This window comes from Pelobates fuscus, chromosome 2 (assembly GCF_036172605.1).
Source record: "Pelobates fuscus isolate aPelFus1 chromosome 2, aPelFus1.pri, whole genome shotgun sequence".
Classification (NCBI taxonomy): Eukaryota; Metazoa; Chordata; class Amphibia; order Anura; family Pelobatidae; genus Pelobates; species Pelobates fuscus.
Window position 1 is genome coordinate 228,864,895 of NC_086318.1, and position 144,179 is coordinate 229,009,073.

General features: G+C 41.5%; 1 protein-coding gene across 2 annotated transcripts; it reads right to left on the minus strand.

The window, feature by feature from the left end:
* Window positions 1-1,331: 1,331 nt before the first annotated feature.
* On the minus strand, window positions 1,332-119,685 carry SLC18B1 (solute carrier family 18 member B1). 2 transcript variants are annotated; one of them, XM_063441185.1, is made up of 14 exons: window positions 119,644-119,685; window positions 61,929-62,068; window positions 54,160-54,255; window positions 51,873-51,946; window positions 44,344-44,491; window positions 42,471-42,627; window positions 40,980-41,116; window positions 39,198-39,299; window positions 37,832-37,923; window positions 36,803-36,898; window positions 11,800-11,874; window positions 8,983-9,076; window positions 8,843-8,895; window positions 1,332-2,013 (listed from the first exon to the last, which is right to left on the minus strand). In XM_063441185.1, the coding sequence occupies exons 2-14, from the start codon at window positions 62,058-62,060 to the stop codon at window positions 1,959-1,961; spliced, it is 1,311 nt and encodes a 436-aa protein (XP_063297255.1). In that variant the 5' UTR covers window positions 62,061-62,068; window positions 119,644-119,685; the 3' UTR covers window positions 1,332-1,958. The 2 variants fall into 2 exon arrangements, with proteins under 2 accessions (XP_063297255.1, XP_063297256.1); XM_063441186.1 differs by lacking the exon at window positions 36,803-36,898.
* Between the last annotated feature and the right edge of the window lie 24,494 nt (window positions 119,686-144,179).

Consider the following 144,179-nt stretch of genomic DNA (forward strand, 5'->3'; position numbering starts at 1 on the left):
ATGGGCCCATCAAATCCGTCTCTCAAAATTCTACTGTAAATACTAAAATGGACAGGTCTCCTATATGGCACTGTAGCTTTACAAAATAGTGCCAAAGACATTCATTTTGGGAATTATTTTACTCAGAAGGCTTAGCGGACCATAATTTTGGGGCTTTGATCTTAGTGGCACAAATCAAATATACAAAATGCCCAGCAAAAATGTAATACGTATGTAAAAAATGTCCAAAATTATTTTTTACCACATACTTTGACATATATTGATGAAAAAATGGGGGCATGTTAAGGCACAATATCCACCATATGAGATACCCTGGAGATGCAACTTCTACTAATGGTAGGCCTTTGTGTTTGTTTGTTTTTTAACAGTCAAACTGCTATAATACCCCAAATTGAAACATATGCCCATCAAATTCGTCTCTCAAAATTCTTCTGTAAATACTCAAATGGACAGGTCTCCTATATAGCACTGTAGCTTCACGAAATAGTGCCAAATACATACAAAGGGCGTATCATTGTACTCAGCAGATGTAGCTGAACACAAAATAACGTTTTGTAGAGGAGAAGCACACACCAACTTTATGAAACACACATGAGAAGATCTTTGTTATAAGTTTGTTATAAGTTTGTGTCCCAAAAAAAACCCCAAAACACAATTTTACTCCAATATTTATCAGAGACTGGTGGTGAAATGGCTATGTAAAAAGTGTCAAACTAACCTTAGGACAATAGCCTGTGATGTCTACTTTATAGAAATATATACTTTTGTGAGGCAATTTTGTTTTCTTTTATGGCTATTAAGCTTACAAACGTTCTAAATTCTAAAATGGCTCCATATTAAAAGTTTATTTTACTCCTTGTGCTTTGTGACCTGTAACTACCAAAAAAAGTACACAGTTAAACATTGCGAATTCTGGTGTCAGACATATGTAATTTATTCACAAAACGTATGTCAATAAACCAAAAGTTTAGACCGAACAAACAATGAAGCTGTAATAAATCTCTATCTTTGACAAGCAGTATTTTTTTTCCAGGTTTACTTTTTTAGTATAAATTCTGCAATTCTGTTAATGTTAATTCTACTAAATCACTGCTTAGTGATTAAACTTCTCATAAATATTAATAAAGAACATTGCCAATGTGTTAATGTACTATCTGAGACATTGTCTCTGAGACCATAAAATGTAAAAGGGACACTCCAGACCCCCTAAAACACTTCAGTTTGCTGCAGTGCATTATACGTAAAGGGTGTGCCCTTTTTTCATTTTACAAAAAGTGCAGATGTCAATAGAAATTTGCACTTTTATAAATTAACCTTGTTACACCGCCTGGCTGTCAGACAATTAGTCCTGTTATTAGTCCTGCTCACGGTGTCTGCTGTGCACACTCAGCCAATGTGCCCTGCCCTGGACTACTAGACTCAATTCAGTGCAGGCGTTTCCAGGGCAAGCCAAGACCGTGGCAGTTGGCTCCTGGTACGTGGTTAAATTGTGCTGAAACTGTTTGACGACTAGTATTTGAGGGAGGGGACTGCACCAGGGAACTCCGGCACTATAAAAGCTGCAGAAGGCTGTATTGGTTATGGTTCTTGGCATGTTCCTTTAACAGAAAGAGGTAGTTTCTAGAACTTGTTTTTAGACAACAGATATATCCATAGACATGATAAGTCCAGAATCTGAACAACCTGTCTACACATCCATAAAAAGGGATTCAAACAATATACAACAAAGCTACTGCAATATGAGTACACAATAATTTTTTGACTTTGTCACAAGTGAAAGAGCAGGACTCCTGTTACGAATGCTCTGTGTTCTTCTAATTCAGACAGATTAGCACTGTATTATATTTCCTTCATTTAGAAAAGGTTGTTTTTTCTGGTTAAAAATAAGAACCCGTTCCTCATAAGGAACAAAAAGAAGAAAAAAAAATAAACTGCTCCATGACAGATTATTGCAGTTTTTACAAAAGTGGTGTCCTTTCTTCATCTGTACTTTTAGCAGGCACAATGCTAGGTCTGTTGAGAAAAGATAATGATAATAAAATAAACAATAGTTATATAGCGGAATATATACCAAATCCATGTAATATCATGTAATATCATCCCTGCAGCTATTGAATGAACATTATAAAGGAAATAAACACTGCTAAAATAATTTTGGTAAAGCCATATTTGAGCATTACCTAAGGTTATATAAAATATGTCGTTGAATGGTTTGCATGCTTTAATATATGTAAGAAGATTGTGTTCCTAATTGATTATTACAGTTCATATGGCACTATCCATGTAAATACAGGGCATGCAGGGCTTGCAACTGTCCTGCCATCTCAACTTCCTGTTGTCTCGGATCTAGGAAACCCAGAGATCCCCAGCAGCACAGCACAAGAGCGTCATTAGACATGCTTGGGCAGTGCATCAGGCACTAGGACCATGCAGAGAGCACTTCAGCAGCACTCTCTGCATGGTCTTGTGTGTGAGGAAGTCCTGGTGGCTTTCCATTGACAGAAAAAGGGACGGCGTGTCGCCAGTTATGCAAGTTGTGTCACTGGTAACCGCCTCCAGGACCAACTCATCGTGTCCCAGGGAGCCATCTTGGGCACCTCAATCAGTGGTGACCTGCAGCAACACTCTGCTATGCTAGCAGAAGCAACACATGTTGTCTGCATCTACCATGGAACAATCCAGTAGCTGTTGAATGTAAAGTAACATGGGGAAGGGGACACATGGCTAGTCTTGAACAACTCCAGGGCCAGATTTGCTAAAGGATGGCATAGGTAACTATATACAGGCACCATCCTAAAAAATGCATAAAACTTTTAATTCCTAGATAGTAAATTAGTTTTTTTTAATATTGCAGAAACATAGAGGGAAAGGTCTACCTCCAGACTATATTGGGTGTCTTTCAAATCAAAGATGAAGGCAAACAAACAACTGTATTATTTGGGAGAAAAGTTAATAATAATTATGTGCCTAGGCATTTTATATGTAAATCCGGCTCTGAGGTATTCATAAAACTCTGCACAGTTAACATTAGTAAAAAGTTTGGAGGGAATCCAATTCAAGCCTAATTGGCTCTGAATAGTGACTGAATTAGCCTTAGGATGTGAAAAACGAGCTTAGAATTTACTTGGCAATGAATGAATGAATGGGTCTGAGGTGCTGTCTTACAGCTGAAACAATTTTTAAAAACGGCTTCAATTCTAAGTCAATTCTGAGTTGGGAGTGGACGTAAGGTGCTTTATGTACCTTCAACTTTGCCATTCTGCAATGTTTTCATAACACTTAAAGGATTAATCACGAAAGTGAAAATTGCTGGGAATTAAAAGTGAATTTCAAATACCGTATATACTCGAGTATAAGCCGACCCGAATATAAGCCGAGGCCCCTAATTTTATCCCAAAAAACTGGGAAAACTTATTGACTCGAGTATAAGACTAGGGTGGGAAATGCAGCAGCTACTGGTAAATTTCTAAATAAAATTAGATCCTAAAAAAAATATATTAATTGAATATTTATTTACAGTGTGTGTATAATGAATGCAGTGTGTGCGTGTGTGTGTGTATGAGTGCAGCGTGTGTGTATGAGTGCAGCGTGTGTATGAGTGCAGTGTGTGTGTGCATGAATGCAGTGTGTGTGTGCATGAATGCAGTGTGTGTGTGCATGAATGCAGTGTGTGTGTGTATGAATGCAGTGTGTGAATGCAGTGTGTGCAGGGCCGGTGCAAGGATATTTACCCTCCCCTCCCCTAGTGGTCCTTATCCCACCCCCTCCCTCTCATAGTGGTCCTTATCCCCCCCCATCCCTCCCATAGTGGTCCATATCCCCCCCATCCCTCCCATAGTGGTCCATATACCCCCCCCCTCCCTCCCATAGTGGTCCTTATACCCCCCTCCCTCCCATAGTGGTCCTTATCCCCCCCCTCCCTCCCATAGTGGTCCTTATCCCCCCCCTCCCATAGTGGTCCTTATACCCCCCTCCCTCCCATAGTGGTCCTTATCCCCCCCTCCCTCCCATAGTGGTCCTTATACCCCCCCTCCCTCCCATAGTGGTCCTTATCCCACCCCCTCCCTCCCATAGTGGTCCTTATCCCCCCCCCCCTCCCTCCCATAGTGGTCCTTATCCCCCCCCCCCTCCCTCCCATAGTGGTCCTTATCCCCCCCCCCCTCCCATAGTGGTCCTTATCTCCCCCCCCCCCTCCCATAGTGGTCCTTATCCCCCCCCCTCCCATAGTGGTCCTTATACCCCCCTCCCTCCCCTAGTGGTCCTTACCCTCCCCTCCCCTAGTGGTCCTTATCCCACCCCCTCCCTCTCATAGTGGTCCTTATCCCCCCCCATCCCTCCCATAGTGGTCCATATCCCCCCCATCCCTCCCATAGTGGTCCATATCCCCCCCATCCCTCCCATAGTGGTCCATATACCCCCCCCCCTCCCTCCCATAGTGGTCCTTATACCCCCCTCTCCCTCCCATAGTGGTCCTTATACCCCCCTCCCTCCCATAGTGGTCCTTATCCCCCCCCTCCCTCCCATAGTGGTCCTTATCCCCCCCCCTCCCTCCCATAGTGGTCCTTATACCCCCCCTCCCTCCCATAGTGGTCCTTATACCCCCCCTCCCTCCCATAGTGGTCCTTATCCCACCCCCTCCCTCCCATAGTGGTCCTTATCCCCCCCCCTCCCTCCCATAGTGGTCCTTATACCCCCCCTCCCTCCCATAGTGGTCCTTATACCCCCCCTCCCTCCCATAGTGGTCCTTATCCCACCCCCTCCCTCCCATAGTGGTCCTTATCCCCCCCCCTCCCTCCCATAGTGGTCCTTATCCCCCCCTCCCTCCCATAGTGGTCCTTATCCCCCCCTCCCTCCCATAGTGGTCCTTATCCCCCCCCCCCTCCCTCCCATAGTGGTCCTTATACCCCCCCTCCCTCCCATAGTTGTCCTTATACCTCTTTTTTTTTGTTATTATTATTTTTTTATTATTTCTTATTTTTTTATTATATTTTTTTTTCGGCCCCCCTCCCTGCTTGATACATAGCAGGGAGGGGGGCTCCTTCCCTGGTGGTCCAGTGGCAGTTCAGTGAGGGGAGAGGGGGGCTGGCAGAGCTGTACTTACCTTTCCTGCAGCTCCTGTCAGCTCTCTCCTCCTCCGCGCGGTCTGTGCAGCTCCCTCTGTCAGCTCCCAGTGTAAGTCTCGCGAGAGCCGCGGCTCTCGCGAGACTTACACTGGGAGCTGACCGAGGTGCTGAACGGACGTCGCGGAGGAGGAGAGAGCTGACAGGAGCTGCAGGAAAGGTAAGTACAGCTCTGCCAGCCCCCCTCTCCCCCCAGTCTGTATTATGGCAATGCAAATTGCCATAATACAGACTCTGACTCGAGTATAAGCCGAGTTGGGGTTTTTCAGCCCAAAAAATGGGCTGAAAAACTCGGCTTATACTCGAGTATATACGGTATATTTTTTCTAAAACATTGTAATAGATATAGCAGATTTTTTGTAAATACAATCAACAAAACAACAAATGCAATAATGTGTCTCGCATTCCCAAAGTAAAAAATATACAACGAGAAGGCAGTATACAAAAGACTGAGTGTATAGGATAGACCGGCCAAAACAACAAGCTATAAACCTAAAAAGTATACTTAAACAGGAAGAGATGTGGAGAAGAAATACGAGAGAAATTGTTGCACTGCCAATTTATCATGGAATGGGTAGAAATCCCAATCATTTTTGCTTGAACCATGGAGTTATTTCTGTACGCTTGCAGAGAGTGGTCCAGTGTTCAGATCTAAGATGTCCAGCACTGAAGAATTTTTTAAGCCTTCAAATTTTTATTTGCTAATCTGTCTAACCAAACCATTTTTTTTTTTAATTCTTTATTTTTCTTGTGCATTATAATACAAAACAGAGTGGTCTGTAGCGCCACAACAGCTGTTACAGGCCCGTCAGCGGCATACATGGTCATGGCATATATAAACTGCACATTTTATTATTTATATATGAATATATCACGCTAGGAACAAAGTTAAACTGAAAAAACATGATAAATGCTTGTATATGTCACGTTTTTGTTTTGTTGGGTCACGAGTAGATCGACAGCTTTAATTATGCAATCAAAGATATTGGCGCCTCGTTCAAAAATAGGTAAGCACAGGTAAACAATGCCTGAATAGTTCAGACGTATATAGAGGGCATCTTAGCTTGTGTTCCCACATTCTGCTGTGTTATCATGCGTGACATTGGTATGTTGCGAAGCTGGCTAAATTGGCTGTATCAGTGCATTTTTACTCCTGTCTTATGGTAGTGCCCTTTGTTGTGCAATCTTTGCTGGGTATTATGATAACTAGCGGAGAGACTCAAGATTGGGGCTACGTGTCAGGGTTATGTATTCCGCTCTAGGGGGTAGTCTCCCTGCCAGTAGGCGATGTTAGGTGTTGTTGTGGTGCAGTCTAAATTAACATCGTGCTGCACGTCCTGTGTCTTTGATTATATTAATAGGTGTGTACGACTGTGTCGTGCAACTAGTTATGTTTAAGTCGTGTAGTTTTTAGCTGCTGGTTTACGTAGGTGTTGGTGTGTCATTTCGCTATTCCCTCTTATGTCACCCCGTGGGTCCTCTTGACCAACAGGGGGGGGGGGGGGTCTGAATGTTACCTAACGTGGTATCGGAGAATAATAGGAGCGGAGAGGAGGCCGCGTATGCGGTCGCCCTGGCAAAATAATACGTGTTTCAATTGCTCATTAGAGATAATAAAAAAATTAAAAAAAAAAACAATAATATAAATGAGGCTGAAAAAAAAAAAGGTTAAGTAAGTGGTAAGTCCAAATGGTGAGTCAAAATGCCAAATAAGTATGGCCAAACGGTACATTGTTGACATTGTGCATTGTCTCAGTAGAGTCGGGGAAACAGCTAGTGGGTCATTCTGGGTCTCTAGGTGCCGGCTCCCTCAGAAGGCTCCTGCCTGGGTCGTCGCGGTACAAAAATAGTTGCCCGTTCAGGGTCCCAGCTGTGTGGTAGCCTCGTGGTTGTTTGGGATGCTGTGTGGTGCATAGAATCCTGCGGTAGGCCCAAAGCCTGAAATAAGTCCCGTGCCCCTTGGAGGTCGTGGACCACATGCTTATCTTCGCCCTTCTGGATTAGGAGGGAGCGGTCGGGGCGCCACCTGTATGGTATGTCCCTTTGTCTGAGTATCGTGGTGAAGGGTTTTAACGACCCCCTCCAGGCCAGCGTGCCTCCTGTAAGATCCGCATAGAAAGAAAGGCCTTCAAACGTGAGTTGTGCCCGGTTTCTGGTCGCTGCTAGGGTTGCGGCCCTGTCCTTTCTGTGTTGAAAACGAATTATCAGGTCTCGAGTGGCCGTCGCTGGGGCTCTGGCCGGTTTCGGGATCCTGAATGTGCCGTCGAGTTGGCTGGCTTTGGCTGCTTTCGGTGAGAGTAGTTCAGCCAGTAGCCTGCGTGTGTAGTGCGGTATCTCCTCGGCAGGTATGTCATCGGGGATTCCCCTTACTTTTATGTTATTTGCTCGGCGTTCATCCTCTACAGCGGCGAACCGCCGTTCAAATTCTGCATTTTGTTTTTGTAGGTGCGTAATCTCCTTCTGCATGGAGGTGATACTCGTCCTGTGAGCTGCTGAGGAGACTTCCATGGCTCCCAGCCTCAAGTTTATGCCTTGCAACTCCACCCGGAGGGTGGCTATGTCCCCTTGTAGCGTGGACTGTAGGTTGGCCAGCAGGGACTTTAATACCGAGGTTGTGATCGGCTCCCCGTCTGGGCTGTGGGGTTTGGTAGTAGCAGCCGGTGGTTTTGGCATAACGAGCTCGTCCTCCTCGAGGGAGATTTCATCGGAGAAGTCAGAGTATGTGTCGGCTAGGGCGGCCATCTTGGGCCCTGGTGCTCCGAGCGCTTGCCTCCACATTGCCCCGACATCGTGGTTATGTCCTTGCTGCTCCGGTTTCGGCTTTTTAGATTTCCGACCCATGTCTGGTCTGCCACCTCTTGTCGGTTTTTGTGCCGTTTTTAAAGGGTTTTGCTGGTCTGATATTACTAAAACTGTAAGGATTTCTCCGGAGCTTCGGCGCCATGCGACCTCTCCCTAACCAAACCATTTTTAAAGCATTTTTTTTAAATAAAGAAAGATGGTGGGATGGACCACTGGAGGTGCTTCCTGGGTCAGTGCTGACGAAAAAGCAGACCTGAGATTCAGCGTCCACACGCTCTGCATTGAGACGCTGAATTTTCCTCATAGAGATGCATTGATTCAGTGCATCTCTATGAGGAGGTCCTGATTGGCCAAAATGGCATTTGGCCCTGCCCCGTGCCAATTTTAGCCATTTTTCCCTAGGGCATTTTTATGATGTCACAAAGGGGACGGAGCCAGTGCCGGCAGACCCGCGCGGCGCTGGAAATAAGGTGAGTTTTAAAATTTATAGGGGGCCTAAGGAGGGGCAAGCCACCTAAATGGTGGGTTAAACACTATAGGGTCATGAATACATGTTTGTGTTCCTGACCCTATAGTGTTCCTTTAATAATTCCACAATTCTAAATGTAATGCTGAAATATCCATATTGAAAACAAAAATAACTTTTGGGATTTTTTTCTGTTATTGTAGCATGAATTTTGAAATTCACTTTTAATTCCCAGCAATTTTTACTTTGGTAAACAACTCTGTTCCTTTAAAGTGCCACATTAATATTGAAACATATTAAACGATAATGATCTAGTTCAGAAAAAAATATTATCTAGGACAATTCATAGGCAGTTTGTAGAGCATCTTAAAAACAATATACTTTCGCATGCTCTTTATAAAAACTTTGATCTCATTTGTCTATAAGGAATAGTTGGGATTCTTAGCCATCTTACCTTCTGCTTTTTTTATAGGATTCATAAATGTAAAATATTGAAAGGAATATACCCTGAAAAGAAGGGAAAAAAAACACACATAAACTTCATACAACACTTTAGGTTGTCAAACTGAAATATGTAAAGGTTATGCTACTTACACACACTAATGGGAAGAGTCCTTGAATAGCAGCAGCATTCTCAAAATGAACTTTCTCACTTAGAAATCCACCAAGGGTTGGGCCTACAAAAGATCTAGTCATAAAAACAGAAATAAAGTGGTTAGATGCCTAAACTTAAGTCTGAACAAAGATGGCAAATGTTAGGTTAAATACCCTTTAGTGTCAGAATAATTATAAGTAATCTTCACTCATGTCAATTACGTTATATTAATTCTCACAAATCTTAATTCTTAGTTTCTAAGAATTTCTCCCAAAATTAGTCTTACTACACTATACCCACTTATATGTTGTAGAAACAAGTTCCATAGTTCTTTTCAACATATAAACATGCAGATAATTTGGGATTAATTCATGGAAGTCTAATATATCTTTCTAAATGTCTCACTTTTTCTTTACACTTTTTTCCCCATAGGTCACATATTTTGAGGAGCTTTTTTTTTATTTTCATTTTTTTTATTACCACCATATACAGTCCAGTGTTATTTATTTAACGGTTCTTATATAGTGTTCTTATCCAGTGTGCTGTACAACATGTTAAAAATGATCACAGGTACTGTTATAGACAGAGTGATATGTAATTTGACATACAATCATAAAGAGTACAGTGCTCTGTAAGTGGACTTTAATACACTAAGAACTAAGTAGGACAGTTCCTGATCATACAATCAAAGAGAAAATATGCATAGACATTTTTTTGTTTTTCAGTTGTGGGCAACAGAATTTAATGAAATTGCTTAATTGGTCATTGGTCCAGACTCTAAAAAGTGAAAACCAAAGTAGCAGTTTTATTGGGGCTTGGACGGCCTTGGGCTCAGTAGCACATTGGGAACCAAGAGAGCGTGGCATCCTCTACTTTACGAATTGGTAATTGCTGACTTCAAACAGATTACTAAGTATGGTCTATTAATTAAAAGGCATTTTGTTTTATGGTGAGTGGGAGCAGTATGATATTACATCCATTTTATTTAATTAAGAAGTTTAAAAGTTACTATCAGCCATGTTACTAATCAAATTAACTAGATTTTACACAGCACTTAATGTACAAGCCCAATGCACACAGTCTCTTCATTTCCAGGCACTGATTTATGTAGCCCTATGATCAACTACATTATACATCATGTCCATCCAGCCTGGTCTAGTTTTAATGAATTAGATCACAGGAGGCTGGCAAACTTTGGCCTGGGAGCAAGTACAAATGAATGGCCATTATTACACATGAATCTGATCTCTTTGTGGATGTTTTTTTGTTATGTGGTACATGAGATCTAGAGTTGGAGAAATGGAGGCTGCTTGAGTCAGAAGTGCTGACATCATGTATCTCTGTCATTGTGTCCTGCAAAGCATGAGAGAACATCACAGAGAATTGTAGACTCCTGTTGGATGCAGATTATGTTTTGTGAAACTATCTCCTCAATGTTGCCACAGGGTAAGATGAGAACGTGCACAAGACAAACACCTCCACGGTCACTATATATACTATGATCCACCTAAAAATATCTTAGTGGGCCAGTCCAGACTGGACATCATAGACGTCAGACTCATACACAAAAGACGCAATGCTGAGCTAGTGATGTCCATGCGCAACTCCCACCTGCTGCCTCATTCTAGCAGTAGTTTGGCAACAGACACCCCCTACTGAACTACAGAAGAATGCTACTATGAGACTTCAGCACACAACCCTTGCATGCCAGATGCCTGGATGGAAATAGTCTCCCTTGTTAGCCCTCCTGTGCATTAGATCAATCTACTTTCTTCTAGGGCTACACAAAAAAAGAAATGAGAATACAGAAGATGAACATTTCAACATTTATTCAATCACTTTGAAATAATTATTTTTTTTTCTTCAATCTGTTAAATTGTAATACAGATCCTCAATAAAAATGTTTCAAAAGTAAAATTCTCCTAGATTAAACCATTGGTGGTGCTATAATAATGCTAATAATAAAATATAACAGATAGAGAACCTTTAATGTAACATGAGAACTATAGTACTATAGTCACTGGAATAATTACAGAGAAAAGGCAGTGTTTACATTACTGCCTAGGGAAACCTCCAGTAGCAGTCACGCAGACTGCATGGAGACTCTGAACTCATAATTATCTCCATAGAGATGCGAGGAGATGCTGATTGGCGCAGAGCGGCATTTGGCCGCACGTGCACTTTACTCTCCCAATGTTTTTCTATGAGAAAGCATTGGATTGGCTGAGATCATCTGTTTTGATGATCTCAGCCAAGGGGGTGGAGTGTGCGCAGAGTCAGCATTGTGACCCGCACAGTGCTGGAATAAAGGTGAATTTTCACTTTTATTAAGGGGGGCTGGGAGCCTAAAATAAGTTTTTAACACTATAGGATCAGGAATACATGTTTGTATTCCTGAACCTAAAGTGTTCCTTTATTGTTATGCTGCCTATCTTTGCTTATACTCAAAATTACCAAAGTAGAGCGAACCCTTATACCGTATTTTTCCCAATGGTAATAGTATACAGAAATGGCCAACTTGAGATTTTGTTTTCTTAACATTTATATTGTCTTAAAAACCACATACCTTTGTTGTTAAACTTTTTTCTGTTATATAAACTACCACATAATTAAATTATGACAGTTCTGGGAGGGACATCCGCCTTGATATGAATACCGAAGAATGTGTACATGACAATTAAAAGCTTGGCAACCTCACTTTAGATTTTGTGTATACGATGATTAGTTTGTTAAGAATTTAAGTATTTTGGCCCTTGTACTACCGGTCAAACAAAAATAACAATAATAATAATAATAAAAAAAACAACAACACATACCCCGAAGACCACATTGCAGTGTATAGTCCAGAGATGAGACCTAAAGTGCTGAGTCCTTCTTCAAAGCCGTTCTCACTGGAAACAATGTTGGAAAAAAAATATATATTCATAATGTAATAATATAATACACTACAATTTAACAATAGACAAAATCGTAGGAAAGGCTGCACACCATCTTCACCATCTTATGGCACTGTCATAATTAGTGCCTGATGTGAATTATTGGGAATTGTAAGCGAGTTCTAATTGAATTTCAAATATTACATCAAAATAGGTGCATGAAAACATAGCTAACTTGAAATTTTTACTATTTGGCCTTGAATTTGTTATTCACATATTAGTGAATAACTTTATTTTCTGCAATTAAATGTTGAAGTTTACATCCACCTAGTCTGTCAGTGTGAAAGAAACTAGAGGTACATTGAGCCTGCAATATAAGCATTGCCGTTCTGCAATTTTCAAGAGGGTTGTACACAATGCACACACACTGCTAATATTCGTAACTGCAATTCTTTAAAAATGCACAAAAAGCTTAATTTCCTTCTATTTGGAATCAAAAGAAGCTTAGCCTTTTCTTAACCATGCGCAAGATTGACCCTAAACTATACTTGCTCGGAATCTTCACGTTTAGGGATTGCCACAGGGAAACTATTATAGCCAAGTAACAGAAGGGCTATCATTGGAACAAATTATGGTTTCACATTATTACAGAATTCTCCTGTGATTGACACTATCCCTTTTCCAAAAAAAAATGACAAAATTATTACCCACAACTAAAATAACACTGCACACTTGGGGCTTAGCCCTACGAGGGATACTCCACACATAAAGCATTCCAGCAAGGGGTCCAAATAGTGTTTTCTCTTTACTTTCATTTAACAAAATGTGCAGATTTCAATAGAAATTGGCTCATTTATAAATTAGCAACAGCTTGAAGATTATTAACACTGGGATAGGTCAAATAATACTCCACCAGCCAAAACGACATAGGCTCGGGTAAATACCTAACCCTATCCCCTAGTTAAAGAAAGATCCCCTGGTTGTACTAGTATTTCAGGGGATAACCCTAGCATCTAGAAATAGGAAAATAAGGGGACAGTATCCCAGACATCCACTACAACGGAGAGGGCGTATGGGAAATAGTACAACCTAAAGTTGATTAGTAGCAAAACCAAAATAAAAAAACCTTTATTAAAACTAAGAATAGAGCTACTATATCTAACAGAGGGTCCTAAATAGGGGGGGGAAGTGTCTGTATGCCTGGTAAGTGGTATAACCCTATAGGACAGGTAAGGAGTGCATAAAGAGTTCCACTGAAGTAGGATATCCTACTGACAAACAGAAACTAATAAGGGGTGGATAGGGAACACAAGGGTATGGTCTGCATCTCACTCAGAGAAAAATGTTCAAACAGCTCATCCAGGTGGATATCTACCGATTGGAGATTGAAAGCAGTGTATAGGAGAAGCAGAGAAGCCCCCAGGGCAAATATAGTAAAAAATAGCAAAAATGCCACACACACAAAAAAAAAGTCAATAATAGGTGCCCACCATAACCCATAAAGAATATATATCTGTCCCTAATACCTCGGCTCCGCACTAGGCTGGTGCCTACCTAAACCAAGGACCCTATAGAGATACCGTATATACTCGAGTATAAGCCGAGTTTTTCAGCACATTTTTTGTGCTGAAAAACCCCAACTCGTCTTATACTCTAGTCAATTGTCTGTATTATGGCAATTTGCATTGCCATAATACAGACTGGGGGGAGAGGGGTGCTGGCAGAGCTGTACTTACCTTTCTTGCAGCTCCTGTCAGCTCTCTCCTCCTCTGCGCCGTCCGTTCAGCACCTCGGTCAGCTCCCAATGTAAATCTCGCGAGAGCCGCCTTACACTGGGAGCTGACAGAGGGAGCTGCACAGACCGCGCGGAGGAGGAGAGAGCTGACAGGAGCTGCAGGAAAGGTAAGTACAGCTCTGCCAGCACCCCTCTCCCCCACTGAACTACCAATGACACTGGACCACCAGGGAAGGAGCCCCCCTCCCTGGCCAGCTAGCAAGCAGGGAGGGGGGACGAAAAAAAAAAGATAATTAAAAAAATTTTTTTTATAATAATTAAATAATAAATAATAATAATAATAAAAATAATAATATAAAAACAAATAATAATAATAAATAATATATCAAATGCCCACCCCCACCAACACATACACAAACACACACTGCATCACACACTCACACTTCATTCATATACACACACTGCGCTCACACACACTGCGCTCACACACACTGCGCTCACACACACTACATTCACACACACTGCACTCATACACACACTGCACTCACACACACACTGCACTCATACACACACACTGCACTCATACACACACTGCACTCATACACACACACTGCACTCATACACACTGCACTCATACACACTGCACTCATACACACTGCACTCATTATATACACACACTGGAAATAAATATTCAATTAATATATACGCACACACACTGCACTCATACACACTGCACTCATACACACACACTGCATTCATTATATACACACACTGGAAATAAATATTCAATTAATATATACGCACACACACTGCACTCATACACACACACACTGCACTCATACACACACACACACACACACTGCACTCATACACACACACACACACTGCACTCATACACACACTGCACTCACACTACACTCATACACACACTACACTCATACACGCACTACACTCATACACGCACTACACTCATTATATACACACACTGAAAATAAATATTCAATTAATATATACGCACACACACTGCACTCATACACACACACACACTGCACGCACTGCACTTATACACGCACTGCACTCATCCGCACACTGAACTCATCCGCACACTGCATTCATACGCACACACTGTAAATAAATATTCAATTAATATAATTTTTTGAGGATCTAATTTTATTTAGAAATTTACCAGTAGCTGCTGCATTTCCCACCCTAGTCTTATACTCGAGTCAATACGTTTTCCCAGTTTTTTGGGGTAAAATTAGGGGCCTCGGCTTATATTTGGGTCGGCTTATACTCGAGTATATACGGTAACTCAAAAACACAGTGAAGTGCTACCTAACAAGTGAAAACGTGCATAATGAAAATAAAAAGAGCCCGACACGCGTTTCAGCGTACTACAATGCCATCGTCAGGGGCAAAGTGATCTGTCTCATCAGAGAGTATGTTTAAATACCCTATAACCCATTAACTAGATCGAAATCAGCCGGTCAGGGGCTGTGTATAATAATGTCTCATCCAATACTCTTAATTCAAAGTGTAGCAAGACCTCCCAAAGAGGTGTGTGTTTAGTGGAATTGGAAAGAACACCAATAGGCTATCACCTCGTGGGACTAGCATGGCTATATGTTAATATGCGGGAAGCGTCTCTGTACAACGTCATGGGTCTGGCCTCACGTTGGCGGTATCCATGATGAGTACAGAGTAGGCATGTTCAGTAATGCAGGGGTGGGCTATCCAGTCATTCAGTAACGCCCAGATTAGATCGCTGTAAGTTAACACCCATAGTAGGCAGTTGCCTTAATAGACTATATTCTTGGTGATGCCAAGACAGGTACAAACAGCCAAAGCAAAAAGCCAAAAGGATATCAAACTAGTAAAGGTTATTACTAGTGAGCTGTCTCTGATAGAATTGAGCTAAGTATAATTAAACCACTTGATCAACTTTGGGGAATTACAATTCATGACAGAGTGACATGGTATTGACTGAACTGCATTCTTGGCATCTGATACACGAAATAAAAACATCCAAGTTATCTGACACCTAGAGCTTTTTATTATCAAATGTCCTAAACAAGAATGTTTATATAAGTAATAGAAATGGGGAGTATGACCTTTGTGTCGCATTGTATTTATAAGGCAAGCATAACTGGCAAATGCATGGTGGATTAATACTACAGTATCAACATGGATTGACCCATAAAAGGTGCCATCCACATACGCTCGTGATTGTAAATGGAAAAGAAGAAATGAAACATCCATAGTAACGGTTGTTTTCTTACTATATTCATTAGGCAACACCAAAACAGAGGGAAAGTTACATTGTATCATCAATACGTTACACAAGTCGGCACCGTGTCTTAAATCGTGCTATAGTAAAAAAAAAAGGAAAAATTATTTCTGTGTGATCGTAATTAAATGGGTATATTAAAGTTGCATATATAAACGCTTGGCTGATAAGTGGGGACATTGATGATAAAATTACGTATGGTTTAAGATTCGGGTCAGTCCTAATAGTTCCAACATCCAGATACAATCTGCCTGCCTGTTGGCTCCGTCAGGGACTTATGTATCTTGGGTAAGCAGTAAAAAGTGGACAGGACCGGTTCCTTGATGCTCATAAAATCAAATTCATCTTTAGAAATGAGATCTGAATCAAATGCCTTGGTAAGCAAGGTTCATAATTCACCCATAAATTGGGTGGTTTGGTCTTTAAGAATACGATAGGTGGCCTCATCTAGCAATAGGCATTCAGCTATGCTGATGTTATGTGCCCTATCCATAACTACCACATTTCCCCCTTTATCAGAAGATTTGATAATCAGGTCAGTATTTGTTTGGAGCTGTTTAGTGGCCATCCTCTCCTGTCAAGTAAGATTCTTCCCAATATATAGCTGGGATTTATCAACTGTCAGGGAGTCAATTTCTCTGCACACCATATCAAGATAAACTTCCAAATTCATTTATAAATTAGCCTGGTAACACCTGTCAAACAACCAGTCCAGTTACTTCCTGCACTGGCAGCAATTGCCCAGAGCACCTGCCTTGCAAAGACTTCTCATTGAGCTGCATTGGGAAGTCTGTGATTGGACAGCCACACAAAGTCTAGACAGTGTTAGAAGGGAAGGGCTTGCAAAGGCAGCAGACAAGAGAACTGCAGATTTCACAAATGGTTTTAGATATACATTGAGGGAATAAAATATTTGGTCCCCTGCTGATTTTGAATGTTTGCCCACTGACAAAGAAATGATCAGCCTATAAATTTAATGGTAGGTGTATTTTAATAGTGTGAGACTGAAATGAGAAAAAAAAAAAAATCCAGAAAAATGTCCAAAAAAGTTAAATTAAATAAATAAATTGATTTGCAGGTCAATGAGTGAAAATGGTATTTGACCCATTTGGACTTAGTACTTGGTGGCCAAACCCTTGTAGGCAATCACAGAGGTCAGAGTTTCTTGTATTTGGCCACCAGGTTTGCACACATCTCAGGAGGGATTTTGTCCCACTCCTCTTTGCAGATCCTCTCCAAGTCATTAAGGTTTCAAAGCTGATGCTTAGCTTCTCGAACCTTCAGCTCCCTCCACAGATTTTCTATGGAATTAAGGTCTGGAGACTGGCTAGGCCACTCCAGGACCTTAATGTGCTTCTTCTTGAGCCACTCCTTTGATGCTTGGCTGTGTGTTTTGAGTGACGGTCATGCTGGAATACCCATCCACGACCCATTTTCAATGCCCTGGCTGAGGGAAGGAGGTTCTCACCCAAGATTTGATGGTACATGTCCCCGTGCATCGTCCCTTTGATGCGGTGCAGTTGCCCTGTCCCCTTAGCAGAAAAACACCCCCAAAGCATAATGTTTCACCTCCATGTCTGACGGTGGGGATTGTGTTCTTTGAGTCATAGGCAGCATACCTCCTCCTCCAAACACGGCGAGTTGAGTGGATGCCAAAGAGCTAGATTTTGGTCTCATCTGACCACAACACTTTCACCCAGTTCTCCTCTGAATCATTCAGATGTTCACTGGCAAACTTCAGACGAGCCTGTACACATGCTTTCTTGAGCAGGGGTCCTTGCGAGCTCTGCAGGATTTCAGTCCTTCACGGCATAGTGCGTTACCAATTTTTTGTTGGTGACTATGGTCCCACCTGCCTTGAGATCATTAACAAGATCCTCCCATGTAGTTCTGGGCTGATTCCTCACTGTTCTCATGATCATTTAAACTCCACAAGGTGAGCTCTTGCATGGAGCACCAGACCACAGGAGACTGACAGTTATTTTGTGTTTCTTCCATTTTCGAATAATCACACCAACTGTTGTCACTTTCTCACCAAGCTGCTTGGTGATGGTCTTGTAGCCCATTCCAGCCTTGTGTAGGTCTCCAATCTTGTCCCTGACATCCTTGGACAGCTCTTTGGTCTTGGCCATGGTGGAGAGTTTGGAATCTGATTGATTGCTTCTGTGAACAGGTGTATTTTATACAGGTAACAAGCTGAGATTAGGAGCACTCTCTTTAAGAGAGTCTCTCACTGTAAAAATACACCTACCATTGAAATTATACTGATCATTTCTTCAAAATCAGCAGGGGATATAATACTTTTTTTCCCTTGCTGTACCGCCCAATGAAACATTGCATAATTAAATGCATGCAGGTTCATATTGGGGTATATATCTACTGAACAGTGATTTTTTAAAATCAAGAGTGTCCCTTTAAACACCACATGTCTGAGATGTCCATCCCATAAACAACCATGATGCAGGATTTAAAATTAATTTCGTAACGACACTAAATCAGCACTACCGATCAACTATATTTAGCCAACAAGCTGAAACCACTCCTTTCCTTTCCTTTCTCCAAAGAGAATTTAGGATATCTCCTTACCTACTTTCACTCAGCTTATATTTGCAATTTGAAAACACAAAGAAACAAAAAAACAAAAAGAAAAACCCCCGAAATCCCACTCAGAATAGAGTGAATATTTACAAGTTTTCAGTAATATGCTTCTCAAAGAGTTCGAAACCATTGAATCTAAGAAAAGTTTTGAAAACAATCTGAACAATAGGGAGCAGATCGTCTTTAAGAAATTATGTGATAGGTGTGATGTTGTCTTCAAGGAGCCTGATAAGGGAGGTGCGTCAGTTATATTAAGTCGTAATGACTATGTAGCGGAGGCCCTGAGGCTCCTTGGAGACAACACCACGTACTGCACACTACCTGAAGATCTCACTAAATAGTATACTGGAAAACTTTTGAATTTATTGAATGAGGGTAAGGAACAGAAGATTTTAAGTAAAGATTTGTTCAACTTTTTGTTAACCCGATTGCCCATTTTTTATTATTTACTTAAGGTTAACAAATCCTTGGTTAAACCGCCAGGTAGACCCATTGTGAGTGTATCGGCAGCCTGACCGCCAATTTATCCCAATATGTTGATTATTTTCTACAAAATTATGTGCCCAAGACCAGATCTTACATTAAAGATACAGGACATATTTTGAATATTATAAAAGATATTCAATGGAAAGACAGCTACATTTGGTCTACTATCAACTGTCATCCTTATATACGGTTATTGACCATAAAAAGGGCTTGATGGCCATTAGAAAGGTGTTAGATCAGGATGAGAATATGGACGAGAGACAAAAAAATTTCATTTAAATTATATTGACTAATAATTATTTTAGAATTGAAAAAAGTTTTATCTTCAGATCTGTGGTAGCGCTATGGGCACCAGGTTTGCACCCAGCTATGCCAATCTGTTTATGGAGGTGTGGGAAGACCCCCAGATTTGGGTAGAGCATGGCTGGACATCAAACCTGGTGCTATGGAAGAGATTTATGGATTATGTAATTATCATTTGGGACAGTCCACATTCTGAATTATTGAATTTAACTTACATAAAACACAAATGATCAAGGTCTTAAATTTACCCCAGACATTTAAAAAAAACAATATAATTTTTTTAGATATATCCTTTTTTTATTGAAGAAAATTGCATTTGCTATAATACCTTTTTTGAATCTACAGATAAAAAAAGTTATACTGATTATAAAAGTTGCCATCATAGCCAATGATTAACTAATATACCAAGAGGACAATTCTCGCACATTAGCTAAAATTGTATTAGGGATGAGGATTTTGAAACCCAGACAGGATTTTTAGAAAAAAAGATTTATTGACAGAAATTACCCTAAGTGCCTGTTAAACGATACCCGAAATCTTGTACGTGAATATAGGCATAAACCCGAGATGAGGGCAAACAGATCTATCAGAGGTTGTACATGTGATTTTAGCCTATCCTTCAATACACAATTTCATTGTAAATCCAAGTGGATAGAAAAAGCACTCAAATGTTGGCCAGTATTATTGCAGTATGAGGTCTTAAAACAAGTGTTAGCTTCAAAACATAAGGTGATTTACAACAAAGCAAGGTATTTTAAATCTTATTTAACACTCTTACCCCCAATCGATAAACAGAACTTGTTATTTTCCCAAACCCAATGTTTTTTTTTTTAAATGTGGTCATTGTAATAACAAAAAATGTTATTTGCACCATTACTAAGAAAACCTATGAAATCAAACATTTTATTAACTGTTCCAGGAAAAATATAAGCTATTTATCACAATGCCCCTGTGGGGCAGAATATATGGGACATACTATTAGGACATTGAGAGAATGCATTTTGGAACATCAGCGGGCTATAGCAAACAAGGACACTAAACATAGTGTACCAAGACATTGCAATAGTTGACCCGAAAAGGTTTTTTATGTTTGGGAATAGATGTAGTTAAGCATGATACAAGAAAGGGGGACCTAGTTAAGAAGGTATGCCAACGTGAGACTCAATGAATATATAAATTGAAAATTTTGGGGAACATGGGCTTGAATGTTGATCTTGACATTATGGCTTTTATGTCATTTTATTAATATTCTCTCTTCCCTTCCCCCCTTTTTTCCCTCTTTTTCTTCTGTTTCTTTTTTGGTTATGACATGCTTAACAATTATTGTATTTTTTAAGATTATATAATTTTTATGAGAAATTTTGAGAATCGATTATGTGGTTTTTAATAAGTATTCATATTACTAATTCAGCAAATTTTTTTGAATGCCCTTATTTGTGGTATCTCTTTGTAATGTGGCATCTTTTATGGTTTATCACTTATGTTTGGATAAATCAGCTATTATTACTATATATTTTTCTATTTTTATATCTATTTTTTATGTGTTGATTTAATATATTATACCTTCCCAGTGGCTGATTGTCCATATATCTAAGTTTTTATGAAGTATTATTTTATGTGGTCAGATCAATTAAATTCCACAGGAGTCATAACTTACATGATCTAATCTAGTAAGGAATAGTCACTAAGGTACTTCTGCAGCCATGTTTTTGGAGGATTTACTAGGATCACCGAGACAGACATCGGTGATCCGTTGGTTGAATTCTCCTTACCTGATGGACTGCCTGGGAGACGAAATGTCAGGCCGGACACTGGGAGATTATTCAGAGTGCCTGGACCAAACAGCCTCTTTCCCAGTCGCCGTACATAATTCTGGCGACCATCTTTTTTGTGGGAATAATAGTCTCCATTTCAGACTCACCTGATTGGAAAACGAACACATATGGAGCAGATTAAACACTGATTGGTTGGGTTTATAAACCCCAATGGCAGACATTGTACACAAACTCTTCCTTGAGAAAAGTCCTGAGGATGAAACCAGTTGGACAACTTTGAGCATCCTCTGATTTTCAACTACTCCAATTGGGACATCCTCCCATTCTGAAACGGTGATATCCTTTCCTACACTGTCAGGAATCCGGAACCTTAGTGAGGTGGAAGGAGGATTTACTTATTGTTAAAAATTTTTGACAAGCTTTATTTTATATGTTTTCTTAATAACAGATCAAGACTGGCATACCATAAATACAAATACAATATACTAGGTTGCGTAGGACTGCTAGAAAAGGAATGTAGTATACCGGCGCTAATTTCAATGTATTTAAAAAGTGCATTTTATTTTAGACATAAAACTGTTAAAATACCAAGCATTGTCTCTCCCAAAAACGAATAAAAGGTATACATTTACATCTTTGTTCACCTACTGCGCTACACCATACTGGCTATTTGCATGTGACTGCTGACCGGTACTCTCATGTGATCTGGGCTGCAATATCCCCCTTTTGTCTATGCAGCCTCATGTTTAATAGAGGATATTTGTGAGAGATTAAACCACAAATGGTCTAAGTGGCCCCTTCCAGGGCCTGTGGAAGTTCTACCTGCCCTGTGTCTAATCAGCATTTCCTCCTGGTGGGGCAACACAGGATGATGAGATGTACTGTGGTTAGCGGTCGTGCGGCAATTGGTGTATGATCTTATGCCGGGTTCTGTCCATTGCGGTCCAGTCTGTTTTACCGTCCCATGCGGTGTCTGCTATTAATGGTGTACATATATATAGATGGCGAGCAGATGAGAAAAGGAGGGATAGGAGTGAGAGAGAGTGGGGGATATAAGAGGAGGGGGAGGGAGAATATATAGGTATCTTCGCTGCCTCGGATGGCGTCCCAGCGGCGCCCTCCCCACTTCCCCACGTAGGCAGTGCGCGGCTCCATGCTGTGAGCTGTTCTATTCCTGTGCGGATTCTTTTGGTCACATGGGGAGATCCGATCAGAGGTCTGTGGCCGTGATTCACCCCAATGGGTGGTTCAGTCAGATAGGCTTATTATTCTAGGCAGGTCTCCTATCAATGGCGGGGTGGGCACCCGATGTTGCGGCTGAGATTTGCCTTCCCTGCAAGAGATATAAGCGAGCCAGGGAGTTCAGAGTAGAGTGCATCGTTCGGGGGTTCCCCGTACGTCAGCCATGAGACTTTCCATGCTGTGTATTGTCTCCACGCGATCCATCCATTATTTGACCGTTGGTAAGGCTAGTTTACTCCATTTTGCAGGTATTCACTTTTGCAGCGTTTAAAGGGACACTCCAGTCCCCTCTCCCTCCCACCCCCCATCCCCGGTTGCTGAAGGGGTGAAAACCCCTTCAGTCACTTACCTGAGACCCCCGCCGATGTCCCTCGGCGGTGGTTTCTGCTCGCCGCCGCTCCTCCTCTTCCTTATGTCAGCCGGTGGGAGAGACTGATCCCGCCGGCTGAGGAGACCTAATGCGCATGCGCAGCAATGCCACGCGCATTAGAGCTCTCCATAGGAAAGCATTGAAAATGCTTTCAATGCTTTCCTATGGGGATTTGAGCAACGCTGGAGGTCCTCACACAGCGTGAGGACGTCCAGCGACGCTCTAGCACAGAAAACCTGTGCTATAGAGCAGGAAGTGTCCTCTAGTGACTGTCTATTAGACAGCCACTAGGGGAGGACTTAACCCTGCAAGGTAATTATTGCAGTTTATAAAAAAAAACTGCAATAATTACACTTGCAGGGTTAAGGGTAGTGGGAGTTGGCACCCAGACCACTCCAATGGGCAGAAGTGGTCTGGGTGCCTACAGTGTCTCTTTAAGGGATGTCTCGTTAGGGTTATTTTTTTATAGGTGGAGTAGCATCGGCAGCGGTTGCATCTCTATGTCTGTATCGACTATTTCCTTGATCAAGCTATGTACCCTCTGCCAGAATGGGGCTCTCTCTGGGCAGGACCACCATAGGTTGTCCCCTGTTGCACATCCGCATCTCCAGCATATATCCGAGTGGTCTGGAAACATTCTGTGCAATCGGACCAGGGTTCTCTACCAGTAGGTTATGAGTTTATAGCTGAGCTTTTGTATTTTAGTGTCAACCGTCCCCTGGTGAGCCAATTCATGGATCTTCTCCCACTGGCTATTGGTGAGAGTAACCCCAGTGTCTCTTTCCCACCTCGACATGTAGGCCATTGGTGTCGGTCTGGTAGCCGTCAGGAGTAAAGTGTAGAGGATTGTTATTCCTTGGTTTAAGTGTGTCCTGTGGTGTGGTCTCTGAGGTGCTTGCCTGGCATGGAGCCAAAATGTTGCGCTATTTGGTGGTAGCGCAATTTCTGGAGTCCCGTGAGGTTCCCTCTTCAAGAAGCTCATTAATGGGACTAGGATTACTTTTAAGAACACCTTGGAGTCCAATTCTGGAGGTCCACTGGACCTATGTGACCTTCTTGACACTTTTAGTGGCAGATTCTTTGTGAGTGCAATATTAACCTCTTTTTATATTTTTATTCTGTATGTTTTTTTGTGTTTTCTGTATGTTTTGAAAGTGATTAAAGCTGGAAAATATTTCCATTCCTAACTGGGATTATTGTAATATCAATATTTATCAGGAGATTGAATACCAGTGTATGTATAAAATTTATTTAATTGGAGATTTTACATGCTTTTGTGCAGCACACCAACCTTGCTTGTTGTTTCCGTATATTTGCAATTTGCAGGAAATATGATAAACCAGGGAAGAACACGCTATATTGACAAAACGTTCTAAACTACATAACTCACTTATTCTACAACCTCTTTTTGTTGATTTAAAAATGTCAATGCTCCTCCACTCAGCAAGCTTCCATATATGCATTAGGACTGTCTTAAACCAAAGGCAAAATGGGCAAGTGTCCTGGGACCTGTAGCAGCTGAGCCTTGCACTCTGCGGCAGGATGATCAGGGAAGGGGCTTGCGAAGGGCCCTGTTGTACTATTGGGTTTTGGGCCCCTTTGTGCGTGCCAGCCAACGTATCTTTATAGCTAGAAATTGTGCAGCACCCCCATGGCTTTTGTGAGCTCCAGTGTTTAGAGTGTTGCCTGTGGTTGCAAGGCTTCGAACACCGGAGCTCGCGAGAGCCTTTACATTGGACTATCAGGGAAGCATTAATTAGAGAGTGTATCTTCCACTACCACTGGATTACCAGGAATAAGGATTCCCCCCTCTGTGGCTTAAGGTAAGCCACAGGGAGGGTGGAATAATTATCTATTTTTAAAACTACTTTCCCCTAACCCCTCCACTGCAGCTCATCTCCCTCCTCAAATACAACCCCTTTCTTCTCCCGATCACAGTCCCTCCTCCCACTACAAATATCATATTCTCCAGTAAAGCCCTTCCCTCCCAACTACAGCCTCTATTTAAGCACTACTAGCCCATAAGGACAATGTGGATTCCAAAGTCTTGGTGGGAGTGCCAGTGGTGTAGCCAAGAGGGGAAGGGGGACAGTGGGGCAGCAAGATTCAGCCAGAAAAAGAATTCCTCCCTTCTGAGTGAGACCTGGCAGCAAGTCTGCTCCCCTTTTAGAAATCCCCTCTCCTCCTTAACAGACCCCCTCCATCCTTTTACAGGCCCCCTCCCTCTCTTCGTGCACTCTCACAGTCCCCCTCCCTCCCCTGCACAGACTACCTCTCTTCATCCACCCACAGACACCCTTTCTCCCAGCATACTCAGATCCCCTGCACTGATCCCCTCTCCTCCTTCACAGTCCCCCTTTCTCCCTGCACAGTCTCTCTTTTCTCCCTCCACAGTCCCCCTCCCTGCACAGATCCCCTCATCCCCTGCCCAGTCCCTCTCCAGCACAGAACCCCTCCCTCCCCAGCACAGAACCCCTCCCTCCCCTGCACAGAATCCCTCCCTCCACTGCACAGAATCCCTCCCTCCACTGCACAGAACACCTCTCTCCCATGCACAGAACCCCTCTCTCCCATGCACAGAACCCCTCTCTCCCATGCACAGAACCCCTCTCTCCATGCATCCAGACACCCTCCCTCCCAGCATCCTCACAGACCCCCTTTACAGACCCCCTCTCTCACTGCACAGATTCCCCCCTCCCCTGCACCCTTACAGTCTACCTCTCTCCCCTGCACCCTCACAGTCCCCCTCCCTCCCCTGCACAGACTCTCTCCATGCACCCAGACACCCTCCCTACCAGCCTCCTTACAGAACCCCTTGCACAGATCAACTCCCCCCCTTTCTCCCTCTCTCCATGCATCACAGATCCCCTCTTAAATAAGTGTCAATACAATTGTCAATTTCACCAATAATTCTACACTAGCACTTTATTGGTGAAACTGACAATTGTATTGGAACTTATTCAATGAAAAATCTGTGATGGAAAATATTTTGTATTGGAGTCAAGATTGGGGTGGCAATCTCAGGGACAGTCTTCTCTGTCTCTAGCTTTGCCACTGGGGAGTGCCTATCAGCAGAATCTTGCCCAAGGCCCAATTAATATTAAAGACAGTCCTGATATACATAAATGAGAAAAATAATTTAATCTTTCACTCTCAGAAAACAAAAACAAATGATACAGGATGGCAAAGGCACTCTAATGTACAGCGCACATCATATTGAACTATATAAAGAAGTGTATTACGAGGGCACCGCACACCCATAGATTAGCTTTACCCCAGACTGTTGGATATGCACAAAAGGCAAAGACATTTTCTCCATATCTGCTGAACATGCCTAAACTAAAACCTTTGTGCCAACGGATCCATATACTGTCCAAGATCACTTTAAACATACACATTTAATGTAACCATCAAACAGTATCCTTCTGCCTTCACTTTTCTCCACAAGGCTGTCCTCTCAATTGTTATGACAGCTACCACCTTACAAATGGACTGTTTGTGGAAATCTGAGAAGATCCCCTCCATGACACACACTATCAACTCAAAGCAATGTGAGGTAATAATTGGTGGGACCAACACAATACAAGAAAAGCAGATTGCTATTTGGAATCTTCAAAACACAGCATACATATTCAAACTCTTTTTCCAGAATAAAAAAAAACCTAACAAACCGGGGGGCCTGGCCTAACAGCTCACTTAAATGGTCGTGTGAGCCGTTAGCTCCTGGGAGGAATCCTTCAATATTAGCGATCAGACGATAGTTTCTTGCCACAACCTACAAAAACCGACATCGCTGCTGATCCTGACCACCATGGCTCAAAAGTCGAGCAAAAAAGCAAAGCTAAAGCAGACTAATCTGCAAATTACAGCTCTGACCACGCCGCCGCGGTGAATCCAAGATGGCACCTGGCAACCAAACCTCCCTTCGTCCTGCTTCGATAGGGAGTGACCAGACTTCTATCTCTACAGTACATCCAGCTTCAGAATCCTGCATCCAAAGGATGCTTAATGAGCTGCAAACATCCATGCAGGCGGAATTTGCTAAGCTAGGCAAGGATGTCAAAACCGATATACAAGCGATTGGAGAGTTAACAGCCCAACTTGAAGACAAGGCCAAAGAAATAATAGAGGCCCATAATACACTTGCAGCAGCATACGAGCAAATTGAAATAAAACTGGAGGCTCTCACATAAAAAGTCCCGACCACGAAGACCGAGATCAGCGCAATAATATCCGTTTAAGGGATAACCCGGAGGAGATAAAGCCTTCTGAACTACAGGATTATGCTAGGGCCTTGTTTAAGGCCTTCGTCCCAGACCTCTATGACCAAGATGTGCGCCAAGACCGCATATACTGCCTACCGCAACCAAAATTTCTCTCTCTCTATCTACTACTCAGTGAAAGAGACCATAATGCAAGCTGCACGCAATTCTGAGGTATTCCAGACACAATTTGCAGGGAAAAAGCTCTTTGTAGACCTCTTATCTGCTACCCTGATGAAACGCAAATAATTCATGCCAGTAACCAGAGCACTGAGGGAGGCTGAGGTGCTATATAAGTGTGGCTTTTCTATCCGCCCTTTTATATGGCGCAATGGAGTGGAGAAACAAGCTACTACCCCGGTAGAAGGCGCAAAAATGCTCAGGGAATGGAACATACCCATTATGCTACCAAAACCCGTCCCTTACCCGACAAGGACAGAAGTCTCAAACAAAGATCTGCCACAAGTGGTCAATGGTACATGGCACTAAATTAGCTGTCTCTACCTGTTTTCTCTACAGATTTCCAGGGTTGGCAGAACACTCTATCAACACCAACTCTTCTGTACTGGATATGTGAGCATTTATAATAGAGTTTATTGTCTGATAATTTGTGTTACCTGGCACTTGACTGCCTAGCACTGAATTCCCTATATGTTAATGTCACTCAATTCTATATAGTGATACAGGTATACAAGGGAACAACTTGTAATTGGATATCTAAGACTCGCTGTAACAAGTGTTGCCCCTTTAAAAAGGCACGCAATCCAATTCGACAGCACCATGCAACGATTCATATGTGTGCACTCTACTATACTCGCGCCCCCCCCAATAGGCTCTATGAAGCTGCAAAATTAAATTCACCTACCAGGTGACATACACCTGGCTATCCCTTTGTACATAGTTCTGTTTAATTCTTATGTTTGCTATCTTTTTCCTTTTTTTTCTGTATAATGCTACTTGTCATCAACCATTGGTACGTCAAAAGTCATGTTGGCACTCTCTTAATACTGCTTACTAGACATAAGCAGCAGCCTGACCTGTATTGTGTCTGTTTCCCTAACAACCGTCTAAATCAGTCAGTCGTCTTTGCTATGTGCTTATGGTCCAGACATAATAGTTTTTACTTCCCAGGCCCAGGGGCACATCCAACTTCTCAAAATTCTGTTATAACGTATGAGATTCCTCGATCAGTAATAAAAGTGGCGAATGCCACACTAACCCGCACTGCTTATCTAGGCTGCCCCAGCAGGTCACCAAATGTTCAGCGACAGACTATATTTCAGTATAGCAAACTAGGTTGTATTTGGTTATAACAATCTTCTCCCTCAACGTTAAAGGGTCAAATTCCCTACACAAATGAAGGCTATTAGAAGCCAAAAAAGCTAAAGTTACGATTGCCTTCTACCAGGAAACGCATTTTATGAAAGGTCACCACCCTAAATTTAACTCTAAACATTTTCCCAGTGGATATCATGCCTGCTATAAAACTAAGAAACGGGGAGACTCCACCTTGGTTAGCAAAGATGCTTAATTTACGTTGTTTAAAATATAATTAGTAATAAACAGGGAAGGTTTTTAATATTGCAATGTTATGTGAATAATGAGCCTTTTACTGTGTTTAACCCCTCAAGGACACATGACATGTGTGACATGTCATGATTCCCTTTTATTCCAGAAGTTTGGTCCTTAATGGGTTAATGTATGGGTTACACATGATGGTCAAAAGATGTTCCTGGAGAAAGTTTTTACACTCACACGGACACACAAATTTGGTGACGTGATTATAGGTGGAGACACCAATTTGTTACATGACTGTTCTCTAGACACATTTTTTTCCGAAACAGTAGCTCCCGCCACCTCTAAGAAACAGGATGCTATAGCGGTTTTCTCTATGTGATAGGATTCTATCCCATGACTTTTTAGATGTGTGGCAAATATTCCGCCCCACCGCGGCAGACTAGACGTTCCACAACACGTACACCAGAATAGATTGTTTCTTTACACATTCCTCTCGCATACCAAAAATACAGTCAGCCTGTATTGGTGCAGATATCTAAAGCGTGGCGCGTGGAAGCACTACATTTTGACACCCTCTTTCGCAGGTATGTAAGAATTACTCTAATAACATGACTCACTCTGCCTGGCTACAGGGGTGTGAAGTCAACACCTCATGTGGCCTCAGCGGATCTATGTTTTTTTTTTTAATTTTATTTTTTTCGTTTTTTTTTTCATTTAATTACCTCAATGGGGACTTAACCTTACATAAGCATCCCACATCAATTTTGCGCTCTGTGTAAGTGGATTTGCTCTAATGCTCTTATCAGCCATAGCCTCGTACTCCCAGTTCTTTGAGATTTGTGACATAAGAGCCATGTAGTCTGGTGGTTGGGCTATAAGGGTGTTAGCAGCTATAAGAACGTGGAATATTCATTTCAAGTCTAGTTTTGACCTTCTTTGGTGGTAATAAACAGGGGGCAGTGTTCTGGTTTTAGTTGAAAGGGGGATTTTAACAGCTCTGAGAGTATCCGGCCCACCCAATAGGGTTGTATTAGCGGACAAGTACACCAAGTGTGTAACACAGTTCCAACTGCGTTATGGCACCTCCAACACGTGTTACTTGAGTTCAGATATATATGGGCTAGTTTTTCTGGTACTAAAGTACCAGCGATACTGAATTTTCCACATGGTCTCAAGATGTGAGGCACATGCTGAGTTGCCTTTGTGTGCCGCAAAAGCCTGTGTCTATTGTTGCCTACTAAATGTAGTCTTCAATTCTCTACGCTAGGCCTCAACGAACCCTGTGTCTCCCTCAGATTTGGCAGCTATTAGGTGTTGGTATGCACTTGACAGTACATTTTTAGGGGGGTGTCACGGCAAGGGTGCCCAATTTATTATTGCACTATGGAATATTGTCCTTTAATGTAATTTGTGTAGTGCATTAAGGACATGCCGGCCTGGCAGAGATGGTATTGTCAATGTCAAAAGGAGTTAATTTGATAGTATGGAGGTCAAAAGGGGTAACATTTTGAAACTGGGACCCCCACATAGGTCAGATGACAGAAGGGGTAGTGTGAATGGCATAGCAATGTGAAAAGGATTTTACCATATGGATGTGTATTAATCAAGGCTCGGCAAGGTGTGAGATTCTACACTTTTAAAATCCTAAATGTCTAGCTGCCTCAGCCATTTGGCTGTACTTTGTAATTGATGAGTCAATCTCTGTGATATGTTAATGGCCACAAGCCTGGTTCCAGTACCAAATCCAAAAAAAAAATTACTTACAGAATAATAAAGCCTAATTTTTGCTATATTTGAAATGCGACCAGCACAATCTTCAAATCAAAACAAACATGTGTTGCGTAACTTGACCAGGGAAGGAATTGTGATGTCCGCCATATTGGGTTGCAAGTACGGAATGCGACATATCTATATAATGGAAAAATAAATTCATAGATGCAAGTATTATTTCTGTGGCAGATACATAAGAGAACATAGAGCAAAATGTTTCTGTTTGGATTAATTGGGGTCTAGACACAAGGGGGTGGTCCCTTAGTGTCTCTATAGATACGCCTTAACTCCACCTCTGGGTGAGGCGTGGTAATCCACAGGGTATATCTCTAAAGAAACTGAAGTATACCTGGTACTAGCTTGGGGCCAAAATCTAATTTTGAGTAAGTCACCATCTTCCTTGACGGAGACCCCCTGGGCCGAAGTTTTACTTTGAAAACCTAAGTGAGTAATAGTTTAGAACTTCTGTTGTCTGTTGGTGTAAATAATTTGGTTTTTTATCTATTTTTTTGTATGCACTGTGACTATGTTGTTTGCTTATTATAAATATGTCTTTACTAAGTTCTGCCTTTGTCTGGTTAGGTATCACGTTATCTGAAGAGACTAATTAGTATTTTGCAATTACATAGATATTGTGCTAAATTGTATTTGGTGGGTTATTATTGATTTACCTGGGGGACCAAGGCACCCCATTTATAAATTGTATTGGTGGTGGCAGCGTTAAAATAGTAATAGTTATATTATTATGTGTAGGTGTGGTTGGTGTTAAAGGGGATTTTGTCATTATTTCTGGTCTAGTGCAGACAAATAGAGAGTTTTAACCCTTTCACCACCACAACTACGTCACGCACACTCTTGAAGTAGGGTACGTTTGTGACAGGGGGGTCTTAGACATACATAGTTTCTCAAATTGGGAGAGGAGGTTACCTGAGGTCGGGATGAAACATTTCTTCTGGATATACGACTTTAACTGTAGGTACTGGAAAAGTGTTCTAGAAGGTAAGCTATATTTATTCTAGATAACTGTATAGGATAGCAACTTTGCGTTTTCAAATAAGTGCCATAGGTGGGTGCAACCTTTCGAGGTCCATAGTAAGGAGTCGAAACTGGGTCTGATTTTACCCATGTCACGCATAGGTGTGGCCAGGGATGTCGGTCCGACCATTAACAGCAATCTACGTGTCTAATCCCATAACCCAAACGTCAATTTAGTCGTGGGCCAGGATCGTCAGTAATCTGGGTCTCTCTCTTTTAGGCATCCAAACTAGTAAGCTAAGGCATTAACTTCCTATTTTGACACCAATCTCACCCCTGATTCCACCATCGAAAATATGTGGCTAGCCCACAAAGCAGTCCTTAGACTGCTATGTTTATAGAAAAAAAGGTTAAACCTAGCTGGACCAGGCACCCAGACCACTTAATTAAGCTGAAGTGGTCTGGGTGCCTATAGTGGTCCTTTAAGCCTACAGCAGCCACCCCTCACAGCTCACACACTGCCGCTGTTTTGAAGAGCAGAGCTGCTGCTACGGAGGCCCACTATGGGAGGCTGCAGAGGTTTAATTGGCTGCTGTCTGCAAAGCTCTGCCCCCTTGCTCTAAATCAGCCCTCCCATAACATGACGCATGTCATCAGACCGCAAGGGAGTGGGAAACAAGCTTCCACTCTGAAGGCTGGCTCTAGCTCCTACAGGTAGCCACACCACACATACTACCAGTTACAGTGAGGAATGGTATCATGCAGAAAGGAATTAGTAGCTCTCAGCAACAGGAGATCAGTGTGCATGAGGAGCTACAAGGTCGGATGGTGGATCACCTATGCTGTGTCTCCACGAGTGACTGTGAATGAGTATCTGGGTCTGTGGAAGTGAGTGGGAATCTTGGTGTTTGGAAGTGAGTGGGTATCTGGGTCTGTGACGGAGAGTGGGTATCTGGGTCTGTGACGGAGAGTGGGTATCTGGGTCTGTGACGGAGAGTGGGTATCTGGGTCTGTGACGGAGAGTGGGTATCTGGGTCTGTGACGGAGAGTGGGTATCTGGGTCTGTGACGGAGAGTGGGTATCTGGGTCTGTGACGGAGAGTGGGTATCTGGGTCTGTGACGGAGAGTGGGTATCTGGGTCTGTGACGGAGAGTGGGTATCTGGGTCTGTGAAAGTGAGTGTGCTGTCTGTGTGTGTCAGAGTATAAATGTCTGACTATGAGTGTGCATGTCCTGCATGCATAATTGTAAGTCTGTGTCAGAGTGATTTTGTGTATCTATGAGTGTGACTGTAGGCGTATGTCTGTGAGTGTGTAAGTATCACTGTAAATGTGTGTGTGTATGAGAATATTTCTGATTGTGTTTTTGACTGTAACTGAATGTAATTGTTATGTATATCTCTGTGAATTTATGTTCCTGTGTGACTGAGAGCAGTGTGTGTATGACTGTGTGCCCTTATTTGTGAGTCAGTATTGTGTTACTGTTACACTGTAAGTGTGTAGAGCAGAAGTAGGTGGGAAATATTTTTAAAGGGTGCACACAGGGAACCTGGAAGGGGTTAATTGACATAATTGGTATGGGAAGCTATGTCATGATGTGAATTGAGGAGAAATATGGAATTTTAGTTTGGGAGGGTATAGCAAAGAAATAAGGACTTTTTGGGAGGCATGGAGTAAACCGCAGGCCGATGTGATTATTAATATTGCTTAGGGAGGGGGTTAATTTTTAGGAGGCTGCCACCAGAACCTGTTATTGAGCTAAGCCCAGCCATGTAGGACCTCGCTCATTGGTTAAGAGCTTCAGCTAAGCGCGGTTAGCCAATGAGCAAGCTGATGCGTGGCTGGGCATAGGTCAGTGGCACTAACCAGAGCTTTCTTGTAGGCATTTCCAGCAGCAGGGGAGGTGTTGCATTCCTATCAGTACCCAGTGAACCAGTGTGTGTGGGGAAGCAGGGGTGGGCGGCAAAATCTATTTTAGCCTGTGCAGCCAAAAATCCTTGCACCGGTCCTGCATAACTGATACAAAATCTGACAGCAATGACACACGCCAATGGATCCCTATATAATGTACAAGATGACCCAGCTATAAAAGTACCTTCCACGGAAACCATACAGTCCCTTTTGAAACTTCCCTGTCTGCCTGTGACTGTATGTGTCTGTCTGCATGTGACTGTCTGGGACTATGTGTGTAAATGTCTGCTTGTGATGGTCTACCTGGGACTGTGTGATGCTGCCTGTAACTGTGTGTGTGTGTGTGTGTGTGTGTGTGTGTGTGTGTGTGACTGTCTGCCTGCATCTGTGTGTTTGACTGTGTGCGAGTGACTATGTGTCTGGGACTGTGTGCATGTGGCTGTATTTGACAGTATATGTGTATAATGGTGTATAAATCTGTATGTGTTTGGTAGATAGTGCACTTATTTGGTGTCCTTAAATATTTCAATGCCACATAAGGATAATAAATGAGGGAGGTATCTACTAAACAACTGAAATTAAGAAAAGTGCTGTTTAGTAGATAATTCCCTAATTAGTGCCCTTATGTGAGATTTCCATATTTAAAGATACCAAATTAGTGTGTGGTTTAGCAGATAGCTCCCTTTTTGGTGTCCTTAAATATGGCAATCTCACATAAGGATAGCAAATAGGGGAGTTATCTGATAAACAAAGATCGAAGTTAAGAGGTGTCAGCCAGCCCACAACAAGAAATCTGGGTGGCTAATGAGAATTCTAATCAAATTTGTTGACTGATGCCACGTGCACTGCATGCTGGCATTAGGCAGCCAATGGCAGCACATTACCACATCACCTAGTGAAATGTTTAGTGCCCCCCCCCCCGTTTTGACTGTGGTATCGTATGTGCTTCCCCCCTATATATTGTTCCTAGAGTCGCCACTGTGTCTGCATGTGTGTCTGTGTATCTGCATGTGTGTCAGTGTGTATATGTGCACATATCAAAATCTCGCCAACACTACATACAAATGCATGCCTGCATTCAAACGCCAACACCACATACAAACACACCCCCTACATACACATACCCAATACAAAAACATAAACACAGCTTAGTGCTAAATACATTTTAAAAAATTGTGGTTGTTTTTTACATTTTAAAGTTGGGGGGGAGAAAGGTGCCAAAAATAGGATCGGCCCCGGGGGCCAAATGCTCTAGGTACGCCCCTGTGCTACTCACACATCGAGGCTCATAAAAAAAGTTGATTTATCGGTGATATCTTACACCCTGCCGTCTTCACAAAATATACCCAAGGGTACCAAATGCATGCTGGAAATGTGGCACAGAGGAAGGCAATATGACCCACATCTGGTGGAGATGCCGGGTACCACTGTGGTCTAAGCTCTCTTTCAAGATTTACACAATAGAAATACCAGTCACTATTGAAACTTGCCTGTTTCTCTCATTCCACCCCATGATTACACTGGCTGCAAAACAAATGGCAGCAATGATTATACCTGTTGCCCGCAACCTCATTGCCTGCTTATGGAAACAAACCACCTATCCCACACTTCCCCAACTCCTAAACAAAATCCATCACTATTTGATATATGAAAAGATGTCTGCAGAATCGGTGACTAAATCTGCAAAGACTATGGGAACTTGGAAGCCATGCTTAGACTACAGAGACAGGACCATGACCACCCCAGATGCCATGGGAACCATATCCCAATAGTCCCCTACAAAAATGTTGCCCCGGATCAGACGGACATAAAGCAAGATTCGCTGAGAAAGGTCAAATTCTGACTTTCGAGATACAGTTCATTCTCTGACTGTATCTCGAAAGTATGTCCCCTACACCCCACCCTTTCTCTTTCTGTACCCAAAACCTCCTCCCCTTTTGTTTATTTTCCCTTTCTCTGTTTTTATTATTATTATTCTATTATTTATATAGTGCCATCAGATTCCGTAGTGCTGTAGAATGGGTGGACTAACAGACATGTAATTGTCACCAGACAACTGGACGTACAGGAACAGAGTGGTGGAGGGCCCTGCTCCATGAGCTTACATTCTAGAGGGAATGGGGTATAGTGATACAAAGGGTAAAAGTAGGGGTACGAAGTAGGTTGTTAGAAAAGTATTAATGGAGGGCTTAGTAGGTTTTTGACAGTTGCAAGAGAGGAGTCATGGAGGGTGCGGGATGAAAACCTGCTAACCGTTTAATTGATATGCTTTCTTGAAGAAGTGAGTTATCAATGACTTTTTGAATGAGTGGAGACTGGGTGAAATTTTTATGGAGAAGGGAAGGGAGTTCCACAGAAGGTGTGCAGCCCTGGAAAAGTCTTGGAGGCGAGCGTTAGATGTGAGAGTACGAACAGAGGATATACGTATGTCTTTGGCAGAGCGCAGGGGCCTCGACGGGACATACTTGTGTATTAGGGAGGATAGGTAGGTTGGAGCAGCATTATGTAGGAACTATTAAGCAAGCACAAGAATTTTAAATTGAGCCCTATATCTAACTGGAAGCCAATGCAGGGACTGACAGAGCGGGGAGGCGTAAGAGGTGCGGGCGGACAGCAAAATGAGCCTCGCCGCTGCATTCATTACAGATTGCAGCGGTGCAATCTGGAAACACATAAGACCACTGAGAAGCGTATTGCAGTAGTCCAGGCGAGAGAGAACAAGAGCATCGACCAGCACCTTAGCCGCATCCGGGGTTAAATAGTGGCGGATACGCGCTATGTTTTTGAGATGGAAGCGACAGGATTTGACGTTTGATTGGACATGAGGGGTGAATGAGAGGCTGGAGTAAAAAAGAACACCCAGGCAGCAAGCCTGCGAGGTAGAGGTGATGGTAGCGCCATTGACTTGGAGGGAGACATACACAGGCGTAGTAACACTTGAGGGAGGAAAGACCAGAAGGTCTGAGCAGCCATCCATTTGGAAATCGAAGAGAGGCAGACAGAGACACGAGTCAAGATAGGCGGAGAGAGATCAGGAGAGGACAGGTAGATTTGCATGTCATCCGCATAGAAATGATAATGGAAGCCACAGGAGCTGATGAGTTTACCAAGGGAGGCAGTGTAGATAGAGAACAGTAGAGGATCAAGGACAAAACCTTGGGGGACACCGACAGAGAGTGGTTTGGGGGGGGAAGAGGCAGAGTCAGAGAAAGAAACATTGAAAAAGCGCTGGGAGAGGTAGGAGGAGCACCAGGAGATAGAAGTATCCCGTAGACCAAAATTACGGAGAATGCAAAGATGTTCATGATCAACAGTGTCAAAGGCAGCAGAAAGATCAAGGAGAATTAGGATAGAGTAATGGCCGCGAGATTTAGCAGCAATTAAATCGTTGGATACTTTATGAAATTACAAACACTTCTTGCAAAAAAAAATAAAAAATCTTAACAAACCAACAAAAAACAAAACAAAAAAGTGCTCTCCTGGGGTAATATACATGGAACTCTGTTATATTTCATATAGCTTTGAAACATGCCAAACGTTTCGGAAATAATCACGGATTGCTGTTCTAGGTGGTATCACTAAGAGTCGTCATACTTTATGTAACAATCTCATCCTCACTATGTGTCCTTCTCTATCCCTTATTTTTCACTTTTGTACCCTTTTAGCTTAACCTAGTTTACAAACAATATATATATTTTTGGAGTTATACTTACTATGCACAGGAAAGCATTTCTGGATAGACAGGTAATCCAGACAGTCCAATACAAAAGCCATCCAGAACCAGTATGAAGATAAACAGCCAGAGTTTACTGCAAAATCATAGATGGTTTAAATTGCTAGAATACATATACTGTATATGTGTACAGACTAAATGTTTGTAATGTTTGTATAAAATTCAATTCTGAGATTAAAAGCAGTGACCTGGAGTTTTCCATAGATATTATAGTTGGTGCATTACACAACTGATATCTTGCAAAGTAGAACCTCACTGGAGTTTCTCCAAGTACATAAAGTCATTATGTAAAAGTGATTTTAGTGTCATAAGTTTAACAAAGGGGAAATCTATGTGTTCAGTATACTACATGGGTATAAATAAATATGGCCTGCTGACAGAGTCATACATGCTCCTCTTCCTCCATATTTAGACTGCAGGTATAAAAAACAAAACAAAACAAAACACAACCCACACAAAAAAACAAAAACACCAAGAGACGGCATAATGTGGGGGACAGAGGAGTAAAGGGACTTACAGAAAGATAAAGTCAGGCAGTGTTGAGAGGTATAATTGGAGGGTGAAATATGAAGTAAAAACAGGAAAGTTGGAGAAGACAGACTAACAGAAAACTATCTAGACAGACTCAATGGGAGACAGAAAATGGCCAGACAAAGACAAAAGGACTGAAGGATCAATGATAAAGCGTCGACTGAGAACACAAGATAATATAGAAAAAATACAGACAGAAAGACATAAAATGGAAAGAGGCTAATTGAGAAAGGAATATAAGATGAAGAAAATCAGAAAGAGAATGGTAACATGACAAAAAAAGATAAAATCAGAATAAAACCAGAATCAAAGTCACAGATAAAGTGGTAAAATAGATGGAGACAAGCCACACAGACAAATTATATATAAACATATATATATATATATACACACACACTTTCATGTTGTGCATTCGGGCTTTATGGTGATTTTAACATTCGACCCACCACATTCATTTGACACCCCTGCTATACTATACCTCTCAATGTGAAATATGGGGACAGGCCCCAGCATAAAAAAACATAGTGCTGTTCCTATGCTGCCAACAATGAGAAGCCACTTTCTGAGTGCCTGTTGAGGGGGAAAGGAAAAAAAGGCCTTACAAAATTACACAAATAGAGATACATAAAAAATGTAAAAACATCTTTGCGTATTTCAATGACCTCTTTGTGGAAATAATAGGAGGAGCCAAAACATAAAGTTTAAATGGAATAGTGATAATACAAAACCACAACTGATGATGCTGTTAATTCATATGTAATTATGGATTTCACATCTTGGCTCTAAAGGTATGTCCCTTCTGTGTTTACATAGGTGGCACAAGCTGTTTCCCAGCCTTTCTTGGTAGGCTACATGTTGGAGAAACTGAAATGGCAATGTGAGTCTAACAAAAATGGGAAATCACAAGGCCTGCAAAGTTATCATGTTTATGGTTAATGGAACACTCCAAAGATGCATACTAGTCATACTGTTAACAGCTCATTGAATAGTCTGATTGGACCGCCAGACACAAGAAATTTGTTCTTAACCTTTATGGTTAGAACATTATTTAGAGGTATGCTAGGACTATTAACCCTTTAGGTGGGATGACGTAGAGCCAATTCTGAATATTTGAATGTATTGTACAATACCTTTTCCTTTGAGTTTTAGCACTACTACTCCATTCAAATCCAAAAGTTATAGTCATCTAAATTATACATTTGGAGTCCTTTAAGGAGTTCTAATTTTGTTTTGTTTTTTTTTGTTAAGGAGTCTGACATCACCTTACTGAATAGTAAAGTGAAGAGTTCAACTGAGGCTTAAATTAATTTTGTGATAAGAAACTAGTGGCACGCACAAAGTCTAGAAATTCACTATCATGCTAGAATATGACAGAGTTTCAGTAGCTTTTGGGCAACAGAGTGGCTGGATTGTGTCCGAATTTCTGTCAGTGTCAGAATTTAAAGTAATTTAGACTAACCAGGAGTTCTGCTTGCAAGACGCACTGCACAATTCACTACATTGCCCACCACCGTGGGACATATACTACAGTTAAATGTGAGGTTAAGATCCATGCACTTCTGACTAATAAGACAAGACTTTTACAAGTTTCTGTTACTGCAGTCATAAATCTAATCTACTGGACTGTCTGGATTACCTAGAGTAAGAAGAAGAATAAAATCAAAATACGGTTTTATTGTACATGTTTACTTACTAACTTTACCTGATTTAACATTTTGTTTAGAAATTATTTTCCTTCACGATGATCTCTGTGATTGATTTTATTAGCAGTATACATTGTCTCATATAGTAAATATCATTCTGTACTTTTCATTGGGTGTATTGGTTGTAGAAATGATACTTACAGGATACCTGTCACTTATCAAGCCAAGAAGAGGTGAGCTGAGGGAATAGGACAAGGCAAGTCCTAGGAAAACCAACCCCACATAGCCAACTTTTAAATGGAACTTGGAAAAAAAAAAGTACGAAAAACACAATTAATTCTACTAACCGTTAAAAATGCAAATACACACACACACCTCTCTGTACTGTAAATGTATCATACATATGGATATTTGTGAAAAAGAGCTCTGTGTTGATACTTAGTCCTTACTATTATCCCTAATATGAAGTATCAGACAGGATGCAAATCAGGATTATGAGGAGATCACAAAATGCCCCCTATTTTGCCCACTGCAGCATGCTCTTAGTGAGTACCTATAGCACTTCGCCATTAAAGACGACTCTTGTTACCTAGTCAGCAAGAAATGTAACTACAGGAGGTGAAAGCTAAAATAAAACCAGGCAAGTAGTCTGTAGGTAAGGAAAGAAAATAGTCTGGAAGTGCTTATTTTGATAATCTGACTGTAACGAAAATATACCCCAACACGCAGAATTTAACTAAACAGAAGACAACAAAGAGGGGAGATACGTCTACCAGACCTTATAGTGGCCGGACTCGACGTATTTGAGAGGAGTACAGAGTCAGGAGCGATCCGAGGTCAAGGGCACAAAGAGACAGCGTAAACTAGGACTAGCCGGGGTCTGGTACACAGTAAACAGCAAGCTGGCAAACAGAACAGATAAGGATAAAGAGATAACGTAGTCAGAAACAAAGCCAAGGTCAAGTACGAAGAAACACAACTGAACACAACAAGCGCTAAAGGGAACTGTAACAGAAACCACGATAGGGCAAGGAACTAAGGGAAAAAGGGGAGTATATATGCCTAAACATCTATGTTGATTGGTCCCCGTCACATCCACGCCCCCAAAAGGTAAGTGTATGGGGAGTGTGGCATGACAGGGACCAATGGGAGGCCTTTGCCAATTTAGGCTCCCACTGTCCCTTTAAGAGCGCGCCCGAGATCCGCGGCGTGCTCTTAGAGTCAGGCGGGACACGTGACCGCTTCTCGCGGTCACTGCCTGCCTTCCTGTTGCAGCCGTCGGATGAGCCGCGCGCGGCTTGAACAGAGGACCCCGGCCGGCCCCTGGAAAGGGTAAGTCCGCTACACTGACATTCTTATCCAATGGGCTCACAAAAGTTACTTTCAAGAGCAACTTCCAGCTCTCCAACATTAGTAGTGGAGGTAGGGAGCAGCTTTCAAAAATGGTTTGACTCTTTACACAGAGAATGAACTAGGACATATGAGCTGTAGTGATTATGGTACTTTCAGTGTTCCTTTTTTTAATACGTTGCTTGTGCAGTTAAACCCCTTGATGTCTGACCATTTTCCAAGTTTCTGTCATTTTGGGACTATGTGCTTGTTCTATGGGAATTTTCTGTATTCTTCTTGTGCCCCCCTACATATGATGGACCGAAACGTTGATAGCTGGATTTTCCTGATGAATAATGTTTGAAAACCTCATGAAGACAGTGAGTGCTGCCATACTTTTCACCAAACTGTGTAAATGAGACTGTTGTTGTCGTCTGGAGAATTTTTCTTGAAAGAAACTATGCAAGTTTAAAAATACATTTAAAAAAATGATGTCCAGCTAGCATGCTTTCACACTGCATTTTGTGAATCAAGTATAACATGAAGTGCACTGGAGATAGATTAAATTCTGCTTACTGACACTGCATTTATTACCAGTAAAGTCTTCACGATCTTAAGACAGGCCAATAGAAAAAAACCTTAAAAAATCCTCACCTTTTCTATGACAAACAATGACATAGTTGGATCCAAAAAACTGATGCTTGAGCTCAGTGAAAATATAGTAAAGCACATAAGCCAAATTTTTGGAAATGTAAATAATGTCCAAAAAGAATCCGTGCTTGGAAGGCCATCTACAGGTAATAAAATAAAGAAGGAATTGAGAGAAATCAAGAAAAGTCGACTTAAAATGTGATTCTTTTCACTTTAATCACAAAAACAATAAGGAGGCTTAACTCCCAAACAACGAGTATTGGTTGACATTGCAGTTCCTTTGGGATAACTGTGAGCATAACTGTTTATTTTGCAAGACACCTCCATATCCACATGTGAGAATAAGAAGTAAAAATATCAACTTTTATTATATAATCACTTGTTTTGCAGGATATAGAAAGAGAGGTATGATACTCTTCATTACTTTAGTTCCTTTGTTACTGATGAAATTAGATTTCAATTTTTTCGTACAAAGTTTGGATTGCTAATTTTAGGGATATTCCTATACTTTCCGGCTTATATAAACAGGGTGTCTGTAGATATACAGTACCATAACAAAAATTAACTACAATGAATCAAGAGAAAAGCACATGATATTAAAGAAAAAAAACTATAGGAGGGGAATTAACCACCTATTTTAATACATTATTTACTCAGTAATGCGAGACATGAAATAATTAGAAAACAAAAAATACAACAACAAAGCTACAGAGTGCTCTCTATCCACTTTAAAGGGACACTATAGTCACCCAGACCACTTCAGCTCAATGAAGTGGTCTGGGTGCCAGGTCCCTCAGGTTTAACCCTGCAGATGCAAACATAGCAGTTTCAGAGAAACTGCTATGTTTACATTGCAGGGTTAAGCCAGCCTCTAGTGGCTTTCTTCCAGACAGCCACTAGAGGCGCATCTGCGATGCTGGAGGGAGGCATTTGACAGGAAGCTGCTCGCTGGAACAGGATACCAGACTGAGGTTTTTACAAATAACAGATGCATTAAACAATCTGGTGGTTATTGGCAACAATGAAGTCGCATGAAACAGAGTCTGTAAATCTTTGGCATATAGTGATCTCTGTGAATACTCAGTAATACTGCAAAGGCATATTTATAGAGGTTGCAAGGATATATTATGTTGCACCTCAAAAGCTCCAGCAGCCTCTATTTATTATTCATATATTGTACTTTACACATGAGTAGGACCATCCACATTGAAATCTGTGAGTTCCATGTGCAAAACACATTTTTAAAAATGTCATCATTATTTATTGCATGTCACGTGGCTCTATAACTGCACCCACTATGCATAGTACAGCAATATAACATACAGCAGAACTTCCATTCTATGGCTCAAGTTGTCTAAAGCCTAGGTCAACACCTAGTCATTCATGAAAAATTTTACACTAAACTAAATACAGCTTTCTGGTCCTTAACCATAAGTTTAGGATTACAAAAGTATAATAAACAAAATCTGAAAAGTGTTAAAAAAATATACATACCATATTTTGGTAAAATAAAGTAATTTAGCGGCACTAGTAGTAGGATAAAACATCCTATTGATATAAAGGGAATCTCATAACCAAATGATTGGTACAAAAGTCCACCAATGGGAGGACCCAAAACAAGGCCAAGACCTGTAAAAATTTCAAGTGATCCCTGTAAAATAAAATAAAATAAAAATGAGTGAATTATTTTTCACACACAATGACTTATAAAGCATATATTACATATATATATAGCAGTATGGCTGCCTGAGGAGCATGTGTCCTGAACCTCCGGCGGTTGCAGACCACAGTAATAACTTCTTAGAGCCCAGCGCTTATTATTGGATCAGAGTGCAGGCTACATATCCTGGCGGCTGAGCTCTGACTCACTAAGTACCGGGACCACAAAAGGAGGGATTACTGTGGTCTGTATCTGCCAAAGGTGCCCCCCACGGAGCAAATGTGTTCAGATGTAGTGTGTGTGCTCTGCTTAGCTTTTTGGGAGGGGGGAGACAAAGCACAGACAACACACACTGCATCACCTGCATTTATCAAGTTGGACTTTAAAAAGTTCTCCTTGGGCACAGAAACACAAGAAATCATATTTCCACAACTATTCCCAAGCTTCATAGGCAAATGGGCAGCTTCATAGGCAAATGAGCACAGACAGACATTGTTTCAGATGCCATCCTGCAATTCTGCTGGTACTCTTAGCAATGGACTCTGTTTTAAACACAAATGTTCAACTTGAGATATGCAGGTAATGCACAAAAAAACCCACCAAAAACAGGTGTTTTTATATTAGACTATTGTATTCTGAGCTTTGAAAATGCTGTTTAGTGAATAAGTGAGTGTGCGAGCAGCATCCTAATAATGTATGCATGTTCAGGTTATATTTATATTTTTTCTCCCAAGTCACCTTCAAAATAAAAAAAATATATTGTCACTCAATTCTAAAGGATTTCCAATCTGTAGACCATCAAATAGCTAAAATGTGGGTAACACTGTGCTACAAGAGTGACATAATTATAACATTGACATTGTTTACAGAGTTATTCAAAATAATGTCATCTGTGATTAGAGTTGTGCATGGAACAAAATATTTGTACACACATTTATCTGAAAATATATTTTGTTTTGGACAATTCAGCATTTTGTTTTAAACAAATTTCATCCCTGGAGTCATTTAAAAAAAAAAAAATAGATGAACCAAAATGGATACAAAATAAGTCTAACCGTGTAATGCAAAATATATACATCATATATATATAGCGCAATAGATGAAAAATGTAGGCTGCACTCTCGAAGTTGTAAATTTCAAATAAAGGTGCTTTATTCCATAGATAAGAAAATCAACGTTTCGGGCCACGCAGGGACCTTCATCAGGAGTAGGTTGATCCTTATCTATGGAATAAAGCACCTTTATTTGAAATGTACAAGTCCGAGAGTGCAGCCTATATTTTTCATCTATTGGTATGCATCTAGATCCCTAGAAGGTTTTACACCCGGCAACCATACCACTGCATAAAAGCAGTAGGTTATTTAAGCGTGGGTGCAAGGATTTTCATTATATATAAATTAAAAATAGTTAAATATATAGATTTTTTTTTCCTACTGTTTTTTTCCCCTTTGTTGGTCATTTCTCATTTGGTCTGTGAGTAAAACCAACTTCATTTATGAAAATCATTCATTCATTATCCATTTCGTGATGCGTCCATACGACATTTCAGAGTTTGCAATGCAGAAGCCTATCTCTGATTTTAAAACTACTGATTAACAGGTTTTAAAGTTTTTACAATTAGATAAAATGAGTTTTGACAATTATTTGGAAGAAGCATAATGTCTCTTATTCATCTATGACAAAAAACAGGAATGTGTATTCACTTACCATAGCAGTGGCAATGTTGTTCGGAAATGCCTTTGCAAGAATAGAAAATGATGAAGTAATGGATGCACCAAATCCTATAGCATCCACAGCTCTAACTACAAAGCACAAAACAATGAATATTGTTCCATCTGGCGCTTTATCCAAGAAACTGGAAAACAAGATACACAGAAATTATGTTTACGTGGCTTCTTGTATTCCCTACGCGGCCTTTTTATGATATGTACAGTGTCAAATTTTGTGGTTGCCACCCCGGCTCTGTGTTCCCATCACATGTATTAGCTTATTTATATCCTGGTCTTACTTATACTACATACAGTGTACACTAGTACTTAATGATTGTAGGCAGGGCCGGCGCGTCCATAAGGCGGCACAGGCGGCCGCCTTAGGGCGCACGGGCTCTGGGGGCGCAAGATTTCAGTGACCGGCAGGAGGGAAGCTCTCCCTCCTGCCGGGCCACCATCTCGGCCCCCGGTGCTGCGTGCGGCTGTGCTGTAATCAGACGCGGCGAGGGAGCTCTAACCTCTCTGCTCTGCTCCCTCGCGCGCTGCTTGTCTGCTGATACCGCGGGAGCCGGAATATGACGTCATATTCCGGCTCCCGCGGTATCAGCAGATAGGCACCACGCGAGGGAGCAGAGCAGAGAGGTTAGAGCTCCCTCGCCGCGTCTGATCTCAGCACAGCCGCACGCCGCCCAGCAGCCCCACTGGACCCCAGGGAAGGATTCATCATCCACACCAGCTCTCCAGGTAGGGAGGCTGGGTGGAAAATATTTATTTATAAAATAATTAGTTAGTGTATGTGTGTGAGTGTGTGTGTGAGTGTATGTGTGTTAGTGTGTGTGTGTGTGTGAGTGTATGTGTCTGTGTGTGAGTGTATGTGTCTGTGTGTGAGTGTATGTGTCTGTGTGTGAGTGTATGTCTGTGTGTGAGTGTATGTCTGTGTGTGAGTGTGTGTCTGTGAGTGACAGTGTGTGTCTGTGAGTGACAGTGTGTGTCTGTGAGTGACAGTGTGTGTCTGTGAGTGACAGTGTGTGTCTGTGAGTGACAGTGTGTCTGTGAGTGACAGCCTGTGCGTCTGTGAGTGACAGCCTGTGCGTCTGTGAGTGACAGCCTGTGCGTCTGTGAGTGACAGCCTGTGCGTCTGTGAGTGACAGCCTGTGCGTCTGTGAGTGACAGCCTGTGCGTCTGTGAGTGACAGCGTGTGCGTCTGTGAGTGACAGCGTGTGCGTCTGTGAGTGACAGCGTGTGCGTCTGTGAGTGACAGCGTGTGCGTCTGTGAGTGACAGCGTGTGCGTCTGTGAGTGACAGCGTGTGCGTCTGTGTGTGACAGCGTGTGCGTCTGTGTGACAGCGTGTGCGTCTGAGTGACAGCGTGTGCGTCTGAGTGACAGCGTGTGCGTCTGAGTGACAGCGTGTGCGTCTGAGTGACAGCGTGTGCGTCTGAGTGACAGCGTGTGCGTCTGTGAGTGACAGCGTGTGCGTCTGTGAGTGACAGCGTGTGCGTCTGTGAGTGACAGCGTGTGCGTCTGTGAGTGACAGCGTGTGCGTCTGTGAGTGACAGCGTGTGCGTCTGTGAGTGACAGAGTCTGCGTCTGTGAGTGACAGAGTGTGCGTCTGTGAGTGACAGTGTGTGCGTCTGTGAGTGACAGAGTGTGTGTCTGTGAGTGACAGTATGTGTCTGTGAGTGACAGAGTGTGTGCGTCTGTGAGTGACAGCATGTGTGTGTGAGTGCGTCTGTGTGTGTGCATGTGAGTGTATGAGTGTGTCTGTCAGTGTGCATGTGAGTGTATGAGTGTGTCTGTCAGTGTATGATGAGTGTGTTTGTCAGTGTATGAGTGTGTGTCTGTCAAATCAGTGAGAGTATGTTTGTCATTGAGTCTGTTTGTGACTATCAGTGTGTCTGTCAATGAGTGTCAATCAGTGTGGGTCTGTCAGTGTCAATGAATGAGTGTGTGTCAGATCAATGAGTCTGTGTCTGTCAGTGACGTCTGTGTGTTTGTCATTGAGTGTGTGACTGTCAGTGTGTACAGAGTGTAGCGGAGCGCGGTACAGGAGCTTCTGTTTCCTGTACCTGGCCAGACTGACGGGAGGTGCTCACAGAGAGAGCACTCCCTGTCAGTTCGGCCGGGTACAGAAAACTGAAGCTCCTGTACCGCGCTCCGCTCCGCTACACTCTGTACACACTGACACACCAGGAAGGGGAGTGTGACCACTAAAGGGGTGTGGGGTGCACCAAGGGACAGGGAGGGAATGGGAGAGAAACACCAAGAGACAGGGAAAAGAGGGGGTAGGGGAGAAGAACACTAAGGGACAGGGAAGGGACCATTAATGGTCAGGGAGGGGAGAGGGGCTGGTTAAGAGGCACATAGGTGAAGATGTTTTTTTTTTGGGGGGGGGGGGCGCGGAAAAATGCATCTTCGCCTATGTACCTAAAAATCCAAGCACCGGCCCTGATTGTAGGGGCCTGTCATTTCCATTGAAAATACTGATTAAAACATTGAAAATCACCCAAAACTTGTGTTAACTTATTTATTTATTTATTTTTTAAATGAGATGGTCTATTTTCTTCTAAATTTATATAGAAGATTTAGCAAATTACTTCATAATCCAGTTCAGACAAGGCAGAGCCAGGACAAGCAATGCAGATTATGCAAAAGAGAGGCTTGAAATAGATACATTTTTCTTTCTATTTCGTCATTTTCAAATATATGCCATTTTTTCAATGACTCAACAAATTCTGCATTATTTCGAACACTTTTTTTTTCAGCAGAAGAGTGGTGGAATTCTCCCTGCCGCTATAAATTTTGTAAGCCTTCTAAAGAGGAAATTTCCGGGTAAAACTATCACTTTAGTCCTGATCACTTTTTAGATCGGCTTGCAGATTTGGTGTGAACAGGGTTAAACCTCAGGCATTCATGCATCCCTAGGGCTCCCTTCTGTCTGCTCTGGTGGGGCCATTTTTAGTAGCCCAAGAATTTTAGACAAGCAGCTTGTAGTGCTGAGAGCCAGTGCTACAAGCGGCTGGAGATTGCAGTGTGAGCAAGGTAAAATCCTTGCTCACACCACAAACCCCAGTTATCAATGGTAACCTGGAGCTCCTAAGTTAGCTGGGGCCATTTTAAGTAATCTCTGTGCGGTGTTGAAAGTCAATTAAGAGTAGGGTAGGGTCAGTGGCAAAACTACCGTGGATGCAGGGATCACAGCTGCGACTGTGCCAGTCACTCCAGGCAGCCCGGCCGTCCCCTTTGACCTGCCATCGCGGTGCTTGCTGGCATTGTTGTGCAACCCCGGGCGCAGAACAACCGCCGGTCGCATTTAAAGGGAACATCCGGTGGCCTGTGCTCTTGGGGCCACCCGATGGCAATGGATTTCCTGAGGCCCAGTCACACTTTAAAAGCTCTGACTTCCATCAGCCTGAGCCAGCCACTGGACCCCAGAAAAGTCACCCTCCTTCGCCTAAAATGTAGGAAAATGTAGGGTGTGTATCTCTTTGTCTGTGTATCTGTTTGTCTGCATATGTATCTCTTTGCATGTGTCTGTATGTGTATCTGTTTTCATGTGTGTCAGTTTGTGCCCCTTTGTGTCTGTATGTGTGTGAATGTTTATATCTGTATGCGTGTTATTCTGTGTATCTAAATGTTTGTCATTAAGTGTGTGTGTATCTGCATGCGTGTCTATATGTTTATCTCTGTGTGTCTGTATACGCATGTGCCTCTGTATACGTATCTGCATATGTGTCTGTATATGTATCGTGTCTGCATTTGTATCTGCATTTGTGTCAGTGTGTGCTCCTATGTATCTGTATGAGTGTCATTCTGTGTATGTGCATCTCCTTACACACTACAGTGCTCTTCCTTCTGCGCACCTGTTAGTGGAGCATATTAGGTTCTGTTTTTCTCCTGTTAAATTGAGACATGCTGTTAACTAGCTTCTATAACTCAGGGCTTGACAAAATGTGTTTGGAATATAGGAGCCAGTAATTTTCAACAAGAAAGTGCAATTCTTAAAGGGACACTATAGTCACCAGAACCACTACAGCTTGATGTAGTTGTTCTGGTGCCTATAGCCTGTACCTGCAGGCGTTTCAGTGTAAACACTGACTTTTCCGCGAAAAGGCAGAGTTTACATTGCTGCTTAGTAACACCTCTAGTGACAGTCACTCAGATGGCCACTAGGGAGTCCTGGGTCACTGCTGCACCACATGAAGCACCCTGGTTCAGTGTCTCCAAGCTCTGCATGGAGGTGCTGAATGTTCATCATAGAGATTGATTAATGTAATGCACCTCTATGAGGAGATGCAGATTGCTATATTTGCTGCGCATGCACAAAATCCTCCCAATGCTTTCCTAAGGGAAAGCATTGCCTTAGCTGAGATCATAAAGATTGATCATCTCAGCCATGGCGAAACTGGCACGGCGTGGGAAATGGGAAGAAAGGTGAGTAAAAACACATGCGATCGGAGAGAGGCCAGGTACCTTAACGCGCACACACACACACACACACACACACACTCTGACAGGCTCACATACACACTCACGCTGACAACAGGCTCACACACAAACTCTTGACAGGCGCTCAAACACACACACATACAGACACATTGACAGGCTCGCTCACACACACACACTGACAGACTCACACAGCCTTACACACACACACACACACATTTTTGTTTGAATTGAGACCCACTCAGCCTCCCTACCTTTGGGAGAGCTGAGAAGGTCTTTCCTGAGGTCCAGTGGGCCTGCTCTCTTCCTGTGTGCGAGGAAGCAGTACTCAGCCTGTAGCTCCTCTCTGGTCCCTCGTGCTCTGTAATGATGCCGGGGCCGGAATGACGTCATAATCCGGCTCTCAACATCATTAGACAGCGTGAGGGAGCAGAGAGCAGCTGCAAACAGAGTACTGCTCCCTCACGTAATGCCCATAAAGCTCCCGCGGGCGGCCGCCTCCGCCAAGCTCTTCAGGGCAGCTGCCCACCTCCATGTATCTGCGGGCAGGCGGCCGCCTCCTCTATACTCTCCAGGGCGACCGCCCATCTCCATGCTCCAGCGGGCGGCCGCCTGCAATATTCCCCATGGCGACCGGCGTCAAAGCTAAAGAGCTGGCAGATCCCAGACGCCAGGGCAAAATTTCTAGTCGCCGTGGCGATCTGGCGCCTGGGATTTGTCGAGCCCTGCTATAACTGTTGGGATGATGTATCTATTTATGTGTCCTAATTTTAAATACTCTTCCTTTCCCCTTCTTTACAAAACAAATTAGTTAATCATGTTTGTACTTTGTCACTGAATAAAAAAGGTATGGACAAAAAAAAAAAGTTACCTACTTCTTTCACGTAAAGTGCTTGAAATGCCGTTTAACAAACAAGATACATTAAACCATGGGTGTCCAACCTTTTGGCTTCCCTGGGCTGCATTGAGCGCAGACGAATTGTCTTGGGCCACACATAAAATCTACAATTAATTTAAATAATACAACTTAAAAACCTATTTTTTTAATTTTGTTTAGTAGATAACTCCCTTATTTGTTATCCTTATGTGCAATTGACATATTTAAGGATACCAAATTTGGGAGCTGTCTACTAAATACATACACATGTATATGCATATGGACACAACCACAGATATAGATACACCATCACAGACCTATACAAACAATAACAAAACATACAGACACATACAATCACAGACCTATACACAGTTACATACGCACACACAATCACATACATCCACACACACACACACAGAGACATAAACATACAATCAAAGACCTATACACACAATCACAAACCCACACACATACAATAATGCACTTATATACACAATTACAAATGTACACACACACATACACAATCATAGACCTATACACACAATTACAGATATAATTGGAAGAAAAGATAAGGTGATTTGCGCACACAGAAAAATATATTTTTAGTTTACCTTACACTCTTTTGTAACCAATACACATAAATATCGTTCACCTATATTAAAGAAGTTAAAAAAAAAACATAATGTAATCTCTATATGTGAGTATATATATATATATAGAATATTCCTTCAAACTCACAATTTTCAGAGGCCAATAAAAGTTGGCTTGGTACTTATGGTGCTTAAGAGAGATGTGATGGAATTTATACACCTTTTAATACTTACCCTGGACTCTGGAGTTCCTGCGTTGCAGCAGTGCAGAATTCCTGAGGGTGATCCTTGGAAATTCCATCACATATTACTCTTATGAGATGAAGTATCAGGGTTCTTACCTGAGATGGGAGTCTGTAGCGCAGATATGTTTGCTCACCCTTGCAGAGACACAGTCCAAGGTGACCAGATAAGAAGCCACCTGGATTGTGAATCTGTGCACACGGCCTGTGCAGGAAAGGTGATTTCAATGCAGTACCGTCAAGGACTCATACAGCAGGATAGTCAAGGGATAGCCTAAGTCAAATGATTCCAGAGGTCAGGATTAACTAAGTGTAGCCCGAAGTCAAGGGATGACAGAGATCAGGATAAACAAAGACAAAAGCTGGGGTCAATATGGAGTTTAAGTGAAAGAGACTGGAACACAGGAACTGAAAAAAAAACACACACACGATGAAAGACTTGAAGGCAGATAGCAGGCCCAGGACCGCAAAGTACCCAGGATCAAATCCCCTGTTGGGCACTTCTGGGGCGACCACGTCTGGATGTCACGGTGAGAACCGTGACAAAAAGCACCATAAGTACCAAGCCAACTTTTAATGGGCTCTGAAAATTGTGAGTTTGAAGAAATAGTCTAACATATATACTCTCACATATACAGATTACACTGTGTGTTTTTTAATTTATTTAATATAGGTGAAAGAAATTTATGTGTATTGGTTACCAAAGAAACATTTATTTTTTATGTTTACCTTTTGTACAATTACAGATATACCCACACACAATCACAGACCTGCACGCACAATCACATACATTCACACATACAATCAATCAGATTAAGTCACACAAATAATCCCAGATATACACACAATCACATAACTACAAACACATAATCACAGACATACACACAGACCCCCCCCCACCACACACACACACACACACACACACAATCACTGACAAATCATACACACAAATTACATTCATCACTGTGCCAGCTCACTGACACACACATGCTCACTACAGACAAGCTCACTGACACACAAACATACAAGCTCACTCACTAGCAAGCACATACACACAAAGTCACTGACAAAAGGCACCGAAGACTGTGGGAGTCATTTCTTGACCGCTTCCTGCTTGAGTGCGGAGGCGGAGCTTGCACCTGGGGACATGGGTTATGTGTGGGAGGCAGAGCTTGATGCGGGGGTGGAGCATGGACACGGAATTGCCGAAAATTGTGAAGGGAGCCTCACAGTGCTGTCTACCCTCTCCACCCAGACTGCAACCAGGTCACACTGCTAGCGTTCTTGGCCCGCATGCGGCCTGCGGGTTGGACACCCTTGCATTAAACCATAGATTCTAAAATTCTCAACAGTGCCAGAAACATGAAAACTCACCCGAAAAGAATTGTTGCACATGCCGATACAAACAATCCAGTTACAAACATAAACTTTGGTCCAAAATTCACCAACTGTATAATGAAGAAAACATAATTTGAAAGTAGAATGTCAACAGGTGTAGTAACTGTAACTTTGCTTAGGTACAAAACTTTTTAAAATGTGTAAAGTTTTATAAAATGCATTACAATTCACATTGCAGACCAAAGGCAGGAGGAGGGAAGAGGGAATAATAAACATCACTACAGTACTTGGCTAGTCAATTAAAAGGACACATCTATCACATATATAAACAAACAATCTTGGAAAAATAATTCAAGTGTATTTGCATTCCAGAAAAAATGTGAAAGTTAATTAATTTGTAGCCTTTTAATTCTCTGCACACATTCAGTCTCTGAAGTTTTGAAAAAGTGAAATGCTCAACCACAGTGTTGCCATTTTACTCAGTAACAATGAAATGTTCCTGATTTTGAGAATGTAGTAGACATGTTAGATGTGCAGTATATTCTAAATTGTCATTACCATTGGCAAAATATATTTCCATATTACTGTACTGTCCATTAAACAGTGGCAGTATTTTAAAATATTGTTTTTGCTATGAGGCCAGATCATAGCTCAGGTTGTAAATCTGGTCCTGTGAGTTTATTGCTGTATAAACAGGTGTGATTATTGTTGTAAAAACAGTTTTTGCTATTACATTATGCCATTCTTCCCTGCTTGCCAACTTATTATGTGATCTATGTTTTCTCAGCCTGTGAATTTTTTTTGTTTCATCTAACTTTATAGGTTTGATTTTCTAAACAAAAGTTTTCCATGTGCCACCATTCGGAAAAGGAAACTGATATAAAAGAAGTGACCAAGAAGACACAGGCTGTCTGGCTAGTATGCATAGCAAGTTTCTAGGACTAATTTGAATGTGTTGGTACAGCAGTGTTAAAAGTTCACATATAAAACTATGTAGAATTATTCAATATTGTGAGTAATGTTAAACAGGGTTTAAATATTTTCAAAATTGTGTAGTTTTCAGAAAACATAGGAAGGGCTGGTAGAGGTGCAGTACATTCCTATCGGAGGAACAATCACAACCAGTAGAACCTGATCAATAAATCGTTTGGTGTCTTGCTAAAGATTATTTTGAAACTCAAATAACTTTCTAATATGAGAAATATGTATGTTAAAGAGACACTGTAAGCACCAGGTGCATTATAGCTCTATTACGGTGCTTCAAGCAGCGCTGTATTTGCTGCGAGGCAAACAAGGCATTTGCCTTGGGCAGCACTTTCCAGGGGGCGACAAAAACGCCACCCCCAAATGCCCAGGCTAATGCCTTGTTAGTCTCGAGGCAGGCAGCTAGCTGAGCTCCAGGCGGGCCGCAGAGTGATTGATGCCGGGAGCTGGAATATGACGTCACATCCCGGCTCCCGGTATCACTCTGCAACGCGCAGACCTCAATTGGCTGCCCGCCTGCACAAACAGCCCGCCAGCAGCCCCATTGGACCCCAGGTAAAAAAAAAATCCACCTGGCACTCGCAAAAGTAGGGAGGCTGGGTGGATTTAAATTAAATGAAAAAATTATCTGTGGGTGTTGGGGGGGCAGGGGGGAGATTGTGTGTGTGTGTGTGTGTGTGTGTCAGTGAGTCTGTGTGTGTGTCAGTGGGTCTGTGTGTGTGTATACATCTGTCAGTGTGTGTCTGTCAGTGAATGTGTGTATGTCTGTCAGTGTGTGTCTGTGAGTGAGTGTATACCTGTCAGTGAGGGAACCGGTGTCTGAGTGATTGTGTATGCCTGTCAGTGTGTGTGGGTGGGTGTGTGTATGTCAACGAGTGTGTGTGTGTCACTGATTGTGTGTGTGTTAGATTGTGTATGTGACAGTGTGTGTGAGAGTCTTTAACAGGAGAGTGTTAGTCTTTAACAGGAGGAGGTGTGGCCTTGACAGGAAGGGTGGGGCAAATTTAAATTAGGGAGTGCCCGAGTTCCGTCATGCCTAGGGCAGCACATATCCAAAATACACCACTGGCTAAAAGTCTTATGTTGCTTTTTTCAAACTATTTTGGATTTTTCTGGCACACAAAGCCCCATGTTCACGTTATCATTCTAGAATTGTCTAGCTTTGGACTGCAATTATAGGTTGTGTCTGCTGCAGGCAGCTTGGCCCAGTACTTGCAGCCTGTCACTGGAATGGTTTCGGACAGATATTGTAAAACTGAATCTTCTGCATTCCCCGATAACTAGCACAAAAATTGTATAGAAAAAAAAATATATATATATATATCACAGATATACTTACATATTTCCCAAATATTAATGAGGCTGAAAAGTTAAAAACAGCAAAACATCCAAATATCAGACCAATCATTGTGTTACTAACTCCTTTCTTCAATGCCTGAAAAAAATATATATATATTGTCAGGGAGTTAAAAGTACAAATAACAATAACAATTATTAACAATTCTAAAATAAATGTTACACAAAAAATAAAATCTAACCTTATTTTGATGGTATTATAAAAATCATTACTGTTGTCGTAGAATGTGTCATGACTTTTTTTTGAATATCATATAAAATGACCATGACTTGTATGTGTGTGTGTATATATATTTTTTGAAAAGTATTTAGAACTAATTAGAAACTAGAAAATCACTGTACATTTGTAAAAAAAAAAAAATATATATATATATATATATATATACACACACACATTTTTTTCCCCATCTACAGTATATAGCAGGATTCTTAAGCCATATGCATGCACCTTGGTGTATATGTGCATGAACCCAGGATGGACAGTCTCTGTGGTCTTCCTGGTTTCTGTGCAGGGTGTAAAGCAGGGAAGACCAGACCCAAGGTGCATGTATATTGCTGAAGGATCCTTTAATATACTAAATATTGTGTTTTCCTTATTTGTACATACACTTATACACACACACACACACACACACACACACACACACGCACACACACACACACACAATTCCTTGAAAACTTGATGAAATTATTATTATATTGATTATGTGTTGCGAGTAGTCTTTTGTTATAGGTGTGTGGTGTGTAACTAGGGGCATTCTGCGAAATTTTAGGTGACTTACTAGTAGCAATTTATGCAACTAAAATGTAATGTAGAAGACGAACAATGTATCTAATTTTTAAATACTGATTTCTAAACACATTAATCGTACTTTAAAGACACGTTCCTGTGAGTATTAGTGCTGTGGCGCTCTATTATACACTCAGAAACACCAACAATATGGAGCTCCTAGATTAGAGGGACATTAGGATAGAAAAGAGGAACATAGGAACTGTCACTCCTAAATAGGGACACTTGGGAGGAATGCTTTCAGTGCAGCATCTCTACTCTTTAGCACTTAAAGGATTCTCCAACAATTTTTGTTGGGCATTATTCAATAGGTCGCCACCCCTCAAGTATGCTTAAAAATAAAGTTGTACATACCTTTATCCAACACATGGTGAAGCTACCGCCTGATGTTGCAGGGCAGTGAGGAGATCGAGAGGCTTCTCATAGAGATTCGATTTAATCAGCTCAGAGTACATGCGCATAATCTGAGCAGGCGACAGGAGGTGATAGGGAGGGAAAGGAGTAGGAGGGAGGGCGAGTGTGTAAAAAAAATATCTTGGCAGAGGGTATAGGGATAAGGGAGGGCTACATTTAGTGTGGGAGTGATGGGAAACAAGAGCTCTGCCTGCAAAGCAGCTTACATTTTTGGCAGCATGCAGTTTGCACTGACAACAGATGTAAAATATGCTAAAAATTGACATTGAGCAGTCCAAAGCAGAGGTTTGAGCTGCCCAAGTCACGTGTGCTAGGACGAATAACTCCTCCCTCCCCCCCCCCCCCCCCCTTCATCCCATTTTTTTCTTAAAACGGTTTACAGCTGGCAGGTGATTCTGTATTGCATTCTCATTTCTCCTTATTATATTGAGTTTCCCCTTGTCTTAGGCTTTTGTTTCCTATATTTGCACTTTACATTTTTCCTGAACATTGTTGTCAAACAAACAAAAAAAACTATAAATACAAATATAGAAAAAATGGGGTTGCCTGGTTAGGGTGCATAGCTGCTGTCCTTGCCGAGTAGCAGTATCGATTTGTCAGGGAAAACTGCAATTGAGAACAGTGGCAGGCAGTATTTAGAGGTTGCTGATAGGTAGAGCCTTCTCCTAGAGAGGCAGAGATCTTGCCTGCTATTTACATGTGTTATTCAGAAACAGAAGGATCTTTAAAGGGCATGTTTTTGCATAGCTTATGGATGCAATACCTATAAAATGAATTAATATATATATATATATATATATACACTATATCGAGTTAATTTTGAATACTATGTGCCTCTTTAATGAAGAGTTCTTCTAAGTGACAAGAAAACAACAATTTCCAAGATTTTATTATACTGTTAGAGGTTCACCCAGACTCCACTCCTTCAAAAAAATCATTAAAAACTAACCAATTGTAAAGCGCTACGGAATTTGTTGGCGCTATATAAAAATAATAATAAAAACACCACGCTGAGCCAATCAAATGCGCTCTATAAGAGTAATTTAATCTATAACCGAGTTTAACTCTGTTAAAGTTGCGGGAGCGTGCCTAGTGGCTGTATTCCTGTCAGCCACTAGGGGTATGTTAACCCTGCAAACAAAATTATATATATATATATATTGTATTTGAAAGAAGTTTTCTGCACCAAGTATGTTGTTCGTTGCTATGTAAATGTTATCATAACCAGTGGCGGATCCAGAGCCTGATCTCGGGAGGGGCACTTGTAGATTATTTAAAAAAAATAATCCTAGCACAATAACCACTACAGCTCAGTGTAGTAGTTATGGTGCCAGTAGTGCCAGGATCCCACCCCGGAGTAAGTAGTCATACCGTTTAAGAACAGTTTGACAACTTACCTGGGGTCTGCTGGGATATAGGGCATAGGAGAAGTGGTGTGTGTTAGGGGTGAAGTGTGTGTGAAAGGTGCAGTGTGTGTGTGAGCGGTGAAGTGAGTGTGAGTGCGTAAGGGTGGCAGTGTGTGTGTTAGGGGGCAGTGTGTGTATGGGGGCACTGTATGTCTGTGTGGGGCAGTGTGTGTATGGGGGGGCACTGTGTGTATGTGTGGGGCAGTGTGTGTATGGGGGGCACTGTGTGTATGGGGGGGTCGTGTGTGTGTGTTTGGGGCAATGTGTGTATGGGGGGGCAGCAGGGTGTGTAGGGCACTGTGTGTGTATAGGTGTGCAGTGTGTGCGGGGCAGTATGTGTATGGGGCAGTGTTTGTGGGACAGTGTGTATGGGGACAGTGTTTGTGGGACAGTGTTGCATGGGGACAGTGTTTGTGGGACAGTGTTGTATGGGGACAGTGTTTGTGGGGCAGTGTGTGTATGGAGGCAGTGTTTGTGGGGGCAGTGTGTGTATGGGGGCAGTGTGTGTATGGGGTCAGTGTGTGTAGTGTGTGTATGGGGTCAGTGTGTGTATGGGGTCAGTGTGTGTAGTGTGTGTATGGGGTCAGTGTGTGTATGGGGTCAGTGTGTGTAGTGTGTGTATGGGGGCAGTGTATGTTGGGCAGTGTGTAAGGGGGCAGTGTGTATGGGGGCAGGGGAGGAGGGAAGGGAGGCTTTTTAATAAAAAAATAAAAAATGTATTTAATAAAATATATTTATGTCCCCCCTCCCTTCTTACCTTTATTGAGGAGGAGGGGGGACATTTCTGGATCCCTGGTGGTCCCAGTGGGGAATCCCTGGTGGTCCAGTGGTTCCAGTGAACTCTAGCCCGCGCTCCAGGGCTAGAGTTCACTCTCGCGAGATTTGGAGCGTTGCCGTGGTAACCGCGGCAACGCTCCAAATCTCGCGAGAGGAGGACCCGGAGGAGCTGCTGGTAACAGCTCCCGGGTCCTCTCACCCTCCCCTTCCGGTCGGCTGTCAGTAATGTGCCTGCGGACCGGGGAGGGAGATCACTGATCTCCCTCCCCGGTCCGCAGGCACATTGCAGGGCTGGCGCTTGGGCAATGTCAGCCCTGCATTAGCCGGCAGGGGAGAATCTCGGGGGGGGCAATTGCCCCGTTGCCCCCCCCCCTGGATCCGCCAATGTAATTAAACAGAACTTGCAATAAAGAAAGCCTAAATAGGGCTCTCTTTACAGGAAGTGTTTATGGAAGGCTGTGCAAGTCACATGCAGGGAGGTGTGACTAGGGTTCATAAACAAAGGGATTTAACTCCTAAATGGCAGAGGATTGAGCAGTGAGGCTGCAGGGGCATGTTCTATACACCAAAACAGCTTCATTAAGCTAAAGTTGTTCAGGTGACTATAGTGTCCCTTTAATCCGTTCCAGAAGGCTGTTTGAGTTCCGATTTGTTCAAGAACCAAATCAACATTTCCCATAGGAATGCATGTCCATTTGATTAATCAGTTCCAGACCCCCCAAATTACAGCATTTTAACTCAAATTATATGGTTTAATAATGCCTTACATGCATAAAATCAGATAGAACACAATGTACAGTAAATGAAATGAAAAAGTCACTTCAATTTACCTGTAATGATGAGAATAGATGGCATAAGTGGAAAGGGGAAGAGCTGTAATTTTTTGGATGGGGAGTCGCCTTCCGTAATTGCAATAGGTACTAACTGTTCTGGCATTCTTTCCCTTGCTTGTTTCACACCACTGACACCTGGTTGAGGCTCACTTGACCTTTTCTTCACTACAAATTTGTCTGTTGAGACTTGCTGTTGTCTAAGTTTTAAGATATGTCTAAAGTGAGATATAGCATTACATTGAACATGTTTGTGGCATGACTTACAGCAGCTATATCAGGGTGATATTTTTTAACAAAAATTTGCACTTCAACCCCCTTTGCACACATTACTTTGATCTGTGCACTAGGAACATTTTCCCTTCCTTCTCTGAAGACAATTCTTCAGATGCTCCCTTTTGCTCCCTCTGAAGATCTTGGAGTTCTTCTGTAGTGAGTTCGTTCTGGTGATCCTTCACATCTTCATCATTCACCTCCAAGCACATTGGTTTCCCCAGAGACACAATTTCCTCTACAACAAGAGCATCCTGTTCAATACCATCATATACTCTTTCAGGGACAACCTCTGGCCACAACCTCTGGCACCTTTGGAACAGTGCTTTTGTGTAAAGCTTCTTGAAGTTTGAAATTGCTTGCTGGTCCATGGGCTGGATAAGAGGAGTTTTATTGGGGGGCAAAAGCTTCACAGTAATAAACCCGAACTCCTCCATCAATTCGTCCTCCAATCCTGAAGGGTGAGTAGGAGCATTATCCATAAGAAGTTTTTTATTGTAGGTATTTTTTAACACTTTGCCCAAACACCTCATGAAGCCACTCAAAAAATTGCCTGGTTACCCAAGCTTTGCTGTTCGCCCTCCACATCACCTGCAAATTTGCTTTTCAGGACATGTTTTTTCTTAAATACCCTCGGGTTCTCCGAGTGGTAGAATAGCACAGGCTTCAATTTAAAATCCCCACTTGCATTCCCACCCAACAACAGGGTTAGCCTGTCCTTCATTGGCTTGTGTCCTGGCAATGATTTCTCATCCTTTGTTATGTAGGTTCTCTTTGGCAATTTCTTCCAAAACAGGCCTGTCTCATCACAGTTAATCACTTGTTGGGGAACAAATTCCTTAGCCTTTAAATTCAGCAACAAATATCTCAACCCCATCTTTGTTAGCACTGGAAGGTTCACCATGTCTCACCACATTGTGTATACCACTTCTCTTTTTAAACCACCCTCTACTTGCCTTGAAAACCTCACTATCAACACTTGTTTCAGGGGTGTTTTTCACAAAATCAGCAAGCAAATGTCTTGTTTTTTTGTTTTTTACAAATTATTGCCTCTGAAACGCTATCAACCGCTAACGGTTTTTAATTTATCCATATCATGAAAAAAAAAATCTACTTCTTCTAGTGTATGGCTTCTTTGTTTTGTAATCACTTTCACCCCTCTAGCAACATTGGCTCCTTTGATAGCATCTTTATTTTTTAATATGGTACAAATTGTAGATTTGTCCATACCAAACTGTGCTGCTAGATCAGAGACATGGACACCACTTTCATGTTTTAAAATAGTTTATTTCTTCAACTCTATTGTCGTCCTCACAATTTTCCTCTTGGGTTGGCTAATATCCTTGGGACCCCTGGATGAAGCTCTATGTGAAGACTCAATGCAATTTATAGGTTTTAGAAACTAACTTATGAAGAGTTGCCAGATCCAGATCATGTTTTCCTTGACACAAAACCCTTCTGTTCAGACCGCCTGGCACACCGACTGGGTAGCTCCGCCAGTCACGCTTTCTAGTTATCACCAAGTACCATAAGCACTTCACTGGGACACCATAAGCACATCCAGCCCCTAGCCGCAGCTTAGCTGGGGTCTTGTTGCCTCTTCCCACCCTGGATCCAGCTCCCAGTGGTTAGAGCGCTCCTCCAGAAAGTATAGCAAGTAAATAGAGCAGTATAGCAAGTAAATAGAGCAGTATAGCTGTTCCCCCCACACATTAGCCAAGATTTAATACTGGCAGTAGACTCTTTATTCAGGGCCACACACGGCCTTTTATGCAAAAGCCATGCAAGGGGTCTCCAGCACAACATTACATGGTAATCCTTCCCATGATCCTCTGTGCCTGAGAGAGAATTCAGTTGGCAAGGCAAATTTATTAAGCAGGCAAGCATGTGAGCATGGTATGCAGTGACAGTGTTCTGTCACCCCTTCCACAAGCTGATTTGCAGCACATGAAAAGCACTCACTTGCATTATTATGGGGAATACATTGGCTGTGTTGCAGTTAGAGAACTTCCCTCTTGCAACACATAGATGTAACATACTACACAGCAGACCATTTCATGTCCTTCCCAACAGCATACATAATGTATGTGTGTTCAGAAAAGCAAGGTGGACCTGTGAAATCAAAACTTGTGTTATGTTTCAATCATTCAAAATATTTGCTCAATTGAAATACTCCACATAACGGTGCTATATAAAACTTACATAAATATACAATTAACCTAAACACATTCATCTACACTAATTAAGTCACAATTATATTACACTAGCACCTCTTAATCAAAAAATAAGTTTATAATATCAACTCAAACATTGGATCTTTTAGGTTTACACAGGTGCTACGTTAAAGAGACAATGCAAGAACCAACACAACTTTAATTCGTGTATTTCTGGAGTGAGTGGTGTGAATAAGCAGAAAGGCTTGTGGGACAGCATTCGGTAATACATTTTTTTTCCGTTTGTGCAAAAACTTTAAAGATCTGAGCATGCAAAAAAAGCTGCATATTCTTGAGGCCAAAATCTATCAAATGCATTAAAAAGACATTATAGTCAACAGAACAACTACAGCTTTATGTAGTGGTTCTGGTGTGTATAGTATGTTCCTGCAGGCTTTTTAATGTGAACACTATCTTTTCAGATTGGTCTCTGCCTAGCTATTGTCTCAGGAAAAAAAGGCAGTGTTTAGATTACGGTCTAGTAACACCTCTAGTGGCAGTCACTCAAACGGCGACTAGTGGTCCTTCCTTGGTGGCATTCAGTGACTCAATGCTTTGCATGGCGGCGCTGAATGTCCCTCATAAAGATGCATTGATTCCTATGAGAAAGCATTGGATGAGATCGTCAAGTTTGGTTATCTCAGACAAGAATATGGAGCATGGAGACCCTTGCGGCGCTGGAATAACAGTATCTCACATTTTACTTTGCGAACGGGTGGGTTGTGGGCCTAAACTATGTTTTTACAGATATAGTGACAGGAATACATTGTTTGTTGTATCCATGTTACTATAGTGTTCCTTTAAAAACTTGAGAGGCTCAACACAGGTGAAGCAAGGATCTATAGCTTTTAACCCCTTAAGGACACATGACGTGTGACATGTCATGATTCCCTTTTATTCCAGAAGTTTGGTCCTTAAGGGGTTAAGGTTGATGTGCACGTATACCACTTATGTAAAATGTAATCCTACCAGCACTTCAGTTCAACCTTTCAAACGTTTCTACCATATGCTTCACTATTAGAGTATTCGATAAGAATTGTTTTTCTTACCTCCTGAGGAAAGAAAGGCCCTAATATAGAATAACAGATCATGGAACAAAAGTTCAATGAAGCAGTGGATATCATTGTTAGAATCTGACTTCTGGTGAACCTCCCAGTGTTGTTTGTAGTATCATCAGACATCTTGTTATCTGAAATGTAAAAAAAACTGTTGAAAAGGGATTAAAATCGCAAAATTAACAAATTAACACAACACTTTATTTAACTAGAAAAAGGTTTTAGTAGATGTTTACATATAAAATCTGTCACTCTCAATAATTGTATCACACAAATAGACTTTTATGTTATATGGGGGGGGCAGCTAATACAAATAATAACATGATAAATAGGAATAATAATGCAATCTCACTGATCACTACTTGCTTAGTTAAATGCTTCTTGTCAGGTGGGAGATGTGATTAGTCTGATGATTAGGTCTCTGCCTATTCATTGTTCTGGCAGTTTCTCCCAATTTTATGAATGAATGTCTCTTTGCAGTTGATCCTGCCCATTCTATTTAAAGAAACAGACTAAAATCCTATACAGCGCACTGTGGAGGTTTTGGTACTAGAGGACCCCTGATGTGGCTCAACAGAAAGCTCCAAAACTATTTAAGAACAGACTGATACTTACGTTTTTCTGTTGGTCCTTTTGCTCTGGAAAATACGGATTAGAGAAACAACATAAAAAATACAGTTTTAAATCTTACAAAATTACTTAAATGTATGCTACAGCCACCATAACCCTTTCATCTAAATTAATTGGTTAAAACAGGCTACAGCTCCATTCCAAAAGCATGAATGAAGCTATTGGTAAACTGTTAGAAACTGCAGTTTGGTCAGCAATTTAATTCAAAGTTTCTGATGAACGGAACTGCTGCCCAATACTAATTTATATGTTTCATAAATCTTTTCAGTTGTTTATAGAATATGTGCAGCACTCTCTTTGACGCAAATGAGAAGGCTTGATGTTGTCAGCTAGAGCGAGTGTTCACTGCAGAATTCTACAAACTCTGGGAATTTGATCCAAATAAAATAGATTCAGTAATGAGAATCTCTATTGAAATTGTAATGCCTCAGCTAAATAATGTGTTAAAATATGTGCATGAACTATAGACAGGAATGCATTAAAACGTTAATATCAACGAAATATGATTGATTCTGGAGTCTGGACGGATACAGAGCAAGGAGAGGAGCAATCAAATATAATGACTGACAGAAAAAAAAATATACTCTGTAGTAAAAGTCCAAGATGACAAAGGGTGGAGACAGAGCCCTTAGGGCGCACCGGCTCTGGTGGCGCAAGATTCCCGTGACGTGCCAGAGGAAAGTCCTCCCTCCTGACAGGCCACCTTCTGGACTCCCGGCACGGCGTGCGGCAGTGGTATATGATCAGAGGCAGCGAGGGAGCTCTAATCTCCCCGCTCTGCTCCCTCACGCGCCATTTGCTGATACCGCGGGAGCAGGAATATGATATGTGTGTGTGTGTCAATGAATGAGTGTGTGTCAGATGAGTAAGTCTGTGTCTGTGTGTTGGTCATTGAGTGTGTGTGACTCTCAGTGTGTATACACCACTGAGTGTAGCGTGGCGGAGCGGAGCTGAGAGAGCACTCCCTATCAGTCCGGCCGGGTACAGAAAACTGAAGCCTCTGTAGGGGATCTGCTCCGCTCAGCAGCGCTACAAGAGAGGTAGGAGGCACACCAGGAAGGGGAGTGTGACCACTAAGGGGGTGAGGGGTGCACCAAGGGAGAGGGAGGGGAGGGGAGAGAAACACCAAGCGACAGGGAAAAGAGGGGGGAGGGGAGAAGAAAACTAAGGGACAGGGAAGGGAGGGGACCACTAATAGACGGGGAGGGGGGAGGGGCTGGTTAAGAGGCACATAGGTAAAGGTGTTATTTTTTGGGGGGGAGGGAGTGGGCAGAAAAATGCATCTTTGTCTATGTACCCAAAAATCCTTGCACCGGCCCTGGGTGGAGCACATAAAATAAATTCGGTCCAGGCACTCAGGATTGCTGCAGGAAGGCAGGTTTATTGGAACAAAAAGTGAAACCTTTCAACCTACACAGAGGCCTTTATCAAGCTTATCAAAGGGTGGAGCACAGACTGGGGGTAGGAGTTACAGTGGTAAAGGCATATTATCCATGGATCAGAGGTGAGTTATTACAGGTTCTCTTTAAAACAATACGGTGATATGAAAATATAGCTTTTACATTAATTTGCATCCAGAAATCTTCATGTTTTCACTTTTTTTTTGTTTCAGCCCTATGCTACAGTTGTAATTATATTTTTGTTTAACATCAACATATGCTCTCAGCAACCCATAATGTGTCACTAAAAACAAACAAAAAATATTTTTATTGTTGCTGACATTATGCAAATGCATTTTTTTGCTGTAACTTGTTTTTTTGTCCCCATCCAACCTGTGAGAGCTTGACAGGATCTGAAAATATGAATTGCAAAAGCTACCCAACTCCAGGTGCGCAAAGCTAGCTGCATGATACTCAAGAAGAATTGAGGCTGTAATCACTGCCAAATGCGCTTCAACTATTTTAAAGCATTTTTCAGAATATAAAACACACTGGAATATAAAACACACACAGATATTTTTTTAGAAATTTAGAAAAAATTGACCAAACTGTATTTTCATTTTGGTAACAACCTCAGGTTGGGAATTATCACGTTTCTCAAAGTATTAATCTCCTTCCACAACCTTTCACCTAATCTCTCACTAAATGCCTACCATTCAATCTCCAGAGTCTCTCACTAATCTGCTATCTAACCTCACTAATCTCTACCCTATCTAATCACATTAGTCCTTACCCTATCTAGCCTCCCTAATCCTTACCATATCTAATCTCACTAATATCTACCCCAGTGGTTCCCAAACTTTTTAGGTTCACGGTGCCCTTAATATTTCAAGGCACCCCAAGTCAAAATTTCTAGGTTGTATATTTGTACAGCGCTGCGGCATTTACTGGCGCTATTGTGTAATGTACAGTGTTGGTGTCTGAAGAGGTTCTTCAATAGAGTTTTTTAATATAGGGGTGTGTTTGTATGTAATGTTTGCATTTGGTTGCAGGGGTGTGTTTGAATGTTATGTTCACTTTTAAATGCGGGTGTACATTTGTGTGAAATATTTGTTTGAGTGAAGGGGTGTGTTTGTATATCCTTTTGGAGTTTGATTGCAGTGGTGTGTTTGCATGTAATATTTGTGTTAGATTGCAGAAGTGTGTTTGTATGTTGTGCTGGTGTATGACTGCTTGGATGTATGCAAATACACTACCACATACATACATACTTACACAGATATACAAACACACAATTTCATATATAGACAGCAACACATACACACACACATAGATATATACTGACACATACATACACCTTAACACACGCATACACCGACATATACACACACACGCACCCTGACACACACAAACATTGATACATGCACACACCATGATACAGATACACACACTGACATAAAACACACACAGATGCACATACACAGACGCATATCCTGACACACAGCTGTTTGCGCACAGACACTGACATATTCGTGCTCCTCTCCCCTCATGCTGCAGCTGCCTTCTTTCCCTCCTGCACTGTACCCTGGCATGATGCTGGGAGGAAGTGACAGCCTGTCACTTCCTCCCTGCCGGCTGACATTATAGGGGCCCTGTCGTAGTCTTAAAGGACCGTGGCACCTGACTGTGCCCCTGTGCAGCAGTAATGTTTCCCCGGTGCTATAATCAAAGCACCTGGGAAACATCCTGCGGCACCCCTGTGTGCCTATCACCGATTGGGAACCGCTGCTCTACCCTATCTAACCTCACTAATCGCTACCCTATCTAACCTCACTAATCTCTACCCTATCTATCCACACTAATCCCTACCCTATATAACCTCACTAATCCCTACCCTATCTAACCTCACTAATCCCTACCCTATCTAACCTCACTAATCTGTACCCTATCTAACCTTTACTAATCTCTATCCTATCACTCTTTTACTAATACCTACCCTATCTAACCTCACTAATCTCAACCCTATCTAACCTCACTAATCAGTACCCTATCTAACCTTTACTAATCTCTACCCTATCTAACCTCACTAACCCCAATCCTATCTAACCTCACTAATCCCTACCCTATCTAACCTAACTAATCTCTACCCTATCTAACCTAACTAACCCCAATCCTATCTAACCTCACTAATCCCTACCCTATCTAACCTAACTAATCTCTACCCTATCTAACCTAACTAATCTCTACCCTATCTAACCTAACTAATCTCTACCCTATCTAACTTTACTAATCCCTACCCTATCTAACTTTACTAATCCCTACCCTATCTAACCTCACTAATTTCTACCCTATCTATCCACACTAATCCCTACCCTATATAACCTCACTAATTCGTACCCTATGTAACCTCACTAATCCCTACCCTATCTAACCTCACTAATCCCTACCCTATCTAACCTTTACTAATCTCTATCCTATCACTCTTTTACTAATACCTACCCTATCTAACCTCACTAATCTCAACCCTATCTAACCTCACTAATCAGTACCCTATCTAACCTTTACTAATCTCTACCCTATCTAACCTCACTAACCCCAATCCTATCTAACCTCACTAATCCCTACCCTATCTAACCTAACTAATCTCTACCCTATCTAACCTAACTAATCTCTACCCTATCTAACCTAACTAATCTCTACCCTATCTAACTTTACTAATCCCTACCCTATCTAACTTTACTAATCCCTACCCTATCTAACTTTACTAATCCCTACCCTATCTAACCTCCCTAATCCCTACCCTATCTAACCTCCCTAATCCCTACCCTATCTAACCTCCCTAATCCCTACCCTATCTAACCTCCCTAATCCCTACCCTATCTAACCTTTACTAATCTTTATCCTATCGCTCTTTTACTAATACCTACCCTATCTAACTTTACTAATCTCTACCCTATCTAACTTTACTAATCCCTACCCTATCTAACCTCCCTAATCCCTACCCTATCTAACCTAACTAATCTCTACCCTATCTAACTTTACTAATCTCTACCCTATCTAACTTTACTAATCTCTACCCTATCTAACTTTACTAATCCCTACCCTATCTAACCTCACTAATCTCTACCCTATCTATCCACACTAATCCCTACCCCATATAACCTCACTAATCCGTACCCTATCTAACCTCACTAATCTGTACCCTATCTAACCTCACTAATCTGTACCCTATCTAACCTCACTAATCCGTACCCTATCTAGCTTTACTAATCCCTACCCTATCTAACTTTACTAATACCTACCCTATCTAACCTCACTAATCTCAACCCTATCTAACCTCACTAATCAGTACCCTATCTAACCTTTACTAATCTCTACCCTATCTAACCTCACTAACCCCAATCCTATCTAACCTCACTAATCTCTACCCTATCTAACCTAACTAATCTCTACCCTATCTAACCTAACTAATCTCTACCCTATCTAACTTTACTAATCCCTACCCTATCTAACTTTACTAATCCCTACCCTATCTAACCTCCCTAATCCCTACCCTATCTAACCTCCCTAATCCCTACCCTATCTAACCTAACTAATCTCTACCCTATCTAACTTTACTAATCTCTACCCTATCTAACTTTACTAATCTCTACCCTATCTAACCTCACTAATCTCTACCCTATCTAACTTTACTAATCTCTACCCTATCTAACTTTACTAATCCCTACCCTATCTAACCTCACTAATCCCTATCCTATCTAACCTCACTAATCTCTACCCTATCTAAATGAATGCCTTCCCTATTTAGCCTCACTAATCACTACCCTGTCTGATACCTAATTTGCCTGCCACCTATTCTGAATAATCCCTCTGCAATCTGTCATCCTAAACTCAGCCTGCTGCCTACCCTTACTCTTACCTACCTATCCTGCCCTAAGGTCTTTATTAACTCCCCACACACTGAGCATTTCCCTAACCTCACTAATGCATCTCCAACCTGCACAATAACCCACTATTCCCCTCAGCCTACCTCTTAACTGCCTAATCCCTTCATCTCTCATTGCCCATAATCTCACTAATCCCTGAGCAGTCTGCAACCTGACCTTTCTTATCCTTCCATTCTTCTTTTCTTCATTCTTCATTCCACTTCATCTCTTCAAAAACTTTCATTCCATCTCTTGCTTTTACCCTTTAACACTTTACAGATTCACTTACCTCCACTTTTACAAATGTGTGTTCACCCCCTGCTTTACATCTTACTTAGAAAATGGTACCCAAGGGTACAAAGTGGCCATGTAGGAACCCACTGAGCAGAAGCAAGAGCTGAGGCCTGACATGATTATGTTTGCATAACCCTGCTCACACAAACTATGGAGACATGGGTTTTCCTATATTGATGTCTGAGGAGCGGAGCTTAAAAAATGCCCACAGACAGGACAGAGTGAAAATGTTATCATGGGAGGGGACATTCACCCCATCCTGCTCGTTTCCCTCGAGAAGACCACCTTACAACTCCTTGCCCAACTTGGTACTCGAAATATAAAGTACAGTATTTTAAACCAAGTTTTAGGACAAAAAAAATCTGAGCTCTATATTTGGAATAATGCAGAGTTAAGGGTCTAAATACTTATGTCAGGGTGATATTCAGATTTTTCTGTTTAAAATGTTTGCAATGGTGTCAGATATCTGTGTTTTGTTTTGTCATTACATGATATTGAGTGTAGATTAATGTGAATAAAATATATTTAAACAATTGTAAATAAATAATTCTAAATACATTTTAAGTAATTATAAATCAGGCTGCGATAGGAAAAAAGTCTAAAAATGAATGCATTTTGTGTAATTATTTTTCTATTTACATATTCCCAGAAGGTCCCGTGATTGCCCAGTATTATCACAGGCTATGGTTTTGTTTTTATCATTATTTGGCTTAATAACCATTCCAGATTTATTGTCTTTCGTGTGAAAACTTTTAAAATGTGCCAAGGACAAAAGAAAATAGTTTGTAAAAGAGAAGAGTTTAATTTTAAAGTTTACGTTTATAAAATGTGAACCTAATCTTACAGATTATCAAAATCAGTTTAGCAGAGCTTTCTGGTAAAACAATTTAAAATGAGAAATCTCTAACATACCAGGCTGGGTGAATTCAGGACAATGGAATTTTTAATTAAATAAGAAACCTGTCCAGTTTTAAAAACTAGATAAAAAGATAACAGATAAGATAATCAAGTGCGCCTTTTTGCATTGTGAATGAAATGCAACATAGCACTAAGATTATACGACACCAAGGGTTGAATCTAATGTGCTATACTAGTTTTGACCTCTAGTGGCTGTCAGTGAGACAGCCATTAGAGGCTGGATTAATCCTGCAGTGTCAACTGCTATGTTTTCGGCTGCAGGGTTAAAACTAGAGGGACCTGGCACCTAGACCACTTCATTAAGCTGAAGTGGTGTGGGTGCCTATAGTGGTCCTTTAACTTTAGGGGTTAAAATGTTCAGTTGATTGGCTGAGAGCATCACACTAAGCCAATCAGTTGCTCCCCAAACACAAAATGGCCTGAAAAAAAATGTAAATATCTCAAGACGTTTCATGAATAGGGAGCTACTGATTAGATTAGAGCATCAGCTGACGCTCTCAGCCAATCAGATGTGCCTTTGGCTGAGACTTCCTTTTTCAAGATACTCAGCATCAGAAGGGCAGGGGGCAAACCAATCAGGCATTGGATACTGGATTAACGGTTTACCACTATAAATTAAAGTTGGTACCTGGGACCCCCTAACAACTTCATTCTAATGAAGTTGTTATGGTGCCCAGAGTGTTCCTGTAAGTATCCACTACATTTGAGTTTTCCTTTATCACACTTCAAATTGGGTTTGTTGCCATCTTTTGAGCAAGAGGCAGAAACAGATGTGGGAAAGGCTAAACTTGGACACAACTAAACAACTCATAGGAACATGGACTGTTAATAAGTGTGTTCTTATATTGCACTCTGTTTTCTGTCTAACCCATTAAGGACCAAACTTCTGGAATAAAAGGGAATCATGACATGTCACACATGTCATGTGTCCTTAAGGGGTTAAACCATTCAGATATGCATTATTAAAAAAAAAAAAAAAAAACTTGTGCTAGACAGAGAACACTTGATTGACGTGCATAAACCATTGTTTTCACTCTGTCATTCCATGTAATCCTAAATAATACACTGTTCTCCCATATTATTCTTGTCGAAATTAGCTTTTTTTCACCCACCTTGAAATGGTTGTCTATACTTGTTGCATCAATGTTGCCTTCAAACAATACTGAAGTATCAGTATTGTGCTGTTTCATTCTAAGTAGCTGTACTGACCTCTGTACTTGAGGTGATGTGGACACAGCTTTTAAAAGTTAATAATTTATAAACCTGAAACATGGAAATAAAATTATTACCATGTTGTTAAAATATTGATCTCTTTCTTTTACATACATTGTATTTTAATTTGTTATTGTTTGTATTCTTCTTTCTACTGTTAAAACAACACTCCAAGCACCATAAACACTAAGGTTGCTGTAAGGTCCAGAGTGCCCTGCAGCCCAAACCCATTATAATTACTCAAAGTGTTTGTCCTTTTACCTAGAATCCACCAGGCACCGCTCACCGCTTCCTGCCTTTATTACTAACACAAGCAGTAATTTCTGTCAGCTCTCCTGAGCTAAGGGCTTCAGAGTAAATAAAATAATAGAAAATATCTGACACAATAAAATATTAAAATAATCTTGTGAATTTAAATGAAATTCCAGCAACCAAGTGCTCCCAGACTCTACAACACACTAAATAGGAAATAGGACGACAACTGATACTCCAATAGTCATACAACAAGCTTTTCAAACAAGCGGCCCACGGGCTGAATGCGGCCCACATTGAATTTCTTTGCGGCCCGGCAAGCCATGAGTTTGACATGTTAAGGCAGAGTAGGCATCTGCTCTCCCCACATTGCAGGTGCCTACTCTGCTAAAATTTACCCGGCAGGGGATGAGAGCAGCGAGGGAGCTCAGTCTGTTTTTCTGGTCCCTTGTGTGCGCCCTCTGTAGTGATGCTGGGTGCTGGAATATGACATAATCCCGGCCCGGCATCACTAAACTGTGTGCATGTGAGTAGCAGTGAGGAGCAGGAAGGGAGACCCCTGGGAGAGGCCCCACACCAGCTCCCAAAGGTAGGGAGCGATAAATAAAATGATTTGTGATTGTGTGCAAGAATGTGTGTTGTCTGTCAGTGTGTGTGCGTGTGTGTGTGTCTGTCAGTGAGTGTGTGTCTGTCAATGAGTGTGTGTCAGTGAGTGTGTGTGAGTCAGTGAGTGTGTGCGTGCGTGTGTCTGTCAGTGAGTGTGTGTTGCTCAGTGTTGGGATGGCCACAGCTGGACAGTGAAGGACCTGGAGGTGCACGGAGGCACGCAACGCCACGTCACATTCAGACGTGACGTCAACATGCTCCACCTTCACAGGGTTTCAAGGAGTAGCGGGAGGATCCACTTTGGCACAGGGTGAGGACGGCGCCATTGGGGGTATACCAGAGGCTGGACTCCAGAGTCGCATACTGGCAGTGGCAATGTGAGTGGAGTCTGCTTGTTGGCTAATATTTGAATTTTGTTTTTTTAAACAGGGGCTGGGATTTAGTAGAGGGGGTAACTGAGATTTCATATAGAGCAGGGACTGGCATTTTGTTTAGAGGGAGGGACTGGGATTTAGTATAGGAGGGTGCTGGGGATTAGAAGAGGGGGATGCTGTTTTTTAATACTGTACTTTTCAAAATAAGCCTGTTTCTATGAAAATGTAAGTAGTTGGCTTTTTTTTGTGGCCCACATAAACTTAAAGGAACACTATAGTCACCTAATCCACTTTAGCTTAATGAAGCTGTTTTAGTGTATAGATCGTGCCTCTCGGGTTTTACTGCTCAATTCACTGCAATTTAGGAGTTAAATCACTTTGTTTCTGTTTATGCAGCCCTTGCCATTCCTCCTCTGGCTATGATTGACACAGACTGCATGAAAAAAACTGGTTTTACTTTCAATCAGATGTAATTTACCTGAAACAATTGTATCTCCTGCTCTGTAAATTGAACTTTAATCACATACAGGAGGCTCTTGCAGGGTCTAGTAAGCTATTAACATAGCAGGGGATAAGAAAATCTAAATTAAACAGAACTTGCAATAAAGAAAGGATAAACTTTAGATGACTCTTTACATGAAGTGCTTAGGAAGGCTATGCAAGTCACATGCAGGGAGGTGTGACTAGGGTTCAGAAACAAAGTGATTTAACTCCTAAATGGCAGATAGTTGAGCAGTGAGGCTGCAAGGGCATATTCTATACACCAAAATGGCTTCATTACGCTAAAGTTGTTTTGGTGACTATAGTGTCCCTTTAAACCTTGTTTATTTGGCCCCTGCTAGCCTTTGAGTTTGACATGCTTGTCTTACAATATCTATTCCTTAAATAGAAGCATTCATGTTATTTTTTTTATTTTAAAGTGATTTAAAGTGTTTAGCAGTTAAAGGTACTGCATATATGAAACACATTTGGCCCAAGTTGCCTGCAGGCATTAATAGCATATAACAAATGATGTGTGTGCCTTTAAGAAAGAATTCAATGAAAAACTAAATATAGAAAAAAATAATTTAAAGTTCAACAGTGAGTAGATATCATTTTAACATGTCATGTGATAGTTATTTCTGAACAGCTGACAAGCAGAACACAATATCAGCTAATGACAGAGATCTCAGCAAGTGTTTCCTTTAAATGATATTATGTTCTATACTGTTTAGCAGCGACTTGCCCACACTTTAAAGTTATTTTTAATCTATGACATATTGTTTAGCATAATAAACTAATGAATTCTGCAAATTGAGTTGGTAATTTACTCAATGCTGAGAATCAGAGGGTGCTTATCCATCATGCAATACAATTAAGCTGGGATCAGATTACCCAAACTTTATTCTACCGCATGACAATGACCCCAAACATACACCTAAAGTACTTAAAACTATATTCAGCGTAAAGAAGAACAAGGTATTCTGGAAGTGGTGTTATATCCCCATAGAGCCCTGATCACAACATCCTCAATTCTGTGTGAGATAACATCAAGAGACAGAAGAAATTGTGGCTGACTACCGTAATTCCACTGAATAACTATGGCTATTTATCCAGGTGTTAGGACAATATACCTGACAAATTCCTTACACAAATGTGCAAGTGTATCTATTTGCTCTTTTTCCAAGGCTTTAATTTTGTCCTTACTTCCCTTTTTTTTCTGCTATTTCTCTCCATATACAGAAATTCACGAACGGCGAACTGAGTGACATCTCAGCTCACTGCCCACTGTCCTCCTTTAGCCCACCTTCCATTCCTCTAGCCCGTCACCCAAACTAACTCTGCCTGACTTCTCACTACCCAGCTCAAGTCCAGGGAAGCAGCCGAAATAAAAGTAAATATATTAATTTTTAAACTATGATAAAAATTACTTTATCAAAGTATGGACACATTAAATATTGATTTAGAGTTTTCTTCTGTTCACTCACTTTGCATTTTGTTAATTGATAAAAAATAAAGCATTAGCATTTTTATTTTGAATACATGAAGTAAGCCCCTATTTGTGGCTATAAAAGCTACTAGTTAAATTATGCCATAGCATAATGCCATAGCACACTCGCTACACTCACGGGTTTAGGAGCAAGGGGTAGGACGATGGAGGGAGAACGTTGCGGTTTTGATATAAACTGCTAACAGAGGATCCATAATCTTGGAGGTTCTGAGGCCGGTTGTGAGACCGGAGCGTCTCGAACAGAGTAACACGAGGCTCACAGATGCCGGCAGGCTATTGGGGAGGACTGCTTGACTGCTGCAATACAATAACGCAGAGCGGTGGACCCTACGAGGAGTCAGTGAAAATTTGCAGAGAAGAGTGCATGACGGCAGACCAGTCTCGAATGGAGCAACACGAGTTTGCAGATGCCGACAGACTACAGAGGAGGTCTGCTTGTTTACACTAGAATAAGAACACAGAATTGTGGAGGGCGCTGAGTCCGGTGGAGGAGGCAAGGAAATCTGTCCAGCCAGCAGACTTGAGCCTGAAAAGGGGGTCTCCCGGCTTTATCCCAAGGACACGTAAGTGAGCTAAAAGCTATCCCTTTTCAGGCACAAGAAAATAAGCAGAATCGTATTGCCAATTATTCCTTGGTTTGTTTGTTTTTTTGCTAAATAGAATTTTGTTTTTGCTCTTTAAAATTTGGTCCTCTTTATTCCCTTGGTTAGTCTGCTATATGAATCCATAACTCTTTATGTAAAGAAAGCAAAGCAGAAAGATTAAAAGTGCAGATAATAAAGCAGCATTTTGGGGGTGATTTTTCATGTCAACTGAATAGTTAAAGGACCACTATAGGCACCCAGACAACTTCATTTTAATGAAGTTTTCTTGGTGCCAGGTCCCTCTATTTTTTTTTATTTTTTTTAAAATACACTGCCGTTTCAAAGAAAAAGCAGTGTATTTTTTCATTCCTATTCCCACCTCAAATGGCTGTCTCTGAGACAGCCACTAGACTCGCAGGCCTGTCCAACCTGCGGCCCCCCAGATGCTGCTGAACTACAACTCCCATGATTCTTTCAATTAAACAGCTAGCCAGGGAATCATGGGAGTTGTAGTTCAGCAACATCTGGGGGGCCGCAGGTTGGACAGCCCTGCACTAGAGGGTGCTTCCACTATCCTCACTGTTAGAATCGCAGTGAGCTGATGTTAGACGTCCTCGTGCATCATGAGGACGTCTAATGTTTTTCATTTGTAATACAGGCAGCTCAGATGTGAGCGCGCCTGCATTGTAGCCTATGCTGAGATATGAACGTGCTGGAGCTCGTTCACATCTCAGTTGGATTCCTGGGAGGCCAGTGTGAGAGAGAGAATCTCTCACTGAAGACAGGGTGCTGAAGAAGAATTTGCCCTAAAGGAATCTGGCTGCACATTGACAGTAAGTACGGTTTTAATATATTTTTATTGTTTTTTTAATTCATGTAATGTCTTATTAATGTTTTTATTGTTTTTAGTTTTAGTTAATAATTTATATAATCTGTAATTAATTTATTTGACGTATTTCTTTATAAAAAAATTCTAGATTTGTTTTGTATATGACCAATGTATATGAAAAAATAAAATTTTTATCATAATTTAAAAATTAATATATTTACTTTTATTTTGGCTGCTTCCCTGGACTTGTGCTGGGTAGTGAGAAGTCAGGCAGAGTTAGTTTGGGTGCCGGGCTAGAGGAATGGGAGGTGGGCTAAAGGAGGACAGTGGGCGGTGAGCCGAGATGTCACTCAGTTCGCCGTTCGTGAACACGCACACCGCACACATGCGCTGTGTGCTTTAAAAGTTTCCCATTGAGATTCATTGTAGTCAATGAATCTCTATGAGAAGCGTTTCATTGGCTGAGCGCTGCGCTGGATGCGCATGCGCTTTTCGCCCGCAATGATTTCCTATGAGAGAAAATTCATTGGAGGAAAGCGGAGAAGAGAGTCAGCAGACCCGATGTCCGCAGGAGGTGTAGACGATCGGTGATGTAGCGCTGGAAATAAGGTAAGAAAGGGGGCATTTAGACTGAGTTTTAAAAGTTAGAAGTGTGGTTCAGAAGGTCACATAGCAGTCAGTTATATAATTAAGCTATAAAACCAGATATTTGTTGGGCAACTATAGTGCTTTTTTAAGATTATTATTTAATCAACCTCCAGCCCTTATAGTCTGCAGACTTGATCCTGAGAAGGGAGTCTCCCCGTCTTATCCTAAGGTCACGTGAGTGAAATAAATGCTCCCAAGGAATCATAACTATCAAGTTGATTCTGAAATTTCTGTATATGGAAGAGAAATAGCAAAAAAAGAAGGGAACTAAGGACAACATTAAAGCCTTGGAAAAAGAGCAAATCAGCTTTATGAATAAATTGTCTGACTATCTATATGGACTTTTTGTATGATTATGCTGGATACTCTGCCTGAATTTCACGTTTGAACGTTTTGCTTGATTACCAATAGGAGATTACCAATAGGAGATTATCAATAGGAGAGAGAGAAGAAAAATCTCCTTTAGTGAGTAAAAAGCCTGGAATAAATTGTACATATTTTGGTTGTTTTTCTTTTTTTTCCCTTTTTCTTTTTCCTCCATTTTCTAATTAACGCTACAAGATGGCGGCTAGAAAAGCTCAAGAAAATAAAAATACCAAAAAGAAAGCAGAGAATAAAAATGAGTCACTGGAGAAGCGCTTATCCTTTTTTTTTCACCCCAATCTATGAAAACAGGGGACCAAAATAACCCATTAGAGGAAACAACAAAGAGTCTGAACCAAGAGAGAGCAGAAAAGGCTGTAATAGCAACTGAATCCCAACAGGTGACAAAATACCTACCTAACAATGCTCTTGAAAAACACTTTACAAAGATCAAAAATGAAATTCAACGCTTCTCAGAAGAGTTCAAAAATCATCTAATTAACATCAATGAAAATTCTGAAAAAAATCTAACATATGGAACAAGGCTTAGCACAGATGCAGGATGATATTGATCAACTAAAAACCAAAATTGTACAAATGGAACAGAAACATGGAGACTTAGAAGATAGGTCTCGTCGGATCAACTTAAAAGTATTAGAAGAATTTTTAATTAATTTTTTCGCCAGTTTAAATGTAAAAATTAGACAAATGGCCCTTTAATGGAATGATGACATAGGATACCTAAACATTTGTCTACAAGTATCCCGAAAGATGTTATGATCTGCTGTTCGTCCTTCCGAATTAAATGAGCAAAAATAATTAATTAAATCAGAGAAGGCAAAATACAAGTTCATTATGAAAAAATAACCGTACATCCAGATTTATCAATCTACACAAGAATGAAAAGAAGATCCTTTGCAAAATACACATAAATTCTGAGAGTTAACAAAATCCAATATTTAGATACTAAAAATAAAAAAATTAGAATAGGAAGGGGAAAAGAAGGAGGGAAAGAATTTAAGAAAAATTCTCTTCTCTAACTCAAGATGGAGAAGAAGAGAAAAGAGAAGAAGGGAAGAGAGGAAAAATAAGTACACTCATAGCTGCACAAGAAACACTATATAGGAGACTGTGGGAAAATAAAACAAAGAGATAAAGGAAAGAGGAGAATTTGTGATTATATGATAAAAAAAAAAAAGAGAAAATACATTAAGGCACTATAACATGTAACACTAAGAGTTATATAGGGAAAACACTGTACACTATAGAAAGGAATCATAATCTCATTTTAAGATAATACACACGATGACCATAAGAAAATGCACTAGATATTGGGATTTAATAGCAGAATTAAAAATAAAATGACACGTAAATTAAGAGAAATTACAATGAGAAGTTTTAAAGCAATTTTTTTTTTTTTTTTATAGAATGAAACTAAAATAACTAGCGATAGATAAGCCATGTATTTTAAATAATCTTGGTGAAAAATCACAAAAACCATAATAAACTTACTTCTTAACTCTGACTTTTAAAACTCTTTTTATATCTATCTCCCTTCCATTAAATATGACGATAGAATTAATCCCCTCCATTGGACCTTTTTTCTCCATGGCTCCATAGTCCGATTTTCAGAATTGCCACTGGGGTGGTGATCATTTGACTTTTTTCTGAGTCCTCCCTCCCTGTTTACTGGGAAACACATGATAGGGATGGTGGTATTTTTTAAGTACCTGAAAGTGTTGGATTTTATGAGAGGAGAGGGGGGTTGTGCAAGATGCAAATTAATGGTTAAGTTTGCATCTTTTAATGTGATTAAACTCCCCCCCACAAAAGATCTATTCTCATACAATTATTAAGAAAACAGAGAATAGATATCTGTGCTCTACAAGAGACACATTGGAATAATTTAGATATTTTTTTTAATAACGCAAAAGACTTACCTAAGATTATTACAACCTCAATGCAAGATAAAAGGAAATGTGGGGTTGCATTTCTCTTCTCATGAAATATAGATCTGTGTATAAAGCACTTTGAACAGGATACGGAAGGGAGATATATCATAGTGATATGCACGATTAACAATATCCTTTACACATTGGTAAACACCTATTAACCAAATGTTGCACCAATGAAATTCATATTTAGTTTCTGGGAAAGATTGAATAAAACAGGGACAACCATCTGGGTGGGTTATTTTAATTGTGTAATGGATCCTAAGTTCCATAAACAGACAATGAAAAATAGACATATAAAAATGTTTACATACAAGCATCAAAATTTCCTTCTTTTGCCCAAGGAAATTCCCTCTATGACACTTGGCGCACATTCCATACCAATGAACAAGATTACACGTGTTTCTCTAAAACCTATTTTGCGTATTCAAGAATCGACTATATTTTGACAGACATAAACTCCATCCAAAGAGTTAAAAAAAAAAATTGACATTGGTGAAATTACAATGTAATCACTGTGGAACTAAAAGATAAATGCATTAAAAAACTGAATGGAAACTCAAATAATTTTTATTAGATTCTCCACAAAACAATTATATAGAATATATAGAATATATTAAATCTATATGTATTAAATAAAGATTAAATATATAAATCTTTATTTCCTATAAAATTCTTCTAACGATCTATCTCCAGTTACAATGCGGGCCGCTTTTAAATGTGTGATCCGGGGTCATTTTATAAAATTAGCTTTTCAAAATAAGGGACACAGAGGAAAAAAAATATCTCTGAACTTTATATTAAACTAGAAAATGTAACACGTAGTAATAAAACTAGTCCTTAAAAAAATCTTAAATCAGATTGATGACATAAAAAAAACTATTAATGAAAAAATAATTATTGAAACGTCTAAGAAGCTAGAAAGACTGAAATCTTTCCAATATTAGAAGAGCAATAAAGCGGATAAGTTACTAACTAATAAACTGAAAAATATTTAAAAAGCTAAACCTCTATCTAAAATAATTTATAATAATGAGACATTTTTATCCCCTGATAAAATTGCTAAAGCTTTTGAAAGGTATTATAGTAGCTTCTATAATATTAACTCTAAGGAGCCCTTATAAAACACCGACTCCTATTTTCAAGGGAAGGAATTCAAAAAGTTAACTCCCTTACAACTAGAAAAACATAATGAACCCTTTGCAAGGAAGGTAGATTGTAGAAATCATTGATCACTCAAAACGCAATAAAGCACCAGGACCTGATGGTCTGACAGCTATGTTTTATAAATCTTTTAAAGGAGCCGATGCCTCACCAGTGACAATGGCGGTCCTTAAGTCGCTCCTGGTAGACCTCCAGAGGACCCTCCAGTCGGATGTTGCCTCACTCCGAGTCGACATCCATGGCCTAACGGGGAGAATCGGAGCCCTGCCAGCGACCACTCCTCACAAATACCAACACTGCAGCAAGCAGTACAGGGACTCCAGCAACATTAAGAAGCATACGAGCACCGGTTTGCGGTACTAGAAGATGCACGGCGGGCCAACAACCTGAAAGTCCGGGGCATCCCAGAGGACACCCCAGCGGCTGAAATACCACACTTACTGAGGCGCCTTGCTTCCACCTAGGCAGGCTAAAGCGGTTTACCTGGGCGGTTTCTTCCGGGCCTGAAACCCGCTAAAGCATCGAGATCTTATCCTGCGGTTCCAGCAACATAAAGATAAGGCTGCAGTTGTGGCAGCTACCAGGGACTGCTCGCCAAATAAATTTGAAGCTATGGAACTCTCGTTTTATGCGGACCTCACTGGGAGCACGCTTGCCTGGCGGAGATCGCTCAAGCCATTCACCACACTGCTGCGACAAAATGGCTTACAGTACAAATGGCAAAAGACCTGCACTCTCTAGATCCAGTATGGAGACGTCAAGCATACAGTGAGGGACCTCAAAGAAGCAGCTGAGTTGCTAACCACCCTGGGACTGCCGAAGGACTCTCTGCGCCCCACTACGACTCAGGGTAACCCAACTCAGACTCATCAGTGGAACCTGGACCGGGTGACCCCCTTCGTCCCACGTGGCTCCAAACGAGCACAGACTGTGGCAGCAACGACCTGAAGCAGACAACCGAGCAACAACACTTCAGTGACACTCTGCTAATTTAATATGTTGTTTTATTTTATTACGTGTTGATTTTAGTTTTAATAGATACGTTAAGAAATAACAATAAAATAAAAGGCTTTAAAGATCAAGTGGAGATAAAAATAAAGTTGTATGCAGACGATGTATTTATTGTGATGGAGGACCCTGCAAGCTCAATTAATGAATTAATGGAAGTGATACAGATATAAACCCGATTCTCGAACTATAAATTAAACACTTCTAAGACAACGGCTCTTCCTTTCTTTTTAACACCTCAAATGAAAGCAGAGATTATGACTGGCTTTGATTTCCTCTAGGCAAAGGAACATCTCTCTTATCTAGGTTTGAAATTTCCAGCAAACCCGCTAAAAAGGATGGAGATAAACTTGCTCCTCCTGATAAGAGAGATTAATACTAAGTTAAACATCTAGTTAAAAAAATAAATATCATGGTGGGGCAAGATTAACACTATTAAGACATATGTCCTACCTAAACTAATATATATTGAGTTTAATTCCAAGCAGTATTCCTATTTACTAAATTTATATGGTCAAAAAAAAGACCTAGGATTAGCGCCAAATTATTGTCAAAGAAAATAGAAGATGGAGGATCAGGGATTCCATCCCTGACAAGACTTGTCCACGCTACTCTTTTAACTAATGCAATACAAACCCTCCAAGAGTCATCCCAAGAGGAAAGCTGGTATAAACTAGAAACTAAGAGAATATGCCTCTTTAAATCTGTCTCTGCAATTTTCTGGTTATCCATCCAAGAAATTAGGAAATTAATTTTTTTTAATGAAAGTTTTGCCTTAACTCATATTCTGAAAAATTGGTATGAAATTAAACGGAGCTAGATATAAGAGAATACATTTTCCATCTCTTAAAATAGAATTACTAAATGATTTACTACCCAAAATTAATCTACTTTCATGGTCTGAAAAAGGTATTAAAACATTTGCAGAATTTAATTTCTGCAGGAAAAATGAGAACCTTTGGTGATCTATTATTGATATCAGGATTTACGAATAAAAATGTCTTTGATTATTTAGAAGTGAGATCATATATAATGAAAAAGTTACAATTCCCCTATGAACAAGAACATTTGAATGAGCTACATTTTAAGATCTTAAACAGATGTCATTTAGTCCCCAAGAGGATTAATATTAAGATATTTCCGACCCAATCTTCTGAATGTTGGAGTTGTGGTGCAAAAGAGGCAGATTTCTTACATATATGGTGGGAATATTTGATCATTAAAGAACTATGGCAGGATGTTGGAAGAAAAATATATATAAATAATAATAAATAAAATCTTAAAGCGTCCAATACCCCTAAGACCAGATCCGATGCTTTACATATTAATATACCTAGAATAAAAAAAAGAAAAAAAAGATCTGATTTTATTACTTCATATGTTGACAGTAGTTAAGCTAATTATAGCTAGAAATTGGAAAAGCCCATCTAAACCTGACTAATGTCTAATTAAACATCATTTATGCCATCAACTAAATATGGAAAAATACATTCCAACAATAAAAGACTCAGATATAATGGTTTTTGGGATGAATCAATAAGATCTATTAAAACGGTATAGTGAAATAACATATAAATCTAAGGATAAGTCTAGGTAAAGCACATAGACCCTTCCCCTCTCCTCTCTAATTCCTTCAATCAAGAGAAATTTCATTATTATTATTTATGTCTTTTTTGTGATGTTCTGTGTAATGCACTATTACATGCAAGTTTCAGACATCGTGAAATATTATGTACACCAGAGCGATTGTATTCATTCATCCAAAAGTGAGAGCTGTGTAGAGGTTTTTATGATAAAAGATTTTCATTTTAGTTTTACTTTTTTTGCATTATTTTTAAAGGGCACTGTCACCCCACCCAGAAAAATTAGTATTTCATAAAGATAGAATCTATATGAAATACTAATTTGACCGTGTTGGAAGTTCTCTAAAATACCAACACTGTCAAGTCTGTGTCTGATATAAACTTTGTCTCTGTATAATTCCTCCACCTGACTTTCTTACACTCTGGGTGGAGCTACAGTGTCAATCCCGGCAGTGACGGCTACAGGTACTTGGATCTGTCTATGGAGGATCCCGCGATCTCTGTTATATAAAAAACAGTTAGGGAAGTATTAAAATGTGATGCTTTATTAATTAGTGACTTAAGGGACAGTTGTTTTTAGTGTTTTTTACCAGTGACTTTTTTTCCTGAATTTGTCATTTTAACCCTGTAAGTGAAAACATTGCTCTTTTGGAGGAACAACAATATTTTATTGCAGGGTTAACACGTCTCTAGTGGATGTCGGTTAAAAATATTGTTATAGCTCAAATGACTCTCATTGAGAGCATTTGTCGTGAGAACTCGCTTCTGGCGCTCACTATTTAATCATGGAAATTGACCAGGCCTTTCAATAGCAATATTCAAAGTCTGTGCTATTTATGGCAAATCCCTTATTTCAACATGGACAGGTAGTTAAACTTCGAGGAGTCAAATATATGATGAACTGTCTTAAGATGGATTTGAATATCAATCTCGACCTTTCAAGATAAATACCACCATGTCCCTACACCTTTCTATTCTTATCTGCAAACTCATAGTTTCTTTAATTCTCTATGGTCTCATGTTATACCTGCAGATTGGAATAACCCACTAGACATGACAATACTTCTGCACACTTTACACTAGTATTAGGAAACCGATAGCTTAAAGCCCATTAGTCTCAGGTCCTGAGAGATGGTTGCTTAATATTCCAGAGTAGGATATTGAAATTTTGAGTACTACATGGTCTAACACTTTGAAATCTTTACCTGATTCCATATGTCAAGAGATGCATTGAAAAATCTTTCACCATTCTTATCTGGCTCCAGACCAACAGTACAAGCTGTGGTTGAGATCTTCTTCAAATTTATTGAAGTGCAAATGGGAGGAGTTCCTGTTCCACTGTTTTTGGTCATGTGAGCATATTCAGGTATTTTGAAAGAGTACTATAAACCTTGCGTTAACATCCTTCCAGATCTAATTTCCCCTTTACGCAGATTGGGAATATTCCCAAAAACCCCACCTGCCAGATCTAAACTATTTTTAGTTATACCAGTGGTTGCAAGGAAAACTATCCTACACCACTTTATTCAAAGTACCTCTCACCTATCACCCTATTTTTTACCAAAGTACATCATGCTTTCCATATGGATTGCTTGGATACTCGGAATCATAAGGAACGGTTGACAAAGAGTTTTTTTCAGACCTGGCAGACATTTATTAATTCCCTAGACAAGGGGTGCTAAGCTGTAGTACATGGACCCCCATGGGTACAATTCAGTGCCCTTGGGGGGAACGCAGAAAAAAGAATCAGTAATGCATTCGCACCGCACAGACTGGGAACTGTGGAACCACCGGGGGTGGCCCATGCACTTAGGGCCACCTGATGGACATGCTGCAGCGTGACTGGGCCCCTTCTAAACGCATGGAGTACTGGGAGGAAGTAAGAGAGAGCCCGTCAATTTCTCCCCGCTAGCACTGATACATCCGCGCGGGAGGAAAGAGCAACGAGAGGGGAAGGGGGCCGGACCAAGAGAGGAGCAAGTCCCTTACACCCATCACCCACAGTCGGCTGAAGCCACCCTCCAAGGTAGGAAATTGGAGGGTGGCTAGAACTGTGGCCTGTATGCGTGTTTTGGATGTCTGTATCTGTATGTAGTGATTGTATCTATGTGTTTTGTAAAGATGAAGGGAGGAAGCGCACTAAACTCCAGTCAACACCAGGTGTATTGGAGCAGGACCAGCAAATTCCACAACAGTAAGGCAAACAGAAAGGGGTCTCCAGGCACTCAGGGTGTTCAAATCATAGACAGGTTTGTTAGATCAAGAAAGTGTCAGAACAGCAAAGTTTGACAAACTGTCACGACTAGTAATGTGGTCCAGCACGCAGAATCTATGTAAACATATACATAAGTCAGAAAAGGAAAAATAACAGGACAGAGCGTAAACCGGACCTTAGAATGGCCGGACTAATACGCTAGAGACAGAGAATGGTCAAAGGGAAAGCCGAGGTCAAGGAAGCCAGAAAATACTCAATACCGATAAGACAAGCCAAGTCAGGGAAACCAGAGATCAGAATAACCAGGGAAACGCCAAGGATCAGGATACCAGGAAATCAGAAACACGAAACTAGCACTTTCAGGAAACCAGGAAACTGAAACCACGACATGGCAAAGTACTAGGGTGAATTAGGGGTTTAAATACCCCTCTCTAAGCTATGATTGGTCAGAGGGCGACCTCTGACCCCAGAACGTGCGTGTGCGTTGACGTCGTGACGTCACGCACACGTTAGTATAATTCTCGGGGGCGGGGCTATCCATAGACGCGACCACGTGGTCGGCGCCATATTGGATTCGGGCGTGATGCCCGGAAGAACTACACGCGCGGTTCCCGGCTCGCCGACGAGCAGGTAAGCTCGTGTAGTCGGAGCGGTCGTGCCGGTCGGGCACGACCGTGAGGCTCGGCGGGCCGGTGACCGCAACAGTACCCCCCACTCGAAGACCGCGCACCGAGCGGGAAGGACCCGGCTTAAGAGGAAAGCGGTTGTGAAATGACCGGATAAGACTGGGCGCATGGACCCGGTCAGCAGGAACCCAACAACGTTCCTCGGGACCATAACCCTTCCAGTCAACGAGATAGGACAAGACACCTCTGGATAATTTGGAGTCCATGATAGAACGGACTTCGTATTCCTCTTGATCACCCACTACCAAGGGCGGAGGAGGAGTGGATACCCTTGTGAAGCGATTGCAAGTAAGGGGCTTGAGCAGAGACACATGGAAAGTATTCGCTATTCTCATATGAGCCGGTAGTGCCAAAGTATAGGTCACTGGATTAATACGTTGGGTAACTCGAAAGGGACCAATGTACCGAGGGGCAAATTTCATGGACGGGACCTTAAGCTTGATATGTCTTGTGGAGAGCCACACCCTGTCACCTGGAATATAGACAGGATTAGCGCCCCGTTTCTTGTCAGCTTGGACCTTCGCTCGTAATGAGGCTTTTTGCAGAGCTGAATGGACGGAATCCCAAGTATCATGAATCGAATCTAAACGGGTGTTCAAAGCGGGGATTTCTGTGTCTGAGAATGCAGAAGGAATAACAGTGGGGTGATAACCCTGATTAACAAAGAATGGACTGTGATTAGAAGATTCATGAGTGGCGTTGTTTCTGGCGAACTCAGCCATGGGTAAGAGCTCGTACCAGTTAGATTGATTGGCATTTATAAAGCAACGTAAATAGGCTTCTAAAGACTGATTCGCCCTCTCTGCTGCTCCATTTGTTTGAGGGTGATATGCTGACGAAAAGGAGAGTTCGACGCCCAATTGTTTGCAAAAGGAACGCCAAAACCTAGAAACAAACTGGGTACCTCTGTCAGATACTATGCTTTTGGGTACACCGTGCAACCGAAAGATCTCTCTCAAGAATATTTGAACTAGATCTTGAGCAGATGGTAATTTTTTAAGTGGGACGAAATGTGCCATCTTCGTGAATCTATCAATGACCATAAGGACTGTATTAAACCCGTTTGAACTGGGTAGATCCACAATGAAATCCATGGCCAAGTGGGTCCATGGAGCACTAGGTATGGGCAGTGGTTGTAATAGTCCAGGAGGTGACCTGGGAGGAACTTTAGAAACAGCACATATTTGACATGCCCCAACATAATCTTTGACATCGTTTCTAAGAGCAGGCCACCAAAATCTCCTGGAGATGGCAGAGAGAGTTTTATGGACTCCAGGATGGCCCGCTGTGAGGCTGTCATGGAACAAATCTAGTACCTTCTTTTGAAACTGAGGTGACACATACAGTTTGTCCGGAGGTTTTCCCACAGGTGCCTGAGTTTGATCTGCTATTATGGCACAGAAGAGTGGAGAAGACACTTCGGAAACTGTAGTGGCAATGAGGCATTCAGGAGGTACAATAGGATATATCACCTGTTCCGGAACTTCATCTGTCTCAAACTGCCGAGAAAGTGCATCTGCCTTGGTGTTTTTAGTACCAGGTCTGTATGTAATTACGAAATTGAATCGGGAGAGGAACAATGACCACCTAGCCTGACGAGAGGACAGTCTCTTAGCGTCCCCAATATAAGCCAAATTCTTATGATCAGTAAAGATCAAAAGTGGCTCTTTGGAACCTTCCAAGAGATGCCTCCATTCCTTAAGGGCAAGTACAATGGCCAAAAGTTCCCTATTCCCTATGTCGTAATTCCTCTCTGCAGGTGTGAGTTTGCGAGAGTAAAATCCACAGGGATGTAAAGGCGTATCAGGACTCTCTCTTTGAGACAGAATGGCTCCAACTCCTGTCTCTGATGCATCCACCTCTAGGATAAATGGTTTGGATGGATCAGGATGGGTCAGGACAGGTGCTGAGGAAAATAAAGATTTTAATCGTTCAAATGCCTCTCTTGCTTCTTTGGGCCAAGATATACAATTTGCTCCTTTTTTTGTTAAATTGGTTATAGGGGAAATCACGGAGGAAAATCCCCTTATGAATTTGCGGTAGTAATTCGCAAAACCTATAAAGCGTTGAGTAGCTTTAAGGCCCTTGGGTAATGGCCACTGTAAGACTGCCTCCAGTTTACGAGGATCCATCTGGAAACCAGACGGAGATATAACGTATCCAAGGAATTGTATCTCCGTTTGGTCAAACTGGCATTTCTCCAGTTTACAGTAAAGGCCGTTCTGTAACAGGGTTTTCAGTACAATTCTCACATGTTCGTGATGTGTCTCTAGGTCTGGGGAATAGATGAGAATGTCGTCCAAATACACTAGAACGAACATGTGAAGGTACTCTCTTAGGACATCGTTGATAAAATCCTGGAATACCGCTGGAGCGTTACATAATCCGAACGGCATAACCAGGTATTCGTAATGTCCCATTCTGGTGTTAAATGCGGTCTTCCATTCGTGACCGTCCTTAATTCTGACTAGATTGTAGGCACTTCGGAGATCGAGCTTGGTAAAGACTCGAGCTCCCTTTAATCTGTTGAATAGCTCTGATATAAGGGGAATAGGGTAGGCATTTTGTATGGTAATCCTATTCAAACCCCTATAATCAATACAAGGGCGTAGGTCTCCTTCTTTTTTAGAGACAAAGAAGAATCCAGCCCCGGCTGGTGAGGAGGACCTACGGATATGACCCTTTCTGAGAGCATCCTTAATATATTCCTCCAAACAAAGATTTTCCTGGGGGGACAAGGCATAGACTCCTCCCTTGGGAGGCATAGTCCCTGGTAATAAGTTAATAGTACAGTCATAAGGTCTATGAGGAGGTAACCCTTCTGACTGGACCTTGTTAAATGCCTCTTTCAAATCCATATACTGCTGTGGAATTTGTGTGGTCAAGGGAGGTGTAACAGGAACATTAATGGTGCCAATAGGTTGTGGGATTTGCTTAAAGCAAACACCTTTGCATCTCTCACCCCAACTCACAATCTCTCCTTCAATCCAATCCAAACGTGGATTGTGTTTCAGGAGCCAAGGGAAACCGAGTATTATCGGAACTGTAGGTGAAGATATGATTTGAAAGGTAATTTCTTCAGAGTGGAGAATACCCACTGAAACAGTGATTGGCAGAGTTTTGTGTGTGATGAAAGGCTGGGTAAGAGGCCTTCCATCAATGGCCTCGACTGCTATAGGTTTCTCTTTATGTCTTAAGGGCAGGAGATGTTTAGCAGAGAACTCTTTGTCTAGGAAATTCTCCGCTGCCCCAGAGTCAATCATAGCCTCACACTGAACAGTAGTGTTCTCGAAAGATAAGGTTACTTTGACCAGGAAACGGTTCTTAGTCAATTTAGGGGACATATACATCACACCTAAGGTCGGTCCCCGTACGTGCCTTAGGTGTGCAAGTTTTCCGGCCGAACCGGGCATGACGATCTTAGATGTCCCTTCTTGCCACAATACATACATAACCCCTCGTTACGTCTGTGTTGTCTCTCTGCCTCAGTGAGTTTAGCACTACCCAATTGCATGGGTTCAGGTTCTGGAAGAGGCGTTTGGCTACTCACCACTGGGTTAGAGAAACGAGGAGCTATGGACAAATTAGAACGTCTGTTACGTTGTTTGTTTTTCTCTCTCTCTCTGAGCCGGTTATCAATGTTTATCATGTAGGCAATAAACTCATTAAGACTAACCGGAAGGTCTCTAGCTGCAGTTTCATCTTGTATATTCTCAGCTAAACCTTCAGAGAAAGCAGCCACCAGACCGCTATTGGTCCAATCAACCTCAGACGCTAATGTCCTGAACTCTATTGCATAATCGGCTACAGAACGATTGCCTTGCCTGATTCTCATAAGGGCTTTGGCAGCGTTCTTCTCCCTGCCTTTAGGTTCAAATGTAGCCTTAAAGGCCGTAAGAAAGGTACTGTAATCACGGGCTATTGCGTCACCACTTTCCCATAAGGGGTTAGCCCAAGTCAAGGCTTTTCCAGTTAATTGGTTCATCAGATAGCCTATTTTAGATCTATCTGTTGGGAATGAACCTGGGGAGGCCTCAAAGTGGTATTCTATTTGGTTTAAAAAAACCTCTAAATTCCTTAGAATCACCTCCATAACGAGGGGGCGGTGACAAAGTTATGGACGGTGGTTTATGTGGTACGGGAACCACTACAGGTGGCGGAACCACAGGTGGTACAGGAGGGACCTCTAAATAGGCAGTCCTTTGGAGCAAGGTCTGAAATGCCTGAGCAAATTGGTCTAACCTGTGGTCCATATCCTCCACCCTATTTTCACAGGCGATCATATGTTTGCATAGTTCTGCAGGATCCATGGCCATGTCGTAATGTCACGACTAGTAATGTGGTCCAGCACGCAGAATCTATGTAAACATATACATAAGTCAGAAAAGGAAAAATAACAGGACAGAGCGTAAACCGGACCTTAGAATGGCCGGACTAATACGCTAGAGACAGAGAATGGTCAAAGGGAAAGCCGAGGTCAAGGAAGCCAGAAAATACTCAATACCGATAAGACAAGCCAAGTCAGGGAAACCAGAGATCAGAATAACCAGGGAAACGCCAAGGATCAGGATACCAGGAAATCAGAAACACGAAACTAGCACTTTCAGGAAACCAGGAAACTGAAACCACGACATGGCAAAGAACTAGGGTGAATTAGGGGTTTAAATACCACTCTCTAAGCTATGATTGGTCAGAGGGCGACCTCTGACCCCAGAACGTGCGTGTGCGTTGACGTCGTGACGTCACGCACACGTTAGTATAATTCTCGGGGGCGGGGCTATCCATAGACGCGACCACGTGGTCGGCGCCATATTGGATTCGGGCGTGATGCCCGGAAGAACTACACGCGCGGTTCCCGGCTCGCCGACGAGCAGGTAAGCTCGTGTAGTCGGAGCGGTCGTGCCGGTCGGGCACGACCGTGAGGCTCGGCGGGCCGGTGACCGCAACACAAACAGGTAGCAGGTCGAAGCATTGCTGTTTTGACACTTTCTTGATCTAATAAACCTGCCTTTGGTTTGAACACCCTTAGTGATTGGAAACTCCTTTCTGTTTGTATCCATGTGTGTCTCAGTATATGTATCTGTGTGTTTGTACATCTGTATGTGTGTAAATGTGTGTACCTGTATGTGTCAGTGTGTGTATATGTATGTGTCAGTGTGTGTAAATGTGTGTACCTGTATTGTCAGTGTGTGTATCTGTGTATCTGCATGTGTGCCAATGTTTGTATCTGTATGTCTGTATCTGTGTGTCTGTACATCTGTATGAGTGTGTATTTGTCTTTGCAAGAAAAGGAGAAGACCTCCAAAAACGGGCCTGGAGTGTGTAAAGGGACTTCGAAGGGGGTAACCGTAAGAATTAGATAAATTGTATACAGAAAATGTCCAATGTATACAAAGTCCAGAGGACACAAATAAGTCCCTATATAGATACTATGTATTATTCAATATGATTTTAAAAAATTACGTTTATTAGATAATAATTAAAAATATATAGCAAAACCACAACCGAAAAGGAAAAAGGAAACTAATAAATATACACAGTAGAGAACAGAAGCTAATAAGTTCTGCAATGTAAGAGGGATAGAAAGAATTTTGTAGCAATGAAGGCTGCTTAAAATTTCTATAATTAGAGGTAGGAGGAACAAAAGTTAAATAGATCAAAATCACTCTTTCTTAAAGTGGTTATGGTGAGTGAAAAATATATTGCTCACGAAGGGTTAACCAACTATCAGAAAATCGGTAGGAGGAATGAAAGTAACATAGATCCAAGTCAGTCTTGCTTAAAGTGGTTATTGTGAGTGAAAGACATATTGTTTACAAAGGGTTAACCAACTATTGTAATTCCTAAGCACTATAGAACCTATGAAATAAAGCAACAATATATTGAAATCAGTAACCCCCCCACCTAAGAAGATTACCTAGGATATATTTTACTCACAAATGGTTAACTAACTGAATGTAAGTTGCTGAGCGAAACTTTTGAAGTCTAACAACAATGATTTAAAATCAATAACCCCACCTGAAAGGAATCCTGGGGAAATAGTCACTGATGGTGAAAATAGCAGCTAAGCCTTACATAGAAACTTACTACAAGAAATCGACTTCAAGGTCAATATCTGAAAAAAATTACTAGATTAACTTATTTGGGAGACGACTTGCTCTCCATAAGTACTATAAGGTGAGAGATGAGAAGAAGGCAAAAGAACTAGGCTTTAATTCCAAAGAATATCAGTGTCTGCAAGACTAAGTATCTCTCTTAGAAAGTAATGATGCTAATACTTTCATTATCAATCTTTGTTTTTATTGAGGCATATGATGGTTCAGTACAGAAAATAAAGTGATGGGTTAATGCATGTAAAACATACAGTTTGCATAAGTGTACACAATAATTGCATGTATTCCCAAGAGTAGCAGCCTCTTTTTTTTTTTTTTTTTTTTTTTTTTTAAAGTTTAACAGTAGAGTTGACCGTACAGGTTAAACAGACTAAGCAAATAAAACAATGAGACACAGTTTTTATAATATTGGTATGCTCAGTTAAATGGGTAATTTTCCAGACAATGCCGTCTAGTATCAATGAGGAGAGCAACAAATTAAACATCTAGTGGTTAGCTTATGTAATTCTCGTGTTAAGCTTAGTAAATCATAAGGTTAGTCATTGCGAGTGGCAGTAGCAAGTAATATGTTTACATAACATGACTGACATAAGTTAGTAACAGGACATTGAACAACATCAGAACAGGCTGATATGTCTACCTATACATGAGTTGTATGCTAAGTTAAATTGCAGGTACCCAGCGCTAGTAGTATATTGGGCATTGGGGTCAGTACTTAAGGTGTACTTACATATACAAGACAGATATAGAGCAAATAACAAGAAAAGCAACATATGTAGAATCAAAGAGAACTTTGCTCTGTCACTGTAAATTGAGTCCAAAGTAGGTGTTAGACTCCGGTAGCCAATTTAGAGTATTCCCCTAGCCGACTCCAGATCCCAAGACCCGCTGCCTGGTTGCTGGAATCTGCTTGATGGTATGCTGTAGCCAGTAGCTCCGTATGATGCATGAGGTCTTTACGACAGCGGGATCGGAGCTCCGTTCCGGTGAGGTGGACTTGCTATCGTGGGGGTAGCCTGTGTAAGGTGATGTGTTCCAAAGCAGCCCATAGACAGGTTCCTGTAGGCGGTATCAGGGTTGTGTGGCCCAGAGCATGGGTAAGCTGTTAGGGAGTCCATTGATGGTGGTCGGTGTGTCCGGTCATCTCGGTTATATCTCGCGCCGGGTGCGCCGTGATGCCTCAGTTGCTTGGTCGTAGGATTTCCCGGCGTTGTGACATTGCCAGCACCATGGGTCACCAGCCTTCGGCCTGGGGCCTTCGGCCTGGGGCCTTTGTAGGCGCTCGAGCCCTTGCGCCATTGATCCCATCAACAGGATCGTGGGCCCCGGGTTCCGCCGGATTGCGGTCTGTCCCCGGGGGATATGGCAGGCTGTAGAGGGGATCCTCTTGGTGAGCGCCCAGCCCAGAAGAGGGGTGTGTGGTCCCACAGGTAGCTCCGTCTACAGGAGTAGAGTGATGCATTTCGGTGAGTTACCGGATTTAAGTGTTGCTGTACGGTATGTGTCACCACAGGTTTGCAGCTTTGTATTCCATGCTGGGTCCTGTCTGCAGTCTGCCTCAGGGTCTGCCGGTCTGGCCCCGCACACGTGGCCGCCGCCATTTTGACTGCGGGTCTCAGGCCTTCTTGGTGGGCAAGTAGTGCCTCCGAGTGTGGTCGTGAGGCTTGGACCGGGATCACCCCCCCGGTCCGGTGGGGGGGGAACAGGACCGGACCTGCCGGTGTGCTATGCGCTTGATCGGCTCCGTCGGGCAGGATAGCGAGGTGGCGGCCGTCCACCTCACTCACCGCCAGGTCGGGTCCCGCTTGGTGCTGCAGGGACCCCGCCTCCGGGGGACTGGAACTCCAAGAGCGAGCCTCACCCCGACTTCGGTAATCCGCATACAAGGTTGTTGGTCGCTGGGTGCCCCATAAATCGCGGGTTATAGCGTGTATATTGCTCGGTCTGCAGGAGCTGCTCTTCCCTGCGACCGCTCGGCTCGGCGGCCCGGCCCCGCCCCGATGCTAATACTTTCAAACACTATGCAGATATGCAGCCAAAAAGTATGTTCACCCCAAATTTCCGTGAGTTTAGGAATATTGATTTGTTTGTAGAATCCACTTGCAACATCATCCAGAAAATCAACACCGAGGCATTACAAGTGAGACCTAGAGGCAATCTTACCAAAGGGTAATGGAGGGCCCTCGGTGACCTATGGGACAATGAGGGCGTCATTATAAAACCCACAGACAAGGGCAGCAACTTTGTAATTATTAATAGGCAGCACTACGTCCAGATTGCAGAGAACATACTTAATGATAGACAGACATACAATCTGCTCACTGTTGATCCATCGTCTAAATTTCAAATTGAATATACTGTAAGTCACTTCTTAATAAGGCATTTGATCAAGGGGTCATCACAGAAAATGAATACGGAAGTGTCTATGTGAAAAATCCAACAATATCCACCTTCTATTGTCTCCCCAAGCAATCCACAAACAATATACCAATTTAACAGCTAGACCTATAGTATCTGGCTCTAACAACTTTACCAGTAGGGGGAGCATATATGTAGATTGGATTTTAAGACCTTTTGTAGAGAACCTACCCTCGTATTTGAGGGACATGAAGGACACCCTCAAATGCCTATTAGCATTAACAGTACCTAAAGGTGCTATACTCTGCAGTCTGGACGTAGAAGCCCTTTATTAATTTATATCTCATTCCATTGGCATTGATCATGTGAGATCGTTCTTGGACACAAGAGGACTGGAACACCGGATACCCACTAACTTTGTCCTAGATCTCCTATACTTCATCTTAACCCACCACTTTTTCCTCTTCCAAAATAAGTTCTGCCACCAGGTGCGGGAAACTGTGATGGGGATCTTGTGCCCCATCCTATGCCAACCTGCACCTGGGTTGGTGGTACAGCAAGATAGTTGCGTCAGAGACTTTTAAACAATATACTCAACATGTCTTTCTATGGAAGAGGTACATAGATGACGTCCTCGTTGTCTGGACAGGCACTAGGGAACTATTCAACAAATTTGTAGAAACTCTAAATGTCAACGACCTCAATCTTAGATTCACTATGGAGATAGGTACCCCATCACTGAACTTCCTTTACTGCACACTTACAATACCAGACCAATCTGTGATCAATACCACACTGTAGCGTAAACCTACTTAAACTAACACCATGCTGCGATGGGAGAGTTATCATCCAACCTCCCTTAAGAGGGGCATTCCAGTAGGGCAATATCTTTGGCTCAGAAGAAATTGCTCCTCTACTGAAGACTTTGAACTAATGGCAAAACAGGAATGGAGAATAAAGAATAGTCAGGAGCCAAGCCAAAGGTCAAGGAATACAGAGATTGGATAGTCAGAAGGGAAGCAAAGGTCAAAAACACTAGAATCAATACCAGGAACGCGCTCTCAGATGACCACAATGGAAACCACAACAGGGCACAGAGAAATGGACAAAACAGGTTTAAATAGGCTAATCCATTGTACAGCGCTACGGAATTTGTTGGTGCTATATAAATAATAATAATAATAATAATAATAATGCAATCCCTGATTGGCTGCAGGGAATATGTGTTTGTGGTCTTGTGTGTGTGACACACCCACAGATCAATCATGAAATGGCACTTTAAGGGTTAACTAAAAAAACCTTAAATCTAACAAAGTTGCAGCAGCCGGCGTCTCTAATGTTTACAGACCCGGCCACTGTGAGAGGAGGAGGAGCCATCACCAGGGTGAGTGATGGGCGGCATTCCCATAACCACGTGACGTGCCCACCGTTCCAGACCGCTACCGGGCATGAGCGGACCCGGCGGGCGTCAGCCTGAAAGGTAAGAGATTGGCGGCATTCCCCTTAGCGTTTGAGAATGCCGCCGCAACGATACGCCTGCTGGGACCCATACCGCCCCCTGACAGTAGCAGACCCAGCGGGCGGTGTGACAGGGGTATCCTATCAGATGCCTGAAAATGGCTTATCAGAAAGCATCTGTATGCGAACTTGAAACATTACTAAGCGACACAGCGAAACGGATCAGGTGTGTATTTAATTTTGACTCAATTTGGGATGTTGCCAAAAAAACTCTGGGAAGATTATCTCCACTCCTAACTCAGGACCCGCATCTGTCACAAGTTGTTCCCCAAAGAGTGTCACTCACTGCTAGAAGGAGTAAGAATTTAAAAGAACTGTTGATACCAAGTCACTTGTCAACACCTAATACAAGTAAGAAATGGATCTCAGTGAATGGAACATACCAATGCGGGCAGTTCTAAAATGTTGACAAATTCGACCGGTACTGTCAGGGGAGGGCTGGCAGCCTTAGGCCTGGGGGGCAAAACCAGTCAAGTGGCCCATTGCGCCACCAAATCAGTTCACCATCCATGCCCACCTTTTTCTGGTTTTATAACGGATGTTATTGATGTTATGCTAATCAGTAGCTCTTTGCCATACCCGCTCCTTCACGGCTCTGACTTTCAATGTTGTCAGAGCACAGGCTGAGAATCTCTGAGCCTGTGCTCTGACTCACTAACTGAGCGCCGGAACCACGAGGGAGAGGATTTGATCTGACTGCACCTACTGCTGGTGCGCACCAGTGGACCACCAGCGAATCGTTTCAATTAAATATGCTGGTGTACCCAACTTGTGAGCTGTGTTGGCCGCCGGGCGCCTCTGTTGTCATGGCACCCTGCGTGACCGCACAGCTTGCCCACCCTAACGGCTGGCCCTGCTGACACACACTGACGTTACTCCTTAGACATCCCTCAATATTAATACAGACATCAGAGTAAACACCAATAAACTGTGGAAACAGAGCTGATCCCCCCAAATTTATAAAGGTTTGCTTAGAGGATTTATTCAAGATTAAATCATGCCTCCTCCTCTCTGTAGGCTGGGAGGAAGTGAAGAGTAATCACAGTCTCCCAGCACAACGCCACCTGTGGCTGCTGGGGAACAGCTGTTTAATGTAATGCTTGCAGGACGGCCAGCTGCCGCAGAACCTCTTTGTTTCCGTCTCTGCAAAGGGCTCTAGGCACTGCTTGTTGTGAGTGTGAGCCACTGTAAATTAGGGGCAGAGGGCACTTGCACTGCGGTCAAGACGGGTCTGGGCAGGAGGAGAGTGCAGTGCAATCAGTGCACTCCCCTCCTGTGGGTCACCAGTAGACTGGTGCACCTGCCCAGGATCAGAGCCGGTGCAAGGATTTTTGCCGCCCTAGACAAAATATACATTTGCCGCCCCCCCATGTGACATCACAATGCCCCACCCATATGATCTGCCATATGAACTAACGCCAGTGCTGCACACAGTGTGTGTTTACATTAAAAAGTCTGCAGGGACCAGCTTTAGACACCAGAACCACTTCATTAAGCTATAGTGTCCCTTTAATGTGAGGTAAATTATAGATTAGTGTCACTAATAATATACTAGATTGCCTACTTACAATTAGATGAGGATGATGATGGGCTGCAGTTTGGCTCCACTCGTCTGGTGTAGAACAGGACCTCTGGAGGCTGTTTGCAACTATGGTCACAACATTCAACGTTCTGGGAGAATTGGAAGCAGCTCCATTTTTTGGGGGCCTCTTACACAGCTCAAGGTCTGGGCCCCAGTGCCTGACGGTGAGTATGCCCATAAGGCCCACTCATAAGTCCACTTATATGTTCCACCCACCCATGAGCTCGCTCACAGGGAGTGGAGTGTGTAGGGGATGTGTTATGTGATCTCATATGTGTGCTTATGGTATGTAGTGTATATGGATACCAGTTTGTGCAGGTGATGCAGTGTGTTTGTGTGTAGTGGAAGCAGTGTGTATTTGTGTATAAGGGATGTATTATGTGTTTCTGGTTGTGTGTGAGGGATGCATTGTGTGAATCTGTGTTTGTATGCATAAGGGATGCAAGGTGTGTGTCTGTATGTGTGTGCATTGAGTGTAAGAGATGCATTGTGTTTCTGTGTGTATGTAAGAAAAACAGTGTGTGTGTTTGCATGTGTGTGTAAGGGTTTGCATTGTATGTTTCTGTGTATGTGTGCAAATGATGCATTGTCTTTGTGTGTAAGGGTTGCATTGTGTGTGTGTGTAATGGATGCATTGTGTGTTTCTCTGTGTGTAAGTGAAGCATGTTCTGTTTCTGTGTATGTATAGGGATGCATTGTGTGTTTCTGTGTATGTATAGGGGTGCATTGTGTGTTTCTGTGTATGTATAGGGGTGCATTGTGTGTTTCTGTGTATGTATAGGGATGCATTGTGTGTGTGTGTGTGTGCGCGTAGTGTTAAAGAGCTCCCTGTCTTGCCCCCTGTCCTATAGAGCTGTCCCTTCTGTCCCTTAGAGCTCTCCCCTGCCCCTTAGTGGTCTCTCCTCTCCCCCATACCTCCCCTAGCGGCCTCTTCTCACACTCACCCACCCTCCCTGTGCTCTTCTCATCCCCCCTCCACCCTCCCTGTGTTCTTCTCACTCCTCCCTCTGTGTGTTCTCACCCCCCCTTTTTTTTTTTTTTTTTTTTTTAAATTCTTTATTTTACGTTGTGCAGGTAAGTACATTGCAGATTCAGGGTGCCACAACAGCGTATACATAAGCAAATAAATACATTTTGGGTAATGGCCCGAGGTGTCGCACATTTTTAATAGTTGTCTCGTCAGGCGTTAAGACTCCAGGATGTTGGAGCAAAGCTTGAATGGCACGAGGTGGATGTCTGGCTGGTGTGCCGCGGTGTCTAAGGTGTGGAAAAAAAAATCGTGGATATCTTATAGGGGTGTTCCGTCTTGTGTATGGTCCATGACCTGTACGCGGGGTTTTAATCCCCATTAGTGGGATATTGTGCCGCTTGTGTGTTGGTCTGCGGTCCCCGCTATGAGGACAGTAGACCAGTTCTAGTTAGTGGGTATCACGTGGGGTGGGCTCTAGTGGGGTCGTCTCGAAAATGTGATTACAGCGTAGTGTCGGCGGTCGGTGTGTAGGGTCCCAGTGCCCTTGGTGGATTATTATACTCACGGGCTATACGGGGATGCGTGGCGGTGGGCCCTTAGTCGCAAAGGAGTAATACGCCTCCAGTGTTTCCCACAGGTGTTATTGTGGTATAGAGGCGGGGGGTTGCAAGCAGTCGTGTAGTGAACTAGCGTCATCTAGTCGGAATGCCAGGCAGACAAAAGCTCAGTAGAACTTAGGGAGCTCGTCAGGGTAATCAAACCAAAAATTAAACTAAACGTGAACATAAGCATAAACATAGAACCAGGTAGCCGAGTGTCGTGCACCCGGGAGCCAGCTGCTAATGCAGGGCTGAGCTGTAACGGATAAACAGTTCAAGTCTTAGGTTGTCCCTGTGCTTCATGTGGGGGCTACTGCTGGAGTAGAGGAGCGGGCCCTGGATGTCATCGCTTGCGTAGTCTGTGACCGTATCTTCGAGTGCTGCATCGTGGGAATCTTCTTCGTTGCAGGTAACGGGAGTGAGTCGTTTGGGAGTCCCAGGGTGTTCAAGAGGTCAGCCGCTTGTTGCAAGGTTTGCACCGAGTAGGCCACTTCTCCCCGCAGTATTTGTAGTATGCGCGGCGACCTCCATCGGTAGGTGATGTCGTGAGCTCTGAGTTGACTGGTGAAGGGCTGCAATGACTTCCTCCACTGCATGGTATCTCCTGTGAGGTCCGCATAGAATGAGAGCTGCATATTCTCAAAGACATGGGGGGAAGTGCCCCGCAGCGCATTTTGTATCAGCGTTTTGTCCCTGAGGGAGTGGAAGCGTACCACCACATCCCTGGATGCTTGTTCCGGGGCCCCTTTAGGCTTCGGGATCCGAAATATCCCTTCAAACGAGATGCTTTTGGCCTGTCTGGGTTGCAAGAGGGACTCCACCAGCCTTCTCATGAAGTGCGGGAGTTCCGTGGTGGGTATGTCTTCAGAGAGCCCGCGCACCTTTAAGTTAGTGCGGCGCCTGGCATCTTCTGTTTGCGCAAAGCGTTGCTCCAAAGCAGTTTGTTGCTTCTTTAAGGCTTTCACCTCTGCGTCTAGTATTTCAATAGATTTTGAGTGGGTTTCTGATGCCGTCTCTACGGTTGTCAGCCGTCCGGCCATGCCTGCGAGATCCGTCCGGATTGTGGCCATATCTGCCTGTAGCGTTCTTTGAAGGTCGGTGAGCATTTCTTTCAGTGTATGCGCTGTCACTGGCGCTGACTGCATGCTCTGTGTGGCCCGCAGGGGCTGTAGTGACTGTAGGAGGTCTGCTGCGCCTCTGCTCTGTAGTATATCCTCAGAGGAGTCAGAGTAGTTGTCCGTGTCGGCGGCCATCTTGGATCCGCCGACTCCCTGCGCTCGACGGAGGTATTCCTCGATGTTCCTGCCTTCCGTGGGTTTTTCTGCCCGGGACTTTTTGGTCTTACGACCCATTGTGGATGGAAGAGGTATCCCGCAAGGTTTTCCGGGAAAAATTCTGGCAAGATTCCTCCGTTTTCGGCTGCTTTGTCCCGGAGCTCAGCTAACGTGCGTCCGCTCTGTGTGGCTGCCTGGCTCCGCCCCCTTCTCACCCCCCCTGTGTTCTTCTTACCCCCCTCCTCCCTGTGTTCTTCTTACTCCCCCCCTTGTTCTTCTTATTACTCCCCCCTTCTTCTTACCCCCCTTCTTCTTCTTAACCCTCCTACTTCTTCTTACCCCCTCCTTCTTTTTCTTACCCCTTCCTTCTTCTTACCCCCCCTTCTTCTTCTTACCCCCTTCTTCTTCTTACTCCCCCTCTTCTTCTTACCCCCTTCTTCTTCTTACCCCCCTCTTTTTCTTATCTCCCCTCCTTCTTACTTCCCCCTTCTCTTACTCTCCCCCTCCCCTCTTTTTACTCTCCCCCTCCCCTCTTTTTACTCTCCCCCCTCCCCCCTCCCCTCTTCATACTCTCCCCCCTCTTTTTACTCTCCCCCTCCCCTCTTTTTACTCTCCCCCCTCCCCTCTTCTTACTCTCCCCCCCTCCCCTCTTCTTACTCCCCCCTTCCCTCTTCTTACTCCCCCCCTCCCCTCTTCTTACTCTCCCCCCTCCCCTCTTCTTACTCTCCCCCCTCCCCTCTTCATACTCTCCCCCCTCTTTTTACTCTCCCCCTCCCCTCTTTTTACTCTCCCCCCTCCCCTCTTCTTACTCTCCCCCCTCCCCTCTTCTTACTCCCCCCTTCCCTCTTCTTACTCCCCCCCTCCCCTCTTCTTACTCTCCCCCCCTCCCCTCTTCTTACTCTCCCCCCTCCCCTCTTTTTACTCTCCCCATCCCCTCTTCTTACTCTCCCCCTCCCCTTTTCTTACTCTCCCCCCTCCCCTCTTCTTACTCTCCCCCCCCTCCCCTCACTCTCCCCCCTCCCCTCTTCTTACTCTCCCCCCTCCCCTCTTTTTACTCTCCCCCCTCCCCTCTTTTTACTCTCCCCCCTCCCCTCTTTTTACTCTCCCCCCTCCCCTCTTCTTACTCTCCCCCCTCCCCTCTTCTTACTCTCCCCCCTCCCCTCTTCTTACTCTCCCCCCTCCCCTCTTCTTACTCTCCCCCCTCCCCTCTTCTTACTCTCCCCCCCTCCCCTCTTCTTACTCTCCTCCCCCCCCCCCTTCTTCTTACCCCCTCCCCTGTAGGTGGCCGAGCTGCACTCCTGTCCGCGGTCCCGGCCGGAGTGATAGGAAGGTGCTCAGTGTGCACCTTCCTGTCAGTCCGGCCGGGTACAGGAAACAGAAACTCCTGTTCCGCGCGGAACAGGAGTTTCTGTTTCCTGTACCCGGCCGGACTGACAGGAAGTGCACACTCAGTGTGCACCTTCCCATCACTCCGGCCGGGACCGCGGACAGGAGTGCAGCTCGGCCACCTACAGGGGAGGGGAGGGAGGGGAGAAGCTGCTGCAGCCGTCTGAGCGCTCGGCGGCTGCAGCATTTAAAGGGCCGGCCCGCCGCGGCCGGTCCTAAAATAATTTCGGGCGGCCTGGGGGGCAATTGCCTCCCTGCCCCCCGGCCCAGCCCGCCCCTGGGTACTGTCAATATTCCAATTAAACAGTTCTGCAACTGTAACACCTCTGGGGTGGTGTATCTTTTGACATGTGAGTGTGGCCTTAAAAATGTGGGCAAAACCATACGTCCCTTTAAAAGAAGGGTTATGGAACATATCCACTCAGTGACAACTTTTAAGGACACCCCTGTCGCTTGACATGTCAGACTACATCATAAAGACTCCCCCAGAGGAATGAACTTCGCAAAAAGTCACTTTGGGCAAAAGGGGAGTGGATCTGGATTTAGCCCTCAAAAAAAGAGAATGTTTCTGGATCTACAAGTTTGACACTCTGGCACCAAATGGGCAAAATGAGGGATTTACATGAGGGATTTTTATTGGCACATAGGAACAATATAGTCAAATACTTAATTAACATGAGATATCAATATATTGTTTATATTGTAATTTACATTCTGTTTATTGGGAATATTTAATATTAGCAGTTTCATATGTCTAATATTGTATAGAGTTGCTTTTGACTAATCTTTTCAGTGATTAGAATAATCACAACTTTGACCACAACAGGTTAAATATTGACATCATCTGTCCTATAAACTTGAGCTGGGGACCTAATTAGACGTGAATTATGATTCACAGCCCCACCTCCCATTGGTCATCGGGATATCAACCCCTTCTGACTTCTCATTTAAAAAGCAGCACAGGACGATGAACGGTTCAATGCCTCAGACGAAGGCGCTGTAGAGCTGAAACACGCGTCAGGCTCACTCCCAACTTTTTTAATTCACTGCACTTTTTTCCATCACTATGGATAGTTTATGAGGGTTTTTGAATAATACCAATGAGGGGAAACTCTCTTTAATGGGTTGTAGTTAAGGACTACTTTCTAGTCAGCATGTAGGGGTCAACTTTTCCTTATCAGGTTTATTTTTGTTTATCTTGATTTTTCATTTAGTAGCTTTCAGCCTTCATTTTAGTAATATTTTTCAGATAGTGACCTTGATGTCGATTTCTTTTAGTAAGTTTCTATGTAAGGCTTAGCTGCTATTTTCACCATCAGTGACTATTTCCCCAGGATTCCTTTCAGGTGGGGTTATTGATTTTAAATCATTGTCGTTAGACTTCAAAAGTTTCGCTCAGCAACTTACATTCAGTTAGTTAACCCTTTGTGAGTAAAATATATCCTAGGTAATCTTCTTAGGTGGGGGGGTTACTGATTTCAATATATTGTTGCTTTATTTCATAGGTTCTATAGTGCTTAGGAATTACAATAGTTGGTTAACCCTTTGTAAACAATATGTCTTTCACTCACCATAACCACTTTAAGCAAGACTGACTTAGATCTATGTTACTTTCATTCCTCCTACCGATTTTCTGATAGTTGGTTAACCCTTCGTGAGCAATATATTTTTCACTCACCATAACCACTTTAAGAAAGAGTGATTTTGATCTATTTAACTTTTGTTCCTCCTACCTCTAATTATAGAAATTTTAAGCAGCCTTCATTGCTACAGAACTCCTTCTACCCCTCTTATATTGCAGAGCTTATTAGCTTCTGTTCTCTACTCTGTGTGTATTTATAAGTTTCCTTTTTCCTTTTCTATTTTGGATTTGCTATTTTTTTTTTTTATATAATTATTACCTAATAAACTGAATTTTTTTAATCATATTGAATAATACATAGTATCCATATAAGGATTTCTTTGTGTCCTCTGGACTTTGTATCCATTGGACATTTTCTGTATTTGTATTTGCATCAGTGTGTATGTGCAACTGTATGGGTTGGCAGTGTTTGCATCTGTATGGGTGTCAGAGTGTGCATCTGTGTATCTGCATCTGTGTGTGGCAATGTGTGTGTGTGTCTGTATATATATATGTGTGTCAGTGTTTGTATCTGTGTATCTGCATTTGTGTTAGTGTGTGTTTTAGTAGAGTAAGTGATGAGAACCGCACTCAGTCCCAACGGCCAAGGGTGCTCCAGAGCAGGACCAGCAATCCCAGTACAATAATCCAAGAAGAAAAAAACTCACAGGCACTCCAACTTCAAGCCGCAGGCAGATTTATTATGACAGAATGCAACGCAACGTTTCGACTGGAAAGGTCTTTTTCAAGCTTGAAAAAGACCTTTCCGGTCGAAACGTTGCGTTGCATTCTGTCATAATAAATCTGCCTGCGGCTTGAAGTTGGAGTGCCTGTGAGTTTTTTCTTCTTGGATTAGTGTGTGTTTTAGTGTGACTGTTCAACTGTATGCGTGTCAGTGTTTGCATCTTTGTGTCTTTGTATCTGCCTGTGTGTCACTGTTTGTATCTGCGTGCCTGTACATCTGTATGTGTCAGTGTGTTTCTGTATCTGTATGTGTGCCAATGTTTGATACTCATAGTGACACACACGAAGATACACAGACACACATACAGTTGCACAGACACACTGATACACATGCAGATGTACAGATATACAGGCACAGATATACATACACACAAATACACACACTGGAACATACAGATACTTACTGGCACACATACAGATATATGTACCAACACATATCATTGTGCTCTCCTTCGGAAATGTACCTTTTATACCCCTGCCAGGTGGGGTAGTGCTCCTTTAGGATTTGCTGAGCATCACAAATATGCAATTAGGGTCCACATGTATCCTCTGCCATTTTGGATTGATCATCATGTAGAACTGATTACAATCCCCAGTGACCAACATAGAGTTAAAGGAACACTATAGTCACCTAAATTACTTTAGCTAAATAAAGCAGTTTTAGTGTATAGATCATTCCTCTGCAATTTCACTGCTTAATTCACTGTCATTTAGGAGTTAAATCACTCTGTTTCTGTTTATGCAGCCCTAGCCATACCTCCCCGGGCTATGATTGACAGAGCCTGCATGAAAAAAACTGGTTTCACTTTCAAACAGATGTAATTCACCTTAAATAATTGTATCTCAATCTCTAAATTAAACTTTAATCACATACAGGAGGCTCTTGCATGGTCTAGCAAGCTATTAACATAGTAGGGGATAAGAAAATCTTAATTAAACAGAACTTGCAATAAAGAAAGCCTAATTAGGGCTCTCTTTACAGGAAGTGTTTATGGAAGGCTGTGCAAGTCACATGCAGGGAGGTATGACTAGGGTTCATAAACAAAGGGATTTAACTCCTAAATGGCAGAGGATTGATCAGTGAGGCTGCAGGGGCATGTTCTATACACCAAAACTGGTTCATTAAGCTAAAGTTGTTCAGGTGACTATAGTGTCCCTTTAATGATTTACATCTGGCATCAATAAAACCTAAATTTCTTTAAGAAACAATTTAATCTATATGGGTATTATAGTTTAATAAGCTTATAGAAAACATCTACAAATTGTTTTGAAAATTATCAAAAAGAATCCCAGATCTTAAACACTTCTCGCCGGATGACGGACCAGGTCCTCATGGCGGGGAAGCAGTTAACACTGAATGATGGACCAGGTGCGTCATGCGGTAAAGTTAACACCAGATCGCCGCAATCACGGCGATAGCAGGGGTTTAACGCTCTTCCGGTCTGCCTCTGTATTAGAGGCAGACCGGGAGAACCCAATCGCGCTGCCCCTGCAGCAGTGAACGCTCTGATAGGCTGTCAGGCTTTTTGTAACCCTGAGGGGTTAATTTTATTTAATTCATTCAAATATATTAAAATTAATATATTTAGCTAGCTGAGGTGGGTGGAAGTTAGTGGGGAATTTGGTCTTAGGCTAGTAAGGCCTTAACGTTAAAAAAAAAAGTAAACAAAAATGTAATAACTTTTTTTTTTTTTTTTAAGTAAAAAATATCCCACCACCCTTTACCAAGAAGTAATAAAAATGAATCCCTTCCCTATCAGTTGATCACTACCTACAGTGATCAAAATACAGATCACAGTATTATACTTTTATTTTGTTTTTAACCCTCAGGGGTTCAATTTATTTAATTAATTAATTAAAATATTTTAAAATGATATATTTTGCTAGCTGGGGTTGGTGGGAGTTATGGGAAATTGGGGGAGTTACGGTTAGTGCTGCTTACTGCTAGTTAGGGGTTAACGGTAAAAAAAAAAGTTTATAAAAATTTTAAATCTGTAAAAAAAAGTTTTTAAAAGGTTTAGGAAAGTTTAAAAAAATTAATAAGCAAAAAAAGGTTAAAAACTAGTTTTAAAAAGTAAAAAAAGTGGGGGGGCGGGGCCTGATTGGCTAGCCGATCGGATGCACATAGCATGAGCTCCTGGGCCGCAAAAGCCACAAACACAATTAAAAGGTAGCCAAATGACGGGAACCGAGGAACAAACCCACAAAATACAACAAGGGGACCGCGGAGATACGAACTCGGTACGTTTCGGTCCCGGATAACCCACCCATACGCTGCTGCGGCCTACACTCACTTTCGGCGTAGGGGGACGGCCGCTCTCCGGCGCTGAATGTTGAAAACTATAGCGGGCTTCGACACCTCCCCCTTCCTTTGGACCGGCGGTAGTTATCCCGGTCCCAAAGGACCTGTCACCACCAACCCTAAAGCCTATAGGGTGGCAACACGGAGCACAACCCAAGATGGCAGAGTGCCCAAGCAATCTCACACTAGAGGCCCACCTGGCAACTACACAAGCAAGGCTGGACCTGAGCTTTGATAGACTCTGGGCACGACTGGCAGCACGACAGGCGGGTGCACTGAACCCAGACCAGCACATAGCTGCCCCAGCAAAAACCCAGACCAACCTGCGGAGACCCGCAAACCGCCCCAAGCCTCCTAACGGCCAAACAAACCAGCGACTCTACCGCAAGAAGCCACAACCGCGGATATTACATGGAACTGTCACCCGGCAAAGGAAAGCAAACTCCAGCATGAAGCAGAGGGCAGCGAGAAACGCAGAAGGGCGCCACACTCTGAGGACTCCAGCATCTGCAGCTCCTCTAGATGGTGGACCAAAATGGCAGAGCACAACGAGGCACACAGACGAGGTACAGCCTCATACCCTACTGAAAGCTGTGCTGGACTTGTGCCTCTACTGCTACAGGGGCAATGCCCACTATATGAAAGAAATTGGCTGACTGTCAAGCTTTTCCCCGTGGACAGTTACCAGCAAAGTTTTCCCCGTTTTCCTGCTCTGTCCCTTGGATGATGCTGAAGTCCAGTGGCAACACCTGCATTTTCCCCAACATTAATTTTGCATAAGGCAGCACGAGACTATCATTATTGCACCTCCTGCACCTGCTCCCCACACCACTCGAGCGACTTAAGTAACCATTCGCCTAGGTAGACTGTAGATTCTACTTCTTAGCAACCCACATTCCGCTATTGCCTTTAACTTAACCATGAAAGCGTAGTGGGACCACCCTGATAACATCTATAGTGACACCTCTGTCAATTAAGCCTGTACCAGACTCCTGTACCTTAGATAGGTGTGACGAAACGCTGGCACTCCGACTGAGTGCCTCCGCCAATCGATGCGCCTAGTGCTCGCTGAGGACTCCAAGCACTCCAACTGACACCATCAGCACTGCAGACTCAACTTCCAGCGATACAGCTGCGCCGGGGTCTCGCCGTCTCCACCCACCCTGGATCCACGACCAGGATCCAGCTCCCAGTGGTGAACCTCTCTTAAATCCAGAGAGCGTAGCAGGAACAAATCAAGATATTGCGAGAGCTTACTCTGGGGAGTAAGTGATTATAGCAATCCCCAGAGTGTAGGTATCCCTTCCCCCAAACATGAGCCAAGGCTTTAAGAAAGGTTCAAGATGATCTGATTTTAATGACCACACACTGGCTTTTATGCAAGTCCCCATGCACACTTTAATTATAAACATACCCAAAAATCATACAATTCCCTCCAGTAGTTCAAAAGTTAGGTAAAAGTCCTATTTGGGACAAAACAGCTCGTTTCAACTGGTTTGGCAGTGTCCCTGGGAAAACGCCCTGCTGGAGAACAATGGTATAGGTATTAGAGGGGGAGGGGTAGAGACACATGCTCCCATGGAATCAAAGGGCAGAAAGTCTTTTAAAAGCCAATAAGCCCAAATAGTCTTTTTAACTGGAAAAGTCTCCCAGGGACCATAGTAACATGGCAGGAGGCTGGCAATTAGTCCTCTCCAGGCACAAGTGGCGAAGGGCACTTTGTCACAATAGGCATATCTAATTATTGTCACTAACCTTTTCATTTAATCTTTAAACCATACTACATGCTGTAGTATAACCTTGACTAGCTAGCCTGCTCGACTAAAACGCAAAACACCTGCATAGTATACAGACCTGTTGGTTTAGCCTGGGTTCACTGGGTTGTCTCTTATATTTACTGTTCCCTTAAAGTTAACCCATGAGTAACTAAGCATTTAAAATTGTGAAGATTGCTTGCAATATATGACTAAATATAGTACTATGATCTCAAGCAACATTGTTCTAGATAGCATGTATAACCTGATTGTTCCTTGTATTCTGTTATGCCTGTCTATGTTTACTCTTGAATTTCTAATCAACAAAAAAAAGTGCACCGTATCCTGAAGTACTTGTTATTATCTATGCACTTTCAAAAATAAAGAATTAAAAAAAAAAGTAAAAAAGTTTTCAAAAAGTAAAAAAAAAGACATTTAAAATGCTCATTACCACTACACATGGAACAAACTAGAGAAAAAAGGACCCCACACTAAGATTCAAAATATGCCTTTTGAATTACGCCGGGGTGTATTCTTTAATAGATAGTATGTGTTTGTGGGGAAGTTTGAATAACTAACCAGCTAAACTACTCCAAAATGGAACATGGACACAGCGTAAAACTACAAAGTTTGAAAAAAACTGGAATGACTGTGTCTCAAATGTGCCCCTCCGATGTCCACATATAGCTGGCAAAGGTACATACGGGGGTATTGCTGTGCTCAGCCAACATAGCTGAGCAACATATGAAGTATTATACAGTCATAGCACACATCCGATTTGCAAAATATACTGTGCAAACTCACTTTGTGTGTCAAAAATGCAGAAAAAATGCTTATTACCACTACACTTGGTACAAGCTAGCAGAAATATTATCCCACGCTGAGGTTCAAAATATGTCTTTTAATATACCCTGGCATGTCTTCTTTAAGAAATGGTATGCCTTTATGGTGTAGTTGTAACATGTAGCCCGCTCAAGTGCTCCAAAGTGGGACACGGAGGCATCAAAACCCTCCACGAAAATTCACACTTAAAAACCTGAACTTGTCACGTCTCTTTTACAGCACTGTAGTTTCAGAAAATAGTGTCTAGATCAGGCATAGGCAACCTTCGACACTCCAGATGTTTTAGACTACACCTCCCATGATGCTTTGTCAGCATTATGGGTGTAAGAGCACTATGGGGGATGGAGTCCCCAACATCTGGAGTGCCAAAGGTTGCCTATCCCTGGTGTAGATCATACATTGGGCATATTGTTTTACTCAGAAGATGTAAGTAAGCATAATTTGGGGATTTTTATGACAGTGGTGCATATTAAGTGTAAGAAATACTCAGCAAAAATGCAACATATATGTAAAAATGCAAGTTTTCCCCCCTCACCACAAACATTGACATAAATTGGTGAAAAAATGGTGACAAGTTAAGGCACAATATACACCATATAAGATACCATGGAGTGTCTGCTTTATCAAATGAAAGCCCTTTGTGGGGTTATTTGAACAGTCACACTGCTATAATATCCTAAAATGAGACATAGATCCGTCAAATCCATCTACGAAAATTCTAACTATAGAAACTGAAATAGCCTTGTCTCTTATATGGCATTGTAGCTTTACAGAAAAGTGCCAAAGGCATACAATGGCGGTATCGTTATACTCAGCAGATGTAGCTGAACACAATATGGGGTTCTGTGCAGGAATAGCACACACAGCTTTACGAAATACACATTACAAAAACTTGTTATATGTGTATATGCCAAAATAAAGAAAAAACACAATTTTACTCCAATATTTAGCAAAGATTGGCGATGAAATGGCTACGTAAAAAGTGTCAAACTAACCTTACGTAAATAGCCTGTGATCAGTGGCATACATACCGCAGTCGCGTGGGGTCCCAGCTGCGACCGAGCCCGTTACTCCAGGGGGCCCGGCCGCCTGCAGACCCCTGAGACCTGATACCCGCCGCCATTTTCTGCGGCCCCGCGCAACAAACAGCCGGGGCCGCCATCCAAGGGGTCCATCGGGTGGTCCATGCTGTTAGGGCCATCCTAAGGAGATGGATTGTCAGGAACCCGGTCAGCACTGGGCACTTTAACAGTGTGACCGGGCCCCCTCTGATGACATCACACGCTGGGAGGAAGTGACTGCACGTCACTCCTCACAGCTAACACACAGAGCCCGCACAGAAGGAAGCAGAGTGAGTCAGAGTGGGAACGGATCAGTTTTGCACTGGGGCCCCATGGATTGTGTGTACACCACTGCCGGTGATGTCTACTTTATATGAATATATACTTTTGTATGTCAAATTTTTTTTCTGTAATGGCTACTAAACCTACAAGACAAACATACCAACTTCTAAAATTGTTGCAAATTGAAATTTTATTTTAGTCCTTGTATTTTGTGACCTGTAACTTTCAAAATAAGCTGAAATCCTATTCATATGATGTACTCTATAACTCAAGACACATGAATGAATTTATTTTGAATTACTTTTTCTAAGCTGGACATATTATGCACACGCTATTATTGCCAAAACTTTTTGGGCATTTTTTTTATAATTAATGAGAATGTATCTATGTATATGTGACATCAAATTAAAGCCCTGTTTGTCCTCTATAAAACGATATATAATATGTGTTGGTGCAATAAATGACAGAGATGCAAATTGCGTTTGAATACAAACAGCAAAAAATGCAAAAATGGCTTGTGTCCTTAAAGCGTAAGACAAGCTTCTGAAGCTATGTCCTTAACCCCTTAAAGTGATCAAAATACAGATCACAGTATTTCACTGTGATCTGATTTTTTTCTTTTAACCCCTGAGGGTTAACTTTTATTTTTTTTAATCCTCAGGGGTTAAATGTATTTAATTAATTCTTTTAACCCCTTCGCGCCGTTACGACGTGCTATGCCGTCACGGCGTTTATGGGCTTAAACGCCTTCACGACGGCATAGCACGTTGCCGCGTTTAAGCCCACCCACATGTTCCCGATCCCTCCCAAACTGCAGATCGCGGTTGGGGGACCTGCCTGGCAACCCAGGCAGGTCCCCTGTGGCCAATCCGCAGTGATCTGCAGTTTGTGATCGCAGTGACAGCCAGTCACTGCGATCACTGTTACAATGTGTCAGCCAATGATTTTAAATCACTGGCTGACACATTGTCTCTGCCCCTCTCCTCACCTCACTTCGATCTGAGAGAGAGAGGCAGAGAGATCGTTGCTGGAGAGTCCTGTGTCCTGAAAATTGTTAAAAAGAAAGTAAAAGTTAAAAAAATAATAATTTTTTAACCCTTCCAGTGCTGGTCACAGCATTTTACACTGTGATCAGCCTGTTTAGGGATTTTAGTACATTTGTACTATTATTCATTTTTTTTTTTAGGGTCAAAAAAATGTTTTACATTTTTTTTTGACCCTTTGTCAGCCGCAGCAACCCAAATCACCCTTAACCCTTTCCCCGCTGCCGTGATCACTGTACTGTACAGTATCGCTACTGTACAGCATTGTACCAGTGATCACTGTGATCAGAGGGCTCTCTGATCAGGCTGACTTTTTTTGGGGGGTTATTTTTATAAAAAAACATAAAATAAAATAAAAATTAACCCTTTCTGTACTGGTCGCAGCAGCCTAAACTGCGATCAGTACATTTATTTTATTTTTTGTGGGTTTTTGAGGGTGGGTAGTAGGGTGTTAGGCAGGTAGGAATTTATTAATTTCCCCCTTTTTTTTTTTTAAATTAATTATTGAGTAGTCCCCCCCTATAATGGCACGACACTACTCGGCCGAGGAGGCGTACGCCATTCTGGCAGGCAGTGATAGTGACACTCTGCAAGATAGTGACACTATCACTGCCTCTGACATTGAGGCTATGAGTGACTCCTCTAGTGATGGTGCCCCACCACCACCACCAAGAGGACGCTCAGCAACCCCAATGCCAGATGGAGACTGGGTGCCCCCAAACCTGACGGCCCCAGATATTCCCCCATTTACGGCGACCCCTGGCATCACGGTTATAGTGGATGCTTGGGAGCCCCTCAAATATTTTGATTTGTTTATGTCAGAGGACGTATTTCAGTTATTGGTTGAGCAAACCAATTTATTTGCCAACCAATATCTGACTGCGAATCCGGGGTCACATTACAATCGGCGTAATATGTGGCACCCCACGGATCTCGCAGAAATGCGCAAATTTTGGGCCCTAACTCTAGTTATGGGCATTGTCAAAAAACCGAGTATCAGGTCCTACTGGTACAAGCACCCCATCCTGGCGACCCCTCTTTTCCCTGGGGTTATGAAGAGGGATCGCTATGAGCAGCTGCTGCGTTTCCTCCACTTTAACGACAACACACTGTGCCCCCCAAGAAACGACCCATCGTTTGACAGGCTGTACAAAATTCGGCCCCTAATTGAACTCCTGTCAGACAAATTCTCCCAAAATTATGTCCCCGAAGAAAATATTTGTATAGATGAGTCCTTAATGAAATTTAAGGGCAGATTACTTTTTAAACAGTATATCCCTTCTAAACGGTCCCGATACGGTGTAAAATTTTATAAATTGTGTGAATCAAAATCTGGCTATACATGGGCGTTTCGTATTTATCAGGGGAAGGATAGCCATCTTGACCCACCAGGATGCCCTGATTCTGTGGGTACATGTGGCAAGATAGTATGGGACCTAATCCTTCCCTTGTTAAATAAGGGATACAGGCTATGGGTCGACAACTATTACACAAGCATAGAGTTATTTAAAACTCTTTTTGCTTTGAGACCGTAGCCTGTGGCACAGTGCGCAAGAATCGTAGAGGTTTCCCCCAAGCCCTGGCAAGAGGTAGACGCAGTAGAGGCTCCCTTTCAGCGCTCCGCCAGGATGAGTTGCTTGCCCTTCGGTTCACCGATAGGAAAGATGTGTACATGTTGTCTACAATGCACGACGAAACTTCAGTGCCAGTGTCTGTGAGAGGTGGAACTGAGCAGCTGGAGAAGCCGAAGTGCATTGTGGATTACAGCAAGTTTATGGGGGGAGTAGACTTGGCTGATCAGTGCATACAGCCCTATCTGGTGAACCGGAAGAGTAGGACCTGGTACAAGAAAATTGCAGTCTACATAACCCAGATTGCAATTTTCAATGCCTATGTGCTTTATAAAAAGGAAGCCATAGGTAGACCATGCCCATTTCTAGAGTTTATGGTCCAAATTTTGTCCCAAATTATATTTGCCCAGACCCCAAATCCTAACCCTCCTTTGGAATCAGAAGATGTCCAACGACTTACCAGCAAACATTTCCCTTCCCGAATCCCCCCGACATCCTGTAAAAGGTCACCCCAACGAAGATGCCGTGTTTGCTGGAAAAGAGGAGTCCGAAAGGACTCCAGTTATTATTGCCCCTCCTGTCCATCCCTACCCGCCCTCTGCGTAACAGACTGTTTCAAAGTCTACCATACAGAGCTGAACTACTAAATCACTCTGTATGGTACTTTGGCAGTTTGTTTGCTTGATTTCCCTGGATTCCCTGACCTCGGCTTGTCCTGACTATGCTTCGTTAGCTGCCTGTACCGACCCATTGGCTTGTTTTACCGACTACTCTGATTTCTGGATTCCCCTGACCTTGGCCCGTCCCTGTTTATGCTAGCCATTCTAAAGTGGCTACACCAAACAACTCAAAATACTACATTTGTAGTACTTGAAATGTGCCTTCTCAAAAAAAAAAAAAGCAAAAAACTAATCACAGGGTTAATGCTACAGTATCTGAGTCAAAGATCTATCTGCCTCTCTCTGCCTTCAGATCAAAGTGTATGTGGGAGTACTGTACTATTCCTGTGATATACTAAAAACCTGGAAACATTGTACTTGTAGGTACCGTTATATTCAGAAGACAGTGTTAAATCAAAATACTGAGGTTTTAGTGCACTAACTAATACCAGGATTATGACATTTCTAGTGAAAATGCAATTTATGTGATTAAAAAGACAAAAATAAAAGTAGAAATTGCTACATGGGCCCATCATTTCTGTTAAAATGGCTAAACCAAACATCTCAAGGTCTGCCATTTGTTGTACTCTGGGTTGCCTACTTTTGAAAATGGTATGCCATAATAGTGGAAATGTTATTACCCAGGCTGCCATGCTCTCTCAAAGGCGAAATAGGCCCAGGAATTAACCTTGTAAAATTTCCAACTTTGAAATGGACATCTAATATATGTGTCCCTGTGACTTCCCCCAAAAAACAGAAAATCCGGTACATGGGGGTACCGTTATATTCAGGAGACAATGTTAAAAAAAATTTGTGAGGCTTTGTTGCAATAACTCATACCAGGAATAAGAAATGTCCTGTGAAAAGTGAGTTCATGTGTGGAAAAAAGCACAAATAAAACTATTACCGCTATGTGGGGCCTTCATTTCTGATAAAGTGGTTAGATCAAACATCTTAAAATGCACCATTTGAAATACTCTGGGTTGCCTACTTTTGAAAATGGTATGCCATAATAGTGGAAATGTTATTACCCAGGCTGCCATGCTCTCTCAAAGGCGAAATAGGCCCAGGAATTAACCTTGTAAAATTTCCAACTTTGAAATGGACATCTAATATATGTGTCCCTGTGACTTCCCCCAAAAAACAGAAAATCCGGTACATGGGGGTACCGTTATATTCAGGAGACAATGTTAAAAAAAATTTGTGAGGCTTTGTTGCAATAACTCATACCAGGAATAAGAAATGTCCTGTGAAAAGTGAGTTCATGTGTGGAAAAAAGCACAAATAAAACTATTACCGCTATGTGGGGCCTTCATTTCTGATAAAGTGGTTAGATCAAACATCTTAAAATGCACCATTTGAAATACTCTGGGTTGCCTACTTTTGAAAATGGTATGCCATAATAGTGGAAATGTTATTACCCAGGCTGCCATGCTCTCTCAAAGGCGAAATAGGCCCAGGAATTAACCTTGTAAAATTTCCAACTTTGAAATGGACATCTAATATATGTGTCCCTGTGACTTCCCCCAAAAAACAGAAAATCCGGTACATGGGGGTACCGTTATATTCAGGAGACAATGTTAAAAAAAATTTGTGAGGCTTTGTTGCAATAACTCATACCAGGAATAAGAAATGTCCTGTGAAAAGTGAGTTCATGTGTGGAAAAAAGCACAAATAAAACTATTACCGCTATGTGGGGCCTTCATTTCTGATAAAGTGGTTAGATCAAACATCTTAAAATGCACCATTTGAAATACTCTGGGTTGCCTACTTTTGAAAATGGTATGCCATAATAGTGGAAATGTTATTACCCAGGCTGCCATGCTCTCTCAAAGGCGAAATAGGCCCAGGAATTAACCTTGTAAAATTTCCAACTTTGAAATGGACATCTAATATATGTGTCCCTGTAACTTTCCAAAACCCCATAAAACCTATACATGGGGGGTACCATATCGCTCGTGAGACATCACTGAACAGAACTAGGAGTGTTTCAGGGCAGTAAACTATATACTAACAATAATATTCTCAGTAAAAGTACAGTTTTTATGTGAAAAACGCAAAAAAAAACACGGAACACTAACTTTGGCTAGCATTTGTGCCCAAATGGCTACTACAAAAGACTGGCCATACCCAATTTTGAATACCCTGGGATGTCTACTTTTTCAAATGGTATGCCATTAAGGGGTAATTTTCATTTCTTGGCTGCCATACGGTCTCAAAGGCAGCCTAGACACAGCAAACTAATCTGACAAATTCCATTGTGAAAAAGCATAAATGGATAAGCCTTATATATGACCCTGTAACTTTTGAAAACCCCATAAAACCTATACATGGGGGGTACCGTGGCGCTCGTCAGACATCACTGAACAGATCTGGGAGTGTTTCAGGGCAGTAAACTATATACTGTTGTTAATATTATCAGTAAAAGTACAGTTTTTATGTGGAAAATGGAAAAAAAAAAACTAACATTAACTTTGGCTAGCATTTGTGCCCAAGTGGCTACTACAAACGATTGACCATACCCCATTTTGAATACCTTGGGATGTCTACTTTTTCAAATGTATGCCATTAAGGGGTAATTTTCATTTCTTGGCTGCCATACGGTCTCAAAGGCAGCCTAGACACAGCAAACTAATCTGACAAATTCCATTGTGAAAAAGCATAAATGGATAAGCCTTATATATGACCCTGTAACTTTTGAAAACCCCATAAAACCTATACATGGGGGGTACCGTGGCACTCGTCAGACATCACTGAACAGAACTGGGAGTGTTTCAGGGCAGTAAACTATATACTGATGTTAATATTATCAGTAAAAGTACAGTTTTTATGTGAAAAACGCAAAAAAAAACACGGAACACTAACTTTGGCTAGCCTTTGTGCCCAAGTGGCTACTACAAAAGACTGGCCATACCCCATTTTGAAAACCTTGGGATGTCTACTTTTTCAAATGGTATGCCATTAAGGGGTAATTTTCATTTCTTGGCTGCCATACGGTCTCAAAGGCAGCCTAGACACAGCAAACTAATCTGACAAATTCCATTGTGAAAAAGCATAAATGGATAAGCCTTATATATGACCCTGTAACTTTTGAAAACCCCATAAAACCTATACATGGGGGGTACCGTGCCGCTCGTGAGACATCACTGAACAGAACTGGGAGTGTTTCAGGGCAGTAAACTATATACTGATGTTAATATTATCAGTAAAAGTACAGTTTTTATGTGAAAAACGCAAAAAAAAACACGGAACACTAACTTTGGCTAGCCTTTGTGCCCAAGTGGCTACTACAAAAGACTGGCCATACCCCATTTTGAAAACCTTGGGATGTCTACTTTTTCAAATGGTATGCCATTAAGGGGTAATTTTCATTTCTTGGCTGCCATACGGTCTCAAAGGCAGCCTAGACACAGCAAACTAATCTGACAAATTCCATTGTGAAAAAGCATAAATGGATAAGCCTTATATATGACCCTGTAACTTTTGAAAACCCCATAAAACCTATACATGGGGGGTACCGTGGCGCTCGTCAGACATCACTGAACAGAACTGGGAGTGTTTCAGGGCAGTAAACTATATACTGATGTTAATATTATCAGTAAAAGTACAGTTTTTATGTGAAAAACGCAAAAAAAAACACGGAACACTAACTTTGGCTAGCCTTTGTGCCCAAGTGGCTACTACAAAAGACTGGCCATACCCCATTTTGAATACCTTGGGATGTCTACTTTTTCAAATGGTATGCCATTAAGGGGTAATTTTCATTTCTTGGCTGCCATACGGTCTCAAAGGCAGCCTAGACACAGCAAACTAATCTGATAAATTCCATTGTGAAAAAGCATAAATGGATAAGCCGTATATATGACCCTGTAACTTAAAAAAAAAACATAAAACCTATACATGGGGGGTACCGTGGCGCTCGTGAGACATCACTGAACAGAACTGGGAGTGTTTCAGGGCAGTAAACTATATACTGATGTTAATATTATCAGTAAAAGTACAGTTTTTATGTGAAAAACGCAAAAAAAAACACGGAACACTAACTTTGGCTAGCATTTGTGCCCAAGTGGCTACTACAAAAGACTGTCCATACCCCATTTTGAATACCTTAGGATGTCTACTTTTTCAAATGGTATGCCATTAAGGGGTAATTTTCATTTCTTGGCTTCCATACGGTCTCAAAGGCAGCCTAGACACAGCAAACCAATATGACAAATTTAATTGTGAAAAAGCATTTATGGATAAGCCGTAAATATGACCCTTTAACTTTGAAAAACCCCATAAAACCTATACATGGGGGGTACCGTGGCGCTTGTGAGACATCACTGAATAGAACTAGGAGTGTTTCAGGGCAGTTAACTATACACTGACAATAATATTATCAGTAAAAGTACAGTTTTTATTTGAAAAATGGAAAAAAAAAAAACGAACACTAACTTTGGCTAGCGTTTTTGCCCAAGTGGCTACTACAAAAGACTGGGCATACCCCATTTTGAATACCCTGGGATGTCTACTTTTTCAAATGGTATGTCATGATGGGGTAACTTACATTTCCTGGCTGCCATACGGACAACCTAGGCCCAGCAAACCAATCTGTGAAATTTCTATGTAAAAAATAAATAAATAGACAAGACGTATATTTGACCCTGTAACTTTCCAAAACACCATAAAACCTATACATGGGGGTTACTGTTTTACTCATGAGACATTTCTGAATACAAATATGTATATTTTATTGCAGTAAAACCAAACAGTATTGTGACATTAACAGTTAAATTGACATGCAGAAATTGAAAAATATCAAAATTTCTTAATTTTACAAACTTTTTTAGATTTTATTCATAGAAAATGGAGTTCTATATATGAATGTTTGATATGGAATGAAAGCCCTGTTTCCCCTGAACAAACCGATATATAATAAGTGTGGGTGCACTTAGTATGAAAGAGGTAAATTATAGTTGAACAGACATAGAGCCAAATTCTGTGGTTTGTTTACGTTTTGTTTTGATCACAACTTGTACATTTGGCTCCGTCCTTAAGGGGTTAAATATTTTAAAATATTTATTTATTTAGCTAAGGTGGGTAGAAGTTAGTGGGGAAATTGGGGGATTTACAGTTAGGCTAGTTAGGGGTTAAAAGTAAAAAAAAAAAACAATAAAAAGTGAAAAAAACTTTTGAAAAGTTTAAACAAAGTTTTAAAATAGTCAAATAAGTTGTTAAAAGCTAAATAAAACTTTTTAAAAGTAAAAAAAAAAAACTTTTAAAAAGTAAGAAAAAAAATAAAAAGGGGGAAAATGCGTATTACCGCTACACTTGGTACAGGCTAGCAAAAAAATTATACCACGGTAAGGTTTCAAATATGCCTTTTGAAATACCCTGGGATGTCTTCTTTAAGAAATAGTATGCTTTTATGGGATAGTTGGAATATATAGCCTGCTAAAAAACTTCAAAGTGGGGTAACAACACAGCGTAAAAATTCAAAGTTTGACAAAACCTGCAATGGCTGTGTCTGAAATGTGCCCCTTCAACGTCCCCATATAACTGGCAATGGTACATACGGGGGTATTGCTGTACTCAGACAACATAGCTGAGCAACATGTAAAGTATTATAAAGCCGTAGCACACATAAGGTTTGCAAAATATACAGTACAAACTCACTGTGTGTCAAAAAGCTTTTTACCACGGCACTTGATACAAGCTAACGGAAAAATTATCCCATGCTAAGGTTCAAAATTTGCCATTTGAAATACCCTTGGGCGTCTTCTTTAAGAAATAGTATGCGTTTTTGGGGTAGTTGGAAAAGGCAGCCTGCTAACATATCTAAAAATAGAATACGGACCCATTAAAACTCTCCATGTAAATTCACACTTAAAAACCTTAACTTATCACATCTCTTTCACAGCACTGTAACTTCACAAAATAGTGTCTGGGTCATACATTGGGCATATTGTTTTACTCAGAAGAGGTAACTGAGCATACTTAGGGGGAATTTATGACAGTGGCACTTATCAAATGTAAGAAATACCCAGCGAAAATGCAACATGTATGTAAAAAAATTAAAAAAAAATTTCTCACCACAAAATTTCAAATAAATTGGTGAAAGCATGGTGGCAAGTTAAGGTATAATATATGCCTAATAACATACCCTGGAGTGTCTGCTTTCTCAAATGGAAGGCCTTTATGGGGTTATTTGAACAGTCAAATGGCTATAATGCCACAAATTCACACATATGACCATCTATAAAAAATTCCAACTATAGAAACTGAAATAGCATGGTCTCCTATATGGCACTGTAGCTTCACAGAATAGGGGCAAAGGTATACAATGGGGGTATCGTTGTACTCAGCAGATGTAGATGAACACAATATGGGGTTCTGTACAGGGATAGCACACACTAGGTTTACGAAATACACATTACAAAAACCTTGTTATATGTGAATATGCAAAAATAGAGAAAAAACACAATTTTACTCCAATATTTAGCAGAGATTGGCGGTGAAATGGCTACGCAAAAAGTGTCAAACTAACCTTAGGTAAATAGCCTGTGATGTCTACTTTATATAAATATATACTTTTGTGTGGCAATTTTGTTTCCTGTAATGGATATTAAACTTCCAAGACAAACATACCAACTTCTAAAATTGTTTCACATTGAAATTTTATTTTAGACCTTGTAGTTTGTGACCTGTAACTTTCACATATTATGTACTTTGTAAATCAAGACACATAAATGAATTGATTTTGAATTACTTTTCCTAAGCTGGACATATTATGCACACATTATTATTGCCAAAACGTGGGGAAAAAGGCGTGTTTTTTGTTTTTTCCACATTATTTTGCATTTTTTTTGTAATAAATGAGAATTTATACATGTATAGGTCACATCAAATTAATGCCCTATTTGTTGTCTAAAAAACAGTATATAATATGTGTTGGTACAATAAATTAGAGAGATGCAAATTGCAGTTGAACACAAACAGCAAAAAATGCAAAAAATTGCTTGTGTCCTTAAGGGTATGTCCAGCTTCTGAAGCTGTGTCCTTAAGGGGTTAAGGAGTTAATTAATCTGATTTCCATCCACTTCTATTGTTCTGCTCTAAAACGTTCATTCAACACACGTCACATTTCAATAAAGGGACAAAATATAAACATTTGGTAACATCAGCCAAACAAGAACAACCAAGGAAGGGAAGAAGAATATAAAGCAGAGTGAGTCTCTGACAAGTAAACTAAGCGAGCTAAGCCTTCATGTGGGACAAGCTGTAATAGAATCCATCTCTCCCTCCCTGTAAAAAGTCACAGATTCATTGTAAACTATCAGTCTTCAGAACCCTTTCAAACCATTTTCTCTCATTTGATGAAACTAACATTAAGTACAAATCTATAACTTTACTTTTAAGACATCTCTCACTTACTTTGTTACAGCCTTCTCTCTCCGTCTCCAGTGATTATGAAACACACCTCCTTGCACTGTGCTGTCCCTCCTCCACAAGGAACACAGTGTGCCTCCATGTGACCATGCTGTCTGGTCACATGGAGCTAAGCGGCAGGAGTTCTGCCTCTGTTGCTTTTCTTTATTTACAAAACTGACACAGTAGCATGGAAATAAAATTACACAGCGAAGCCTTCGTTCATTTATGTGTATGAAAGAGTTTCCCAGGACCAACAGGGATGGACTGTTGCAGCAAGTCATTTTCTAAAGAAAGCCTCTATTGGTAATGTTACAGGGACTCTCCATGGCAGGCATTCTGATTACTCGGTTGCGCTGAGGTGGTTATGGTGCCTGGAGTTTCTTCATTGTTTAACCATTTTCGAACCATCACAGATGCTGACACCCTCAGTGAATTGTTTGGTATAATATACAGAGAATAATGCACAGGTCACCTCTGCAAAGCACATACATGTCCTAACTGCTCGATATTTGTGAGTTAAACTCTCCATTGGTACCTGCTGCCATTAAAATGATAGTAGTTGAAATAACTGCTGCCAAGAACTGTAACTCCCACTAATTTCATGCAGCCCAGGAACATGTATATGCCAGTGTTAGCCTTACAATGTAAAGGGTTAAAAAAAATATATATATTTATTCACCTGATTCCAACGCCGATGTCCCATGGTGCTAGGTCGGCACTTTGCCTTCTTCACTGCAAATACATTAGGCCCTCCCCATAGGAAATGAGCCAATGCTTTCCTACAGGGATTTTACTGACGCTAGAAGTTCACATCCAGCGTCAGTTAGGCGAGCTAGAGGGCAGTACAATTCTGGAAGCTCCTCTAGTGGCTTGTGCACCGCTGGGGTTAGACCAGGTTTAGGCAACCTTCCGCACTCCAGATGTTGTGGACTACACCCCCCTCACCAGCCCACAGGCACTGTACAGGCGGCCGCCGGCTGGGGAGTGAGGGAGGCAGGAGAGAGGACCAGCAGCTCCGCCAGGTCCTCTCACGGGATTCTGAGCGCGCAAAAGCTCAGATCTCGCGAGAGTGAACTCTAGCCCTGCAGGGACCACCAGGGAAGGATGTCAGCACGGCTCCCCCTCCCATGCAGAACGGCTCCCCCTCCCAGGCTAAAGATAAGAAGGGAGGGAGGGATATAACTTTTTTTTTAATTTTTAATAAAAAATATATTCAAATAAATTCCCTAACAGCCCCCTCACGTAAAATAAATTCCCTAACAGCCCCCTAACGTAAAATAAATTCCCTAACAGCCCCCTAACGTAAAATAAATTCCCTTACAGCCCCCTCACGTAAAATAAATTCCCTAATAGCTCCCTCACAAAATAAATTCACTAACAGCCCCCTCACACACACAGCACCCCCAGACACACACAGCGCCCCCAGACGCACAAAACACCCTCAGACGCACACAACACCCTCAGACAGACAGCACCCTCAGACAGACAGCACCCTCACTCCGACACATATAATATATAAAATAACCCTCAGTGAGTTAACAGACAAAGAAAATTAGAAACCTAGACGGCAGATAAAAACACCCTCACACACACAGCACCCCTCTTACACACACACACACACACTGCGCACCTCACACATACAATACGTCCAAATATATATATATATATATACACACACACACACACTACAGCACCCCTCACACTGCACCACTACACACATTACGCTCCAGATACACACTAGATCCCTTACCCTATATGCACTCTTAATCCTCTACACACACACACACACACACAATCTTCTATACACACTCTGGGTCCTTTACACTCTAGATCTCCTACACACACACTGCACCACCTACACACACACTACATTCCTTGTAAGCAAACACATACAACATTCTCTAAACACACCCTCTCTACAACCCCTACACACCCTACTTCACCTATACACACACACTACAGCCCGTATGCATACACTCGCTACTTCCCCTATAACACTATGCCCCTATACACACAGTCTCTACAGCCCCTAGCCACACATATTACACCACAAACACAAATTAAATTGACCTATACGCAATACCACACCACACTCTACACACACGCAATCCCACAAGCAGGCTCCAAACACATGCACTATACACTTTCCTGGCCCTTTTGTCCTCTGGTATCCCACTTGTGGAGACACCAGAGACAATTTAAAAGCAAACACAGCGCAAGCATGTTATTACATTTGCTTGCGCTGCGCAGAACAAATACAGGACCTTTTTCTAATGCTAGAGCTCTTCAGCGGGGCTCTGCGCATTGAACCAACATGCTCACTTTGAGAGGGGGCGTGCTTGTCATTAGTGATGACAAAACACACCCTCTCTGGCCCCGCTACCTTCTTAGGGGGCCGATCTGATTGAAAAATGCCCGGGCCTAAATTTTTTGCCAGTCCGGCCCTGGCTGCAGTCCACCTCACCAGACCACAGTCTTATTAATCATACTTTGTAAATCATTATTAAAAATATCCAGACCAACATGAGATAGATTAACACCATCACTAAAATACGGACCATCTCACTGACCCCCAATATCAACATAGCGAAACGTAAAACCACAAATTGATAGCATAAATTTCTCCATAGATTTATTTAGCTTGCGCTTTACTCTTTCTAGTGCTTTGAGACTGGCATTGTACCTTGGAATTATTTCTGACCAGATAATTAAAGAATCAGAAAATATTTGTTTCACTTGCCACACATCTTCTTTAAACTGATGCATGACAACCACAGACCTACACCATTGCCCCATAATGCAAAATAATTACAATTTGGTCAAGGTAACTGAGTTCTACAATTTTGGAATACATTAAATGAACACTATAGGGTCAGGAACACAAACATGTATTCCTGACCCTATAGTGTTAAAACCACAATTTAGGTGGCTTGACCCCCCTTAGGCCCCTTAGGCGGGGACAGACTCACCTTATTTCCAGTGCTGCGCTGGCCCCACCCCAGATCCGGCTCCTTGGTGACGTCATCAGAATTTACGATTTTTAGCCAAAACAATGTGTTCTCTATGGGTTGGGGTCATGCCAAATGCAGTTTTATCCAATCAGAGTTGAATCAATGCATCTCGAAGAAAAATTCAGCAACTCCATGCAGAGCATGGAGACTCTGAACAGCAGTGCTGCCTACTCTGCAGCACTGCCCCAGGAAGCACATCCAGTGGCCACTGGACATGTCCCTAGGGGGCAATGTCAACACTGTCTTTTCTATGAAAAGTGAGTGTTTTCATGAAAATGCCTGAAGGGACTGTCTATACTCACCAGAACAACTACATAAGGTTGTGGCTGTTCTGGTGACTATAGTGTCCCTTTAAGTACACTTTATCTTCTTAAACCTCTAACACCATCCCAAAAGATCAACACAGTTCTTATATCATAACTTAAATTCTCACTGTAACTTCTTTCCATGGCTCTGCTATGTGCCTAGTGGATAAATAAATGGCGTACAATTTGTCTTTTACCTGAAACGAGAAACAGTAAGTGATCAAATGTACAAAATCGGAGGCCGAACATAAATTTTGAATCTAATTGAGGACCATCGACCCACTCTTTTAACTGATTCAGCTGACAAACCTTGTGACACTGTTTCGGTTGCTGCTAGACATGTGCAATTCGTTTTGGTCTGTATTTAAATTCGGACGAATTTCAGCAATTCGGACATTCGGATGCTTCATTGAACACATTGAACACATGGCAGCAAAAGACAATAAAATACATAAAAATATATAACTGTGCAGCCATTGCATAAAACAGGTACATTCAACATATCCCCAGATAGCTCAGATCTGAGCGCACATTATTACTGAATGGCGCTTAGATCACACACATGCAGTTCAATTACCATGGAGCCAAAGTCTTTCCCATAGTCTTTCATTATACGAATGGGCTCCATTGGATAGCTATCTGGGGTATCACCGCTCAAACAGGGCAAGCACCGAATGACCCGGCTTTCGTGTCTTTGCAGGGGAAAATCACGCTTTTTAACATGGGGCCATAGTCCACAGGCAACAGGCGGGCAACCAGGCTCCTCCAATGCAATGTGGTGAGATTGGTCTTGCCACATCTAGTATTAGAATCAGTGCCACTGAGCTACCTATATACCTGATGGTACGTGTAATCATGATTGACCTTATTTAATTTCTGTTTCTTAAAACTAATCAAATCATTCTGATATTTCTGAATGTCATCTTGCAGCTTTAACATAGTTTCATTAGAAGAAGGTGCCTGTAATGTGGTGACACTTGTGGCTTCGAATTCTTGAATGGATTGTTTGACCTGGATAAGCTCCCTTCCTACCTCCTCCACCACAATGACCATCCAGTCTAAAGAGCATTTATTAGCAATACTCATCCAACGTTTACAAAAATTAGGGTTCTGTCGGCCAATGGTCGGAGCATTTCTAACTCTGAATTCCTTTTGGGATCCTCTTAGCACGGTAATAGTCCGAGATAAAGATCCTGTGTAAATCCAAATCTACCTCGCAGTGTTTTAATTTCAGTAGATCATTATATAATTCTTTACCGGTATTTGTATGTGTAAGCAGTGGCGTACACATGACCCATGGGGCCCCGGTGCGAAAATTGATCCGTGGGCCCCCCCCCCCTCGCGCTTACTCTGCGCGGTCCGGGGCAGCAACACATGGCGGCGGGCACCTGGTCGCAGGGCTGCGACCGCGGTATGTACGCCAGTGCATGCAGATGCACACACACTTAAAGGACCACTACAGACACCCAGATCACATCATCTCAATGAAGTGGTCTGGGTGTCAGGTCCCTCTAGTTTTAAACCTGCAGCTGAAAGCATAGCAGTTTCAGAGAAACTGTTATGTTTCACTGAGGGTTAATCCAGCCTCTAGTGGCTGTCTCACTGACAGCCGCTAGAGGCGCTTCCGCCATTTTAAGACACTGAACGTCCATAGGAAAGCATTGAGTAATGCTTTCCTATGGGCGGTTTGAATGTGTGCGCGGCTCTTGCCGTGCATACGCATTCGGAGCTGAGAGGCGGAGGGATCCCCAGCGCCATGGGAGTCCGGCGCTCGAGAAAGGTAAGTGCTGAAGACACACACACACACTCTCACGAACAAATGCATACAAACTAGCTAACAGACACACACATTTACTGACAGAGACACACTCAGCGGCAGACATACATACACACTCACTTACAAAACATACACTCTCACTGACAAACACACACTCACTAACAGACATCAAACAGACTCACTAACACACACACACAAACACACTCAGTAACAGACACACACAGTAACACATTCACTGACACTCACTAGCAGACACACACACACACACTCTAACACAAACACCAACACTCACACTAACACACTCACACTAACACACTCACACACACTAACACTCACTCACACACACTAACACTCACTCACACACACTAACACTCAAGCACTCACTCACACACACTAACACACACAAACACTAACACTCACACACTAACACTCACACTTACACTTACACTCTAACACTCACACTCACTCACACACATTAACACTCACACTCACTCACACACACTTACACTCACTCACACACACTCACACACACTAACACTCACACTCACACACTCACACTAACACTCACTTACACATGTTTTTTTTTTAAAATTTAATCCCCCCAGCCTCCTTACCTTTTGGAGTGCTGAGGGGATTCCCTGGGGTCCAGTGGTGCTGCTGGGCTCCTGGGGGGCCGGTCACCCGGCGGGCAGTCAGGCTGGCCGGTGCGCGAGGGAGCACTCTCCCCTGACTGCTTCCTCTTCAGCTCCCTCGCGCGCCGCGTACTGATACCGGCGCCGGAAGATGACGTCATCTTCCGGCTCCAGTATCATTGCGGTGCGCGAGGGAGCTGAAGAGGAAGCAGTCAGGGGAGAGTGCTCCCTCGCGCACCGGCCAGCCTGACTGCCCGCCGGGTGTAAGCAGGGCCAGCCTCGGGGGGCCCTGAGGTGGCCGGCTCCTGGGGCCCCCAGGAGAAGAGGCTGGCCCAGTGCGTACATACCGGGTCGCAGGGGCGGCCGGGCCCCCTGGTGGGCCGGGCCCGGTCGCAGCCGCGACCCCTGCGACCCTGGTATGTACGCCACTGTGTGTAAGGTCTTTTGTTGTCCGTGGCCACAGTACTGTTAGTGTCACGACAGTGACCCCTTCACGCAGAGTGCAACCTAACTATAGAACGTATACCGGACCTTAGAATGGCCGGGCTCACGTTAGAGTAGTCGAATGGGATAGCCAGAGGTCAAGGGATAACAGAAGTCGGAATAACGATTAACAAGCCAAAGTACAGGGAACCAGAGAGTAGAATAGTCAAATAGAGTAGCCAAAAGTCAAATACCAGGAGAGAATATCAATATTACATAAAGAGCACTAAGGGAACCAGCAAGAACCACACTAGGGCGTCTTACTGCTGTCAAGACAGCCTTTTTATAGTGTGGTGTGTTTTGCTTTAAAACCACGCCCCCAAAAGGTCCGGGTGCGTGGTTGCGTCATGATCTTGTCGGCTTCCAGCCGACGGCAGTGGCGCGCATGCGCCGAACTTAGAAATTCTGCTCTGAGTGAGCGGCCGGCGTCAGAGGTGCCGTGCCGCTCAGTGAAGGAGGATGTTGTACAGCGTGGGTCCGAGGATGACAGGTAAGGTATCGTGACATTACCCCCCCCACAAGGACCGCCCCCAGGGCGGTTAGAACGCCTCCTTTCAAATAAACGAATCAGGCGGGGGGCGTGCACATCAGAAGCGTCCACCCACGAACGATCCTCAGGACCATAACCCTTCCAGTCTAAAAGGTATTGAAGTTTACCCCTAGAAAAACGAGAATCCAAAATAGACCTCACCTCATATTCGTTTTGTCCCTCCACAACTTCAGGAAGAGGAGGAGGGGTATTACGAGTAAACCGATTACAAATTAATGGTTTGAGAAGTGAGACATGGAACGAATTCGGTATTTTCATATTAGAGGGCAAACGAAGACTGTAACAAACAGGGTTGATATGTTTGAGAACCTGAAACGGACCAATGAATCTGGGAGCGAATTTCATAGATGGGACCTTAAGTCTAATGTTACGGGTACTTAACCACACTTTATCCCCGATCATGAACGTGGGAGCAGGTTTCCGATGCCTATCCGCATTGGCTTTGTACACACTAGCCCTTTGAGTCAATATTTGTTTAACCCCTAACCAAGTCTCCCTCATGTTCCTAACGGTGTCATCAACACTTGGCACTCCGGTAGAATGAATGGAACTTGGTAAAGTTGTAGGATTAAACCCATAATTTATAAAAAAAAGGGCTGTGTAAAGTGGATTCATGGACATGATGATTGTGAGCAAATTCTGCCCATGGTAACAAGTCCGCCCAGTCATCTTGATGAACCGAAGTGAAACAACGGATGTATTGTTCCAGGCATTGGTTCATCCTTTCTGTAACCCTATTAGATTGGGGATGATAAGAAGAGGAAAGGTTAAGGTTGATACCTAACTGTCCACAAAATGATTTCCAGAAACGAGAAATAAATTGAGGTCCTCTATCAGAGACAATATCATGGGGTACCCCATGTAAACGGACCACTTCTCTTATAAATATATACGCCAGTTCAGATGATGTAGGCAATTTATAAAGAGGAACCAAATGAGACATCTTGGAGAATCTGTCAATTATCGTTAATACGACAGTGTAGTTTTTTGAAGGGGGTAGGTCTACTACGAAATCCATAGCAATACTTGACCATGGAGTCTCTGGAATAGGTAAGGGCATGAGGAGTCCTATAGGACGACCCTTAGGCGATTTTGTAGTGGAACAAATATTACAAGCAAGGACAAACTCACGCACATCCTTCTTGTAGGAAGGCCACCAGAACCGTTCCGCCAGCAATGATGTGGTTTTATGTATCCCTTGATGCCCTGCCATTTTGGAGTCATGCATGAGGGATAGTACTCTATTCCGATAGGTTAATGGCACATATAGTTTTCCTTGTGGAACAGTCAAGGTAGTACGATCTTGGAATGTAGAGATCTCCTCTATTAATCCCGATGAGATTTTTGCATGGACAGTTGCTACAATACGATTATGAGGGATTAAAGAGGACATAACTTCATTGGAGGAAGTAACAGGTTCATATTGGCGGGATAGAGCATCAGCCTTAATATTTTTTGACCCTGGCCTGTATGTAACAACATAATTGAAACGATTGAGGTATAAGGACCAACGTACTTGTCTGTCAGACATTTTCTTGGCTTCACTGAAGTAAGAGAGGTTTTTATGATCTGTAAAAATGGTAACAGGGATGGGTGACCCTTCAAGCAAGTATCGCCATTCTTTAAGGGCAGAAATAATTGCCAACAACTCTCTCTCCCCTATATCGTATCTCTTCTCAGTTTCCGTTAATTTTTTAGAAAAAAACCCACAAGGATGCAATGGTTGATCATCCGAAGGTCTTTGAGATAGTATTGCTCCTATCCCTGACTCGGATGCATCTACTTCTAGTATGAAAGGACGAGAAGGATCAGGGTGTCTTAATACTGGTGCTGAGGAAAAGGCTTCTTTCAATAAATCAAAAGCTCTTTTAGCTTCAGTACCCCATTCCCTGTGATTTCTTCCCTTCTTAGTCATAGCAGTAATAGGGGCTGTTATTGAAGAGAATCCTTTTATGAATTTTCTATAGTAATTGGCAAACCCCAAGAAGCGTTGGATTGCTTTAAGTCCAACTGGTAAGGGCCATTGCTGAATGGCTTCTAACTTTTTCGGCTCCATTTGGAAACCCGTACTAGAAATGATATATCCCAGGAAATGCACTTCTTCCTTGTGGAACAAACATTTCTCCAATTTACAATAGAGACCATTCTCTAATAACCTTGAAAGAACCAATCTGACATGTTCATAGTGTTCGTTCATGTTTTTAGAGTAAATCAGGATATCATCCAAATATACGATTACAAACATTTGTAAAAAGTCTCGCAACACATCATTAATGAAGTCCTGAAAGACTGCTGGGGCGTTGCACAAGCCGAAGGGCATAACTCGATACTCATAATGACCATAACGAGTATTAAAAGCAGTCTTCCATTCATGCCCTTCTTTTATTCTGATTAAATTATATGCCCCCCGCAAATCTAGTTTAGAAAAGACAGTAGCTCCTTTTAACCTGTCAAATAGTTCAGTCACTAAGGGAATAGGATAAGCATTACGGATAGTAATCTTATTCAAACCTCTGTAATCAATACAGGGTCTTAAATCCCCTTCTTTCTTAGATACAAAGAAAAACCCAGCGCCCGCGGGCGATGAAGATTTAGTGATAAACCCTTTCTTTAAATTCTCGGCAATGTACTCCTCTAATACTTTATTCTCGGTCATCGACAGGGGATAAACCGTACCTCGTGGAGGCATAGTACCAGGCAACAGTTCAATAGGACAATCATAGGGACGATGGGGAGGTAATTTCTCTGCTTCTTTAGGTTCAAAGACATCTTTAAGATCAATATATTGGTTTGGTATTTGGGTGGTCAATGGTTCCATAGTAGGTATATTGATTAAGCCTACTGGTTTAATCGGAGTAATGCATTTACTGTGACAAGAATCTCCCCACTTAATGATCTCCTTCTTTTCCCAGTCAATCGACGGATTATGCTGGACTAACCAAGGAAACCCAAGTATTACAGGAAAAATAGGAGATGTTATCTGTTGCAGAATGATAACCTCCCTATGAAGAAGACCTGTAGATAATACTAGAGGAATGGTCTCCTGGGTAATAAGAGGTATCGATAATGGTCTACCATCTATGGCCTCAACGGCCAAGGGTGCCGATCTTTTTTGGAATGGAAGGGTATTTTTCTGCCCGAATGAGAGATCTACAAAATTCTCAGCAGCCCCAGAATCAATTAAAGCAAGGGTGGATACTTTCTTTCCCTCCCATTCTAAAGTAATAGGTAGAAGAAGCCGGAGATCCTTTTTATCATTGAAGGAGGACATACACATAACACCCAAGGCCTGTCCCCCTTGTGAACTTAGGTGCGTGAGTTTTCTGGCCGGTTAGGACAATTCACTCGTGTATGTCCCTTCCTGCCACAATACAAACATAAACCTTCCCTCCTACGGTATTGTCTCTCTGTCTCAGACAATCTTGTAGCCCCTAATTGCATGGGTTCTGGAGGGGTTTCGGACGAGGGATAGGTTAGAGCAAGACGTTCCGGTATTCTCCTAGGTCTCTCTCTGGTATTCTGCCTATACCTAAGACGTTCATCAATATGAGCTAAATAGGTTATTAGCTCCTCTAGAGTATCTGGTAAATCTCTTGTGGCCACTTCATCTAGGATTCTATCAGACACTCCATTCAGGAACACATCTACGAATGCTTGTTCGTTCCATCTGACTTCTGCAGCTAAAGTACGGAATTCCAAGGCATAATCTACTAGAGAACGGGTACTTTGTCTTAGACGCAATAAGGATTTGGCAGCGTTAGTCTTTCTGCCTGGGGTATCAAAAGTTCTCCTGAAAGCTGCAACAAAGTTAGTGTAATTAAAGACTATGGGGTTGTCATTCTCCCACAAGGGATTAGCCCAGGTTAAAGCCTTATCTACTAACAGGGTGATAATATACCCGATCTTAGCTCTATCGGTAGGGTAAGCTCTAGGATGGAGTTCAAAATATATGCTTATCTGATTTAGGAACCCCCTGCATCCGTTAGGATCACCCCCATACCTGAGAGGTGCTGTAGCCTGATTGGAAGTGCCTGTAGGTGGCACTTCCATGGGATGTTCTTGGGGTCTCAGACTAGGAGTCTGCTCCTCCGGCTGGAGATAAGCAGTGCGGTTGATTAATGTTTGTACGGCGAGGGCGATCTGGTCCATACGATGGTCCAGCTCCTCAAACCTATTGTCCGCACCAAGCCCAAGAGGGTTAACACCTGCAGGGTCCATGGCCCTAGTGTAATGTCACGACAGTGACCCCTTCACGCAGAGTGCAACCTAACTATAGAACATATACCGGACCTTAGAATGGCCGGGCTCACGTTAGAGTAGTCGAATGGGATAGCCAGAGGTCAAGGGATAACAGAAGTCGGAATAACGATTAACAAGCCAAAGTACAGGGAACCAGAGAGTAGAATAGTCAAATAGAGTAGCCAAAAGTCAAATACCAGGAGAGAATATCAATATTACATAAAGAGCACTAAGGGAACCAGCAAGAACCACACTAGGGCGTCTTACTGCTGTCAAGACAGCCTTTTTATAGTGTGGTGTGTTTTGCTTTAAAACCACGCCCCCAAAAGGTCCGGGTGCGTGGTTGCGTCATGATCTTGTCGGCTTCCAGCCGACGGCAGTGGTGCGCATGCGCCGAACTTAGAAATTCCGCTCTGAGTGAGCGGCCGGCGTCAGAGGTGCCGTGCCGCTCAGTGAAGGAGGATGTTGTACAGCGTGGGTCCGAGGATGACAGGTAAGGTATCGTGACAGTTAGTGCATGTTCATCACTTATAGACAAAGTTTCAGCAGTGTCTGCTAATGCGCCAGATCTTGCCAAAAAATCCTCCATGCTGTGACAGCTCGTGATAGAATCAGAGGTCATCGTTCTGGAATAATGACTGCGTTCCGTGATCAGGCCACTGAAAAACCGGTGCTCCTCAGGCCCATAGCCCTTCCAATGCACCAGGTACTGCAGTCGACCTCTAAGGAAACGAGAGTCAAGAACGGCAGAAACTTCAAACTCCTCATGACCCTCCACAGAGACAGGAGGGGGAGGAGGAGTATGCCGGGTATAGCGGTTGCGTACGTAAGGCTTCAACAACGAAGTGTGAAAGACATTAGGAATACGCAGATTCTTAGGAAGACCCAAGGCATACGAAACAGGATTAACTTTATGCAAAATACGATAAGGACCAATAAAGCGGGGAGCCAATTTCATAGAAGGCACCCGGAGGCGAATATTTTGCATGGAAAGCAAAACCCTGTCCCCCCGCGACATAAGAAGGAGCCGCCCTGCGATGCTTGTCAGCCTGCACCTTCTGGCGAGCAGCGGAATCCACCAAAGAATGCTGAACCTGCTCCCAAGTATTACGCAAACCAGCCAAATGCTCATCCAGAACTGGCATGCCCTGTGAGGAGAAAGCAGCCGGAAGAACAACGGGATGCTGGCCATAGACAACGTAAAAAGGACTTTTGCCGGAAGAATCATGAGTAGCGTTATTCCGAGCAAACTCAGCCCAAGGAAGAAGGTCAGCCCAATTGTTCTGATGGTGGGATACGAAACAACAAAGGTACTGCTCAAGAGATTGATTGGCACGTTCAGCAGCTCCATTAGACTGGGGGTGGTAAGCGGAAAAAAATGAGAGAGTAATACCCATTTCCGAACAAAAGGCTTTCCAGAACCTGGAAATAAATTGGCTACCCCTATCGGACACAATAGATACGGGAATGCCATGCAACCGAAACACCTCTCTAGCGAAGATAAGTGCCAGTTCCCTAGACGTGGGCAGTTTGCAAAGAGACACAAAGTGAGCCATCTTGGAAAACCGATCTACTATCATTAGGATAACTGTGTTACCATTCAAAGCGGGTAATTCAACAATAAAATCCATGGACAGGTTAGACCAAGGTCTCTCGGGAACGGGTAACGGATGCAACAGCCCACAAGGAACTCTACGAGAAGATTTCATATAGGCACAAGTAGTACAAGAAACCAAAAATAAAGTGCGCTGTGCCTTTAAGACCAATATTAGTGAATAATTCACACAAATATTAATTAACAATAATGACTTTTCAAAGGTTATTTAACGTGCACTGTGCTTAAACACTATAAATCAAATTAAGTGATATGAATATCACATACATATGTGATATCTTAAAAGTGCATTAGTGTCAAAACACATAAGTGCTAATTGAAAAATAAACTCACTTTTAAAAGTTTTGTAGTTGCTTCTGTTGACAATTCAGTGTTATACTCAAAGAAAACAGAAAGAAACTCATAGGGCAATATGCATAAAATTCAAAATGTTGAAATTATAAATCAAAACATTCACAAGAGTAGAGCAATTAGGTCTGCTCTGAACTGTATAGGCATCTCGGTATATAGAGGCTTGAGGCTGTGATGGTAGTCCTTTATTAGACACTCCAATCATTAAAAGTAGTTGTCTGGCTGTATGTCCTTCTCCTCACCGGTGTGATATAGTCCCAAACAATTCCGTCGGTCCTTTTCAGGCTCTCAGGGCTGCTATCTCTCACACTTGTTCCGGGAGGCGGGTACAATAGAAGGAAGGAAGTCCCCCTAAAAAATCGTTTCGAAGCATTATCGGATATTACCGATGATGAAAGTAGAAATGATTTTTTAGGGAGAACAAGGGACCAAACTTCCCCCAGGAGGAAGAGGAGGTTCAGAGAACAAGAGGATGTAGGGGAGGAGTTAAGTACCAGTATAGAAAAAAGAGGAAAGACATCAAGATGGAGGGAATAATTAATTTATCTGCATATTCTTTAAGTGATAGCGAAACTAGAGTTTTAAATAAAGGGTTAAAATTTGCCCCTCAAAGAAAATTTAATTCTTTTGTCTGCATATATAGATATTTTAAAGTATTCTAGAGTTTTAACATTAAAAAGATTTTTTAACATTAATAAGAACCATACTGTTTTAGATACAAATCACACCTCATTGAGAAATAAATCAAATTTTTATCCAAGAACGTACCGCACAAGTGCAATGGACATGTTTGAAAAAACAATAATTAGTGACTTTGAAAAATTGGAAAATAAAAATCATAAAAAGCATTTTAACTTAAGTTATAATGAAAAAACTGCTTTAGATGGATTGAGAAACAACAATAAGATCATTATTAAGCCAGCTGATAAGGGAAAAGATTTAAATATATTAAATGATAATGAATATAAGTTTTTAAAAAATGAGTTCCCCCGTATACCTACCTTTTACGTCTTACCAAAGGTACACAAGGACATTCACAACCCGCCAGGTAGGCCCATAGTCTCTGGCATAGACTCTATCTCTGCTAATTTGTCTAAATTTGTGGATATTTATTTACAAGAATTTGTTAAAATTATGCCCTCATACATTAAAGATACCACAGACATCATTAGGATATTAAGAACTACCAAATGGGATAATGATTGTATACTAGTAACTAGTGATGTATCATCATTATATACTTCAATACCACATGATCTAGGAAGTCAGGTTATAAGGAGATGTTTGGAAGATTCCAAAAAAATGTCACAACAAAGTATTGATTTTATAATAGAATGTATAACCTGGATTTTAAATAATAATTATTTTCTTTTTAATAATAAATATTACTTACAGTTACAAGGTACTGCGATGGGGGCCAAATTTGCCCCTAGTTACGCCAACCTATACATGGCAGGTTGGGAGAATGAATTTATATATGGTAATGCGGAATGGGGGGCAAATTTGGTCCTATACCGCAGATATATAGATGATTTAATTTTTATATGGAAGGGAAATAGTGAGGATTTAGATACATTTTTAAATAGTCTTAATAGTAATGAGTGGGGCATAAAACTAACTAGCACTTATAGTACTGAGAATATAGAGTTTTTAGACTTAGCTATATATATTGAGAATATGGAGATCAAAACAAAAACATTTTTTTAAAAGGTTGATGCCAATAATTACGTACTATATAATAGTGGGCACTATACCCCATGGTTAAACAATATCCCTAAGGGCCAGTTTAGACGTATAAGAAGGAATTGCACTGATACAGAGATTTTTAAGCAACAGGCACATGTTTTAAAAAGGCGGTTTTTGGATAAAAATTACCCTGAGCATTTGGTTTCTGATGCTTATGAAGATACGGTTCAACTTACACAGAATGAACTCATTGAAAGAAAATAATTCCTGAATATTGAAAATAAAAATTTTAACAATGTACCACTAGTGTTTGATTTTAACGTAGCACATAAAAATATAAGAAAAATAGTTAACAAACATTGGTATCTATTGAAAGAGGATCCCGATCTAGTTAAAATTTTACCATCAAAACCCTTTATAACTTTTAGGGGTGCACCGAATTTTAACCTTATTCTAACACATAAAAATCCAGAAAGAAATATACAAAAACACTTTATGAATGATAGAAAAGGTTTTTATTCCTGTGGTCAGTGCGCAGGATGTAAATATAGTAAAAATAGGACCATCAAAGGTATAAACAAGTTCAAAAGTAAACATAACCATAATGAATTTGATATTAAAGATTTTATTACCTGTTTTACAAAGAATGTAATCTACTTGCTAATTTGCCCATGTGGACTACAATACGTGGGCCGTACTATACGACCACTCCACAAAAGAATAGGAGAGCATGTAAATAATATCTTGAGGGGAGTTAGTCATCATAGTGTCGGCCCATTTTAAAGCAAAGCATAACATGGATCCGAAGGGTTTGATCTTTTTAGGAATTCAAGTAGTAAAGAAATCATGCAGAGGTGGAGATTTTATTTCAAAAGTTGGAAGAGAAGAAATGATGTGGGTACACAAATTGAAAACTTTAGAACCAAGGGGCCTCAATATAGAATTCGACCTTTTTAATTTTTTATAATTCTATATCCAAATTCTGGCAAATATTTTTAAATTACTTTTAAATAATTTTAATTAAATAATAACTACTTATTTATATTTATATACATAATAGTTTAAGTATTGAGAATATTGCACTTTTTGCATGTTGCATGTTGCATATTTCACTTTAAGACATGTAATCTAGCACTTTAAATGTGATTCAGAATATGGTATTATATAATGGATTAATTTTATTCCTTTCTTCCTCTATTTAAGTAGGTACTGTGGAAATAGATAGTATAGCATAAGAATATATATATATATATATATTGTTTTTATAATTCATAAGGTATATATGTGTAAAATAATTTTTTAGACATTTAGTGAATAATCCCCTTGCTCTACTGAGTATGTACGAAAACGTTTGATTATTAGAGATGCTAATGAGTTGGTCAGGGTAACCAACCAAAGGACAGCATTTTCGGACTGTTTTGGGTAAACACGCCCTGTGTAAAAGCTTTAAAAAGAGACTGTGATGGATTAGTGGGCGGATCTGATGAAGCCGAGCACGTCGGCGAAACGCGTCATCACGCTCTGACGTCATTACGTCCAACGGCCGTAAGCCCCGCCTCCCGGAACAAGTGTGAGAGATAGCAGCCCTGAGAGCCTGAAAAGGACCGACGGAATTGTTTGGGACTATATCACACCGGTGAGGAGAAGGACATACAGCCAGACAACTACTTTTAATGATTGGAGTGTCTAATAAAGGACTACCATCACAGCCTCAAGCCTCTACATACCGAGATGCCTATACAGTTCAGAGCAGACCTAATTGCTCTACTCTTGTGAGTGTTTTGATTTATAATTTCAACATTTTGAATTTTATGCATATTGCCCTATGAGTTTCTTTCTGTTTTCTTTGAGTATAACACTGAATTGTCAACAGAAGCAACTACAAAACTTTTAAAAGTGAGTTTATTTTTCAATTAGCACTTATGTGTTTTGACACTAATGCACTTTTAAGATATCACATATGTATGTGATATTCATATCACTTAATTTGATTTATAGTGTTTAAGCACAGTGCACGTTAAATAACCTTTGAAAAGTCATTATTGTTAATTAATATTTGTGTGAATTATTCACTAATATTGGTCTTAAAGGCACAGCGCACTTTATTTTTGTTTTTTTGTATTTTATGTGAGAGGAGCTTTTTCACGATATATAGTGCTGCTTTATTTTTATATTGTACTGTACACATTAATTTTAGCGCCATTTTTACTTGTCTTTTGGTACCGTTGGATTTTTTAGCTCCTGTGTTTACAAGTAAGGCTGCCTAAATATGTCTCTGTTTGAATATAGAGATAAAATAAAATTCCTATTTGATATAGGAGATGATCTACAGAATGACCATATAGACATCACGAGAAATGATGATATAGAAGTCACTTTCAATGATCTGGAAAAAGTGTTAGCAAAAGAAATAAAATATAAGTGGGAGGTCGCCACTCTTGAGAAGTATTTAAATGAAAATATTACACCCAGAGGCCTAAGATTTAGTAAAGTACCTACATTTGAAAATGAAAAGAACAATAAAAAATACATTGACATTTGGAACAATGCCCTAGAAAGATTTGCTAGGGAAATGATGAGCATTGTCATTGCATGTAGAAGAGAGTCTCTGGGTACATTGGATGAACAAATAGGCAATATAAAGAAAAAATTGGAACCCACAGTAGGAACAAAAGATCATGATGAGCTAACGAGCAGAACTAAGAGAAATCTGACTAGGTTAGAAGAACAGGTCAAAAGTACCAAGATAAAGAAATATAAGAGAGACTTAATGGATTACAAAAATAACAAAGTAAGGGATTATTCTAAACCAAATGGAGAGATGAATAAACCCATACGTACCAGATTGAATAGCTATCACAAACAGCAAAACTATAAGGATACAGCTACAACTAAATGGACAACTCCAAGACATGATAGGAAAGTGAGTTGGAATAGAGTAGAACCAAGAAAAAGATACAGTGATGTAGCTAGAGCTAACTATAGTTCTACACGTACATACGAGCAAGGAAATTATAGTCCTGCAAAAGTGTACAATAGAAGGAAGGAAGTCCCCCTAAAAAATCGTTTCGAAGCATTATCGGATATTACCGATGATGAAAGTAGAAATAATTTTTTAGGGAGAACAAGGGACCAAACTTCCCCCAGGAGGAAGAGGAGGTTCAGAGAACAAGAGGATGTAGGGGAGGAGTTAAGTACCAGTATAGAAAAAAGAGGAAAGACATCAAGATGGAGGGAATAATTAATTTATCTGCACATTCTTTAAGTGATAGCGAAACTAGAGTTTTAAATAAAGGGTTAAAATTTGCCCCTCAAAGAAAATTTAATTCTTTCTCTGCATATATAGATATTTTAAAGTATTCTAGAGTTTTAACATTAAAAAGATTTTTTAACATTAATAAGAACCATACTGTTTTAGATACAAATCACACCTCATTGAGAAATAAATAAATTTTTTATCCAAGAACGTACCGCACAAGTGCAATAGACATGTTTGAAAAAACAGTAATTAGTGACTTTGAAAAATTGGAAAATAAAAATCATAAAAAGCATTTTAACTTAAGTTATAATGAAAAAACTGCTTTAGATGGATTGAGAAACAACAATAAGATCATTATTAAGCCAGCTGATAAAGGGGGTAGTATCGTCATTCAGAATACAGAGCAGTATCTACAAGAATGTCACAGACAACTGGATGACAAGAACGTATATAAAATATTATCAAAAGACCCCACAGAGGATATAAAACAGTCACTTTATGCACTTTTGGAAAAGGGAAAAGATTTAAATATATTAAATGATAATGAATATAAGTTTTTAAAAAATGAGTTCCCCCGTATACCTACCTTTTACGTCTTACCAAAGGTACACAAGGACATTCACAACCCGCCAGGTAGGCCCATAGTCTCTGGCATAGACTCTATCTCTGCTAATTTGTCTAAATTTGTGGATATTTATTTACAAGAATTTGTTAAAATTATGCCCTCATACATTAAAGATACCACAGACATCATTAGGATATTAAGAACTACCAAATGGGATAATGATTGTATACTAGTAACTAGTGATGTATCATCATTATATACTTCAATACCACATGATCTAGGAAGTCAGGTTATAAGGAGATGTTTGGAAGATTCCAAAAAAATGTCACAACAAAGTATTGATTTTATAATAGAATGTATAACCTGGATTTTAAATAATAATTATTTTCTTTTTAATAATAAATATTACTTACAGTTACAAGGTAATGCGATGGGGGCCAAATTTGCCCCTAGTTACGCCAACCTATACATGGCAGGTTGGGAGAATGAATTTATATATGGTAATGCGGAATGGGGGGCAAATTTGGTCCTATACCGCAGATATATAGATGATTTAATTTTTATATGGAAGGGAAATAGTGAGGATTTAGATACATTTTTAAATAGTCTTAATAGTAATGAGTGGGGCATAAAACTAACTAGCACTTATAGTACTGAGAATATAGAGTTTTTAGACTTAGCTATATATATTGAGAATATGGAGATCAAAACAAATTTTTTTTTTAAAAAGGTTGATGCCAATAATTACGTACTATATAATAGTGGGCACTATACCCCATGGTTAAACAATATCCCTAAGGGCCAGTTTAGACGTATAAGAAGGAATTGCACTGATACAGAGATTTTTAAGCAACAGGCACATGTTTTAAAAAGGCGGTTTTTGGATAAAAATTACCCTGAGCATTTGGTTTCTGATGCTTATGAAGATACGGTTCAACTTACACAGAATGAACTCATTGAAAGAAAATAATTCCTGAATATTGAAAATAAAATTTTTAACAATGTACCACTAGTGTTTGATTTTAACGTAGCACATAAAAATATAAGAAAAATAGTTAACAAACATTGGTATCTATTGAAAGAGGATCCCGATCTAGTTAAAATTTTACCATCAAAACCCTTTATAACTTTTAGGGGTGCACCGAATTTTAACCTTATTCTAACACATAAAAATCCAGAAAGAAATATACAAAAACACTTTATGAATGATAGAAAAGGTTTTTATTCCTGTGGTCAGTGCACAGGATGTAAATATAGTAAGAATAGGACCACCAAAGGTATAAACAAGTTCAAAAGTAGACATAACCATAATGAATTTGATATTAAAGATTTTATTACCTGTTTTACAAAGAATGTAATCTACTTGCTAATTTGCCCATGTGGACTACAATACGTGGGCCGTACTATACGACCAATCCACAAAAGAATAGGAGAGCATGTAAATAATATCTTGAGGGGAGTTAGTCATCATAGTGTCGGCCCATTTTAAAGCAAAGCATAACATGGATCCGAAGGGTTTGATCTTTTTAGGAATTCAAGTAGTAAAGAAATCATGCAGAGGTGGAGATTTTATTTCAAAAGTTGGAAGAGAAGAAATGATGTGGGTACACAAATTGAAAACTTTAGAACCAAGGGGCCTCAATATAGAATTCGACCTTTTTAATTTTTTATAATTCTATATCCAAATTCTGGCAAATATTTTTAAATTACTTTTAAATAATTTTAATTAAATAATAACTACTTATTTATATTTATATACATAATAGTTTAAGTATTGAGAATATTGCACTTTTTGCATGTTGCATGTTGCATATTTCACTTTAAGACATGTAATCTAGCACTTTAAATGTGATTCAGAATATGGTATTATATAATGGATTAATTTTATTCCTTTCTTCCTCTATTTAAGTAGGTACTGTGGAAATAGATAGTATAGCATAAGAATATATATATATATATATTGTTTTTATAATTCATAAGGTATATATGTGTAAAATAATTTTTTAGACATTTAGTGAATAATCCCCTTGCTCTACTGAGTATGTACGAAAACGTTTGATTATTAGAGATGCTAATGAGTTGGTCAGGGTAACCAACCAAAGGACAGCATTTTCGGACTGTTTTGGGTAAACACGCCCTGTGTAAAAGCTTTAAAAAGAGACTGTGATGGATTAGTGGGCGGATCTGATGAAGCCGAGCACGTCGGCGAAACGCGTCATCACGCTCTGACGTCATTACGTCCAACGGCCGTAAGCCCCGCCTCCCGGAACAAGTGTGAGAGATAGCAGCCCTGAGAGCCTGAAAAGGACCGACGGAATTGTTTGGGACTATATCACACCGGTGAGGAGAAGGACATACAGCCAGACAACTACTTTTAATGATTGGAGTGTCTAATAAAGGACTACCATCACAGCCTCAAGCCTCTACATACCGAGATGCCTATACAGTTCAGAGCAGACCTAATTGCTCTACTCTTGTGAGTGTTTTGATTTATAATTTCAACATTTTGAATTTTATGCATATTGCCCTATGAGTTTCTTTCTGTTTTCTTTGAGTATAACACTGAATTGTCAACAGAAGCAACTACAAAACTTTTAAAAGTGAGTTTATTTTTCAATTAGCACTTATGTGTTTTGACACTAATGCACTTTTAAGATATCACATATGTATGTGATATTCATATCACTTAATTTGATTTATAGTGTTTAAGCACAGTGCACGTTAAATAACCTTTGAAAAGTCATTATTGTTAATTAATATTTGTGTGAATTATTCACTAATATTGGTCTTAAAGGCACAGCGCACTTTATTTTTGTTTTTTTGTATTTTATGTGAGAGGAGCTTTTTCACGATATATAGTGCTGCTTTATTTTTATATTGTACTGTACACATTAATTTTAGCGCCATTTTTACTTGTCTTTTGGTACCGTTGGATTTTTTAGCTCCTGTGTTTACAAGTAAGGCTGCCTAAATATGTCTCTGTTTGAATATAGAGATAAAATAAAATTCCTATTTGATATAGGAGATGATCTACAGAATGACCATATAGACATCACGAGAAATGATGATATAGAAGTCACTTTCAATGATCTGGAAAAAGTGTTAGCAAAAGAAATAAAATATAAGTGGGAGGTCGCCACTCTTGAGAAGTATTTAAATGAAAATATTACACCCAGAGGCCTAAGATTTAGTAAAGTACCTACATTTGAAAATGAAAAGAACAATAAAAAATACATTGACATTTGGAACAATGCCCTAGAAAGATTTGCTAGGGAAATGATGAGCATTGTCATTGCATGTAGAAGAGAGTCTCTGGGTACATTGGATGAACAAATAGGCAATATAAAGAAAAAATTGGAACCCACAGTAGGAACAAAAGATCATGATGAGCTAACGAGCAGAACTAAGAGAAATCTGACTAGGTTAGAAGAACAGGTCAAAAGTACCAAGATAAAGAAATATAAGAGAGACTTAATGGATTACAAAAATAACAAAGTAAGGGATTATTCTAAACCAAATGGAGAGATGAATAAACCCATACGTACCAGATTGAATAGCTATCACAAACAGCAAAACTATAAGGATACAGCTACAACTAAATGGACAACTCCAAGACATGATAGGAAAGTGAGTTGGAATAGAGTAGAACCAAGAAAAAGATACAGTGATGTAGCTAGAGCTAACTATAGTTCTACACGTACATACGAGCAAGGAAATTATAGTCCTGCAAAAGTGTACAATAGAAGGAAGGAAGTCCCCCTAAAAAATCGTTTCGAAGCATTATCGGATATTACCGATGATGAAAGTAGAAATAATTTTTTAGGGAGAACAAGGGACCAAACTTCCCCCAGGAGGAAGAGGAGGTTCAGAGAACAAGAGGATGTAGGGGAGGAGTTAAGTACCAGTATAGAAAAAAGAGGAAAGACATCAAGATGGAGGGAATAATTAATTTATCTGCACATTCTTTAAGTGATAGCGAAACTAGAGTTTTAAATAAAGGGTTAAAATTTGCCCCTCAAAGAAAATTTAATTCTTTCTCTGCATATATAGATATTTTAAAGTATTCTAGAGTTTTAACATTAAAAAGATTTTTTAACATTAATAAGAACCATACTGTTTTAGATACAAATCACACCTCATTGAGAAATAAATAAAATTTTTATCCAAGAACGTACCGCACAAGTGCAATAGACATGTTTGAAAAAACAGTAATTAGTGACTTTGAAAAATTGGAAAATAAAAATCATAAAAAGCATTTTAACTTAAGTTATAATGAAAAAACTGCTTTAGATGGATTGAGAAACAACAATAAGATCATTATTAAGCCAGCTGATAAAGGGGGTAGTATCGTCATTCAGAATACAGAGCAGTATCTACAAGAATGTCACAGACAACTGGATGACAAGAACGTATATAAAATATTATCAAAAGACCCCACAGAGGATATAAAACAGTCACTTTATGCACTTTTGGAAAAGGGAAAAGATTTAAATATATTAAATGATAATGAATATAAGTTTTTAAAAAATGAGTTCCCCCGTATACCTACCTTTTACGTCTTACCAAAGGTACACAAGGACATTCACAACCCGCCAGGTAGGCCCATAGTCTCTGGCATAGACTCTATCTCTGCTAATTTGTCTAAATTTGTGGATATTTATTTACAAGAATTTGTTAAAATTATGCCCTCATACATTAAAGATACCACAGACATCATTAGGATATTAAGAACTACCAAATGGGATAATGATTGTATACTAGTAACTAGTGATGTATCATCATTATATACTTCAATACCACATGATCTAGGAAGTCAGGTTATAAGGAGATGTTTGGAAGATTCCAAAAAAATGTCACAACAAAGTATTGATTTTATAATAGAATGTATAACCTGGATTTTAAATAATAATTATTTTCTTTTTAATAATAAATATTACTTACAGTTACAAGGTATTGCGATGGGGGACAAATTTGCCCCTAGTTACGCCAACCTATACATGGCAGGTTGGGAGAATGAATTTATATATGGTAATGCGGAATGGGGGGCAAATTTGGTCCTATACCGCAGATATATAGATGATTTAATTTTTATATGGAAGGGAAATAGTGAGGATTTAGATACATTTTTAAATAGTCTTAATAGTAATGAGTGGGGCATAAAACTAACTAGCACTTATAGTACTGAGAATATAGAGTTTTTAGACTTAGCTATATATATTGAGAATATGGAGATCAAAACAAAATTTTTTTTTAAAAAGGTTGATGCCAATAATTACGTACTATATAATAGTGGGCACTATACCCCATGGTTAAACAATATCCCTAAGGGCCAGTTTAGACGTATAAGAAGGAATTGCACTGATACAGAGATTTTTAAGCAACAGGCACATGTTTTAAAAAGGCGGTTTTTGGATAAAAATTACCCTGAGCATTTGGTTTCTGATGCTTATGAAGATACGGTTCAACTTACACAGAATGAACTCATTGAAAGAAAATAATTCCTGAATATTGAAAATAAAATTTTTAACAATGTACCACTAGTGTTTGATTTTAACGTAGCACATAAAAATATAAGAAAAATAGTTAACAAACATTGGTATCTATTGAAAGAGGATCCCGATCTAGTTAAAATTTTACCATCAAAACCCTTTATAACTTTTAGGGGTGCACCGAATTTTAACCTTATTCTAACACATAAAAACCCAGAAAGAAATATACAAAAACACTTTATGAATGATAGAAAAGGTTTTTATTCCTGTGGTCAGTGCACAGGATGTAAATATAGTAAGAATAGGACCACCAAAGGTATAAACAAGTTCAAAAGTAGACATAACCATAATGAATTTGATATTAAAGATTTTATTACCTGTTTTACAAAGAATGTAATCTACTTGCTAATTTGCCCATGTGGACTACAATACGTGGGCCGTACTATACGACCACTCCACAAAAGAATAGGAGAGCATGTAAATAATATCTTGAGGGGAGTTAGTCATCATAGTGTCTCGGCCCATTTTAAAGCAAAGCATAACATGGATCCGAAGGGTTTGATCTTTTTAGGAATTC

What these genes read in the sequence shown, in the direction of transcription:
- SLC18B1 (XM_063441185.1), bottom strand. Translation starts at nt 62,060, where the DNA reads ATGTCTGATGATACTACAAACAACACTGGGAGGTTCACCAGAAGTCAG. An exon ending in CATTAATATTTGGGAAATAT is followed by an intron (nt 51,947 to 54,159) that starts GTAAGTATATCT and finishes TTCATTATACAG; the next exon opens with TTGGTGAATTTTGGACCAAA. An exon ending in GAAATGCTTTCCTGTGCATA is followed by an intron (nt 11,875 to 36,802) that starts GTAAGTATAACT and finishes CATTGTTTCCAG; the next exon opens with TGAGAACGGCTTTGAAGAAG.